This window comes from Dama dama, chromosome 4 (genome assembly GCF_033118175.1).
Source record: "Dama dama isolate Ldn47 chromosome 4, ASM3311817v1, whole genome shotgun sequence".
NCBI classification, from domain to species: Eukaryota; Metazoa; Chordata; class Mammalia; order Artiodactyla; family Cervidae; genus Dama; species Dama dama.
Genome location: NC_083684.1, coordinates 49,384,417 through 49,487,941, shown reverse-complemented (window position 1 = coordinate 49,487,941; position 103,525 = coordinate 49,384,417). Strand labels below are relative to the sequence as shown.

The 103,525-nt window shown below is 40.2% G+C and overlaps 2 protein-coding genes, 1 non-coding gene and 1 pseudogene across 6 annotated transcripts; 1 reads left to right on the top strand and 3 right to left on the bottom strand.

Moving 5' to 3' along the window:
* Window positions 1-13,586: 13,586 nt before the first annotated feature.
* On the bottom strand, window positions 13,587-19,567 carry LOC133054202 (T-box transcription factor T-like; annotated as a pseudogene).
* Window positions 19,568-26,673: 7,106 nt separating this feature from the next.
* LSM14A (LSM14A mRNA processing body assembly factor) lies at window positions 26,674-79,297 on the bottom strand. Of its 4 annotated transcripts, XM_061138970.1 has the most exons (11): window positions 79,025-79,297; window positions 54,452-54,615; window positions 52,087-52,216; window positions 43,295-43,417; window positions 38,712-38,888; window positions 38,360-38,425; window positions 34,619-34,801; window positions 34,339-34,510; window positions 32,999-33,230; window positions 29,791-29,827; window positions 26,674-27,794 (listed from the first exon to the last, which is right to left on the bottom strand). In XM_061138970.1, the coding sequence occupies exons 1-10, from the start codon at window positions 79,143-79,145 to the stop codon at window positions 29,801-29,803; spliced, it is 1,395 nt and encodes a 464-aa protein (XP_060994953.1). In that variant the 5' UTR covers window positions 79,146-79,297; the 3' UTR covers window positions 26,674-27,794; window positions 29,791-29,800. The 4 variants fall into 4 exon arrangements, with proteins under 4 accessions (XP_060994953.1, XP_060994955.1, XP_060994954.1 ...); XM_061138972.1 differs by lacking the exon at window positions 38,712-38,888; XM_061138971.1 differs by lacking the exon at window positions 29,791-29,827 and having other exon boundaries at window positions 79,025-79,296.
* On the bottom strand, window positions 36,850-36,956 carry LOC133055291 (U6 spliceosomal RNA). Its single transcript, XR_009692589.1, has one exon. It is a non-coding gene; the product is annotated as a U6 spliceosomal RNA (small nuclear RNA).
* On the top strand, window positions 79,144-101,107 carry LOC133055054 (uncharacterized). The gene is made up of 3 exons (XM_061140531.1): window positions 79,144-79,185; window positions 79,245-79,683; window positions 99,710-101,107. Exons 1-3 carry the CDS (start codon window positions 79,144-79,146, stop codon window positions 99,829-99,831), a joined length of 603 nt encoding a protein of 200 aa, XP_060996514.1. The 3' UTR covers window positions 99,832-101,107.
* Window positions 101,108-103,525: the final 2,418 nt, after the last annotated feature.

Genomic DNA, 103,525 nt, shown 5'->3' with positions numbered 1-103,525 from the left:
GATGTGATTCATCTTGTGAGGTTCTGAAAAGGCTGGAGGGGTTCTAAAATGCTTGGCCATGGGTTTACCTCAGCCTGCAGTAAAGAGTGAGGGGAGCCCAGGGACAGAGGTATGAGGAGAGTGAAAAAGGTCTGAAAGCAGAAAGGGAATATGTGGTAGAATTTCTGAATTGTACTGATGGTCAGGTGGACAGAGCCTTCTTTCCTATTTAAGTGACTTGTCCCAGCAGTTTTCAGGTAAAAGTGAAGAAGATGAACAAGGATTCACTTGGGTCTTCAATAACAGAGAGAGGAGCTAGTGTTACTGACATAATGGGCTGTGGAACTCAAGCTACAGGAGAGGGGATGTGATGTGGAAGAGGACAGCGAAGTTGGAGGAAGTGTGCCTGGGTGCTGGTGTCACCACACCTATGTAGGCTGGGAAGGGAATCAGAGATGATGGTGCCTGCAGTGGAAGCAAGGGATCTTAACCACTGGACCACTGGGGAGGTCCCAATGGCGCCTGGCCTCTGAGTGAGCCAAATGTGGCTCCTGCAGTCTCAGAATAAGCCCATTTCTTGTTTGAACATTCTCCTAGCTCCCATTTTTCTCCTCACTTCTATTGCAGAGCCCCAAAGCCTCCAGCGGCCATGCCTAAAGGCACCTGGTAAACACTGGATGGGGCTTTAAAGGGGCTCCCCCGGTAGGCTCTGACCCACACACCCAACCACTGTTTCTCACTTCACTCGTGGTCCCAGAGTAACATCCTGGAAACCACTCATGCCTGGCACCATCTGGGCCTTTCTCTAGACTTCAGTCCTGGGCCAGGAGTTTCCAGAGACCCATTCAGCCATGTCTGCACTTCTTGTTGGGATTTAGTATGGACACTACCAATCATGGGGATACTTTGGTGGCCTCTCGGGTGCTCTGAGCACCAGGCTGTCCTGGATCTCCCAGGCTTACCTGAAGACATTTTGTATTGTGGATATATTAAGTCTGCTTTGTGAGCACACCTATCTATCATATGTACCTCCTAGAGGGTGTTATACTTAATTTCATTCATCCAACACGCACAGATATAGAGAGAAAGGGAAAAAACACCCATGGACCCATTACACAGGTTTGAGACATTTATCACTTCATTGTTGTTATCATTCAGTTACTATGTCCCACTTTTTGCGATCTCGTGGACTGCAGCATGCCAGGCTCCTCTGTCCTTCACTGTCTCCTGGAGTTTGCTCAAATTCACGTCCCTTGAGCCGGTAATGCTATAGTATCTAACCATCTCATCCTCTGCCACCCCTTTCTCGTTTTGCGTTCAATCTTTCCCAGCATCAAGGTTTTTTCCAGTGAGTCGGCTTTCGCATCAGGTGGCCAAAGTACTGGAGCTTCAGCTTCAGCATCCATCGTTCCAATGAACATTCAGGGTCAATTTCCTTTAGGATTGACAGGTTTGATCTCCTTGTTATCCAAGGGACTCTCAAGAGTCACTTCATGTCACCTCTCTATTCCAAGCTCCCTTGCAGCACAGTGCCAAGAAAAGAGAATGGAGCCCACACATCTAGAGGTGGAGGCTCGACCCTCCTGGAGCCCTGACATCCTCGGGACCAAAGCTGTGATCCTCCAGCTCTGCAAAGAGGTCTGTGGTTAGAGCCTCAGCATGCACAGGGGGATGCATGCCTCAAAGACCACCAGACAAACACCTGAGTTTGCCACTCAGGAAGTCAAAAAAGCTCAGGCCAGGAAACAAGACCTCTCCCTGAATCCACCAGCCCTCCTGTGTATTGATTTAGAGGTAGAGTTGGAGTCAGACCCCGTTGAAGGGAAGAGAGCTTCAGAGGTTGTTCTCTGGGAGGAGTGAGCAGAACAGGATGTCAGGAGCCCCTCAAGTGGCTGAGGAGCCCTCCGTCAGTGAGATGGGCCAGAAATGCACCTTGGCCTTGACCTGAGATGCCTCCTCTTGTTGAGAAAAATGAAGCTGATTTGCTCAGTCTAGCTTTCATGAGGATTCCACATTCCTAACATCAGAAGAGCTGCAGAATAGGAGCATCCCACAGAGAGGGGCTCAGAAGGGATTAGAGAACTGATTTTCTTAAGCAGCCAAAGTTATTACGGTTGGTTTGTGCGCTGTTTGTGCAGTCGAAGCCAGGGCTTCCAGGCTGGGCTCTGACATGTTGGTTTTAGTGGGCGTGTCTGAAGGAAGATCCTGCAGGGAAGGAGTTTTCATAGCCAAGTGTTCTTGGTGGCAGTGGTTGGGCAGGGGAGGGGGGCACAGTGGGCAGGGGCTGTGGGGTTGAGTTTGGAGAGTAATTTTCCTCCTTCACCTGGTTGGTCTCCCTTGGGCAGAATGTGAAAGTTGCAAGATGGGCTGTGAGCCCCAGGAATGGTATTGGCATCCAAGAATCCAGGGGATGTGGGAGCCAGTCTGAAGAGGGTTGGCCAGACGTTCTGGGCACAGAGCAACTGGCTGACTGCTGGGTATGGAGAGAGAGGCTGGGGCGAGGCCAGCCCCAGTCTACTGGGTGGTGTGGACCAGGCAGGAAAGGGGGTGAAGGCTTCATGGGTCATGTGCCAGAAGGCAAACTTCTCCCCCAGTCTCCAGATCATCTCCCTGAGGAAGTCGCTCCGCACCCCTCCCTTTCCCCTGTAATCATTTGAACATCCTGCTGTTCTTTCTCCACCCCCACCCCACCCCCACTAGCTGGAAATGACTGGGCTGTGGCCAAGAGGCCCTTCCCAGGTTGAGCCATCTTGTCTCACCCCCACCTCTCAGATCCCAGGTTGCCTTTGATCATTCTGAGGGTCTGGGGCTGGCCAGGAGCCTAGGAGATCCCTGATGGGTGGGCTGGACCCCAGGAGTCCAGTCCCTTGCCCCTGCAGCCAGGAGAGGATGCCTGGTACTACGTAGGCAGGAGGAGCTGCCGGGGGACTCCTTGAGGGTTCTCCTGGGCTTGGTGAAGCCGAGGGGGCTGGATGTGTGTGGGGTGAGGGAGGAGTAGCTGCTGAATGCCCTAGGGGCCACCCTAGAGGCTATGCCCACCACAGTCATCAGCTGTGAAGGTCTGCACAATGGCAATGGATATTTTCTAGAACTCATAGACTGCCAGGGGTCCAAGGACTTAGGACCAGGAAAGGAAGAAAAGATGTGTTGAAGAGGGAACCAGGCAAGGTGTTGGTGGAGACAGAAAGTCTGCACAGCTTCGAGGTCAAGTTATCCTGACAACCAGGGGCAGCTCCAGTCCATTTGATGCTGACAGCCAAGGTCTGTCTCTCCTCAGGTTCTGGTATGTGGACCTGCTGATGGGCACCACCCTAGCTCAGAAGATCCACGCTGTGGCCTTGATCCAGAAAGATGTGCCCTCAGTAGCACGGAAGCATATACACGACCATATGTAAAACAGACAGCCAGTAGGAATTTGCTGTAGGACTCAGGGGACTCAAACCTGGGCTCTGTAACAACCTAGAGGGGTGGGAAAGGGTGGGAGGCGGGAGGGAGGTTCAAGAGAGAGGGGACATATGTACACCTATAGCTAATTCATGTTGATGTATGGCAAAAATCAAACCAATATTGTAAAGCAATCATCAATCAATTAACAATAAATAAATATAATAAAAAGAAGAAAGATGTGCTCTCAAGAACTGCAGGAGGGTAGTTTGCACAGTTGATTCTATGGCCTTGTGATGAGTTCAAACTTGAAAACTTGGGAGTTCTGAACAATTATATGCATGAGAATTCCCTCATACATGTGGTTTGTAAATCTACAAGGGGACCAAATTTGTACATCTACAAGGGGGCTAAGATTGAGGGTCCTGAGCCCCCCAGATGTTGAAGCTGTGGTTGAAGAAACCAGAACTCTGTCCCCTGTCCTGAGTGCGGGTGGACTCTCATTTTGGTTATCAAGATGTAATAACCACAACTCATTGTCACTGAAACAAGAGGGGATTTATTAGTCAAAACAAAAAGAGCACTGTGGCCGCTAGAATGGCTGTCCCTGGCAACGGTCCTGATGCTCGGGAGTAACTTACAGGCTCCCACCCTGCAACTTGTCTGCTCCCTCTGGGCTCAGTGGGAAGGAGCACCTCAGGGACTAGGCTGTTTCCTCCATTTCTTTCTTCCCTTTTTCAATGTTTATTTTTATTTATTTATCTATTTGGCTTTGCCAGCTCTTAGTTGCAGCACGCAGGATCTTTAGTTGCAGCATGCAAACTTTTAGTCGTGGCATGTGGGATCTAGTTCCCTGACCAGGGATCAAACCCAGGCCCCTATGTTGGGATTGCAGAGACTTAGCCATTAGACCACCAGGGAAGTCCCCTCATTTCTTCAATGTGTAATGCCAAAGTCTTCCAACCCAACAACTCTGAACTTGTTTAGGTCTCCATTCAGATTTTTTTTTAACATGTGGTTGCCAGAAATGGTAACCCACTCCAGTGTTCTTGCCTGGAGAATCCCAGGGATGGGGGAGCCTGGTGGGCTGCCATCTATGGGGTCGCACAGAGTCGCACACGACTAAAGCAACTTAGCAGCAGCAGCAGCAGCCCTCTAGTTGCAGTTTCCCAGGAGGCACTAGTGGTAAAGAACACGCCTGTCAATGCAGGAGACATAAGACATGCAGGTTTGATCCCTAAGTTGGGAAGATACCCTGGAGGAGGGCATGGCAACCCACTCCAGTATTCTTGCCTGGAGAATCTCATGGATAGAGGAGACTGGCTGGCTGTAGTCCATGGGGTCTCAAAGAGTCGGACACGACTGAATCAGCTTAGCAAGCACACACACCCTCTAGTTACAGTTCATTTGGGGCATTTCAATTGGGTCCTCAATTTCTAGCAAGCAGGGACAGGAAAGCTGCCACTGGCTGAGTTTCTGGTGTCAGTGGTGACTTGTGCAACCTTGGGCACTGGTCACAGAGCCGGGATCCCACCCAAGAGATGGACTCAAGTTTGATGTAGGTGCTGGGTGGTAGGACCACATGCACCAGACTCCCGTGAGTCTGGATGCCTCCCATGTGGACTTTGGGGCACCAGGTATTCAGCTAGGTCAGAGAGCAGTGTGTGAGCGGTGAACAGTCAAAGGGGTTTTTCACCACTCACTCCACAGGCAGATGGGCTGAGGGCCAGAGCTCCGGTTTTCTGTTTTCTCACTGCTCGGCAGTGTTGTGCCTAACCTTAACCTTAACCCACACAGCTGCCAAATAGTCATGCTTTCCATTTAGGGGCAAAACTGGGCAGAACCAAATATCACTTTGAAGCCAAGTTACTAGAAATATTTGAGAAAAGGCTGAGTTTATAAACTAAAATTTGGCTCTTAACGTACAATGATTTCACTACCATGAAACATTGCTGTTACAGTGCAAAATAATGAACTATGCTCACTCCACACTGCAACAAATGAGTCTGGGCAGCTCTATCCAGTTCTGAGATTACAATGAGGCTCTCAGAAGGAGCTGATGGAACTAAAAGCCACCTTTGGCTTACTTATAAGAATCATCGAGGGAATTCCCTGATGGTTAGGGACTTGGCTCTTTCACTGCTGGAGCCAGGGGTTTGATTCCTGGTGGGGGAACTTAGATTCCATAAACTGAACCGTGCAGCCTTCCTACCCATCCAGAAAAAGAGATTGTACTTATTGAAAGGGAGCCAGGTCACCTTAAACATATATGAAGAAACCCTGAAAGTAAAACTTTATCTCACATAAAGTCTATTAGATCAGTAAGAAGAAATGGGATTACTTCTCAAAAATTCTGTGATCTCATCAAATGAACAATGTTGAGCGGTTTCCACTTCTGCACAGGCACGTGCGTGCTTGCTAAGTTGCTTCAGTCATATCCAGCTCTGTGTGACACCATGGACTGTAGCCCACCAGGTTCGTCTGTCCATGGGATTTTCCAGGCATGAATAGTGGAGTGGGTTGCTATGCCCTCCTCCAGGGAGTCTTTCTGACCCAGGGATTGAACCTGCATCTGTTACAACTAATCTGCATTGGCAGACAGCTTCTTTACCACTAGCACCACTTGGGGAGCCTAGGTATAGGCAGATCCAAGACAACCATGCGTCCAGAATCTGTCACAAGCTTGGTCCCCTCCCAGAACAGGCCGCTAGTTGTGGGGCTCTTTAAATTGTTTGAAAGCATGACCTCAAGGAAGCCGCTAGGAAGCCTTCTCTGAAATCCAAAACTCTCTGTTTTCCCAGTCATAGTATTTACCTCTCAAAGCAGTTACGCTTTGCCCCTCCTGAACTGTCAGCTTGGGTGATAGTCATCTCATATCCAACTGTAGCTGCAGCACTTGGCACTGCATGCAGCAAACGGCGGGCACGGCGGGCATTCCGTGAAGTAACTTGCTCCTTTATTCAACGAGTTGCTAAGCACCTACCACAGGTCGGGCATGGTGCCAGGTAGTGGGGATGGAGTGGCGAATAAGACAAAAGCGATCCTTCCCCACAAGCCAAAATGATGAAGATGAAGGTAAACATAAACCTGCAAACACAGTGAGGACACGTTGCAGTGAAGAAAAGTAGTCAAGGAGACCTTAACACATTCTGGAAGAACCTGGAAGGCATCCCTGAAAATGTAATATTTAAACTGACATTTGAAGAATGAGATGCAATTAGTTGGGGAAGAGGCCTCCAGGTGAAAGGAACTGCAAAGGCCTTTGGAATTTGGCTCATTTTGGAATCTGGCACTAAGGAAAAACTAAGGGTGGTTCTCCAGGGACTAGATCAAGTAAGGCAGCCTGGGAAGGATGGAACACTTTCTTAAGAGAAACAAGAAGTCGCTGGAGAGTTGTAAAAATCTGTGTTTCCATAGCACTGGGGTGGTGAGGGCAAAGGCAGAGGGAGTCAGCAAGGCGCTCAAGGATCTGATTTGACCTCAGAGGGCAGAGCAATAGAGAGAATCTAAGGTCCCCTTCCATATAGCATTTAAAAAAATTATTTATTTGGCTGTGCTGGGTCTTAGTTGTGGCATGTGGGATCTAGTTCTCTGATCAGGGATTGAACCCGGGTACCCTGCATTGGTGGAGAAGGCAATGGCAACCCACTCCACTACTCTTGCCTGGAAAATCCCATGGAGGAGGAGTCTGGTAGGCTGTAGTCCATGGGGTTGCTAAGAGTCAGACTTGACTGAGCGACTTCACTTTCACTTTTCACTTTCATGCATTGGAGAAGGAAATGGCACTCCACTCCAGTGTTCTTGCCGGGAGAATCCCAGGGATGGGGGAGCCTGGTGGACTGCCGTCTATGGGGTCGCACAGAGTTGGACACGACTGAAGCGACTTAGCCGCAGCAGCAGCAGCATCACCCTGAATTGGGAGCGCAGAGTCAGCCACTGGACCACTAGGGAAGTTTAGTGTTTATAATAATATTTAATTTACATAAAGTACACAAATCTTAAGAGCACAGTTCAAATTTTCACTTATGTACTGTACCCATCACTCCAGCCAAGATATAAATACATTAGCAAGCCCTGCCTCCTCCAAACTACTAACCTCCATCATCATAAGTTAGTTTTGCTTTTTTATTAGTTTTATATAGATGTATGCAACTGTACAGTACATACTCTTCGGTATTTGGTTTCTTTCACTCATCATGTCATCTGTGAGATTTATGTTGCATAAAGCAAGTTCTTATTTTTTTCACTGTATTCCATTGTATACCACTATTTGTTCATTCTACTGTTGCTAGACATTTATTTCCAGGTTTTGGCTATTATGACTTAAACTATCACATGCTTACGTGTCTTTTGGTGGACATAAGCCAATCATTTCTACTGGGTATATACCCAACAGTGAAACTGCTGGTCATAAATATACAAATTTAACTTTTTATTTTTCCATATTTAGTTTTAGTAGATCCTGCTCATTTGTTTTTCAAAATGGTTGTACTGATTTACCCTCCTACCATTAAAGTGTGAAAGTCCCAGGTTCTCCATGTCCTCACCAACACTTGACATTACATCTTTTTTTTTTAAATTTAAGTCTTTATTGAATTTGTTATAATATTGCTTATGTTGTCTATGTCCTGGTTTCTTGGCCATGGGGCATATGGGATATTTGCTTCCCGATCAGGGATCAAACCTGCACTCTCTGCATTGGAAGGCAAAGTGTTAACCACTGGACCAGCAGGGAAGTCCCGACATTACATCTTTTAAAGAAAGTTTCTGTCGGACTTCCCTGGTGATAGAGTGGATAAGAATCTGCCTGCCAATGCAGGGGACACAGGTTCGATCCCTGGTCTGGGAAGCTTCCGTATGCTGTAGAGCAGCTAAGCCCGTGTACCACAATTACTGAGCCCGTGAATCACAACTACAGAGGCCTCCTGCCTACAGCCTGTGCTCCACAACAAGAGAAGCCACCACAGTGAGCTCGTGCACCGCAGCAAAGGGGAGCCCCAGCTCACTGAGACTACAGAAAGCCCTAGCAGCGATGAAGCGGCAAGGAAGACCCAGGACAACCAAAATAAATTAAATATATATATATATATATATATAAATATATATATAAATGTTTAAGTCTCTCTTGTGGTGGTTTGAATGGCATCTCATTGTGCTTTTATTTTAATTTTTTTTGGCTGGCTGTACAGCTTCCAAGATCTTAGTTCCTCAACCAGGGATTAAACCCAGGCCCCAGTAGTGAAAGCGCTGAGTCCTAGCCACTGGACCACCAGGTAAGTCCCTCATTGTGGGTTTTTTTTTTTTCCGGCTATGCTGGGTCTTCATTGCTGCTCATTCTTTTCTCTAGTTGCAGTGAGTGGGGGCTCCTCTCTAGTTGTGGTGTGAGGGCTTCTCCTTGTAGTGGCTTCTCTTGTTGAGCACAGACTCTAGGGTGCTTAGGCTTCAGTAGTTGCAGCTTGTGGGCTCAGCAGTTGTGGCTCTTGGGCTCTGGAGCACAGGCTTAGTAGTTGTATACCTGCTTACTTGCTCCACAGCATGTGGGATCTTCCTGGACCAGGGATCAAATCTGTCTCCTGCATTGGCAGGTGGACTCATATTACATAAAGCAAGTATCTTCTCCCGGGCTGTGGCTTTCATTTTCACTCTCTTGACATCTTTTGATAAAACAAGTTTTCAGTCTTAATGAGGTCCAGTTTCTCTTCCATGGTTATCACTTTTTATGTCCTCTTCGCCCACTCCAAGGTTCTAAAAACATGCCCTTATTTTTTCTCAGAAATGTTTTGTAGTTTCCTGTGTATAGGTATTGCACATCTTTCATTAGATTGCTAGACATTTGGTTTTTTAGTACTATTATAAATGATAATATTTTATTTTATTTTTTTGATAATATTTAAAATTTTCATTTTCCAATTACATAGAAACAAGTGATTTTTGTAGATGCTGATAATTCACTTATGGGAGCAGCTTGTAGAAAGGTTTGGATTTTATACTTATCTCACTGTGTCATGTTAAAAATAATTGTTTTCTCTTTCCCCCAATCTTTATATGAATACGTTTCTTTTTCATTCTAGCTAGGACAGCCAATGCAATGCTGAATACAATTGATACCAATCACAGGAGGAGCATTCAGCATTTCACTATTATATGTAATGCTGGCGTATATTTTTAAAAATATATTTATATTTTATTTGGTTGCTCTGAGTCTGAGTTGCAACACAAAGGATCTTCAATCTCCACTGTAGTGTGTGGAATCTTGTTGCAGCACGCAGGATCTAGTACCCTGACCAGGGACTGAATGCAGGGCCCCTGCACTGGGAGCTCGGAGTCTTAGCCACTGGACCACTGAGGAAATCCCCGCTGGTGTACATTTTTTGTATCTTTTATTAAACTAAGAAGTTCCCATCTATTTCCAATTTTCTGAGTTTTTAAAATTTCCTCTTCCATTTTGAAAAGCAGAAGACTGTGTGCACACCCCATTTGTTCACAGGGGTATAGAGAGGATAACTTGTGAAAAGATGTCAGGTTGTTCCATTAGGTAAATGGGGGCTCATGCCAGCAATTTTGGGATACTGCCAGCCTTTCCACCAATGGTCTCTGTGGGCGCAGCATTGCCAAGTCATCTGTAGCTGGCTGTTACAGACAGACATTACTTGACTCACTAACACTTGATTCTATACTTCCCTGTCTCTTAAGTTAAGTGTGAACAAGGTAAGTTTAAACTGGAATAATGCAAAAATGAGCATGTCTGACAGTTCCTTTCTATTTCTGGGAAAAGAAAAAGCAGCTATCTTCTGACAGTACTAGGAATAGACACCAGGACAGTGGTCTATCTCAGCTCAGTGGAAGTCTGAAGACTTCAGGATTTCCAGATTTAAACCAAGGAGCAGCTGGAAGGAAAAAGTAAGCTGGCCCAGACATGAGGTATGTTTTGAGTGTTAAGTCACAACCCGGGATGATGAAAGCTGCAGAGCAAACCCACTGACTGTCTGGGATGGGACTTTCCCGGTGGTCCAGTAGTTAAGAATCTGTGCTTTCACTGTAGGCGGCACCGGTTTGATCCCCTTAGGCATGGGGAACTATGATACTGCATGCTGCACAGTACAGCCAAAAACAACCAAAGGAAAAAAAAACCCAAAACAAACAAACCAATAAAAAAAAAAAAAGACAGTCCAGGAAACCAGACATAGAGAGGCATCTGACCCAGGAATATACTCTGAAGCAGTTATAGTAAGTATGGACAAGGTTGGCACTTCTTGCTTTGTCGAGAAGCCCTTCAGATACTTGCAGAGGACAGCCCTGAGATTCTGATCATACACAGCTACAGATAAACCCAGTGCCAGGTTTTGAGCAGGTTTTGGAAGGCCTAGTCCTTCCCAGAGTTGAGCCAGATCTCCAGGCTGTCTGGAGCAGTAGCAGTGCTGGACGTGGACTCACTCCTGCCAAACACCAGCTAGCCACAGAACCAGAGGTGTGCTCCTGCCCTGCTAGCGCTCAGCCCCGAAACTTATTTTTAGATCTGTGACTCAGAGGTCTAGAGCAGGACTGAGACCTTGGGGAGAGAGAAGCCCTGCTCATGAGCTGGCTCTTGAGAGTAGCATAGGTCTGGCTGTTTGACACCATGATCACATCCATTACAGACCGCAGCTGCAGTGATATGATTTCCAGTAGGACAGTCTCTTGAGGCCTCCATATTAGATGCCTTCTCTAAGACATGTGATATAATCTGGCAATCAGACTTGTATTCCCAAAAATTCATCCTGGTTACTGCATAGAAAATGAATGGCAGGAGTATAGTATGGATGGAGGGCGGCCAACAAAGAGGTTATTAAAGTCATAGAGGCAAGAGTTGACAGTGTTTTACACCAGAGTAGAGGCAAACAGAGTTACCAACTACAAATGTTTACCATCTTTTTCCTTTAAGACTACAATTGATGCTTTCGAACTGTGGTGTTGGAGGAGACTCTTGAGAGTCCCCTTGACAGCAAGGACATCAAACCAGCCTATGCTAAAGGAAACCAACTCTGTATATTCATTGGAAAGACTGATGCTGAAGCTTAAGCTCCAATACTTTGGCCACCTGCTGCAAAGAGCTGACTCATTGGAAAAGACTGATGCTGGGAAAGACTGAGGGCAAGAGAAGAAGCGGGCAACAGAAGATGAGGTAGTTGGATGGCATCACCAACTCAACGGACATGAATTTGAACTGACTCCAGGAGATGGTGAAGGACAGGGAAGCCTGGCGTGTTGTAGTCCATGGGGTCACAAAGAGTCAGATGTGACTTATCAACTGAACAATAGCAACCTTTAAGACTACACTAAATAGTCAGTAAATGACTAAAATGATATTTAGAATTTAAATACAATGGGGCAGGGAGGAATCTGTGAGGTATGTTTCAACAAATTTCTAGACCGATTAGAACAGATGGAAGAAGTATGGTGACCCAGGGAAGAACAAAAGAATGCTGACGTCATACCCCAGGGTTACTATTGCGCAGGAGGAGCTGCTTGTCTGAAACTCTGAAATGCTTCAGACCCTGAAATAGCAGATAAGACAGACGGCAAGCATGAGAAGGGGGCTTAAAAACAGGAAAACTAACCTAAGGTGTGTCTGCACAACAAGCAGTGAACAATTTTGTTTCTCAGTGCTTTTAAAGTGACCTACAATTAGACAACACACTCCTAGGAAAAACAAACAATAAAAGGAAGATTCTTTTCTGCAGGTACAGAGTATTTGTGCATCTGGAAACACTGGCACCTCTGAATGAAGCCCTTGGGAATTCAGAGACCTCGATGAAAAAGATACACCTTGGAGTATTTGTTGTTGTTCACTGTTGTTCAGTCACTCAGTTGTGTCCAACTCTTTGAAACCCCATGGACTACAGCACACCAGGCTTCCCTGTCCTTCACTGTCTCCTGGAATTTGCTCAAACGCATGTCCATTGAATCAATGATGCTATCCAACCATCTCATCCTCTGTTGCCCCCTTCTCCTCCTGCCTTCAATCTTTCCCAGAATCAGGGTCTTTTCCAATGAGTTGGTTCTTCACATCCAAAGTATTGGAGCTTCAGCTTCAGCATCAGACCTTCCAATGAATAATCAGGGTTGATTTCCTTTAGGATTGACTGGTTTGATGTCCTTGCTGTCTAAGGGACTCTCAAGAGTCTTCTCCAGCACCACAGTTCAAAAGCATCAATTTTACAGTGCTCGGCCTTCTTTATGATCCAACTCTCACAATAAAGATACACCTTAGAGGATTTGTCAGGTGACAAATCCTGGTGACACCCAGAGCTCCAAGGCAACTCTTCTGCTTCCTTCCAGTGAGAGGTAAGAAAGAATTCTCAGATTTTTGGATAAAGTCTACTACAGCAAGTATACTACCAAGATTAACAATCCTGGTAAAAATACCTAAGAAACACAAAAGTCTGATTTGACAACTTTTACATTTGAGTAAGAGGGAGATTTAGTGAAAGAACAGAGTGGGTGGCATCAAAGATATTATCTAATAAGTAGTAAGAGAAAGAGCTAAAGGAAAGATACAAATCTTTAAGTCAAAGGGGTCTACATGGGAATTTCCTGGTGGTCTAGAGGTTAGGATTCAGTGCTTTCACTGCTGTGACCTGGATTCAATCTCTGGTTGGGTTACCCCCATAAACTGTGCTCTGAGCCAGCCCCCCTCACCCCCAAAGAGGAAAAAACACATCATCTATCATGGGAAAAAAATCAAATTGGCATCAGACTTAGCATTGCTGCATGTTAGATGAACAGTCAGCAATTGAGCTGAGAATGATTTTTATATTTTAAAAGGTTGTTAAATAAGAAAAGAGGAAGTTGTGACAGAGATCATACTATCTGGCCCTGTATACTTTTAAAGAATGCTCCCTAAAGTAAGAATTCTAGCAAACAAGAAAATGGAAAACATGACATCCTAGGATCTATGATTTTAACCCAGGAGAGCGATGAAGAGGAATCCTAGGATCCTAATTTTCCTGAAGATCTCAAAAGCAACATGTTGGAATTTTAGTAGGATGGCAAAATATTATAGGATGATGGGCTGTAGGAAAAAAAGGAGACTTCATAAGCTAAATCAAATGACAGTTCAAGGTTAAGAGTCTGGGAAAACTTTATTATGTGATAAAGGCAACAAATACAAGCCAAATAGGACATTCAGAAACTCCAAGAAAAAAAAAAAAAAACAACTATAGAATAAATAAAGATCCAAGGAAACAATGGTCTTAATGAGAGTTGAAAATTGGTGAGCTCAAGAAAAATGAAATAGATTCCAAGTAACAGAGAATATACACCTGTACAAGAGACAATAAGAAATTCTATGGGAAAATACTGTAAACAAAACCAAAACTATGAAAAAATACAAATTTCCGATAGTGATTTCTTTTTGGTTGAGGCAGAAGTGAATGGAAGGGCTTTCCTGGTGGTTCAGATGGTAAAGAATCTGCCTTCAGTGTAGGGACCATGTCCCATCCCTGGGTTGGGAAGATTCCCTGGAGAAGGGATTGGTAGTCCACTCCAGTATTCTTGCCTGGAGAATTCCATGGACAGAGGAGTTTGGCAGGCTACAATCCATGAGTTGCAAAGACTCAGACTTGACTGAATGACTAATACACACACACACACACACACACACACACACACACAGAAATACAGTAGGGGAGTGGTAATATATACATGCAGGTTGTTGGTAATGCTCTAGTTTTGGGGTTAAATGACAGGTCCATTTATATTCATATTATGGGTTACATATCCTTCTGTATATATTAAACATGAAAAAGATAAAGGAAAAACAATCTAAAAGTTGAAAAAAGGCAAGGTCCAGTCATGAAGCAGATTAAAATGTAGATGATCTGGGCTTCCCTGGTGGCTCAGTGGTAAAGAATCTGCCTGCCAATGCAGGAGACATGGGTGATTCCTGATCCAGGAAGATCCCACATGCCACGGAGCAACTTAGTCCATGTGCTGCAACTACGGAGCCGCTGGGAGGTCTCAACTGCTGAGCCTACATGTTGCCGCTACTGAAGCCTGTGCACCCTCCAGCCTGTGCTCTGCAACAAGAGAAGCCCGTGCACTGCAATGGAGACTAGCCCCTGCTCTCCGAAACTAGAGAAAAGCCTACACAGGAACCAGGACCTAGCACAGCCAAAAATAAAAATAAATAAGTAAAATTTAAAAAATAATATAATATAGATGATCCTAAGAAACTGATGGAAATTCAGAAAAAAGATAATCCAGTTAACCTTTTTTTTTACATTTTTTTTTTTAATTAATTAATTAATTTATTTATTTGGCTATGCAGGTCTTAGTTGTGGGAACTCTTAGTTGCAGCATATGGGATCCAGCTCCCCGACCAGGGATCGAACCCAGGTTCCCCACACTGGGAGTGCAGAGTCTTAGCCACTAGACCACAGGGAAGTCCCTACATTGGTTTTATTTTACAGAAGATGCTTTCTGCTGATTGTGTTTGGCTAGTTTGTCAAAAGAAAAATATGAACAGTTGTAGGTTTAACAATACATAAGATTAGCTACCTATGGTCAAATTAAACACATTCCAGTGGACAGAGCTGGACACTGTCATTTCAACTCCAGTCTGCTGTCCCCAGCTATGATTTAATTCTGTCACAGCTGAACTCTGACTATGACCCCTGCCACAAAAGGAACCTGAAAACTACTCAAAAGCCACAGGGAGGAGAACTAAAAGTGTGTTTTTTTTTATCTCACTGGAGTATGACTGGGGGAGTTAACAAATTCTGATAGGCCAGAGTCATCTATGTGTTGCAAGCAAAACAGAGTTTCTGGATGCTAGCAAGTCATTGCTACTGTGAATCCTGGTGACTGAGGCCACCTGCATTGCTTTCACCTGAATTCACGTGCAGCACATAAAGGACCCAGGACAGCACTGCGGCCCCGAGGATGAAATAAGGTAAATAGCAGAACATGTATCTTCCTCTTATTTAAAGGGAGGGTCAACAGGCCTGGTTTCCTTCCCTCGTCCCATGAGACTGCCAATCAAATGAACACTTGCTGCCACAGCAGAGTCATTGCCTCCTTTAAGACACAGGCTCTGGTTCACATCGACGGAGGCAACACGGACATCCACAAGGCCAGGAGGCGGGCTGGGGCATCCTTCTGGCTGTCAGCAATGTCTTTGGCTATGGTAGCCCCTTCATACAGCGGGGACCCCGAGGAGGAGGGTGCCGAGACCAGGTGGATGAGGGAGGCAAAGTGAGCAGAGAAGCCTCGAAAGAACTGGGCTCTCAGCCCGCTGGGCACTCCTGCCACCTGGGCGCCCAGGGTGATCGTGCCGTTGTTCACAGACCACAGGCTGGCATACTGGCTGGAGCCCATAGGAGGACCAGCATTGGGACCCATGGGGAGCATGCTGGCGTGGGCAGGCATTCCAAGGCTGGACAGTTGTCATGGGTTGGAGCATGGACATGCAGATGAATTGTCAGAAAAGGTTCAAGAATTGTTCTGCTGGGGTAAGGGGTCTCCTGGATGGTGGTTCCTCAGGGCCAGGTACCTTTCCCAACTGTGCATGGAAGGCTGTGAGAGGAGGTTGCTGGACTGAGGGTTGGGGGGTGGCCGGTGGACACAGGGTGCTCGTTCCAGGAATCAGCCAACACTCAGATGGCTGGCTGTCTCCAGGTTTTTCCATCATGTCTTTGTGATCGCTTCTTCGCTTTGCATCAAGGAAAGCTTTTGCAAAGGGATTGTATTAAATTTTAAGAGCTGCTAGCTCCTCATTTTGCTAAGTGCTCACTGCCATGAACTGGGTCTCCCGGGAAGCAGTGTTTAACACGATCTAGCCCTCTCCATTGAGCTTGTTGGAGAGCTTGATTTTGCTGAAGGTGACAGGCGCCTTCAACCAGTGTGCGCCAAAGTTGGGCAAGTCAGGGCGGACGTAGACGCAGCTGGGCGTCTGCGGCTCAGGCTTGCTCCGTGGTACACACTCCTGGTTCAGGTATTTTAAGTGGTTGGAAGTCCAGCAGGAAGGAGTACACGGCGTTGGGGTCGAGGCCGGACATGTTCACCTTCAGTACCGGGGACACGCTCCTACCGCTCGTGGTCACCATCATCTCGTTGGTGAGCTCCTTGAAGCGCAGCCCCAGCCCGCTCTCCTCTAGGCCCAGGCGCAGCTCACGCTCCCTGGGGCGGGCCTTCTCGCTGCCTGCCTGCTGCTCACTCTCTCTATGGCTCAGCAGATGGTCCACGGGGTGCTGCAGGCTCTTCCCCCGCTCTCGGTGTCGGGGGAGCTCATCCTCCTGCCTGCCTCCTCCCCACTGCCCCCCAAGCCCTGACTTGGCTACTCGAGAGGAGAGCCACCTTCACTGCAGTAGGTGGCCGCTATTTCAAGAAGAGGGGCCTCCCGGGTCCCAGACCCGGGTGGAGGGCGAGAAGAGAGATCTGGGGGGTGGGGGGAGGGGGGCGAGGGAAGGGGTCGGAGAGGTTATTCCACTTGAACTGCCGACAAACGTCTGTGTGGTCAAAGTGAAAGTGAAAGTGACTCTGTCCTCTCCGACTTTTTGCAACCCCATGATCTATACGGTCCATGGAATTCTCCAGGCCAGAATACTGGAGTGGGTAGCCTTTCCCTTCTCCAGGGGATCTTCCCAACCCAGGGATCGATCCCAAGTCTCCCACATTGCAGTCGGATTCTTTACCAGCTGAGCCACAAGAGAAGCTCATATAAGGTAATACACATCCTGAAAAACGGGCTGAATGTAAATGGCTATAATCTCTATCGGAAAGGACACGGGAATAATAGAATAATAATAGAATTATGAAGTCATATCTCCTATTACCCAAAATCTCAGTTATTAATATTACAGATACATTCACCTATTTGTTAAATGACTCATTCCAACACTGTTTGGACCAGCAAAACTTGGAAACAACCTAGCTGCATGTGAAGAGGGTAACCTGTAGGTCCAAGTGACAGTGAGAAAAGGGGAGCAGACTGCAATTGGAAATTCTATTTAAGTTATTTTTGAACTATTTGAATGCATACATTAAAGCCTCAGCCAGGGACTTTCCTGGTGGTCCAGGGGTTAAGACTCCACCTTCCAATGCAGGGGGTGTGGGTTTGATCCCTGGTTGGGGAGCTAAGATGCCAGATATCTCTCTGCCAAAAAACCATAACATAAAAAAAAAAAAGATAGAAACAATATTGTGATAGGATAGAAGCCTCCGCCAGAGGAACAGTCCACTGAGGAGACCAAACGGGCCCCCAAATTACAGATCTCTGCCACTGGAAGTCTAGGCCACATGTTCCAACTGTCAGAGGGCAGGGGGAATCACTCTGGGTTACTGTGCTGGTTTCCTAACTGTCCTCCCTACTAATTTATTCTCAACACAGCAGTCAGATGTTTTTACTTTCTAAAATTTATTTATTTAAAATCCAAAGACATACACATGGACGAGATTCACTGACCATTGTAGTAGAAGTGCTTTTTCTTTTTTGGCCGCACCACGTGGCTTGTGGGATCGTAGTTCCCCAAGGAACCCAGGCCCCAGCACTAAAAGTGCTGACTCCTAACCAGTGAACCACCAGGGAATTTCCCAATTCTTTTTAAATGTTAGTCAGATTGTCACTCTTCTTTCTATTCAAAACCCTACAACTGCTTCCCATCTGGGAACAAATCTCAATGATTAGTGCGGACTCCACTATTCCTTCCCTGTCAAGACTCCACTGACTCTAGCCTCATATCCCACAAGCCTCTCCTCCCTTACTCTGTGCTGTGATGTGCGTAGTCACTCAATCATGCCCAACTCTTTTCGACCCCACAGACTGTAGCCCGCCAGGCTCCTCTGTCCATGGGGATTCTCCAGGCAAGAATACTGGAGTGGGTTGCCATGCCCTCCTCCAGGGGATCTTCCCAACCCAGGGATCAAACCCAGGCCTCCTGCATTGCAGGAGGATTCTTCACCATCTGAGCCACCAGGGAAGCCCATGAATACGGGAGTGGGCAACCTATCCCTTCTCCAGGGGATCTTCCCGACCCAGGAATCAAACTGGGATCTCCTGCATTACAGGAGGATTCTTTACCAGCTGAGCTACCAGGGGAGAAGCCACTCCCTCACTCTACTCCAGCCATAATAGGTTCACTCCTGCTTCAGGGTCTTTGCAGCTAAAATTTTCTCTGCTTGAACATCCAGTCAGCTTCCTGAGTCATTTATCAAATGTTAGGTTCCCCAACCTATTTTAAATTGAAGCAGCAACCCCCCCTCGAGCCCATACACCCTGTCTTGTCCTTCCTTCTTGGTTTTTCTCTCCACGGAACATAAGCATCTTTTTGGTCATGCCATGTGGCTTTCAGGATCCTAGTTCATTGACCAAGGATTGAAGCTGGGCCCCTGCAGTGAAAATGCGCTGAGTCCTAACCACTAGACCGCCAGGGAATTCCCTTAAGCATCTTAACAGACTACAAATTTAATTCTTTGTCTCCTCCCAGAACACAAGATCCAAGAAGGGCTGGTTTTATTTTGTTCACTGTTGCTTACCCTGCAAATGAACTATACCCCTTGCATATAAAGGCTCAGTAAAGATTTGTTGAATAGCTTTCTGTTTTCCACAGAAAACCAGTAAAACTAAAACCAAAAGACTAGGGAGGGGAAGGGATGACAGTATGACTGAGGGTTTTCATTATAAGCCCTCTGAGGCATTTAAATTGAAACACATGTGTACACATATCTCTTATCAACATAAAACATTTTAAAAGAGACATTAGATGTATTTAGAAAGTAGAATTGATAGAACTTGCTAACAGGAGTGAAGCTGGTGTAAAACTGAAGGAAATGGTGTCAAAGGTGACTTTCACATTTGCAGCACAGTTGAGCTAGTAGATGGTGTTGCTACATCCTAGATCAAGAACACTGGAAGAAAAGCAGAGGGAATGGGAATTCCCTGGTGGTCCAGTGGTCAAGACTCAGCGCTGTCAATGCTGAAGGCTCAGGGAACTACTACCCCAAAAGCTGAGTGGCCAGCCAAAAAGGAAAAAAAGAAAAAAAATCCATCACTTTAGTTTGGGCAACATTACATTCGAGAGGTTACTATAAGACCTTTAATGACAAAATCAAAAAGTGAGATTCAGGGATGTCCCTGGTGGTCCAGTGGTTAGGACTCAGCACTTTTACTGTGGTGACCCTGAGTTCAATCCCTGGTTGGGGAACTAAGATTACACAAGTGGAGCAGCCAACCAAAAAAAAAAAAAAAAGGGGGGGGGGGTCAGATCCAGACTTAGAAAAGATCTGTGCTAGATAAGTGAATATGAGAATAACTCCATAGATAAGCCCCCCCCCCCCAAAAAAAAAAAACAACAAGTGACCTTAGCTAACAGGATCACAAAGGTGGTTTTCCCATCGTGAGGCTTTTCCTGATGTGCTACCCCTGTGATTTCCCCAAATGTGGGAAACTCCACTGACTAATTTGTGGTTGTATGTGTGTATGTTGAGGGGAGGACAGGGAGTGGCAGGGAGAATAGAAAAAAGAGCTAAAGTCGAACCCTGAGGAACACTAATATTTTAAAATGGGGTGACTGTAGAATTAGAATTAGGCAGACTGAGGAGCAGCAGCTAGAGGCGTGGGAGGAAAACCAGGTGAGTATGGCAGCCAGGAAGACAAGAGTATTTTCAGAAGGAAGAGGTAGACTGCAAGGAATGGTTCTGCAAAGCAAGTAAGAGAGGAAAACTTCGAAAGGCTCACTGCAGATCATTAGTGACCTTACCAAGAACTGTTTTAGTGGCACATGGGAGTGGAACAAGTGGGGCTAAGAAGTGAAAGGGAGATGAGGTGTCAGATAGTTAAGAGCTCTAAGTAGGAACTGGTAGGATGTAGGATTCAAGGATAATTTTCTTAACAAAGAAGCTTGTAACATGATAAATGCTACATAGTTACAACTATATGTATACTTTATTGTTTTGCAGATACTGCCTTTTTTACAAACTGAAAGTTCTGTGGCAACCCTGTGCCTAGGAAATCTATCAGGGCCATTTTTTCCAACAGCACTATTTTAAAAATAAAGGTAATGTATGTTGTTTTTTAGGCACAATGCTATTATCGCACATTTAATAGACAAAAGTACAGTGTAAATCTAACTTTATACTAGGAAAAAAAAATTTGTCTCACTTTATTGTAATGTTTGCTTTACTGAGGTCTGGATCTGAACCCACAATATTTCCGTTATGCCTGTATATATAAACATATGAATATTAACATATGAATATGCCATAGAATATGCTGGCATAATAATTAAATGTGAATGGGAAGGATCTTTAAGGAAGAAGTTGAATACAGGCGGAGAGGTAACTCAATAATGTTAAGTCTGGGAATGGGGATGGTGGGAGTTAGGGAAACAGTACATAGGCAGTTTTTTGATCCGTGGTCTTTTCTGTTTTTACAGGACAACCAGGATAAGGCTGGGTGCACATGAGCTTAGCGTAGAGTATGGTTTAAGTGCCTGAGGCAGTTTCCATCCAGTGTCTTCTAGTTTTCTGAAATGCATAACAGGGCCATTTGCTTACTAGAGAGGTGATTGCAGAGTAGTATTATGTTTTGCTGGCAGTGTTGAGGGCCCAGGAGAGAGCAGTCAGGTTTATAGTGGTACTAATACATTCACCTGTGAGTCTCTTCCACAGGACACAACCCTCTCAGTGAATACTGACCACGTGGGCGGGTGGCTGTTTTCAGGGTTGAAGTTTCTCTAGGCAAGAACACAGAAAGTTCAGAAAAGCACAGGAGTTTAAGGTTTGTAAGAGAATGACGGTTCAAGGAGTCTAGGCTAGTTGGAAATAGGAAACAGGAAAGCAAAAGATGGAAGCTAGTTAATCCAACCAAGGTAGAAAGATTCCTGACCTGGAGGTCTGCACCAACCATGCTGAAAGCAGTTACTGAGCAAAGGAGTGGTTAGGTCACTCTGTGTGTATTTATTATTTCTTGAGCAAGTCAGTTGGAAGATCAAAGTGTGAGGTGTCTAAATCCATGATTCAGAGATGACGCAGTTGAGATTGATGGACAAGGTCCAGGTGTGTCTACAGGTTTGGATGGGAGGAGATGAGAAGAAAAGGTCATGGGATAAGGAACAGGAACCAGAGTGTGGGGTGGGTCCACAAGAGTTAACACAGCAAGGCTGACTACTGTCCTTTACAAAGACGGCTTATAAGTTCGGCCCTGGCTGACACCTGGAAACTGGGATTTGAGGAGGGTTCCCAGCATGGATAAGAGTGGCTCAAGATGCCTAAACTGTTTGCACAGTCAATGTTGTTTACTTGTGCTTTCGAGTCTGGGATTTTAGTATGTGCCACACAGAAGGTGCCTACATAACCAGACGCCAATCAAAACCCTGGGCTCTCAGTTGCTGAGGGGGTTTCCTTGATAAAAAAACATTCCATACAGGTTGGAACAATTTGTTGCTTGGGGAATCAAGTATTGATACATCCTTTGTGACACCCTCTGAAAATCTGAGCCTGGTTTGCTCCACTTTGCCCACATACCTTTTTCTTAATTTTGTGTTGCACCTTTTTAATTTTGCTTTTTCTTTAATTTTGCCCTAACAATGACAGTCCTTGAGTATGATGATCCTGGGGACTCCCAACACAGATCGGTAAACCACACAGATGAATTCACTTGGAGAAAGACAGGAATAATTTTTTTTTAAAGATGGTAGTCATCAGGTAACCAGGAGAGTGAGAGGATCACATAAGCCTCAACAGAGTAAGTAGGGGTTTTATCAGGAAGGGAGGGAGGAAGGACACCAAGCTCACGTCCTCAACATTGGTTTGTAGGGCAAGGAATACTCTGGTGCTGCCACTGGGAAGGGTGGTGGGTAGAGCATTGTCCTTGGGGAACAAAGGCTAGGCCCGTAGAGGAGGAGTAACCCAGGATCTGCTCTAATGCACACACCTATGTCTACATCTACAGCACACCAGGGTTTCTGGTACTTTATTCTCAGGTTACAGATTCCTTGCAGAAGCACACTTATGGAGTGGCACCATAGCTGGGCACTGTTATCCTTCAGTGTCCAAGTCCAAGTCCTTAAGTGGTATAAGTCAGTGTTCCTCTCACCGACTCCAACTTCAGCTTCTCTTGAGGAGGAAAAAAACAGTGCCAGCATTATTTTAACAGCCAGAAGCTAGAAATGACCCGAATGTGGTATCAACAGTAGAACAGCTAAACCGTTATTTCTTAACACAATGGAATATTACATTGCAACGAAAATGAAGAATCCACAGCCAAACATGGCAACATGGATGAATCTCACAAATACAATGTTGAGCTAAGGACAAAAGAGTATATACTGTATAATTCCATTTATATAAATAACAGGCACAAGCAAAAGCAATCTATGTTGTTAAAAGTTAGGATAGTGGTTAACCTTGAGGAGGTGGGAGCTACTGGAAGGGAGTTGTAATGGGCTTCTGGGTACTTTTACATAGGTAATTACGATATGTGTACTTGTCTGTGTACATACCACACTTTAAAACTGAGCAGTGCTACTCAATACACTACATTAAAAAAAAGCAAGTTTCACAACAGTATGTATACTATGAACCTATTTTTGCCGAAAAGCACATGCCTGCACAGAACAATGCCGCCTGGAATACACAGCCAAATGGTGTTATCAGTGGTCAGCACTGACTGATGGGAACTGTAGACTTTCTTTCTTCATCTTTTTATAAACCATCTTCCATACGGCCCATATCCTTTTTACAATGTATTACTTTTACAAAAATGAAACCACACCTCATTCCTTCATAGACCGCAACCTGCAAAGCTCCAATACCCATTTGGGGACAAAGAAATGCTATTAACTTAAAACACTGGAGTAAGGGATAACTGCCACCCAACTAACCCATTAAAAAAAATTTACAAAACAATTTCAGCACAAGCAAAAATGCTGGGATTTGCATTCTCATCAACAATCCTGTGTAGGGCTAGCGCTGGAGGATTATCAGGATTAAATGAAAACCAGGATGACAGAAGCATGCTCCAGACATCCAGTAAACATGTTCCTGTCCTCTGTCCTGCAATGACTGTAAATCATTCATTGGAATTCATTTCAATCTCGCCTGGGCCCAGGCTTCTCCCACTTCAAGCTAAAATTCTCTCCTCTCTGCCCTTCCACTTCCAAACTGCTCTTCAAGTCTGGAGGCGAACGCAAGCCTTTCTGGGTCATGAGCTCCTAGCTGGCCGTGCTCAGTTGTTTGTGTGTGCCTAGACTATGAGTCACTCTAAGCAAGCCTTATTATTGAACTGAAATGTGCTTTGGCCTCACAGGGCTGCTCTCTTTACAAACCACAATATGGACACCAGTGTGTTCAGGTTAATTTTTATGTTTATGAGCTAAACCTGAAAACATTTTCATCAATCAGCCAAGTCTGTTAAATATGAACCGGGATGGAATTTAAAGAACACCCATATCATTGGCTCATAGCTCAGCACCATCATGGAGAACAGAAACCACATTAGATTCATAGTCTCACTACGTGCTCTTGGGGTCAGATTTATGAATGTCTCAAAAGCCACAAAAACTTGCTTTTACAAACCCTGGCCCTGATAAACAGGATACAAACCTCTGCGTCACTCCTCCTCAGGAGGCTGGGAAGCCCCAAGAGCAGGGCCTGGGTCCTCCATCTGTAGCTTCCCAGCGTACACACGAGCTGACCGACTGGTTGCTGCTGGTCTCTGAGACTGCCGCTCAGAGGTAGACTCTCCTTTGTGTCCCTTGCCTGACTAGCTCCTGGGCCAAGAAGTTGTCCCAGTGTCTATCCGGGGAGAAGCTAGGGCAGCCTGCTCTGTGCAAAGCCCCATTAGCACACTCAGATTCAGAGATTAACGGTGCTACTTCACTTCCCTAAGTTGGATTCCCATTAATACCTGTCATCTTCTAAAATCAGTCAAAACAGGTAAACTAAGCAAATTGGTGACATTTGAGCTCCTCTGAAAGTTCACTCACCTTCATTACTTTATACTGTGATACTCTCCCCACTGTCACAGTTTAAGCCAGCTTATAGTCTCTGAACCAACAGGGCAGGGAGATCCCGAAACACTGAATCCAGACCCGATTAGATAGATGTGAGCTACGACCACAGGGTTTTGCGGAAACAGCAGCTTTTCTTTCAGGCAGATAACCCATGGAGACAGGGACAAAAGCCATGTAAAACTGACACACAGAAACAACACAACACACTCATTTCCTACATGCTGGGAACTGAGCCTCAGTACCCAAAGCAGCTGAACTTTGGAGGGAACAAGTCTCCATCTTTCTGTTTCCCCCTATATTCTGTCCTGCAGACATGCACCCCCTCTATCACTTAGTTCTTTCCCTCTTCATGATGGAGCCACAATTTAGATATACTGAATCTGGAACAATAGAGAAATGATTAAAAAAAAACAGTTCTACGTGGAAACCTCACCAAGGCCCTTAACATGGAGGGGGTTAAATTAGATGAGCCAGCTGTGATGTTTTAAAATTGGCTTTCTAAACCTGGCTCATCAGAAGTACCGTGGGATTTAAGGTTGCCAGTTTTCACAGCAGAACTTTAAAATCAGACACGCAAACTGTGGGGCCATGGGAATTTGTACTTTAAAAAATGCTCCTCAGCTGATTCTGGTAAGAGATTTATGAACAACTGATGGAGAAGAGGATGAATTGGTAATTCCTAATGTGATAACCAGTTTCCAACATGCTGACAGTATTCCTGAAAGTAAGGTTCTTTTCCTTTCACATACCATATAGATTCTTTAGTAAAGTTTTTTTTTTTTTTTTTTTTTAAATCTGGGGGCGGGGGGATTCCCCACTCATTGCCTTTCCATGCAGAGGGACTCTAGTATTTCTGTAAATGGAAGGGACACTGCTGCACTTTGGACTGGATAATTGATTAAGGGACACCGTCCAGCAGAGAACAGGACATTTACCATCCTGGCCCTTACTCTTTAAAAGTCAGTGGTGTCTCAAATCGTTCAAATCATTGTGATAACCAGAACATCTGCTTTCACATTTCTAAATGCTCCCCAATATCAGTTCACCCCTGATTAAGAGCCAGTGAGTTGAATGAACATTCCTGACCTCTCTTGCTAGCCCTCACACCAAGTTGTGCTTTTGGAGGGAGAAATGGTCTCTCCAAAGACAAGTTTGGAGGGAACAGCCCTCCCCTTTTCCCTCTTTTGCACCTGCCTGCTTGTACAGCATGTATTCTAGCCTGAGGTTGCCAGTTTGGCCTAATTCTGGCTGGCTTAATCTCATGTCATGGATTGTAACTAAGGAGCTTGCTGCATGCTAGGAGGGGGAGAATGGGCTTCTAGCTTTACCTAAACACCTACGACAATATATAAATCCTAGGAAAAGAGAAATTAATTTTGCTAATTTTAAGGAATATAAACCCTTATGTGTTAAAGATGCCTTGTACTGTAATTCTTTCTATTGTAAGGAGAATATTAGTGTTTAAAGAGAAAGAACTTTGACGAACATTTTTTATTGAATAATTTTATTCTGTCTCAGAATAAAAATCTGCTTTAATATTGTAAGGTGCACTGCAGGTATGTCATGCTGCCAGTTATTATTGGGGTATCAAATGCCCCAGTCAATGACCCAGAGGGCTTGAAAAATGCATGAATTCATACTTTCAGAGCATGTAGAATTGGTATTTACAGTTTTTCTTTTTTCTTCAAAGTAGCCCAGGATATCTCCGACAGTCTACACAGCTATTGTCATAGCACTTGCTTTGATGTTCCGAATGTCTCAGAAATGTGGTCAATATCATAATTTGTGGGTCCTCCAAAAGATTTTGTTAACATGCAAGCAAACAGTATTGAATAATATCATCTAAACTATGGCTGCCAAGTACTGGACCTCAATACTGAAACTGAATTACAAAACATCTTCTTGTAGAGCCATACAAAAGATATAAAATTAAAATTAAAAATATCAACCACCTTTAAATATTTCAATTCTCCTACAGTGCAGTTTTTTGTATCTTTACCACTACTGATTATTTTAAGGAGAAAGTTAACAAAAATCAAAATAGATAAAAATATTTAAATCTTTGGATCCCTTTATTCCATGGCCTTCATAAAAACACAAAAGTGGCCAGATTTCCACCCCCACCACTACAGCTTAAAATAGCAAAAGGATTTATTAATAATTTATCATTAGCAATGAACTCTATACTGAGTCCTTTGTGGGTCACAGGCCTAAGGACCAGTGTTATGGTATCTCATAGGTTGCCAAAATAATTTCTAACACTCTGAATCCTCTTGAAATATAATGGAATGAGTCAAATATCACAACAAAATTCCAGGCATATCAGGAAGAACAGGTTAATTGACACCTAGTTTTATTGTCTTAAAAAAGGGGGGATACTTATTTGAAAATACAGCTAATACATTCTTATCTATGATTATTTACATTTGTATACTGAAAATATCTATTATTTGGATAAATCCTGTGATATGCCATTTGCTACAAAATAAAATTCTTACAACAAGCATGAGTAATTTATCCTTTTTAGATAATGAATGTATCAAATCTTCATTTATGTTCCAAACATTAAAAAAAAAAAAATCAAATCAACAATCTTAAGCCTCAAAAGCTATGAAAAAAAGACCCACCCACATTTCTGCTCCTCAGCACATCAACTTCTGCAAGGACACAGTATGTTTGCTGACTTTAAAATGTTTATTCTTTAAAAAATTAGTTGCTTTTTATACAGCTATACAAAGTTCTTAATGTTTCTTTGGCAATGGGATATAATGGAATTTTACAACTATATAAAAAAGTTACCTTTGCCTAAGAAACAGTATTTACTGTGTATACATAGTTGACTGACAAAATTCTCTACCATCCAGCACCCTAATTAATTGACGAAATAAGCTACCTCAAAAGGGATATTACAGGATTTCCAAAAAAAAAAAGAAAGAAAAAAAAGAAAAAAGGAAAGAAAAGATATAGACAGACAGACAGACAGACAGACATACACACACACACACACACACCCTTCTGTGGCTCAAAACACAGTATCACGGCCCTATCTCCAGGCAACTTGCAGGAATTGCCAAATACAATTTAGTGCTAAGAAAAATCCTTTCAGTGATGAAAAAATACTTATAAGTTTCACTGGAGTACTGCTTTAGTTTAACTATACATAAGAAATTACTTAACCTTCTGCTATTCCAAATATAATTAATGCTCATTTTTTAAGATGAGCCTTCCCCCCCACCCCCAAAAGTAACTGCATTGTATCTCTGAAATTAAGCAGAAAAACAAACAAACAAACAAAAACCCAGTGCTGGTGACAAATATACAGCAAATTCACTTCTTCATTCTTCTCAAAGACTGAAACCAATTCTCAGGACCATGAAGAACTAGAAATCCATCTATTTTTAAAGACTTGTTTGTAGACTATGCAGCAACTTTGTTGTCTTTCTAAAAAGGAAAAAAAAAAAAAATTAGCTCATGTTTCAAACTACTGGGGTTTATTAATAAGTATTTCTCTCTACTTTGCTTAAGTATATTTTTCATTACCTTTAAATTAATCCTCCTAACTTTCACATATAAATTTGTTTCACTGATTTCCAGGAAACACTTTTTATACCTTACACACTCAACAGTAGCTCATTATTGCTAACTGTATTTTCCAGTTAATAGAGGTTAAAGCAGTGGTACTGTCAGAGCAACAAGGTTCCCTGGTTAAAACACAGGTATGCCCTACTACCTTTGATGCTGTCCTAATAATTTCAAAAAATAATTAAGCCTTGAACACAGTAGTCAAACTCATCAAATACAACTGACAACATATACTGGAAGAAGATTAATAAAATTCCTAAGTCTCTGATATCTTTACTAAGCAATAAAATATCAGGTGGCAAAATAATATTTCTCTTCAATGTTTCAAGCCAGGAGAGAGCAATGATTTGAAAAATTCATTTCAAAAGGACTTTTATGAAAATATGAAATAAATATGAAATATTATATATAATTAAATACATATTAAATATTATGATTTAAAATATGAAATCAAGTTCTGAAAACTAGAGCACTGTCTGTGAATTTTTTTTTAAAAAACTAACCAGGGAGAAGAAAGCAATAAAAATCTCAAGGAGCCTCTAGTTTTCCAGTGAGATTAATTCTAAACCAAAGGCCTGTACACATAAGCCAAGGGAAGGGCTTCTCTTTTCCTCAGGAATAGCTGCTACGATGCGCCGATTTTTACTGCTGATTCTTATCCTGACTGTTAGAAACACACATTCTTTGTGAAAAACTTTATCTGCATATACAGAAACCATTTGTACAATGTTATTAAGTTAGAATACCACAGCATGGGATTAGTTGATGCAGAAAGAAAGCTGCTGAAGACGATCCTGTTTTCCCCACCAAGGCCAAATTTCACATGCCCCCATTTTTTTTCTTTTTTTTTTTTTTTAACCTTTCAGAAAGCTGTATGATCAATCCAGACCTTTTAGGGTTGAAATGCTGTGGTTTTCTGAAAGGTGAAAAAAAAAAGAAAGCAAGAAAGAGAAGAGGGAGGGAGGAGGCAGAAGGAGGGGGAGACAGAGAGGTAGCAGTAAAGAAAGAAGAAAATAAAAGGGGCAAGGGAGAGAAAGTACTATGCTGAGTCATTTCAGATACTTGTCTCTGGACCCTCTGTGAAGAACATAAGACTCAAGTGGAAGGCAACCTATCTCACCCCCCATGGCGGCTCAACCTCCCTAGCAGCAGCATATAAAATAACAGTGGGCTACTCTCTTATTATGCCCAGCCTCACCTTCCACTCCCAAAAAATAAAGAAAAGAAAAAGCACTACAGGCCCAAACTCACCCTAAGTTTATGTTTCTAACACTATCCTTAAAGAAAACTCAGAAGTTAAGGAGTGAATTTTGGCTTGATTAGCTTGTATCTAGATCAAGGAAGTTAACTCCTCTGGGTTCCTGGCTTCCTAACTATCTACTGGGAGGAGGGTGGGAGAGGTTCTAGTTTGACTGATATTTCTGAGGAATCCTTAAAAAACAAAAAACCTATGATTCCATCTTTACCCATGTTTGCATTAAACAACCAGACCTACTTATAATGTTTATGTCAGTGAAGCATAAAGAAAAAAGCTAACTCATTACATGAAGGCTGCTGCAAATATCATTGCACTTCATCTCTGAGAAGAAGTACTAGACGTTTCAGAACAAGTTTAATCCTTTGAAGATAAATCTCCTTTATGTAATACTGGTCTCTCACTATTTCCACTTTTAAAGGTGCTAGACGGGATGATTTGGAACGAATATGCTGCTGAGAAGGTCTAGGATCTAGTGGTAGACAGAAGAAGGATCATTTAACTTTGGAATGAACAATCAATGGGTACCCACACTGATGGACCTTCAGCCTCACTGAAGGCTGATGTAACTTATTCCTAATCAACACGCTACATACTTACTTCAAGCTCACTACGGCTCCACGCTGGCATAGGTGTTCTGGTGGAAAGAAAAGTAAAATATATATTCACTAATGCCAAGAGGTCCCATCTAGTTGGTGATGCAGAACAAAACAAAACACCTGAAACAGGGAATATGGGTATACATAAAATGTGTGGTGACGAAAGCAGATGCCATAGGAGGTCAGAAAAGAAAGAAATCAGAGGCGGAGGGAAGAGAAATTTCTAAGGAGACAGCAAACCTTAGGCAAGACTGAAAGGAAACCTTTGACTTTCAGCTATGTCTGTCTTTCCACTGTATTATAATATCAAGAAGGCTCCAAGTGTTTTGTTACCACCAATATCTAGCACAGAGCTTGGCATATACTAAAAATGCAATATATTTGGTCAATGAATGAAGTTTAGTTGTAACCAAGCAACCATTTAAGAGATGATCAAGAGTTAACCTATTTGAATTAGATAGTTTAAAGGGTAATAAGAAATGGGGCTGGATATAGCAAGTGGGACTCTCTTAGGGTAAAAAGAGCAAGCAGTGTAATGTCATGTTAGAACCTTCTAATCATCAGCCTAAGGTCCACTCAGGTTTCACTCCTGGAAACACCCAAGCAGAGGCTGAACTATCTATCAGGGATATCCTACTATGGATAAAGACAAAGGCAGGACTTCCTTGGTGGTCCAGTGGTTAAGAATATGTCTGCCAATGCAGGGGACAAGGGTTCAATCCCTGTCTGGGAAGACCCCAACTTTTGAGACTTTGATGATCTTTAAAAAGTGTATCTGAAATAAATCTGTTCAACTCTCTACCCACAAATGTCAAAACTGAGGGCCTGATAAGTTTAACAACTTAAATCGATGCCATACTGGCAAAGATTACAAAAGTTCTCATCAGGATCATGGTCTGATTTAAATGTAGTTTTTCTCAAACCAAGGTGACTCAATGTGGTCTTCAACAAGGAGCTGCCATAGGTTCTTCAACAGGTAGCTGATATGCCTGAAGTGAGGAAAAGACAGACTAAAGGTCTGAAGAGCAATCAGTCAGTTACTGTGGTAATTGGCAGAATTATCTCAAAGGAATGAATGTGGTGACGTGGACATGGATACTCTACCACCAGGGTGACCAAAAGAACACCAAACTGATGTGATGGGAAAGTGAGAGGATGATGAGGTCATTCTGAGGAAGGTTAAGTTTAAGCTGATCACAGGACACAAAGCAAGTAAATATAGAAATATGTAGGTCAAGGTCCAAGTTAAAAAACTGATTAGAAGCTATGAATAGATCAGCTCACAGAGGGGAGGGGGAAATCTCTGCAGGAGAGGAGAGAGGGAGGAAGACAGACAGAGAGATCAAGCCTACACAGAGTACAAACATGAACACGATAGAGCAAACTGAACACTGCAGGCAGAAGGAATGGGTAAAACGGTTGTGGTTGTGAGATAGGAATAAGCTCGTAATTAAACAAGAGCAAGAAGGTCTGTATATCTGTGGCGGAATGGATGACAGAAATGGCTTGCAGTCCCACTAGCAACAAGAGCTAGAGAAAGTACTAGACTTCTGACCTGGAGAAGCAAGCAGATCATGAAGTACCTTATAGGTTATGGTGAGGAACATACTTAATTTTTATAATGAGAAAAATATCAAAAGTATTTATGGGGGAAAAAAAAAAACCCAGGAAGAAAGACTCCAGGTTGGGTGGGTAGTTATCAGTGTCAAATACTGCAGAGTAATGAAGGGCAAATATTTGCAAAAAAGCTATTGAATTTGCTAAGCAAAAGGTCACTGGCAACCTCAAGAGGAGTAATAGTGGAAAGTAAGAAGCATTCCATGGTTCCTAAGACACAGTCTCCAAGTTGGAATGGCCATTTTGGAAGTCAAAAGTCCTGCAGATACATCAAGCTGTGTCTACCATGGCTGGATATCCTGACCTAATGATCTGAGGCTAATTTTCAGCAGTCTTGGTTGTGATGACACAGTATCAAGAGCATTAAAAATAACAGAACAGATCCAAAAGCCACAATTAATGATCCTTCAAGAGGGATCTCAACAAAGACCAGTTTTAAATACAGAAGAGTGAAATTCCTGATAGTGGGTCTCTTAAGTTTCTAGCTGCCTTCTGTAATCCTTAATAGACTTCTTTATGATGGGATTTTGATCTTTATTATATACTTTTCCTCTCCACTATCCCTAAAGTCAATAACTAGGATAGTAACATTGACTTAAAGACTCCTTTAAATAAATTATACACATATTTTTTTATACAAGGTCCTACTGTATAGCACAAGAAAAGATATTCAATATCCTATAATAAACCATAATGGGAAAGAATATGAAAAAGACTGTGTATATGTGTGTATGTGTATATATATATAACTGAATGACTTTGCTACACACCAGAAACTAACATTGTAAATTAACTATACTTCAATTTAAAAAATAAACTACATATATATACATACTATACAGAGCTACAGAAATTTCAGGCAGCAGTTTCCATATGCCAATATGATATTTTTAAGACCATGGTAAAGTAAAAAAAACAGGGAAAATGTAGTTGAGTTTTCCACAAAACTAATTAAGATCATGGACTGAGGAACAAATATACTAGGTTCAAGATCCAGCATCATCACTTATTAGCTAACCTTGGGCAAGTTATTTAATATCTCTTTACACATTTCCTCATTTGTACACACAAAATACTACATTAGCTGTATAAAATGCACAGGTTTGTCTTCCATTCTGGAATATGTTCTTCCTAGATTCTTTTGGTATTACAGCATACTTTGTAACATGAAATAAAGGTGATATAATATGGTCCTTTTTTGTATTGTGCAATATCTTTTAGTGATCCCCGGTGCCTTCAACAACAAAACTTTTTAAGAAAAAGAAATTAAGTCAGTCTCTAACAGTTTTTTGGAAGAAATTTTACCAGTCCATGAAATATGAAACAATCGTTCTATAACAGAAGATAAAAATATATTTCTCTCACTTCCTCCAATTGAAAAGAAAATAGTTAAAAAAATTAGATCCATTAGCCAAGAAGTTTCTGCTCCTTAAAATTATATAAATATCATAATCAAGTATATCCTCCACTGAGAAGTCAAATGGAAGTTACACAAATGTCCTAGAACTACTCACTCCCAATAGATAAAAATTTAAAACATTCTGAGTTTCATATAACTGCAAGCCAACCCCAAAGCATGTAATAATACTTACCCTATACTCAAAATCTGCAAACTCCCTGCCCCCACGACCTCCTCTGAATCCACCACGAAATCCTCGAGGAGTGGTGAAGGTACCACCTCGGCCACTACCACGTCCTCGGCCACCACGGAAACCAAGACCCCCTCTGCCTCTGTACCCTCCACGGCCACGGTTTGGACGAAGCGGGATTCCAAATGTTTCTGCATTTAATCTTCTCTCTTCAGCCCAGGTTGGTCTCCGTTCTCTATTATGAGGACAAATAATCTTTAGTATATGAGGTTTTTTTTTTTTTTTGTAGTGTATCAACTTTTAAGGAACATTTGCCAGCAAGACTATGTAGCACTTAATTTCCAAATTGAGCCTAAATAATTCCTAAGCATCAAAAAAACCACAAAAAACAAACAAAAAAATCCACAAAAGTACCTAATCTAAGTCATCACAAGCTGTCCATGGCAATATATTCCTATTATATTCTGTTACACTTCCTGTGAAAGTATGACTGGTATTGTTTATTGCAAATGCAGCTGATGATACAAAGAAACTGAATAGCCTCAATAAATGGGACTGGCAGTTGACTCTACCCTCCAATCAGCCTCAAAGGAAGAAAGGGAAAGCAAACCCTGCCTCAGGATGGGAGGAGATAAAGGGTTGATTCCCAAGATCCTACTAGGCTCCTGGTCCAACCTCTGGACATGATGCCTAAAGCTTCTGAATCGCTGCTGCTGGCCTACAGCCCAATGAGATTCAGCATCATCACCATCCATGTTTAAACTGAAGCAGACAACCACCACTGGCACCAAAATGCAGCCAGCAGAAGGACTCTAGTTATGCTAAGTCTGGAACTCTAGTTATGCTAAGTCCTTTAATTAACCAGCTTTTGGATTCATATTTACTGCAATAGAGCAGAGTTTTACTACATCAGCAAGCTTCAACTGAACTACATTGTAGAGGGGTAAAGTAAAAGGTGTTTAGATGTTAGATGAATGCTTCTATTTTAGTTACTAATTTTCGAATGTGAATGCATCCCCAAACAAAAATATATGATTATTTCTTCTTTTCCAAAAGTCTAATATCATTTAAAATTTTAGTATAAGTTATTTTCTTTTGTCAAAACATTAAAAAATTGTAGTCATTAGATTTTTTTGGGGGGGTTGCACCACATAGCAAGTGGGATCTTAGTTCTCCAATCAGGGATCAAATCCGTGCCCATTGGGAAGCACGGATCCTTAACCATTGGACCATCAGGAAAGTCCCTAGGGACTTTTAAGTATTCATTACACTTTGTGAATTTATCAGGAATCATTTCACACTTCAACCTCCTAATTGCATAAAAGCAGCTTAAAAGACTGTACCTATTATCATCACAAGAAATATTATCAAAGAAGGATTTAGTTTTGTCATAATAGCAATTAGGTCCAAGTGGATCTTCTTCGTCTGCATTTCCTTCACTGTTTTGGGTATCAACTCCTGAGTCTCCTTTATCTTCACCATTGACAGGCTTCTCCTGTTTCTCAAGTTTATCTTCTAATGAAAAAAAAAAGCAGATACCATATAAGTCAAGATTTGGCCTAAATATCCATAATTCACATGGTCAGAAAAGAGTATTCTCTGAGGAGAAAAATAAAAACCCACCTTTCAATTTAAGTTTATTATGAAACTCTCTGTCGATTTCCTCCTTGTTAAATTGTGCATTTGCACTTTCAAAGTCAAAGTCTTTCTCAAATTTCATTGGACCATCTCGTCTAATACCAAATCTTCCTCTGCCACCTCGATGACCCCCACGCCCTCTCCTTGGAGCTGAAGGAGCACCTGGAACTATATTAATAAAGAATAAGCTGGTTTAAAGCAGAAGCTATTATTATGGTCTTTATGGTCAACAAGAGAAATGCTTATAAGTCTCTATACACCTGACTATATTTGTATTTTTTTAATATAGAAAAGAAATGAAGTTTCACAAACATTTAATACGTAGTAGTAACTGAGAAGAAAGTGAAAGTTGCTCGGTCACAGCCAACTCTGTGCAATCCCATGGACTATACCGTCCATGGAATTCTCCAGGTCAGAATAATGGAATGGGTAGTCGTTCCCTTCTCCAGGGGATCTTCCCAACCCAAGGATCGAACGCAGGTTCCCCACATTGCAGGAGAATTCTTTACCAGCTGAGCTACCAGGGAAGCCCAAGAATGCTGAAGTGGGAAGCCTATCCCTTCTCCAGTGGATTTTCCCGACCCAGGAGTTGAACTGGGGTGTCCCCTACATTGCTGGTGGATTCTTTACCAGCTGAGCTACCAGGGAAGCCTCCCTAGACTGAGAAGACTGCACATAAAATTTATAAATAGGAAATTTATAAATGTCCTTAATGAAATTTATACCTATGGGGTCTGTATTCAGACATGCTGCTGATACAGTAGTGGTTTAGTTGCTAAGTCGTGTCCAACTCTTGCAACCCCATGGACTGCAGTCCACCAGGCTCCTCTGTCCATGGGGTTCTCCAGGAAAGAATACTGGAATGGGTTGCCATTTCCTTCTTGAGGGGATCTTCCTGACCCAGTGATTGAACCTGGGTCTCCCACATTACAGGTAGATTCTCCACCAATTAAGTTATGGCTGATACAGTACACAATCAAACATTTTGGGAGATTTCTGCTTACATCCCTAATACCTATGAAGTGTCAAATGTATACTGGGTTCTCAAAATTTAGGAAGCCTTTTATGGAAATGATCATAGAAACCAAGATTTACAGGGAGAAAAATAAATGAGCACATTAGCACAAACAGCAAGATAACTCAAAAGACAAGAAGCACCACATCTCAACCCCTCCAACCACCTCCTGTTTCACCTTTACTGTCTCTCTCTAAATAGATCCATATGATTCAAAGAGATTCATATTATTCTTCCTGTATCTATCCTTTCTCTACAATTTAATACAGTAACAAGATTTATGAGGCATGGTAAAGCAATACCAAAGTAGCATAAATTACAGTGAAAACTTGAGAATCCAAATAAGAGGAACAGTTAAGAAAAAAAAATTATAAGAGAAACATGGGATAGTATTTGATGAGTTAACAGAAAAATATGGGCTCTAAGCCACACTGGTGGCTTAGAAGGTAAAGACTCGGCGTGCAGTGCAGGAAACCTGGGTTTGATCCCTGGGTTGGGAAGATCCCCTGGAGAAGGGAATGACTACCCATTTCAGTATTAATGCCTAGAAAATACTGAGGACACAGAAGTGTGGTGGGCTACAGTCCACTGGGTCACAAAGAGTTGGACATGGCTGAGTGACTTTCACTTTTTTCACTTTCAACAGAAAAATACAGAGCACAAAGCAGGGTGAATTCAATGATTATAATTATGTGAAATGTTTAACACATAATGACTACAGAGTAATAGACATCTCTGTGCTCATTGGTCTCTAAATAAAACTTTGCAAATTGTCCAAGTTTGAGAAAACAAACCACAAAAACCCATAGCATATAGCCAGACACTTAAATCTGGACAGGCAGGATGTTTAAATATTCAGCTTTACTACTGAAAATGTCTTGGCCATGAACCAGCAAGTACAGCATGATATTTCTGTTTTAAATTTTGAAAGGTAGCGAAAGATACTTTTATTTATTGTTTGACATGATTTATTTATTTGCTTGCTTATTTGGCTGTGCTGCATGGCTTGTGGGACCAGTTCCCTCAGCAGGGATTGAACTTGAGTCTGCGGCAGTGAGAGTGCAGAGTCCTAACCATTGGACTGCCAGGGAAATCCCTATTTATTTTTGTAACTGAAGTACAGTTGATTCACAATGTTGTATTAGTTTCTGGTGTATAGCAAACTGATTCAGACAGACAGACACACACATTCCTTTTATATTAAAATATGAAATGCTTCATGAATTTGCATGTTATCCTTGTGCAGAAGCCATGCTAATCTTCTATGTATTGTTCCAATATTAGTATATGTGTTGCCAAAGTGAACACTCCTTTACTACCATGATGTTATTTCACTACCATGATTTTTGAATGATGGACGCACAGCAATTATTTTATCTTGAGAAGAGAGTTCTTTCTTTTTTGCAAATTAAAAAAAAAAGTGAAACACAGTAAAACCAAACCCCAACCTCCGTTAATTTTATGGCACACAGCATAAATAAAAACACATATAAAAAGGTACAGAAGAAATAGTGTTTTCTAGCTTTCTAAACCTAAAGATCATCTCCCAATTATTATGTAATTAAGTTATCACACACTGTCTTTCTTTTTTAACTTGGAAGAGTTTTAAATCATAATTTATTCTCTGCTAATGAATACGAAAATAATAAAACAGATGGATTTGGGGTATATTACAGATTACCAAAAAGATCAAGTATACAAGTATTAAGTCATTAATTATGAAAGAAACTTAAACTTCTTGAATAATTACTACCAAAAAAAAAAAGAAAAAGGACTTAATTTTAATGAGAAGACTCAAATTTTTAAGGTACAGATAATTTCATTAGTTTTTAAAAATTTATTTTACTGAAATATAGTTGATTTACAATGCTATGTTCATTTCTGCTATATAGCAAAGTGATTCAGATATATATATATATATATATTTTTTTTTCCATTATGGTTTATCACAGGATATTAAACACAGTTCCCAATGATTCCATTCTTTTTTCTTTTCTTTTTGGCTGCACCATATAGCTTATAGGATTTAAGTTCCCAGAAAAGGGACTGAATCCAGGCCATGGCAGTCAAAGCGCCAGGTCCTAACACATGGACCACCAGTGAATTCCTGATTCCATTTTTAAAAGCATAGAAAACAAAGAAAGCAATTTTATAATGCTAACATGAAACTGACACAAAAACATAAAAAAATACAAAAGACAGTACAAGAGAAAGCCATTAAACAATATAAAATATAAAAATAAAAGTATACAAATCTCACTAGCAAATATTTAAGAATATATTAAAAGACAATTGCTTACCATCAAGTAGGTTTTATTCCAGACATGTAATGATGATTCAAAAAAAAAAATCTTTTGAAATAATTAGATTAAAAAATGGAAAAAGTAGTACAGAGTGCCCATCACCCAGCTTCCCCTCCAACAGTAACATCTTGATTATCTATTGTACATTATCAAAAACTGGGAAAAACTACACTAAGATCTCATAGTCAGATCTCAACAGTTTTGCGTGTACTCATTTTTTGGTATGTCTTTACGTACAGTTTTATGACCTTTTGCTACATACACAGATCCACAGCACCAGCACCATAATCAAGATAACACAATGAAACTCTCCTGTGCTGCTCTTCATAGTAATTATACATCATATACATTTCAAATGTTCAATTGAAAAGCACAGGATTAGACTTTCAGATCCAAGTAACAACTTACCTATTTGTCTCTTGCTATCATTTCTGAGTTGCTCATTTTCTGGTCTTGAGACTTTATGTACTTCAACTATAGAATATACAGAAAGTGACAGTCAACTTGGGACACATAATCAAAAACTTCTGTAAAGTCAGAAATGGAAAAACAAACAAACCCAGAACAAAACCAAACATCCATATAACCCCACCACCATCACTACTTTGAGTAGAATTTGAAAGACTGAATGAACATTCTCTCAAGTTCAGTTTAAACCTTCTAGGATCATTTCACATAAAGTAAATCTTTTTAATGAAAATAAGTTGAATGGAAGATGCTGACCGGTCAATTAAGAAATAGTAAACAGCTAAAGTTCTACCTCGCCTGTGCTCTTGATTCTCTATTGGTTTTTGGCTGGTAGATGGTAAAGGCCTGGTTGATACAGGGCTCCTTCTCCCAACAGGTGCTGGAGCAGGTAAGTGGGCCGAGGCGGTCTGTACTGCTTGTTCCATGGTTGGGCTTTTTCTCAAAGGGTCTAACTGAGGGCTTGAACGACCTAAAACGTAACCAAAAGATAAGAAACTACCCTAACCTTTGGGGGTTTCAAAATAATCTAGACCCTAAAAAAACATCTAGAGCTTTATTTCCACCAATTCGAATCCTTTGCATAATTTGAATCCATCTACTCATTAGACCAGAGCTTAGAATTGTTTATCTTTAGTGGGCTGGTCACTTAACTACTATAAAAAAAAGAAGAAAGAAAAAAAAAAAGTAAAAATAAACCCCACCAAAACAAACAAAAAACTCCGAAAACTGAATCTGTATGTCTACTTAGTAGAATAAGGTTTAACTTTTATTTTTTTTAAATTGCTGATGAAACAAAATTCCCCATGAATATTATCAAAGAGCATTTAGGCAGATCAGATGTAGGCTTTCTCCAACAACCACAATCACAAGATTATATTGACACTTTAGTCATTATTTTCAGAGGCTTTAACTTTTTTTAGTGTTTTCTGAAGATATCTCTAAAGTGATACACTTACAAGTATTATAAAGGAAGTAAAGAACGAGAAAGTACAATGAAGTTCTTCAATACCTTAGGGGCTTGGGTAATTAATACTAAAAGACCAGTAACAAATAAAACCTTCAGATAATTACACAATAACCATACTCAATTTTTGCTGTTTGAATAATCTCTAGGCAAGTTTTTGCTTAATATGGGTTTTATACTTACAAATTCCATTTTTCCTTTTATGAGGTCAGAGCCTGGTCACAGTATGAACAGAAGAATGTAACACTGGGTGCTCCCATCACACTTTTTGTCCCCCATGTTCGCTGTAAATCTCTGCTTAAGGTGCTCTCACATCACATGATATTGTACCAAAATAGGTTTTGCTTTAAAAAATTGTGCTCACTTTTATGTAAAAGAAAAAAAACTTCCCAAATATGCTGCAAATGTTACTGTCCACCTGTGCTACATGCACAGGCTCCAAACTGGTGACCTGGCTGAGTGCTGACAGCACACTGGTTGTCGTGCACCAGGTGCTTCAGGGATTGTTTATCAGTATCCTCCCCTGGTATATGGTTATCTAAAGCATGCAATGACAAATGTGTCACCATTTCCAGCATTACATTAATGTCACAGTTCAGTCTGCCATTAACAGAAACACTGTAATTTTCCCATTAATTATAATGGGAAATCATGGTGCAAGTTTATGTAAGTTTGGACCTAAGAGAAAAATTTCTGTAATTACTTATCACCTTATAGAAGCATTTATTTGTTAAAATAAAGGTGATTTATTTACTGAACAGGTGTTATGTTTTTTGAAAAGCTTGTTATCTAGGTAATTCTATCTTTAATCTCTATTTGTTTATTCAGTCACATCAGGTCTTAGCTGAGGCATGCAGGATGTCCAACACGTCATGTGGGACCTTGTGGCAGACTCTTGTAGTGCACAGGCTTAGCTGCTCCATAGCATGTGGGGTCCTAGTTTCCTGACCAAGGACTGAACCTGTGTGCCCTGCAATATTATACAGATTCGTAACCACCGAACCACCAGGGAAGTCCCTGTTTATAGGTAATTTTATGATAGTACATTAAATGGTCTTATATAAATTTACAAGGGGCTTCCCGGGTAGTGCTAGTGGTGAAGAACCCGCCTGCCAATGCAGGAGATGTAAGAAACACCGGGCTCAATCCTTGGGTTGGGAAGATCCCCTAGAGAAGGGCATGGCAATCCACTCTAGTATTCTTGTCTGGAGAATCCCATAGACAGAGGAGCCTGGCAGGCTATACAGTCCCTAGGGTTGCAGAGTTAGATACAACTGAAGTGACTTAGCATACATGAAAACTTATAAAACTCAAAAGCTCTTATAATTATAAACACACTTCCTCAAGTTACCTTCATTCTTATCTTCCCAGTTACAAGAAAATTCTAGGTGTTAAAATTCGATAAATTTCAGAAATTTAGTTGGTGAAATTAAAATGCAGACCCCCAGGCCTCCTCTCTCATTGTTTCTTGCAAATTAAAAAAAAAACAAAACATTTTAATCTATTTAAAACTTATTTTAGTCTGAAGTATGAGGGAAGGATTCTGGAGTTAACATTCCAAATGATCAGACAGTTATCTGTTAACAACATCGTTTACTAGACAACAAGTCTTTCTCCACTAATTTAAAAACAGCATCTTTATCATATATTAATTATTTATTTATACTTGGATCTATTTCTGACTTTTGCTCCATTCATCTCTAAATTTATTCCTGCACTGCTTTATTTTATGTATACTTTATTAAGAGGTAAGCCCTATCTCATCATTTTTATTTTTAAAACATGTCTAGGTATATTTGCATGCTTATTTTTAAGACAGTCTGTGCATGTATTTTATTAGGTTCTTTTACAAACTACAGTAAAGTTATTATGAGAAGTAAAGTCTTCCTAAAACTAAATCTTTATATTTAGAGATAAGATATGCTTTTCTGATTATACGTAACTTCTTTTATGTCTCTCTATTACACTTTCTTTCATCAGAGGCTGGTCATATTAATATTTTCTATATAATTTATATTTCTGATCATTGTGAACATCTTTTTTTTATCCCCATTAATAATCAGTGGGTTAGATTTTAGAACATCTATTGATTTTTGTACTTATTCTCTACATTTTACCTCTAATTTAAGTACTTTATTAGTTTTAGGTTTTTCAGTGAATTCTCACTTCCAAGAAGAAAGTTAGCATCGACAAATAATGCTAATTCTAGTTATTCATACTTCTTTCTTTTTCCTGACATAGCTAAAAATTCCAGAACAATGCTGAGTAGCAATGAGATCCAGAGTCCTTTATTATGATCTTAATAAGAATCTTTCTGGTGCTTCAATATTAAAGTTAATGCTAGTTATTAATTAAGACAGCTAACATCTACTGAGCACGTTCCATGTCAGGTACTATGTGAAGGGCACTACACACATTAAAAACAAATTAACCCTTACAGTAAGTCTGTTAGTTTATCAGTAAGGTCCTATTTTATAGTACAGGAAATTAATGCTTAAAAAGATTAAGTATTTTCTCTCAGAAGGAAATCTTATGTTAAAGTCTGCAAATAAATATATTATTTCTGGGTAGTGAAATTGAGTATATTTATTGTCTTCCTATGCCGAGTATATTTTTCTTTAAAAATTTATTTTATTGAAGTACTCGCAAAGTTGTGTAATTTCTACTGTAAAGCAAAGGGATTTAGTTATATACATATACACACACACACTTTTTTCATTTTTTTTCTATTATGGTTTATCACATGATATTAAATATAGTTCCCTGTGCTATACAGTACACTTAGTCTATTTCTAATTATTAATACTTACAAGAAATCTTCAGAATGTTAAAAAATTAAAAATTAAGTTATTTTAAGTTAATATGAATATATAAGTAACTACAACTATTTCAAAATATCTAAAGTGAGATACACAGAACTATGTTTAGCACTGGCTTGATTTTACCCTCAAGAGTTTTTGAAAATATTGTCCTGATTACAGCATATTTCTGAAATGACTTTATATTGTTTTATTTGAAAGTAAATATCCATATAAAGCTATGGGCCAGCATCATCTACTTTAGCAGCAGATAAAGAAAAGGAATCTTGGAATCACTGAAGGTTATGAGACTGGCTGGTAGAAAAACGAAATTAAAAGCAAATGAAACAGGATCCTTTAAGAAGCTTATTAAAATGCAGACCCCCAAGCTCCCAGGATTCTTTTGTAGCAGTTCTCAGGATACACATTTTAAGGAGCATTCCAGATTAGATGATTTGGTTCTAGGTGGCCACACCGAGAGCCACTGCTCTAGATCACGAGGATGCTAGGAAAGATGCAACAGCATAAGGAATAGCTTGTTTCCTCAGCTACTATTTCAAATTCATAGAGAATTCATCCTCAGTGGTGAGTCTTAGACTAACCTATAATATTTAAGTATTGTATACAAGTACATATTATATATGGCTTCCCTGGTGGCTCAGCCAGTTAAGAATCTGCCTGCTATGCAGGAGACTCGGGTTAGATCCCTGGGTCAGGAAGATCCCCTGGAGAAGGAAATGGCAACCCACTCCAGTATTCTTGCCTGGAAAATCCCATGGATGGAGGAGCCTGGTGAGTTACAGTCCATGGGATCACAAGAGTTGGACATGACTTAGTGACTCAACCACCATATACAAGTAATATAATTGCTTTGTTTAAAAAAAGAAAAAATTCAAACAGTGTTCACTGTTTCTGTTTTATGATTTAAGAATTATGAAAAGTCTAAACAGTGGAAGTCATTCAATAGTGTATTTATTTGGATGACAATTTTAAAAGAGCTAAGTAGAAATTATACACGTGATTTACAAGCTGCAAAAGCTCTTCCATTCAAAGAAAGACAAAAACCACCATAGAAATTTAGAATGGAAATTTCTGAAGGAAAAAACAGCTTACCTTGAGATAGCTGTGTTTTTAGAGCTCTTGTATCCTGTGTAAAGGCAGAACCAACCGCACTACTTTGGGAGAGGGCACTGCTGCTTGATGCTTCTGTTCCAAAGGATGTCAAGGAGCTTCCGGCTTTAAGAAAAAAATTTTAATGATAATTAAAAAAAAATTTTTTTAAGCTTTCTATTATATAAAGTAATATACCATCTTAGTGATGATAAGTGTCCTTCCCCATAACACTTGAACAAATTAATAATATTAGAAATTGATGAAACTGAATCAAAAATAATTCTGAGAAATTTTTGGCAGTATATACATATAAAAGCAAGCCCATATGTACTTCAGCTTCTTTGGATGCAAATGACTTTTGTAACATATGCAATACTGTCCTAAGCAGTTATGCAGGTAGGATAGCAGAATGCACATCAGATAGAGAAGTAGCAGAAATGGTATATTCAACACTAACATGAAGGTTCAATTATTTTAAAACCAAATATCTGTATAAATAGCCAAATTAGCAGACAGGTCTACAAAGAGCTTTTCCAACATTTCCAATGGACAATGGACTCCAGTCCATTTTAATGCTTCTCCTCAGGACAGTATTGTGGGGCTATGTTCTGCCTAAAGCAACCACAAGAAGTTCTGATAATATGAGAAAGAAAAAAATCCCTCAAAAGGACTCAACTCTTTGCTATATTAGGTTATGTCAAGCTTCTCTACATTTCTTCAGAATTTATGAATCAATCACTTTCCACATGCTATGACCTCTTAATATTTAATCTACATAGGTTTTCAACAGTCCTCCTTCCCCACCTCTGAATTAAATCTAAAAGTGGTACTCAGAATAATTTTTTATGAAATAGAAACATAATCACATCACTACAGTGCTTAGGACCCTCTGGGGGCTTTCCACTGTCTTCAAGATAAAAAGTTCAAATTATTTGCCTTAGTTTATAAGCAACCGCCCCCACCCCCCACCAATCTGCCTACCTCTTCCCTCATTATTTCCATGTCTACTCCACAACAGAAGTTTAACTATTTGCTTTTAAATTACTTGAACATTATGGACATGTCCCTCGCATCTTATTTTCAAGCTAAGCAACTCTAGTTCCTTCAACCATTACTTACCTTCACATATTCTTTAAGCCTTGCCTCTTTGACTTCTCCCTAATTTAATGAATTCTAGTTGTTCATATCCCTCTTAAAATGGGGTAGCAGAACTTATCATAGCACCTCAGATGGTAAGAATGAATGGGATTCCTTAAGAGTTGTAATCCATTCAGGCTATGGCCCCAGTCAGGTAAGAAGAGGCCTAACATAATCTCCCACAACATGCCCAGAAATGTTGAGACTAGTGCTCTCAGTAATTCTGTAGAATGCTGAAACCATTTTATTACCCCTAGTATTTCTAGGTAATGACCAAGATATAGACTGCTCCGATGATGCGTATTCAACCTCCATCCTGCTCTGTGCTTTCTCACCTGACTCAACCTCCCACTGCTTGCCCTCAGGTTAGAAAACTCTTCTATATCCTCCATCTCTTTTCTGAGTTCTTGGTTGTATAACACCCACCTCCTTCATGCCAATTCTGCTACTGATTTATCTCAAACTACCTTTTATGCATAGGGTGAGGGAGGGATCGATGTTAATTTTTTCCAGATACCCAGCTGCTGCAACATTATTTGTTGGAAAGATTTCCTCCTTTCCACTGAATTGCACTGGCATCTTTGTCTTAAGTCAGCACTTAAATAGGTCTATTTCTAAACCCTCTATTCTTTACCCATGTTTGTCTATTGTTGTATTGATCATTCCCTGTCCTGAAACTTGAAACAGTATATACTTCAAACTTCCTCTTTCTTCAAGAGTGTATTGGTTATTATAGAGTTTGTATTTTCATGCAAATATTAGGATCAATGTGTTAATTTCTATTTTTTGAAGTGTGATGGGATTTTTACTAAGATTATGTTCAACCTGTAAATTTGTAATTTGGGGGGAAAGTGTCACCATAAAAATATTGAATTTTTTAACCTATAAGCATCGATTTATGTAGATTTTAATCTCTCTCGGCAATGGTTTGTCATTTTTATTGAAGAGCAGTTTTCCCAGCGTCAGCATTACTGACATGGTGGGCTAGACAATTCTTTGTTTTGAGGGGTTGTCCCATGCACTGTAGGATGTTAAGTAGCAACCCTGGCCTCTGAGGGGGATGAAATGAACTTCCCTCTACTGAGAATCGCTATTACAGAGGCTTTTAAATATATATATATTTTTTCATTCTTGGGTATCTGATGTTACTGATGCTATTATAAGCTGCGTTGCATTTTATATTTCACTTATCAATAATCTATTCTAGATCAGCAAATTTTATAATTTGTCAGATGGTAAATAAAATATTCTAGGCTTTTCAGGCCACATGATCTGTTACAACTATACAACTCTGCACCTGTAGTGTAAAAGCAGCCACAACATGCCAATAAACGGGTATGGCTGTATTCTAATAAAACAGGAGGCTAGCAAGACTTGGTCCACAGGCCATAGTTTGTCAATCTGCCTATATTCCGAATACAAAAATCTGGTTGATTTTTGTGTGTTTACCATGTGGTCCCTTACCATGTTAAATTCACTTATTCATTCTAGTGGTTTTAATATTCCTTTGCATTTTCTATACACACAATCATGCCACCTTCAGATAATGACATTTTTAGTTCTGCCTTTCCAGTCTCTGAATCTTTTTTCTTGCCTTGTTGGACTGACTAGGACCTCTAGAAGAACACTACATGAAATAAGATACAATTCTGCTTTCACTTTATTCCTTACCTTAAGGAAACAGCCTTCATTATCCCACCATTATGTATGCAAGCTTTTCATTATCCTACTATTATGTATGCAAGCTTTTCATTTCACTAATCAAATTAGGAAATTCCCTCCTATTCCTTAGTTGTTGATAAATGAGTATCAAATTTTATTGAATGCGTCCTCTATATCTCTTGGGATTGCAGCTTTTCTGCTTCATTCCATTAATGTGGTAAATTACAAATGATTTTCAAATGTTATAACATCTTTGCATTCCTGAGATAAACTTTGTCATTGTGTACTAGCCTTCTTATGAACTGCTGACTTCCACTGATAAGACTATGTTGAGGATTTCTATATGTATGTTCATGGAAATTAGCTGTAATTTTATTTTCTTGTAATAATTTCACTTACATTTTGGTATCTTATCTTGCCTTCATTACCTGGTTAGGAAGTGTTCTTCTCCTTTATTCTCTCAAAGAGTTTAAGATTGGTAAAATTATTTCTTCCCTAAATGATAGAATTTACCAGTAAAGCAAACAGTCTAGAATTTTCTTTATGAAAGATTTTAAATTACAGTTGCAACTTTTTTAACAGAGTGCTAGTGAGATTATACTTTCTCTTGTATTGGTTTAGGAAAGTTGTAGTTTCAAGAAATTTGGCTATTTCATCTAAAATGACAAGTTTGTTGACATAAAGTTGTTCACAATATCTTCATATTATCCTTTTAGGATCTACAGTGATGTCTACTCTTTCATTCTTGATATCAATATTTGAGCCCCCTCCCCTTGTTTAGTTTTGCTAGAGGATTATTAATTTTATGAAATTTTTCAAAAAGCCAATTTCTGGCTTTGTTGATAATATATATATATATATTTTGGGACTAGTTTCTATTTCCTTTCTGTTTTAAATTTTTTCTTCTTTCTAGTACTTTTGGGCTAATTCCGCCCCCCCCCCTTTTTTTTAACCCTTCTTAATAAACTGGTAGCTTAGAGCACTGATTTTCAAGTTATCTTTATTATTAATTCCAAACTTAATTTCTTTGTGGTTTGAGAAAATACCATGGATGATTTTAATCTTTCTGAATTTAATGTAACTTCTTTTATAGACCAAGATTTGATCTATCCCATTGATTGATCCATATTTACTTAAAAGAATCTGCTGCTGCTGCTAAGTCGCTTCAGTCGTGTTTAACTCTGTGATCCCACAGACAGCAGCCCACCAGGCTCCTCTGTCCCTGGGATTCTCCAGGCAAGAATACTGGAGTGGGCTGCCATTTCCTTCTCCAATGCATGCATGGTAAGGCGCTTCAGTCGTGTCCAACTCCCTGCGACCCCATGGATGGCAGCCCACCAGGCTCCTCTGTCCACGGGATTCTCTAGGCAAGTATACTAGAGTGGGGTGCCATTTCCTTCTCCATGAAAAGAATCTATATTCTGAAATTGTTGGTGTTGGTGTACTATTTTGTAAAAGTCACATACACATTTAGGATTGTTACAGCTTTCTGATGAACTGCCCACTGTACTGTTATAAAGAATCCTTCTGTATCTTTGGCAGTACTTCTGACCTTTAAGCAGCTTTGTCTGATGTTAATTTTTCTAACATAGTTTTCTTGTTATTAGTGTTTATATGGTATGCCACACCTTTTTCTATTCTTTTAATTCATCTTTTATAAATATCATATAACAGGGTCTTTTTTTAAAATTTATTTTAATTGGAGGCTAATTACTTTACAATATTGTGGTGTTTTTTGCCATACATTCACATGAATCAGCTATGGGTGTACATGTGTTCCCCATCCTGACCCTCCCTCCCCATCCCATCCCTCAGGGTCATCCCAGTGCACCAGCCCTGAGCACCCTGTCTCATGCATCAAACCTGGACTGGTGATCTATTTCACATATGATAATATACATGTTTCAATGCTATTCTCTCAAATCATCCCACCCTTGCCTTCTCCCACAGAGTCCAAAAGTCTGTTCTTTACATCTGTGTCTCTTTTGCTGTCTTGCATATAGGGTCATCGTTACTATCTTTCTAAATTCCATATATATGCGTTAATATACTGTATTGGTGTTTTTCTTTCTGACTTACTTTGCTCTGTATAATAGGCTCCAGTTTCATCCACCTCATTAGAACATAAGAGGGTCTTTTTAAAAAAAATTCAGTTTGATGATCTCTGCCTTTTAACTGGAATGTTCAATTCCTTTACACATTACTGAAGTAGGTCTTTTGTTTATTTTTGACCACATCACATGTTATGTGGGATCTTAGTTTCCCCCCAACCATGGGTCCCTGCAGTGGAAACACAAAGTCCTAACTACTGGACTGCCAGGGAATTCCAAAGTAGATCTTTAATAATCCTTAGTCTGTCATTCTTAATGCATGAACCACTCTCCTGGTTTATACTAACTTTATAAAGTTCATAAGCAAGTTAAGTGTTCATTAAGCTCAGTGATTAAAAATTAATCTGTACAAAACACTAGAGACCTAAGAGAGTCACTGTCCAATATGATTTGATTATTTAGGTAGCTAAAATGTATTCATTTGCCTGACTATTTAGGCAATTTACCCCCTCTTGCCCACAAGAGTAGTATGAGAGACAGCATGCCATGGCTGTTTGGTGCTTCAGTTTATTGAGATAATTAATTTCTCCTAAAGGCCTATGAATTAAAGGCAGTAGTGACCTAATCTTTGCATGTAAGAACTATCTGAGTGTCAGCTGAAAAAAACAACAATGTTTTCATTCTACACACTGCATCATTCCTTTCAAAGTATGAGAGTATTTGTTTCCTCACAATTGTGACAAAACAGAATATATTCAAACTTCTGGGTTTCTGTCAAATTGATAATGAGAAATGGTGTTGTGGTGCTGATTTAATTATCTCATCATAAGCAAGATTTAAGCATCTTTCCATGTTTAAGGGCCATTTGTGTTTTTTCAAAGTTAGTTCCTAATCTTTATCTATTTTTCTGTTGGGTTGTAGATCTTTATTTTCAAAAGCTCTTTAGATATTAAAGATACTAATCTTTCATGATATAAACTGCAAATAAAACTATAAAAAGATGATAATATATGAAAATTACAATGGAAAAAATTCCCCCAAATAGCAGTAGAGTAATTCCAATTTATTTAAACTTCCTCTTTACATCAGAATACTGGGCACAGAAAATGAAAACAAGAGGCTTAGATTAAAATCTGGCTTAATTTGTATCAACACAAACTGTATCTGAGTTAATTCTGTTTCTAAAGAACATCTGCCACCTTAATCAATGCTACAGTTTTCCTCCTCCTCATTTAACTACTTCTAAATACTATATATAGTTCTTTAATTAGCCACTCCACAAATTATCCTACCAATATAGAAATCAAACAATCAAAAATAATTTGCTACTGCAAAAACTAGTCTACTCATATGGAAAACACAAGTAAAATCTACCTTTTGACATTCAAAGAACACTAAACCAGCAAACCCCAATATAAAAATTAGATAAAAGTATTTATAAGGAATATATTAATGTATTTCACCACCACAAAATACTCTGATCAGAGGAGCAGGATATGAGGAATAGCAAAAGCAGCATTTACTATGCATTTTGTGCTAGGCCCTGTTTCAAATGCTTTTATAAATACTGTCATGCAACTTCACAGTAATGTAGAGGGTAAGTACAATAATCCAGATGTTAGCTAACTATTCAATTTAGTGAAAGGAATCTCAAAAGGATAAAATAATTTGCAACTGTCCCTTATTGTGAATCCTCAGAATAGGATTCTAACAGTTATAATTAACACAGGGTATACCTTGATTTAACATGGATAAGTTAACACTGATCTTTCCTTGAGTAGGATTAGGAGGTACATGGACCAAAGTTATTTCACCTAGCCAAGAAGTAATTAAGTATTTAAATTTTGATTAGAGATGAAAGAACTACCCCAACAAAAATAAATAAACTTGAAAAATGTCAAACTTGTGTCAAAAAAAGGGAGTACACTGAATATCAATATATTCCTCACCTAGCTCACCAACTACTGACTTCTTAGCACACCTATCCCATTTTTTCATTTCTTCATATTGTGATATACAGACTTCTCTTTTCATCTACATATGCCATAATCAATCTGACTCTTCACCCTTCAGTACTAAAGTCATTTCCCTAAAACATATTCTCCTATATGGTTAACCACAATACCATTACATCTAAGAAATACATCTAGAAAATGAACATCATCCTACATTTAGTCCTTACTCAAAGTTCCTCAATAGTCCCTAAAACATTCTTTATTATCAGCTTTTCTTAAAACTTGGGATCTGAACATATATTACATTTGGATGCTATGTTTCTTCAGTATTCCCAAGTCTAAAACAGCCCTGCTCCCTCTCTTCTTCACAACACTGAATCCTTTGAAAAACTTGACTTTCTGAAAATGTATGTCAGTTTCTTCAAAATTAGAGTCTCCATTTTGAGCAATGCCCAGAAGTGAAGTAGTTTACACCTCTCCCCTGTACCATCACACCAGAAGACATATAATCAATAATTATGCCAATACCAAACTTGACGAATTAATTAAGATGGTGACTGACCATCAGATTTCTCCATTATAACAGTACATCTTCTCCCTTTGTAATTAACAAGTAAACCGTGCGATGATACTTTAAGATTATTTTAATATCTTGTTTCAACCTCATTCACCCAATGATTTTAGCATCCACTGGTAATCCCTGCTAATTATTTCACTAGAGGTTAACAATGGTGATTTTCTATGTCCACCATTCCTTATACTTCCTAGCTAGCGTTATTTTACTTAGAAAAAGTTTCCTTCTTCTTCTTTTTAAAAGGGGCCTAGACTCCGTTTTGGAGAAGGCAATGGCACCCCACTCCAGTACTCTTGCCTGGAAAATCCCATGGACGGAGGAGCCTGGTAGGCTGTGGTACATGGGGTCGCTATACCTCCAATTCACATTCACTACCACAACACTGTTCTTTACCTTTCCTCATTCAATATGTGTATCTCCCTTCTCCAAGGTAAAAATATCGCCTATCAACATCAATGTATTATTCATACGCCTTGTCCTATTATACATACAAAAAATAGTTTCAAAATGAACAACACCAATACCACTAGCAATTAGAAACCCTAAGTCACGTTTTCTAAGAGTTGTATTTGTTCTTGTAAGAGTGTAAAATATGAGTGTAAAAGTTTACTTATTTTAACAAATTCTGTTAACATACTAATGAGTTTCAAGATAAACTTGAAAACTGGATTTGTGATTCAGTGAAATAAACTGATAAGTGATTATTTCAATGAAATCAATAAAGGTTTAAGGTAAAATGCACAGCTACAAAAACACAAAAAAGTTAATCTAATTATATCAAGTTGTACACGAGAGCCTTTGTCTTCTAGTTCCAAGTGGGACTGTTATTAGCCTAGCCTGTCTATATTTTCTTACAGTGTGTATGTTAGTTGCTCAGTTGTGTTCAACTCTATGCGACCCCAAGGACTGTAGCACACCAGGCTCTTCTGTCCATGAAATGCTCTAGGCAAGAATACTGGAGTGGGTAGCCATTCCCTTCTCCAGGGGATCCTCCCAATCCAGGGATTGAACCCGTGTCTTCTGCATTGCAGGCGGACACTTTTGTGTCTAAGCCACAAGGGAAGCCCACAGTGTTGTTTACTATTCCTTAACAACAGCATATCTCCATTTCCCTTTTGGAAAACTCATCCTATTGAAAAAAATGTTTATTTTAAAGGGCTATATCTTGTGTAAATTTAAAATAATATTCATAAAATTTGGTAATTGGCTATACCTAGATTTTTAAAAGTTACTATTCTAAGAGATGGCCTTTATAGAACCACTAATCATTAAGGACCAAAGTCTTCAAAAAAACAGGTTACAAAAGGAACATCAAACAATGTCTGAAAACTTGTGGAAGGTTTTATATAACTTTATGATAAAGACAGGAAAATTACGAAAAAGAAAGAAAGAAAGGAAAAAAGCACAACATACCAACACCAACAGCCCCAAACTGCTGCCCAACTAATGAACTTGGACTGAACTGACTGTACGTCGGCATCCTGCCAAAAGGTCCATAGGAGCCCACCGACTGGAATGAAGAAGTAGATGAACCTAGTGAAGACTGAAGAAAAGATTATGGGTTAATTTATCAGGCTCTAAACGATATGTACATAATGGAAATAAATTTGCATATTTACATTTTAAAGAAAACTATTAAATTATAATTACTAGACACAGAAGCAATTATAACAACTTGCAACATGCATTTAATGTTACAACAGTTGAATAATCTGACTGCAATATTTGATTATATTTGTCAATTATACTTAATGTGATTTATAAATACTTTTTTCTACAATGAACTCTTTAAGGTTTCATTTTAGAGCACATTTAGGAAAGAACCAAAGAAAAGTTACCTGAGTAAATAAACGAACTTTGTTTAAAGAAAAAATATGAGAAAAATAAAATTTGGTTATATCAACAGTACTAAGTTTCAATCTGGTGCTGACATACATAAGGTATCTCACTTTTGATTTTATTCTTTTCAATTGTTAGAGGTATACTATTACATTTATAGGAAAGAGATGCAGAAACAAACTATCACATACAAAATCATTTACTATTTACATATAGTTGTTGTTATGCTGGGGCTTCCCTGGTGGCTCAGACAGTATAAGAGCCGGCATACAACGCAGGAGACCCAGACTTGATCCCTGAGTCGGGAAGAGTGCCTGGAGAAAATCCCCCGTTGGGTGCAGGCAACTATTTCTACGAGAATGTCTTTTCTCCCTTCATTTAAGAAGTTTACATTTTCTCAGGGATCTTCAGTTGTGGCATGTGGGATGTTTAATTGCAGTATGTAGGATCTAGTTCTCTGACCAGGGATCAAACTCAAGCCCCTTGCACTGGGAGTGTGAAATCTCATCCACTGGATCACCATGGAAGTCCCAGCCATTTCTTAATAAAAAGCTTATCTTGTATTCAAAAAAAACAGTAAATAAATGTTAAAAGGTACTTTCTCTCCCCCCAATTTTAATTTTATACAGCACTTAATATTTTCTTTAGGAGTGTTCATTAGGTATTTACTTTTAAAAGCTGGAAGGTACATTCTATGCAAGATAATGCATATACATTCTGTGTATTTTTAACAATCAGTTTTGTGAAAAACTAAGATTTTTATCACTCGCAGCATAAAAGAGTAAGTTAGAAAAGCCAACAAGCACAATTTAGCGCACATTAACAAAGACTTCTGATAAGAAAAAAAGTTGGTAAGAAAACGGATTCAGGAGGAAAGTCACTTGGGGGCCACAAAGCTTTTAATCAGTTATGCCCACAACTGAAAATACTCTTATGTTAACCTGTCTCCTATGCTGCTGCTATAGTAGAAATTCACAGTTTCTATGTATTTCCAATTAACATATAAACGGGTACTATAATGTAAACATCCTCTTTAACTCATAATTTGCAATCTATTAGACATCACATGTTTCTGTTTTTATTAAAATACAAAAATTTTGAAATTTCTCTTAATGAGAAGCCTCAGGATCTTCTTTTTAATACTTTATTACAGAATCAATTATCAGTATATGTTAAAATCCTTTTATGTTTGTGCTATCTGACTATATAACACTCCATGTACACTATACAAACATATAATGTGATTCAGCATTTTTTCCATTAAACCTAGTAATCATACCTAAGAGCAGCCACCATCACCCTAGTTTGTAAAATGAACCAAATGTGAATAATAGAATATATAATAATAGAATATATGTGAATAATATAGTGGAATGGATCCTGGATTCTGGAGCCAGGATGCCTGGGTCTACTCAAATTATGGCTCTAATTCAATTTCCTCACTTATAAAAGAGAATAACTATAGTACCAAGCTCAGAGAGTGTTGTGAGGTTTGCCTTATTATATGTGCAGTGCTTTTAATAGTGCTTCTCATAAACTCAGAACTCAATAAACATTAGCTACTTTGTTACTGCAATCAGAAAATTCTTATGAAAAAAATTAATTCCTGGGTTTCTCTGGTGATCCAGTGGTTAAGATTCCGGGCTTCCACATGGGAACTAAGATTCTACATGCTGTGTGGCACAGCAAAAGAAAAAGAAAAAAAATTAATCCCTCAGCTATTTCTTACTCTATTTAGTTCCGATTTATCATCTAAAGAGAGAAACCTGGATGAGAACATCACCCAGTTATTCTGGGTATCTAGGTAACTAGAAAATGGTAATAAGCTACATGAATGTTCAATAGAGAAAATTTAAAAGACTAAAACAAGGAGGTAAAATCCAAGGCTAGTTATGTGTATGAAATTTATTTATACTCCAAGACAGATTTACAATGTTACCTGAACAATAGCTGGGTCCTGAGGCAAAGAACATTGTGGTTTTGGTGGCTCACAAACAGTAAGGTCTTTAATATCACTCCCACGGAATATTATGTATTCAAAGACTTCATCTCGAGGTGGTATTGGACGATCTGTTGGTCTGTCTTCTGTACCAAAGGACCGAACTGGTAAGAAAACAGAGGACATGAGACAGATGTCTACTCACTGTATTCAGGTAGCGCCTCTTAGAGTGCACTGTTCCCAGTGCTAAGGAGCAGTCCTTAAATGCCCTCCATGAGAAAGTATTCATTAATTTGTAGCTAAAGTAAAATTCTTTTAAAAGTGGAAAAGAAAGTGGGTTTTGCATAGATTTACATGTATTCGATTTAAAAGACTATCAGTGTTACGAAGATTATATTAGAAAGTATTGTGTTCTCTCTACACTGTTACTTACTTACATCTTTGGTGGTTGTGGTAAGAGGTGCTAAAAAAAGCCCTTTCATTGCTGATTTATTTTTAATGTCCCCATTCAGCAAAATAAAAAACTGGCAACTTGTATGATATTTCCTCTGTGTGTATGTGTGTGTGTGGGTGGGTATGGGGGTGGGTGTGGGTGTGTATGTGTGTGTAGTGAATCTTCACTGAGTGAAGATTTTCCCAATCTACAAAAATCCCAAAGTCTGGGAAATTGAGCTTTAGGTTTAAGATAAGACAATGAAAAGAATATCTTCCTTGGTTAGTAACACGTCCTCTAGAAACCAAGTAAAGCCTCTGTCAGCTACTCGGCTCCATGGGACAGCCTGAAATGCCCTAGTTACCTAAAATATCTACCTCGTAATTAAATCTGACTAACACTCAGGATGGCATTATTCAAAGTTGAACTGTGACCAGCTGTTTCAGGGTAAACTAGCTAAAAAAAAGATTCTGGAATCCACTGACTCAGATTTTCTGTGAAGAGGATACAGAAATCAATATCTATATTTTAAATCAATTCCTCAAGATTTCTTATCAATACTAAAGAAATTTCAGGTTCACTATCTTAGGAGACTTCTAAAAATGTTGACATCTCCACAGAAGCGCCAAATAAGAAAGTTTCCCATATCAGATACTATTCATTTAAAGAGTATCCTAGAGGAAGCAAACCCCTTAACATTGTGCAAAGTTTTATATTTTTCTACAGATCTTATCCATAGCTAGAATGAAGATAAATATTTCAGCTTACATGCCTTTTTTTAATCCTAAAAATTTTTTGTGGTACTTATGAGACCTTCAGGAAAAGATGATGGCATAGTTGTAGGTTTGCAGATTACTATTCTGCCCTATTACTAAAGAAAATTAAAAAGTTAAAATATCCCTAAACCAAGAAAATACCTCAAACCTGTACCATAAAACTTTACTAAAAAGTATCATGCAGATACTTTTAGAGTTAGTCCAATCTGGAAGGCCAACTCCAGAATCCATACATAGCATGCTGAGAAATTTTCCCAGGCATATTCCAACTTGATGGATGGGGACACAGATGTGATAAAGGAAAAGATGTAGAATGTCAGAGCTGAAGCTCCCCTCTCTCTCTGGTGGCCAAACAATATTGTATCAGGGCAGAAGTAATAGATATGGTTTTATGTTTTTGTCCTTTAACCAAAAAGAAAGCTAGGAAAATTACAGGTGGATCAATCTCACCCCTAACCTCAGCACCAGCACTATTACCACCACACAAAATTTTATAAAGTTCCAGACCTTCAAGGTAACAAATCAGCTCATCCTGAAGCTGTGGGCAGGTGGGGTGGGGTTAAAGGTCTACCATCTATAAAACCAGAGAGAAGATCTATTAGGCTATCCAAGGCATAACCATTCAAATTATATCCATATATCCAAAAGAAAGATGGAACAAGAAAATTTCAGAAAGAACTGCTTTATATTCTCAAGAAAAATAAAACTCACATACTGAAAACACATAGAGTTAAAGAAAAAAGAGGTAAGACAAATAGAGCTGCAGAATAAACATAACAAGAACAGTCTGAGAAAGACAACAGAACAAGACAAAATGCAACTAAAGATATAACAAATTTCCTGACATAAGGACCTAAATATGATCAGAAGGTTTCACTGTATTTCCAGGAAAAAAAAAGAACTTTAGTGCACTATAAGCCACACAGACTTACCCTTTCTACACCAAAATAAAGAACTCACAGAGACAAAAGCATTAAAAAATAAGAGATGGACAATAAAATCATTTAAGCGCATAAATGTATGTGACAATTTACCAAGGTGCTAGTGTGCATGCGTGTTCAGTCACTTAGTTGTGTCCAACACTTCACAACCGCATGCCTGCCAGGCTCCTCTGTCCATGTAATTTTACAATAAAAAATACTGGAGTGGTTGCCATTTCTTACTCCATTCGCCACCCAGGGATTGAACCCAGGACTCCTGCATTGGCAGGTGGATTCTTTACCACTGAAGGTGCTAGGATGGAATGTAAATTTAATAGTTCTGAAAAAGACTACAAAGTTACAAAGTGTTAGAAAAGTTAAGTGAAGTTGCTCAGTCCTGTCTGACTCTTTGTGACCCCATGGGCTGTAGCCTACCAGGCTTCTCAGTCCATGGGCTGTTAAGATGGTATGTATTTCACACCCTAGTCTCACAAAAATTGGGAGATGAAAATAAGAAGCAAAAGAAACATGAAAGGAAATTCCTAAGTGAATACTCTCAACTTTTACAGTAAGAAGTTACCTAATAAAAGTTTGGGGCAAGTTGATAAATTCACATACAATGGCTTAAAAATTTGTTATTTGAAGTCCTAAAGATAACCCACAATAGAGTTGAAAATTAAAAGCATACTTTCCAAAATGGGATATGAAGAAAATCTCTATCATACAGCAAGAGAGTCAATGCAAAAAATCATGGCAACAGACACCATGAAGAATGATTTGCACACACTAAGAGTTTGAGAAACAGGTTTTAATGATAGAGACTACCTGATCAGATTTTATGTCTTCAAGACAGTTCTTGTAGCATTATAAAGAATAAGTTAATTAGAACAGCAATCAGAAGGGTATATAACAGATATACCTGTATCTGTATATATATATCTGTAAGATAACAGAACAAATGAGAGGTAGTGAAGGCTGAAACCTGGATGCTAAGAGCAGAAAGAGAGAAAGCAGGACAAGAATAGAAAAAGTAGAAAATTACCGGTACTATTCTGCTACAAATAATTTTAATACATGAATTAGCTCATGTGCAACTGGCTCTTAAGGGAATTATGTCAGTACAGTCAGAAATCACATTGTTTCATCCCTAATTTATTTTAACCTGCTATTTTATTTATTGTATTTTAGGGAGCAGTGGCTAAACATAGAAAACCATGTAGGAATAGTGTATGATTCCCTCTCACCCCAAGTTTCCTCCTGGCTCAGTAACCAGTCCTTACTATGTCGTTTTTCCTGATCCTGATGCACTCTTTCCTTGCCTCCAAGCAGCAGACTCAGCTCTTCGTTATACTTTCTTCCACCATGCTACCTTGCTTTTTTTCCCTTTCAAGCTGGCAGACAACTCCACTGTTAGGTATACTTCACCAGCAATTTTGTTAATGTTATCTATTAATTCAATTCTTTTTCTTTTTGGTCACCTCAACCGGCTTGCAGCATCTTAGTTCTCTAACCAGTGATTGAACCCAGGCCTCAGCAGTGAAAGCACCAAGTCCTAACCACTGGACTACCAGAGAATTCCCGATTTTTCTTAATTGCATTGTTGTTGTTTAGTTGCTAAGTCGTATCTGACTCTTTTGCAACCCCATGGACTCTAGCCCACCAGATTCACTGTGGTAAGAATACACCACATGAGATCTACTCTCTTAACAAAATTCTAAATGTACATCACAGAATTGCTAATTTCAAACAAACAGCAGAGCTCTACAACTTTATCACCTTGCTTAATTGAAACTTTATGAACCACAACACTTTTTCCCCTACCCCTAGCAACCACCATTCTCAGTATTTTTTCTTCTGTGACTTGGAAGATAAAGTGAAAAAGGAAGCAGAGGGTCAGTTTGGAAGTTACGGGTCAAGTGATGGTGAAAAGGTACCTAAAAAGGTCAAAATAGAACATGACTTATTAAATGTAATTTCTTACTCAGAATCTACAACTCTGTCCACATTTTTTTTCCCCCAAAATAGACTGCTATATTATTTGTAACATCAAAAAGTTAGGTAAACATATAATAACATTAAACATGCTATGCATGAGGCAGATTATATAAATATTAATTTCAAAAGATTACAACTATTAAAAATAAATACATAGGTGTGAGGGGCATTATGCAAGATGGTGGAGTAAGAAGATCCAGGAATGGTCCCTCCACCCAAACAACTACTGGGCTGGCAAACAATCTGAACAAACCATTTTGGAATTATGGAGTCTAATCAGATGCCTATAGAATCCAAGTGAGAACCTAATGAAGAAAGAGGTCGGTAACTTTTGGTGAATTCTGGCATTTTCCAGAGGGGCTGGCTATTACCATTCATCATCTCCCATCTCTGTAAAAGGCAGCTATGGGGATAGTAGCCCATGTTTTTGGCTAGCTTGCTGGTGCCATGTGGGGAACAGGGATCTTGTCCTCCAAAAAATTAGGGTTGTATGCTATGATCTACCTAAAAATTCACTGAGAAGCCAGCCAGAGAGGTTGACCATTGTTTTAACCCTCAAGGGCAGGGCATAACTGACTTCCTTAGTAGTACTGGAGAAGGCATTTAAAAGATTTAGAATATCTTTTCTCCCCCTCAACAACAGCAAATGTATATTACTTTACATTGCACATAGAACATTCTTCACAACAGACCAAATTTTAGGCCAAATCAACTGTCAATAAATTGAAAAGGATTGAATTTTATGAAGTATCCTCTTTGACTAAAATGGAAATGAGGCTAGAAATTAGTAATAGAAATTAGAAAATCACAAGTATTTGGAAATTAAACAACTGACTCATAAAGAACCAATAAGACAAAAAAGATACCACTAGGGAAATTAAGGAAAAATTTGAATGGCTGATTCATGTTGAGGTTTGACAGAAAACAACAAAATTCTGTAAAGCAATTAACTGTTAACTAAAAAATAATTTTTTTTAAAAAAAGAAAGAAAAAACTTGAAGACAAATGGAAAAGAAAACACCACCTGCCAAAATTAAGGGATATAAAGAATGCCATATGCAAGAAAGTAATTTATAATTATAAATGCTATATTTAAAAAATCTCAAATCATCTATTAAGAAACTAGAGGAATTTGCCTGTGGTCCAGGGGCTAAGACTCTGTGCTCACAATGCAGGGGGCCCAGGTTTGATCCCTGGTCAGGGAACTAGAACCCACATGCCACAACTAAGAGTTTGCATGCCGCAACTAAAGATCGAAGAAACCGAGTGTTGCAACTAAAACCCAGTACACTCAAAGAAAGAAAGAAAAAGAAGAAGAAAGAAATCAGAAAAAGAGCAAACTAAGCCCAAATCCAGCAGAAAGAAGGAAGGAAATAATAATACTAAATTCAAGCAAAGATAAACAACATAGCAAACAGAGACACAGAATCATTAAAACCAAAAGTTGGTTCTTTGAAAAGATCAACAAAATAAGACAAAACTTTAGCTAGTCTAGACTAAGGAAAAAGATGAGGAAATATAACTAAAGTCAAATGAAAGCAAAAACATTACTACCAACCTTACACAGATTAAAAAACTTACAGGAGAATACTACAAACTATTGTGTGCCAACAAAATAGATAATCTAGACAAAAAAGAAAAATTTCCAGAAACATACAAATTACCAAAACTGACTCAAGAAGAAACAGAAAATCTTAATAGATCTTTAACAAGTCCAACAAGAGACTGGGCTAGTAGTCAAAACCCTCCAAAGAACCAGGACCAGGCTTCACTGTTGATACCAAGTTTCACTGGTGAATTTTACTAAACACTTTAAGAATTAACATCAATCTTATTCAAACTCCTCCAAAAAACAGAAGAAAAAGGAATATTTCCTAACACATTCTATGAGGCCAGCATTATCTTGATACCAAGGTCAGACAAAGTACCGTAAGAAAACTACATGAAAATCTCTTAGGAATACAGACACAAAATTCCTCAACAAAATACTGGCAGACTGAATCAAACAGTACATCAAAGGGACCATACTTCATGACAGTATAGTCCCTCTGACTAACTGTGCTGGCTAGGACTTCTAGTACATTGCTGTGTAACAGTGGTGGAAGTGGACAATCTTCTTCTGTTTCTGTTCCTAGGGGAATGTTTTCTGTCTTTCACCATTGAATATGATGCTGGCTATCATGGAGTAGACTTCTGAAAGTCCCTTGGACTGCAAGGACTTCAAACCTCTATTCATGCAATTCTCCAGCCAAGAATACTGGAGTGGGTAGCCATTCCCTTCTCCAGGGGACCTTCCCAACCCAGGGATTGAAGCTGGGTCTCCTGCACTGCAGGCAGATTTTTAACAATCTGAGTCACCAGAGAAGCCTATATAAATAGGTTTTCGTCTCTAGCTTCTGACCAGAGCTCCAAAACTTCTGTAATTTCCTAAAAGATAAATGTACTAAGGGCATCTTATGTTCTAAAGTTTGGTCTTTGACCTGGGTTTCTGACACAGAGCTCCTAAATCTCTTGGAATTTCCTGGGTGATATCAGAGCATCACCCAGGAACTATGGACGGAGGTTTGTAACACTGTACAAGAGGTGGTGACCAAAACCATCCCCAAGAAGAAGAAATGCAAAAAGGCAAAATGGTTCTCTGAAGAGGCCTTAAAATAGCTGAGAAAAGAGAAGCGAAAGGCAAAGGAGAAAAGTAAAGATACAACCATTTGAATGCAGATTTCCAAAGAACAGCAAGGAGAGATAAGAAAGCCTTCCTCAGCGATCAATGCCAAGAAATAGAGGAAAACACTAGAGATCTCTTCAAGAAAATAAGAGATAACAAGGCAACATTTAATGCAAAGATGGGGACAATAAAGGACAGAAATGGTATGGACCTATCAGAAACAGAAGACATTAAGTGGCAAGAATATACAGAGTGTGTTAGTTGCGGAGTCATGTCCAACTCTTTGTGACCGCATGGACTGTAGACCACCAGGCTCCTCGGTCCATGGAGTTCTCCAGGCAAGAATATTGGAGTGGGTTGCCACTTCCTTCTCCAGGGGACCTACCTGAACGAGGGGTTGAACCCAGCTCTCCTGCATTGCAGGCAGATTCTATACCATTTGAGCCACCAGAGAAGCCCCCAACGTATCTGGTATAATGGAAGACTATTTAGCCATAAAAAGGAATTAAGTTCTGAAATACACTACAATATGATGAATCTTAAAAACACACTAAGTGAAAGAAGTCCGTCACAAAATATCTCATATTATGATTCCATTTACCTGGCGTCAGGAAATCCACTGAAATATAAAGCAGATTAGTGGCCACTATGGGCTGGGGAAGGGGAAATGAGAAATTAAAGTAAGTGTCCTTCAAACTGTGGGCAGAACACAGAAGAACTACACAAAAAAGATCTTCATGACCCAGATAACCACGATGGAGTGATCACTCACCTAGAGCCAGACATCCTGGAATGCGAAGTCAAGCGGGCCTTAGGAAGCATCACTACGAACAAAGCTAGTGGGAGTGATGGAATTCCAGCTGAGCTACTTCAAATCCTAAAAGATGGTGCTGTGAAAGTGCTGCACTCAATATCCCCGCGAATTTGGAAAACTCAGCAGTGGCCACAGGACTGGAAAAGGTCAGTTTTCATTCCAATCCCAAAGAAGGGCAATGTCAAACAGTGCTCAAACTACAGTATAATTGCACTCATCTCACACGTTAGCAAAGTAATGCTCAAAATTCTCCAAGTCAGGCTTCAACAGTACATGAACCGTGAACTTTCAGATGTTCTAGCTGGATTTAGAAAAGGCAGAGGAGCAGAGATCAAATTGCCAACATCCGCTGAATCATAGAAAAAACAAGAGAATTCCAGAAAAATATCTATTTCTGCTTAATTGACTACGCCAAACCCTTGACTGTGTGGATCACCACAGACTGGAAAATTCTGAAAGAGATGCGAACACCAGACCACCTAACCTGCCTCCTGAGAAATCTGCATGCAGGTCAAGAAGCAACAGTTAAACTGGACATGAAACAATGGACTGGTTCCAAATTAGGAAAGGAGTATGTCAAGGCTGTATACTGTCACCTTGTTTATTTAACTTATATGCAGAGTACTTGATAAGAAGCTGGACTGGATGAAGCACAAGCTGGAATCAAGACTGCAGGGAAAAATATCAACAACCTCAGATATACAGATTACACCATCCTTACAGCAGAAAGTTAAGAGGAACTAAAGAAACTTAATGAAAGTGAAAGAGGAGAGTGAAAAAGCTGGCTTAAAACTCAATATTCAAAATACAAAGATCATGGAATCTGGTCCCATCACTTCATGGCAAATAGATGGGGAAACAGTGACAGGCTTTATTTTCTTGGGCTCCAAAATCACTGGAAACGGTGACTACAGACATGAAATTAAAAGATGCTTGCTCCTTGGAAGAAAAGCTATGATCAACCTAGTCAGCATATTAAAAAGCAGAGACATTACTTTGCCAACAAAGGTCCATCTAGTCAAAGCTATTATTTTTTCAGTAGTCATGTATGGATGTGAGAGTTGAACCATAAAGAAAGCTGAGCGTCAAAGAATTGATGCTTTTGAACTGTGGTGTTGGAGAAGACTCCTGAGAGTCCCTTGGACAACAAGGAGATCAAACCAATCAATCTTAAAGGAAATCGGCCCTGAATATTCATTGGAAGAACTGATGTTGAAGCTCCAATACTTTGGCCACCTGATGAGAAGAGCTGACTTATTTTCTGGAAATGACCCTGATGCTGGGGAAGACTGAAGGCAGGAGGAGAAGGGGACAACAGAGGATGAGATGGCTGGATGGCATCACTGACTCAACAGACTTGTGTTTGAGTAAACTCTGGGAGTTGGCGATGGACAGGGAGGCCTGGTGTGCTGCAGTCCACTGGGTCTCAAAGAGTCGGACACAACTGAACAACTGAACTGAACTGATGGTTACACAACACTGTGACTAGATTAAATCCTACATTTTATAATGGTTAATTTTATGTTACATGATTTTTACCTCAACACTCACACTGACTTCCCTGGCAGCCCTGCACTTCCACTGCAGGGGTGTAGGTTCCATTCCTGGTCTCCCAGGTTGAGGAACTAAGGTCCCACATGCCTTGAGGTGAGGCTAAAAACAAAAATGAAACACACACACACACCCCTACAAATATAGCAGTAAGAAAATACACAAAATGACAGTAATAGTTGGAATACAATGCTGAAACTAGGAGAAGTTGTCCTCTATCTTCTTAACTTCACGATGCTACATTGCTTTAGTAAGTATTCTAGTTTTTCTTATTTCCCAAAATAGAAAAGTTCACATTTTAGGCTAACGTTCCAAAGAGTGGGAAGTAGGGAAAGTATTTTTTTCCTGCATTAGTCTTAAAAGAATATAATAAATTCCCCACTTCTGGCTATAAATAGCGAAGACTTATTAATAGAAACGCATCCCATGATACTATTTTTTTTTAATAAAAAAAGAAATAGGGTCAAAGTTCTGGCAAAATCATTTATCTAAAATATCTCTACCTCTAGATCAAGGCAAATTCAAACATACACTAATGTCAAACTTGGTTCACAGTGTATTAATACCCACATGCATGCATACCCAGTCACTGAATCGTGTCCCTATGGACTGCAGCCTGCCAGGCTCCTCTGTCTACGGGATTTCCTAGGCAAGAATACTGGAATGGGATGCCATTTTCCTTTTCCAGGGGATCTTCCCGTCACAAGGATAGAACTCACTTCTCCTGCATTAGTAGGCGGGTTCTTTACCACTTAGCCACCAGGGGAAGACCCTTAATACCCACACATATAGTCAAAGTACACAACAAGAGGGAAGAGCTATAGTGACCAAATTCCCAATACAGTATCCCCATTATAAAATACCAAAGCTTTGTTAAGTTTAAATATGATAAATATATCCATAGTTGACCTGCCTCTTGAGAAACCTGTATACAGGTCAGGAAGCAACAGTTGTAACTGGACATGGAACAACAGATTGGTTCCAAATAGGAAAAGGGGTATGTCAAGACTGTATATTGTCATCCTGCTTATTTAACTTATATGCAGAGTACATCATGAGAAACGCTGGGCTGGAGGAAGCACAGCTGGAATCAAGATTGCTGGGAGAAATATCAATAACCTCAGATATTCAGAGGACACCACCCTTACGGCAGAAAGTGAAGAAGAACTAAAGAGCTTCTTGATGAAAGTGAAAGAAGAGAGTGAAAAAGTTGGCTTAAAGCTCAACATTCAGAAAACTAAGATCATGACATCCAGTCCCATCACTTCATGGCAAATAGATGGGGAAACAGTGGCTGACTTTATTTTTCTGGGCTCCAAAATCACTGCGGATGGTGATTGCAGCCATGAAATTAAAAGATGCTTACTCCTTGGAAGGAAAGTTATGACCCACCTAGACAGCATATTAAAAAGCAGAGACGTCTCTTTGCCAACAAAGGTCCATCTACTCAAGGCTATGGTTTTTCCAGTAGTCATGTATGGATGTGAGAGTTGGACTATAAGGAAAGCTGAGCACCAAAGAATTGATGCTTTTGAACTGTGGTGTTGGAGAAGACTCCTGAGAGTCCCTTGGACTGCAAGGAGATCCAACCAGTCTATCCTAAAGGAGATTAGTCCTGGGTGTTCACTGAAGTTCACTGGGACTGATGTTGAAGCTGAAACTCCAATACTTTGGCCACCTGATGCAGAGAGTTGACTCATTTGAAAAGACCCTGATACTGGGAAAGATTGAGGGCAGGAGGAGAAGGGGACAACAGAGGATGAGATGGTTGGATGGCATCACTGACACAATGGACACGGGTTTGGGTAGACTCCAGGAGTTGGTGATGGATCGGGGGCCTGGTGTGCTGTAGTTCATGGGGTCGCAAAGAGTCAGACATGACTGAACTGAAATGAAATGTAGTTGGCACCATCAAAATGATGTTAATATTTTCCAAAAGCCTCAACTTTTGGACACAAACTAAAAATTATAAGTTAGGCTCTGATACTGATTGATAAACAAGAAAAACAAGTCTCCTGGATACTAAACTGTGAGAGCAATAAACAAAAGGTTGATTATTCAAGAAATGTCCAAAAGTAAGTTGGGAAACTAAGTTCAAATGGAAATCCATAATAACATTTATGAAGTAGTCTTAAAATTAAAATTCCTCTCAAGTATCAATTGCAAGACCTGGTCCCATTCACTTATCCAAACACAAGTTCAAACCAAGCTCATTATTTCCATACACAGACCAAGTTTTCTGTCCTCCACCAAAGCTCCTCCCCACACGTGACCTATCCTAAATTTCAGCTTAGATACTACTTATATTCATCATAGTTCTGCAGAGAAACAGAACCAACAGAATGCACATATATAGACACGAGACTTAAGAAATTGGCTCATGTGAAAATCCAAAATGTGCAGAGTAGGCCAGCAGGCTGGAGACCTGGAGAAGAGTTGCAGTTTGAGTCCAAAGGTGGTTTGCTGGTAGAATTCTTTCCTTCTGGCTCAGAGGAGGTCAGTCTTTGTTCTATTAGGACCTTCAACCTGACTGGAGGAGGCCCACCCACATCCCACATCATGGGGAAGCAAATATGCTTTACTTAAAGTACAATAATTTAAATATTAATCTGGTTTAAAAAAAAAAAGCCTTCAGAAACATCCAGAATATCTGACCAAATATCTGGGCACTGTGGCCTGGCCACAGGTGGGTTTCCCTCATGGCTCAGAGGGTAAAGAATCCGTCCACAATGCAGGAGACCTGGTTAGATCCCTGGGTTGGGAAGATGCCCTGGAGGAGGGCATGGCAACCCACTCCAGTATTCTTGCTTGGAGAACCCCCATGGACAGAGGAGCCCAGCAGGGTACAGTCCATGGGGTCGCAAAGAGTCGGACACGACTGTGCAACTAAGCACAGAGTGGCCCAGGCAAAGTGACATGACACCAGCTACCACACAACCCCCCAGCAATACTCCCAGGTGCTGCTGACATATTCTTCCTTTAAAAATCATACAGCCTTCTACCTCTGTATATAGTGACCTCTTTTAAAACCGAAAGATCTTCAGGACGAAGATTTGTATCCCTGCAATTAACACAAGTAGCTAACACAGTGCCCTGAATAGTGCTGACATTTGAATATTTCTTGAATAAATTTCACAGTGGAAAAAGCTATTAAGTAAGCTATTTCCCAAATTACTGAGCACTGTTTGATACCAAAGGAACTGAATTACACTACACAATAAACCTACTTAGAATAAAATGGGAAAATGACTATTTACAGCAAAAAGAAATAACAGCTGGACATCAATAGGATGGGAAAACAGAAAGCACAGCACATGGATTAAAAAAAAAAATCCAGCATATAAGCATCAAATGGGGGTTGGGGGGAAGTGCTGAAAAGCTACATTTGGGGGCTTCCCTGGTGGTCCAGTGGTTATGAATCTGCCTTACAATGCAAGGGACACCGGTTCAATCCCTGATCCGGGAATATCCCACATGCCATGGAGCAACTAAGCCCATGGGCCCAGAGTTCACGCTCCACAAGAGAGTAGCCTCTGCTCATTGCAACTAGATAAAGTCTGTGTGTAACAACAAAGACCCATCACAGCTAAAAAATAGTAAATCTAAAAACAAACAAACAAAAAGCTCCACTTGGTATTTTTATTTTCCTTACATTTATCTTTAAGTACAGTTCTTAGTGCATATCCAGTATGCTATACAAACTCTTGCTGAAACTATTTGATACACTACATATTTGGAATAAGCTTAAGTTATATAAGGGTTTAACACAAGGTTTAATTAAATATTAAAAGATCTTCACTTATTAAACTATCTCTTCTACAACACAGTACGCACAGACCCTGAGAGCAGGATAGTGGTAAGTAGGCTCCGGATTTTTTTTTATTTGGGTGAGGAGATTTAAAATATAAGATCCCACAGGGCTGCTCTCTGAATCACGTCACAGCTTGTAGCTGCAAGCCTCCACTTTTTGCACACCTTGTACTCTCTGCTTTGGTCCATTCTTCACCCTTATCCACACTACTTTCTGTTAGGGACTAATACTGCACTAAATAAAATCATCTGTCTCCGGTCTCTGTAATCCCTTCTTGTACGTACTTCAGACCTGTCCTCCCCAACAGACTTGACTATTGACCTCTCTGCAGTATTCTCAATCTCTTCAGCACTGTCACATGCCAGTCACTGGTGACTCTAAGATAACAGAGTTCATGATCCAGATAACTTTCCTCTCACCTTTTCAAACATATTCTTAAAACCAACTCCTTATCACTTAATTCTAAAAGTGAAAGTAAACTCCTCTTTGACTAAAAAGACTCCAAATGATCTCATCCTTTTCATTAATACATTTCATATCTTCACTCATTTTCTCCCCTCTTCCTCAGTTTTGGGGGAAGAAAGACTTCTACATTTCTTTCAGCCCAATGCCACCTTCCATGATTATAGATTTGAGACCTTGCAACTTCACTTGCTTCCTCCCAGTGGATTATTAATATGTGCAGATTTACTCAAGACATATCTTTCTTTGTTCAACCATTAGCACTTCAGACTGAGTACAAGGAAATAATGACTAGACTAAGAATTCAGAAAGAGTGCCATGGAGAGAGAATACTAAAACCAAAAGGCACTTTGATAATTCAGATGGTGATGCAAAACAACAGCAGTGGTAATGCAAAACACAAAAATTAGGACTTTTTTGAAATGGCAAACAGGAGAGATGCTGAAACAGTTCTATAAAGCAAAAGTATGCATCACCAGCTCGATGGACATGGGTTTGGGTGAACTCTGGGAGTTGGTGGTGGACAGGGAGGCCTGGTGTGCTGCAGTTCATGGGGTTGCAAAGAGTCGGGCCTGACTGAGTGACTGAACTGAATTATTAATACTTATTATTACATATTAACTTACTTATTATTAATACTATTACTAATCTGAGAGAATAAAATATCCTCAATACCATCTTCATTTATCATAGTGTCCTTTCCTATAAAATGTCAAGTTCAACCACACATTTTCTGACGAAGGAGACTTTTCAGAAATAATAATCCTTCATGTTATCAACAGTTAATTTGTTAAGTACAAAGGACACAAGGGGGGAAAGATGCTGAAAAATAGTCTATAGCGAAAAATAAGAAAAGTTTGCTAAGCACAAAAAGAAAACAGAAGATAAACTGCAAACATAGAAGATGCAATATACGGTTTCTGACTAGGGTAATTGGGGAAGGCTTTGAAGGGGTGAGGCTACTCAAGTAGCATCTAGAAGGATAAAGCTGATTCCCTCTTGCTCCTTTCCTAATTTTGGTGGCTAGGAATCATTATAGGTACCGTCATTCAATACTGTCAGCTCAAATTGTCCCTCACTCACAATTTTTGCACAATGCTGTCAGCATAAAGATCCTACAGCTGGACTCTGACAAATCACTTTATTGGCTAAAAACTTTCCAGTGCTCCTTACAACCCACCTGATAGCTCAGTTGGTAAAGAATCCGCCTGCAATGCAGGAGACATGGGTTTGATCCCTGGGTTGGGAAGATCCCGTGGAGGAGGGAACAGCTACCGACTCCAGTATTCTGATCTGGAGAATTCCATGGACTGTATAGTCCATGGGGCTGCAAAGAGTTAGACACGCCTGAGCAACTTTCACTTTTACTTTACAACCAACCAAGAAAAACTCAGACTTGTTAGCGTGTTATTCAAATGACAAACTGAATAAACTAAGATAAATGGAGCAGGGGAAGAAAAATAAAAGGGGAGGGAGGGCTTGAGTGTTATTTGACACATTTTCATTGGGACTTGAGCCTTCCAGAGCTTTGGTTCTCTTTCCTTTGTGACTTTGTTCTCAATCTGTTGCTTTGTCCAGTTCTTCAATAGCCATCTAAGCAGTAAGGGAAGAACATTCCAGTCAATGGCCCAAATCTGAAGGAACTTGGCTGACCTGAAGACCTAAATGATAACTAGCGTGGTCCAACCTTTAAGCAAATTGCATAGTGTTGTGGCTGGTCAGGACAAGAGTCTGGGACTTTGCGTGTTCACTTTCCTGACAGACTGCAAAACTCCCCGTGACCTAGGATTGGACACTTCTTCCTAGACATCCTCTTCCTGTGGCTAACTGTGACTATCTGTCAGGCCCTACCTTAGCTGCTGAGTCCTCAAGAACCTTGTCTCTGTGGCTCTTTGATTTCCTAGCACATAGCACAGGGTCTAACATGTAGTCATAAAAGGTGCTCGGCAATTCTCCTGATTGGATGTAGTAAGCTCCAGGCATGTGCAAGCTTCCCTTATGCCCCCTGTGCTCCATGCTGTCTTTGGCGTGGTAGGTACCTCTGCTCCTAAATGTGCTGAGGTTTCTCCAGAATCTCGTTTACCCTCACCAGAGTACCAGGATCAGAGAGAAGTAGCTATCCAGATGTGGGAAATGCCAAAGGGGCTTTGGAAAACTGACCACTGTTGAAACAAATTTCAAGTTAATCTTCCAGTTCTAACCTCTATCTTCACCCCATTACTATAGTCCTTGTTTTCATTGCATATGATGCTGCCAATTCCTAAGACTTTTAGTTTGGGTGCAAATCAGGTTTACTTCTTGGCTTTACCCACTGCCTCCTTAGTCTGCAGCTAAATTCTGCTAAGAAGATATTTAAACTCAAAAGACAAAAACTTTTTTTTCACCCTTCAAAATTTTGTTGCTGCTGTCCCCTCTCCAAATCTACTTTGTCTTTTATGGGTTTAACGTGTTTTAAAAAATGCCTTCTCATGTAGTTTTAGTTAAGACGTATAAACAGGAAGAAAAAGGAAAAGCATGTCCAATTTGCAGTCTAAATTTAGCCTCAACCCTCTAAGCTGCTTTGCTGGGTATTCTTCCTTATGGTTGGTTTTGTATTTTAATCTCCAGAAGATATAACCAACAGACAGAGATATAAAAATATTTTAAAAAGCAAATTAATTAAAAATAACTTCATCCAATAGTAGTTAAAAAATAAAACAAAAAACACAGGAGTGAAAGAGAAACTAATCTGAGAGTTAGACAGAGCAAATTTACTAGGTTAAAGAAAGTTGAGTCTTCAGATTTGCAAGGCCCACTGAAACCACTCAGGAAAAACACACTCCAGTGTGGCAACATTTCTAAACTCTAAGAACATCCAGAGAGAAAAATGAGAATCAAATTGGCATCAGCAACACCAGAATGTTAGACTACAATAATCCAATAATTTAAAATGTCCATATGAAAAAACAATCTGAATTCATAATAATAGCCAATCAAGCAATCAAGAAAAACACAGGTTCACTAAGAAAATTCGCCACCCATACATCCCCCCCTTTTTTTAATGACAAAGATGCACTTATGCAAAACTGAGGGGAAAAGAACCAACTAAGAAGTCAACGTGGTAAACAAGAAACAGGAACCCCTGCATGTCTCTGAATAGACTGGATAGAGATAATGCAAAGTAGTAAAGTAGCAGAGGTGGTTAAGAAGTAAAATTCTGCATATATCCTGGAATTAGTTGACAAGATCAGAAACATGTACTGTGAGAGAAATTTAAGGATGACGCAAAGATTTTTTTTATCTTAACCAACTAAAAGAATAAGCTGTCATTCAATTAGAAGGAAAGGACTAGATGAAAAAATAGGTTTGGGACATACTGAATGGGAGGTGCCTAGTAGACATCCTTCCAGGTGGAAATATTAAGGAAGCCAGTGGATACACAAATCGGGAGTCTGCAGGAGGGGTGCAGGATGGAGATAATAATCCACAGACAGCATCTGAAGTCATGAAATTCAGAACGAAATCAAGAGAAGAGTGCACATGATAAAACAAGGAAATAATCTGTAAACAACACAAAAGAAAAAAGAGGAAGAGAATAAGAGAGTGAAGATGTGAACTAAGCCCTGGCACCCTCCAACAATGGGAGGATTAGGAGTTGAAGAATCACAAAGGAGACAGTGAGGTCTAAGAGAAAACTAGGATGACACCAAGTGAATAAATGGTTAGAAGCAAGAGAGATCGATTGTGCAGTATACTGCTGATCAGTCAAGTAGACTGAGGCTAAGAACCAGCCACTGAATTTGGCAACATGGAAATCTTTGGCAACCTTGATACAGACAACTTCTTCAAGGAGTTTTGGTGTAAATGGAAGGAGAGAGATGGGGCAGTAGATAGAAAAGAGTAACTGCATTAAGAATAGCACTGTTTTTGTTGTTGCTGCTGCTGTTGTTTTTAAGATGGGTGAAATAATGGCATATCTGTGAGTAGACTGAAGGGTCTGGTAGAGAAGGAGAAACTGAATATGCAGGAGAGGCTGTTGGAGCAATGTCCTTGAATCATCAAGAGGGGATGAAACCTACTGCACAAATGCATGGGTGGCCTTAGGAGAGAACAGTTTATCTAAACAGAGAAAAGGAGAGGTTTGGGACAGATGCAGGTTACTGGGTACATGTGGGATGAGTTGAGCAAAACTCTCTTCTGTTTACTATTCTCTCCTCAAATAAATAAGAAGCAAGGTTCACAGGCTGAAAGTGAAGATGGGGGAAGAGATGATAGAAGTCTGAGGAAAACAAGGAATGGAATGGTCATGTACAAAACCGGAATGAATGGACCAAGAACATATAATATATACAATATATGGGAAGTAATCACGACTTCTGGGCTTAGTGAACATAAATGTACAGTGAAACTGGCCAGCATGTCTGTGCTGATATCATCAGGGCTGTGAAGTTTGTACAAGAAAGTGTGGGGGCTGAGGGGGGAGAGGGTTGACAGTATAAGCTCTGTTCTGACTGTAACAACTCCTCATGGAATTAAAACAGGTGGTAAAGCTATAAGGAGAGTGTAGGTCAATGAAAGGTAGTAAGTTCAACAGACTGTAGGCTACAGCAGATCTGAATGACTGATGAAGATGGGTTACCTAGACAAAGATGGAGACAGTGGTTGGAAATAACAATGAGAAAGCTACTCTATTAAGCACTGTAACAAACTAGTTCACTTCTGGTATTATCTCATTTAATTCTGAGAATGCACATCATTATCCTTACTTAAAATATAAAGTTAAAGCTGAGATTAAATTACTTGTCCAAGGTCACTACTAAGTTTTCCAACTGGCCTTTTAGGTCACATTTGCTTCCAAAAACAAACACTCCACAACACTAGAATAAATCTTTGTGAGTAAAATACTTCACAGCCTAACTCACACTTGATCCATTAAAAATTTTACTTCACTGATATCCACTTTTTAAAATGGCTAACTGAAGTACTACTTTAAAGTATCACAGAGAAAATAAAATGTAAATTGCTCCTATAGAGAGCACTTTCTATCATGGAGTAATAAATTCAAGTTAAACCATCTACAGTTACTGCTATTACTACTTTGGCACTGAGTTAAATACAAAACTCTTGCTATGTCACACGGGTAAGATCTCTTTACTCTATTTCTTTTCTTCTACTATTATTTTCTTCAGGCTTTATGTTGTTTTCTTTACTTCCAATTCAGTCATGTCTTGGGACATCACTGATGGTCCAGTGGCTTCCCTGAGTGCCCAATGCAGGGAGGCTGGGTTTGACCCCTGGTTAGGGTACTAGATCCCACATGCCACAACTAAAAACCCTGCAGACTGCAAAGAAGACTGAAGATCCTAGTGCAGCCAAATAAAAAAAATAAATATTTTTAAAAAAAGAAAGAAACAAAAAGAAAGCCATGGCTTTTCTTATTCTACTGGAAAATGTACAGTTAGTTTCTGGCACCTGACCTGAGACTCTCAGAATTACCAAGAATTTCTGTGGACTATGCAACAACAACAAACTGTTTCCAAGGCTCCAGGTTCTGGCAATCTCACTAAATAGGGCAACCAAAAGAAACTGCAGCATTAAATTTCACTAGATCTTTGCTGTTCCTAAGTAGTGATTTTGTGAATTGCTAGATTCAGATCCCCAAATCAGAGAGAAGGCAAGAAATCAATAAAGCACTTGACAGGCATTTCATCCAGCACAAGCTCTCCCACTCTCTCTGGAGTTTATGACTATGTGGATAATTAACAATCAAGAGGTGAGTAAGCTATGCCAATGGGAAATATAAACCATTACCAACTTACCCACTTTTATATTCCTCCACCAATCACTTCATTCTCTAAGAACAAACTGTTTGTTTTAAAAGCAGCTGGCTTATAAAATCATTCTTCCTCACAAAGTCTCTTTTCCTAATTCAATGGCAACATGATTTTCATTTTAAGGGTTTATTAACCAGGTACAGTTAGCTAAAGGCATGTTAGATACGAATTTTACTCACGTTAGTCTATTTAGTCTATTTTGGCCACCTGATGCGAAGAACTGACTCATTGGAAAAGACCCTGACACTGGGAAAGATTGAAGGCAGGAGAAGGGGACAACAGAGGATGAGATGGGTTGGATGGCATCACCAACTCAATGGACATTAGTTTGAGCAAGCTCCAGGAGATGGTGATGGATAGGGAACTGGCATGCTGCAGTCCATAGGGTCGCAGAGTCACGACTGAGTGACTGAACTGAACTGAGTCTATTTTACTTAAATACTTTAAAAATCCACATATATAATGCTTATAAAGGTATGTGAGTTTCCTCCAATTTTGAGATTTCCACAATGAGAAACCTTCAAAAGCTGTAAGTATCCTTTCATTTATTCAAATATTTACCAAGGGTCTGCTCTGAGCCTGGCACTATTCCAGCTGCTGAGGACAGAGCAATGAATGAGACAAAACCCATGCCTTTACAAAGCTTCCGTTCTGTGGGGAATCTCTTGGTACACAGGATCTATTATGTGTTTGGGTGTCATATTCACAAATACAAGTGCACATACAATCGGAAGCATCCTACAAACTACTGATGCACATGATCACTTGCAGTTCCCTCAAACAATCTGAACTGATTCTTCCTTTAAATTTTAAATGAAAATTATAATTGAGCTTGAGCCATAAGGTGAAAAACTCTGTCTCCCCAATAATGTCATTTATATCATGCATGTCTTAAGATTTTATCCTGGACTTCTCTGGTGGTACAGCGGATAAGAATCTGCCTGGTTTGGGAAGATTCCACATGTCACAGAGCAATCAAGCCCATATGCCACAATTACTGAGCGTGTGCTCTGGAGCCTGTGAGCTGCAACTACTGAAGCCCATGCACCTCGAGCTTGTGCCCTGCAACAAGAGAAGCCACTGCAATGAGAAGCCCATGTAGTACAGTTCGCAGTACCTGGAGAAAGCCCGTGCACAGAAAGACCCAGCACAGCCAAAAGAAAAAAGATTTTATTCTCTTATATTTCCATTCTCCAAAATTTCTTACTGTTGGTGGAGGGAACATACTTTATGTATTTTAATTTTAAAGAGATACAACTGAAAACATGGAATTTGGAGATATCCCCAAGAGACTTCTATAAGATTAATAAACTAAAATGCTAAATAACTTTCATTTATTCATTCATTTAATAAATATCTGTTCATCCCAGGGGCTCAGACTCTATGTGGGGTTGGAAGGTGGAGACAATAAACACATGCAAATAAACAAAGATGATTACGTGTAGGTCATGATCAGTACTAGAAGAAAAAAAAACTCAGACCTCTGATAAAGACCTCAAAAAAAACACAACAATCCAGATTATCTATTAAAATATTTATACTGACATTAAATTCTTCCTTACTTGCCCTTAAAACTTCCTGATATTGATTTAGAAAATTCCAATGTATCAAAGTTCATCAAACTTATCTCAATTTCACTTTCACAGAACTAAAACTAGTCTGTGAAATCTCTAGCAGAAATAAAAGATAACACCTATTTGGCAGTACCTCTGGCACTGGGCTTTTGATTACATACAGTGGTACCATACAATTTATTATCCAAACTGCAAGAATTTCAAGAGAGAAAAAGGATGTTTTAACAATTTAGCCAAAATAACAGGCACAAACAAGGACTTTCCACCAGGGCAAAACAGGCCATATGGTCATCATAATTATATACTACATCAAAGAGAGCTAGCCCAAAATATCAAGAGTATTTTATAGCTTCAGATGGATTTAAATTGTAAGTAATATCCAAGTAAAGAACCTAAATTATAATCTGGACCATATAAGCCAAGTGACTTCCTTACCAAATTTAAAGATTTAAATACCTCACAACATACACAAAATCAATTACAGGGGCATTATAGGCTTAAATGTGAAAAGGCAAAGTAGAAAAGTTTTGAAAAGATAATCAAAGTCAGTCCCTGACCCTGGGGTAGGGAAAAGTGCCTTAAAAAAAAAAAAAGGACAAGAAACACTAGTCACAATGGAAAAGAGTGGTAACATATTTACAATAAAAGGAATAACTTCTATTCACCAAAAGAAACCATTAAATGGGAAAAGATACTTGCAACAGATACATCCAGTAAAGGATTCATATTCTGAATACTGAACTCAAGAAAAAAAACAACATGCATCTCAACAGGAAAACGGGCAAAAGATTTCAAAGGCACTTCATGAAAGATGAAATCCAAATGACCAAGATATGAAAAGGTGTTTACCTCACTAGTAATCAGGAAGATTAAAACCAGGTACAAATACATACCCACCAGCTGGATAGAACTAAAATACCTGATACTAACTAAAATACCTGATTGGATAGAACTAAAATACCTGATAAAAGTGGTAGTTACAAGTATTACTGTTGGTGAGAGATGTGGAACTATAACTCTCATATACTTTACTAATAACTGAAATAAAAATTAGTAAACAATTAATTTGGAAAAGTTCTTCATCATCTAACAAAGACATACTCCCCACAATCCTGCAATTCAAAGTACACAGCATAAAGAAAATTACATAAACATGTATCAGTAAACTCAAACACAAAGGTATTGTTCATAATTGCTAAAAACTAAACAATTTGAATAGCTTCAGAATATCCAAAGTAACAGGAGAAACAGATAAACAAGTTATATGCATGATGGAATACTGTTACAATAAAAGCCAAAATAAATATATGCAACATGATTACATTTATATAAAGTTTAAACAGGGACAAACTCTTATCATTCAGAGATGTAACTTAAGTGATAAAACAATCAATATCAGAATAACATTTCTATCTAGCTTAAGAAGGCAGCAGTTGTTGATGGGAAGATGCAGGGGTGGGAGGCTTGTGGGATGTTGGCAAAGCCTGTCTTTCCCTGGGTGGCAGTTACAAGGACCTTTGTTTAAAAATATTTCATTTTTATCCATGTATCTTTACAACATGTGTGGTTATATTTCACACTGAGGGGGGGGGGGGAAAAAACCTCTCTCTAAAGGGGAAAAGGATTAACGTCCTAAATAGAATTCTAAGAATGTTAAAGAAATAACTCAATTCATAGTTTAAAAAGAGTTAGCAAGGATCTCTAAATGCAAATACATACTGTATTCTAAACACACTGTATTCTAAAATCCATGAATAAACTTTTCGTTTCATCCGTTAGACTGTCACTCTTCATTCAAATTTTGAAAAAGGTGGAATTTCGGTTATCAAATTACTTAACAAATCACGTAAATTCTAAAATCTTAACACCAAACTTCCCACTTCTAATTCTGAAATCTGAAATAAGTACCTGGTTGTTTACTGGACAGTTACAAAGCAGTTTTAGATTAGAAACTGCTAAGCAGAATAATATCCACATTTGGTAACTCCAATTTTTGCAAACACAATTCCCAAACCTTTGTTATACATTCAACAACTCAAATTTCTTTGGAAAAAAAGAATATATTACGTACATGGGATTACATATCAAAGCCATAATAAGAACAGATATAAATGAAATCAATGATTAAAAAAAACTTTTCATTGCTATATAGATGCTTTTAGGTTCTTGCATAAAAGAAAGTATTTACAGGTTGTTTTTTTTTTAAAAAGACAAATGAATACATTAGAAATCTTAAAAATGCATAGGTTCTTTTCTTTGTAAGGGTTAGAGTAAGGTACCACAGCCAACTCACTGATAAGTCACTAACCTGGCAAGAAACCTTAAAAGCGAGATTGGGCCAAACAATGCTTTAAAAAAAAAAACAAAAAAAACTATTAAACCACTTTAATGAGAAATACTGTTTTCAGCTTGTATGTGGCTCTCATCAAAAACTTCAGAGGGCCCTTTTCACGATTCCACAAAACCATAAAAATTAAAACTATACAGCTAAATACGCACGCGGGGCGAGGGGGGACAGGTGGGAGAGGAGAGGAAAGAAAATTTAGAGAAAATAATTTTAAGACTCCCTACCTAGATAGAAAATTTGTCCCAACAAGAGTGTTTTAAAAAAGGATGTACCAGGGAATCCAAAAAGTATCTTTAAATATTTGCGTGATACCGCGAAATGACTCTCCTATCGGTCAAAGACTAATCTTGTTCTTAAAAACAGATTTAGAAAATTTTCTTCCTATCGCCGGACTTTTCTCCTTACCATGCTATTCTTTCTATAACTCTCCCAGATGTGCTGCGAAAATGACCTTAGTTATCTTGCTTCCCTCTCCTACATGTTCCCAAAACTTGTGAGGTTTTTTTCAAGATCAGGAGCTAAAGTTTATTTTCCTCCTGGTTTCCTGGTGGAACAAAAACCCAGACTTGTGAACGGAAACAAAACCCCCAAGACTGGGCGATGATACGTACTTTGGGGTGGACACCTTCCTCTCCGACACCAGAGAGCCTCCACGGGGGTCGGTCAGCTCCCACTGACCACTTAGATCTACCCTGGGAACAAGGGACCCGGAAAAAGCTGGCACCCTTCTTCCCATCGGATTTCCAAAAACAAGGCCGAAAGGAGAGCAGCGAACATTTGAAAAGACATGGTTGCACAACAGGTTTGGAGAAGGATTCCGGTTTAACAGGTAAATACCACACAGGAAACAAGTGGGATGTGATCTGCTCCAGGTACCAATGGCATTTCGAGGCCGTCTGCGTCGCAGGGGAAACCCAAAGTTTGGGCACATTACTTAAAGTTCACCTGAGGAATATGCAACGAATTGAAATTAAAAACGCGAGAAAATGGGTGCTGGAAAATCAGCAAATCAGAGCTTTAAATTCTGGCTGGGCGGAAAAATTCTTTGAATACTCAGGCTTTGTTTGGTGGTTAAGAAGACAGAACCACCGAATTTAGGAGTTGGAAGACGCGTATCTCTGTGTTCTTCGGCCCGTTCTCGGACTTCAGGGCTGCCCCGCCCGCCCCGGCCGCGGTCCTTAGTCCCCGGATTGAAGGCGGAAGCCTGGGAGCCCCGGGGAGGCCGCGGCCCGGCCCGGCCCGCGACGCCGGGGCCGGGACCGAGGGAAGGGAGCGGCCCCCCAAGGAGGACGGTGGAGCGGGGAGGGAGCAGGAAGGGAGCAGGGAGGGAACGAGGAGGTCGCGAGCCGAGAGCTCGGCGCAGCCCCGAGCGCTCGGCCCGCCTTCCCACCCCGAGGCCCGCCCCGACATACCTTTGGCGAGAGCTACGGTAGAGTTCTCGGTGTCGATAGTGTAGAGGATGCCCTCGTAGCGGATCTCCGCCTTGGAGATAAGGCTGATCTTGCTGCCGATGTAAGGGGTGCCCCCGCTCATGGCGCCGGCGCCGCCGCCGCTCCCGGCCGCTCGCAGAGAGGCAGATCCCACGCCGCTGTGGCCGCTCCGCTCGCCCACTTGCTCCGTCGGCGCCTACAGCAGCCGCCTCAGACCCAACATGGCGGCGGCGCCGGCTCCGCTACCCTCCCCCAGCCTCCCGCCCTCAAGCCGCGGCGCGGCGGCGGCGGCGGCGGCAGCGGCGGCGGCGCGGGGCATGCTGGACGGGGAGGCCGAGCTCTCGCGAGACTCGTCTGGCGGCCGGTGGCTCAGGGCTCCTTCGCGGCCTTGGAAGTCCTAGCAGTGTGGCTGGCCTGGTGTGTCGCTGTCGTTCCCCGAGGCCTGAGAGGAGATCCAGGGATAGGCCAGGAGCCTCGGAATGTAAGGATACTGTGGGCTGGCGTGGCGCCGCGCGCGGTCCTCTTGACCTCCGCTGTGGCCTACGCCATTTCCAGACCCTTTGAAACCCGTCCTGAGTCCGGTGTCATTGCAAAAGCGGATCCCTCTAGCTGGAAAGTTCTAACGTGCCTCGAAGCTCTTGGTGAGCACCTCTGAGACCTGGTCATTTTCCTTTGGAAGCAACTGCGCCCCTCTTGGAGCCGTCATTACAGCATCTGTTACCCAGCGAGTCTCCCCTCTACTCCCCTTCGCTGCTCAGACGTGGGATTCTGTCCAAAGCTTTCAAATGGTTCTCATTGCTTTCAGTACCATTTCTCACAGACCGAATCCTACTGGCTGCAGTTTTGTTCAGTTCTGTGAACTCTGGATTCATTGTAGCCATAGCACTGTTAACTTAAAAAAAAAAAAAAAAAAGCTCAGCATGAGAATTGTGCTTTCTTCCGGGGGGGTTTGCTGAGGACTTAACTCTGGAGACAGCCTCTCAGCTCTGAGGGACTGCTGGGAAGAAGTAAGGGAGGAGCCAGGATATATAGGAGTTCTTGAAAAACAGCACAACAACAAACCCAGGTAGTTTAACATCAAAAGATTACTCTTAAAGAAAAACCAGACATCTCAAGTTAATGAATTCAACACTTTTCTGTGTATGGGAAGAAGTTGGAGTCTGGGCTCATTGAAATCATTTCTTTAATGTTAGTAAACCTTTTCTCCATTCTGAATTCCCTCAGGGTGCACAGTTGGGGGTGACTACAGTGGCTGATGGCTAAACAGCTCCCAAATCCTTTCTTTACTTATATGTCAGGGGATATCCACAGCCTCTTCAGCATCTTTAGTTGAATGTTTAATTGGCAAGTTTGTGTGTCTGAAGATTTCCCCTCTAAACCTAATCTTGCCACGCAACTGTTCATCCTTATAATAGTGGGACTTCTCACTCAGACCTGTATCTGTTCTGACTGCAAAATTCTATCCTTTTCAAGTGTAGACTGTATCCTGAATCTGATCATTTCTCGCCATCTCCACCTCTGCCCTACAACAAACCACCCAGAATTATTGAAACAGCCTCCTAGAAGGCCCTTCTACCTCTGCTTTTGTCCCCATAATTCTCAACACAGCAGCCAGAGGGATCTTGTTAAGATCGAAGTTAGATTGTATCCCTCCTCTACTCAATACTCCTCTCCCCAGTGAGCTCATGTCACACAGAATGAAAGCTAGCTAGACTCCTTACTTTGCCCTATAGAGACATACATGATTTAGTTCCTTGTTTCCTTGCTTCACCATTCTGTTCTGGCCATCCCTTTTTCACCTCAAACTTGCCCACTTCATTCAGATCTCTACTCAAATGTTGCTTCTGCACATGAGTCTTTATTGTCCTATTTATCATGATACCACCTGAATCACTCTACATGCCCTTGCTCTGCTTTCTTTTTCTTCATAGCGTTTATCTTCCTCTAATTGTTTAGTCGCTCTGTTGTGTCTGATCTTTTGTGTCCCTGTGGACTATAGCTCACCAGGCTCCTCTTTCCATGAAATTTCCCAGGCAAGAATACTGGAGTCAGTTGCCATTTTATTCTTCAGGGGAACCATGTGTCCTGCATTGCAGGTGGCTTCTCTACTGCTGAGCCACCAGGGAGGTCCCATCTCCCTCTAGTATGTTTAGTTGGGCCTCTCTGTCCCGTTCACTAGAATCTAAACATTTTGAGATAAGGATGTTATTCTGCTGTTGCTGCAGCTGCTAAGTCGCTTCAGTCGTGTCCGACTCTGTGCGACCCCATAGACGGAAGCCCACCAGGCTCCCCCGTCCCTCGGATTCTCCAGGCAAGAACACTGGAGTGGGTTGCCATTTCCTTCTCCAGTGCAGAAAAGTGAAAAGTCAAAGTGAAGTCTCTCAGTCATGTCTGACTCTTCGCGACCCCATGGACTGCAGCCTACCAAGCTCCTTCGCCCATGGGATTTTCCAGGCAAGAGTACTGGAGTGGGTTGCCATTGCATTCTCCCGATGTTACTCTGGTCACTACTATATGATCAGAACCTAGAACAGAGCAGCTTTTCTGTAAGTTGGATGAAGTTGGATGAAGGCAGAGCATAGGTAGGATGTCTGGTGAGCTGAGTGAACAAATGGTGAGAAGCCTGGCAGGAAACAGAGAGGGAAGTAGTACAGAAGACTAATGGCTGTGTTGGGTCTGGTTCACAAGAGCTTCGAAGGAAGACTATGAAATACCTGCTTCAGTACAAGTTTCCTGCTAAGGAGCTGAACTCTTACTTCTGTTATTTCCTCCTGCTTCCAGGCCTTGGACCTAGCTTATCTTCCATGCTTCCTGAGTGAGGGCATCCTTTTTCATATTTTAACTAATTCCCAAATTTACATCTTCATTCCAGATCTCTTGACTTCCAGGGTCACACTGGTACATATACTAGATACAGTTGTTTGGGTGTCCCTGAGGCACTTCCAGCTCAACATGTTCAAAAATATATGCATCCACTCCATTCCCCCCAATAAACCTGCCTTTATCCACGCTCTCTGTCCTTAACACTGGCCCCAGGACTCACTCAGGTGTCCAGTCTTGAAATCAGAATCCTTATCTGGCTGCACCCAGTCAATCACCAATCTTGCTCATTCTATTTTATGTTTTCAGTTCATGGCTTCCTGCACCCTAGGGCACCAGGAACTGTGCATAAGTGCAGCTGATCAGTGTGATAGCCCATAGTGTATCATGCATGTGAATCTCTAACTTAGGTACTAGAAAAAGGCTGAGAAAGTGGCACCTTTCACTACCTTTGTTTCTGAAAACCCGAATCCCATGTTGCTCCCCTGCTTAAGAGCCATCAGTTATGTCTGCTGGCCTACAGAAAAAAAAAAAAAAAGCTACCTCTCCATTGAATGTTTTCAACAATAGAAAGTCTAGAATTTCTACATTGGAGAGGCAGTCAGGTTGGAAGAGGAGATGAAAAGGATGGGAGGCTTGTCCAAAGTTACGTTTCTAGCTGGCACACTTTTTTTTTTAACTTACATTTGTGTTTGCTTGGGGATTGGGTAATGGAGAATATGGGAGAAAGAAGGTTCCTGCACCTCAGTGTCTTTTGGTATGCCCCTGGTTATTCATTGCAACTCCCAACATATTCTCTGTGTGCCTTAGGCTCTGGCCATGCTGAATTCATTGCTTCTCAGAACATACGTGTCACTCTCCCACCTCTAACCATTCCTGTTTGATATGAAAGTCTCTTTATTCCATCTCCATTTGACAAACAAGATTCAAAATCACTTCCACAGTATAGATAAAAATGAGAATAAATCAAAGACCTAAATGTAAGAGCTAAAACTATAAAATTCTTAGAACAGGGGTCCCCAAACTCTGGGTTGTGGACTGTTAGATCTTGTCAGATCAGTGGCAGTATTAGATTGGAAATAAGAGCACAATAAATGTAATGCACTTGAATCATCCCAAAACCATCTCTTCCACCCACCCTGGTCTATGGAAAATTATCTTCCAGGAACTGATCCATGGTGCCAAAAAGGTTGAAGACAACTGTCATAGAAGAAAACATTGGGGTAAATCTTCTTGACCTGGATTAGGTAGCGATTTCTTGGCTATGCCACAAAAAGCTCAAACAATCAAAGAAAAATAGGTAAATTAGATTTCATAAAAATTAACTTTTGTGCTTCAAAGGACATTATCAAGAAAGTGAAGAGACAACTCACAGAATGGGAGAGACTATTTGCAAATCATAGATCTGATAAGAGATTCAGGATATATAAAGAATATGTAAACAAGTCTTTAACAGAAGTTATAACACATTAAATTGAAAAACAAATTTCTGGATTAAAATTTGTAAACCATAATGGAACACAATATTAAAAAAGAATGTATATGTATGTATGTATCACTTTGCTATACAGCTGAAATTAGCACAACATTGTAAATCAAATATACTTCAATGAAAAGTAAATTTAAAAAAATGTGTAAAGGATTTGTATAGACATTTTTCCAAAGAAGATATACAAATGGCCAAAAAAAGCACAGAAAAAGATGCTTAACATCATTGATCTTTAGGGAAATGCAAATCAAAGCCACAGTGAGCTGCCAATTCCTACCTACTGGGATGGCTAGTAATTATAAAGATGGACAAGAACAAGTGTTAGTAAGGTTGTGGAAAAATTGTTAAGTAGTGCATCCTATTCGGGAAAGTTTGACAGTTCCTCAAAAAGTTGACCATAAAGTTACCATATGATGCCACTGTTCCATTCCTGGGTATGTGACCATGAAAAGTGAAAATACGTATCCCACAAAAAACTTTTACACAGATGTTTATAGCAGTGTTATTTATAATAGAGTGGGAACAACCTAAATATCTATTAACTAATAAACGCATAAACTAAATATATGTACCCATTCAATAGGATATTATAGCCATAAAATGAATGAAGTACTGGTACGTGCTACAACATGGGTGAACCTTAAAAACGTTACACTAAATGAAAGAAATTAGACACAAAAACCACGTACCATATGATTCCATTGATATGAAATGTTCAGAGTAGGAAAACCCATAGAGACATAAAATAGATTAATGGATTAGTGGTTGCCAGGGGCTGGGGGTTATGGCTGGGGTCTAGGAATGGGGAGTGACTGCTAATGGTTTCTCTTTGGGGTGATGAAAATGTCTGGAATTATTAGATAGTGGTGGTAGTTACACTACGTTATGAAGATTCTAACTTTTACACTTGAAAAAGTGGATTTATGTGAATTGTATCATAATAAAAAGTATGTCTCCTCATTTTATGACTCTTTAAAGTTACATGGCAAATGGGCACAGGCTTATAAGAGAATATATATATATATATATATATATATATATATATATATATATATATATATAAATATATATATATAAAATTCCATATGGTTGCTTTGCAAAACTAACCTGTTAGTTTCAGGTATACGGTAAAGTGAATCAGTTATACATAAGAGAATATTTAAGATAAAAAGCTAGATACAAACATGAGTATGAAGACTTCTTTAAAAGAAAAAACCAGGCAGCATGTAAAAATAAAGCAAGAAAGTAACAATTTCCAAATACTACTGTATCAAGGTATTACATATAAGATTTTATGGTAATTTTTTCCTCTCTATTAGTTAGGAGATGTGCTCTGGCTATCTTCTGCTATATAACAAACCACCCTAAGATTCAGTAATTTAAAACAATTACCTTTTGTTATGTTTCACAGTTTTTGGAAGAGGCATGACTAAGTAATTCTGTTTCATGTAGCATCATCTAGGGTCATTGAGTGGCCACTTGCCTGGTCTGGTCTAGTCTAGACCCCATGTTTCATTCACCTGACTGGCTGGAGTGCCTAGAAGGCTGGGACTTTCTTGACACCGTGGAGCCACCTTACCAACTTGGCCTGTCAACTATCTTACTTGTGTCAGCATTATTTTAAGTCTCTCTTAACTAGCAGTCAAATGCATTTCCTGAATGATGCAAAAAGAAAGACAAATGCCTGGGTCAGTCATTTTACATACTTTGGAGGAGCCACACCTTAGGAGTTCTAAATTCAGCGTGTGTGTCACTTCGCTCTTCTCAGAAATAGATACTGAGACAGGAATGAAAGAGGTTTATTGGAGGTAATGCCTGTGAAAATGGGAGTGGAAGCAGGATGGAGCAAGCAGAATTTGCAGATTTGACAAAATCTCGAGTCAACCTAACAGGAATCCTGGAGCAAAGATTACTCTTTAGAATAGTCCCACATCAGACAGAAACTGTCAGGCCCTAGGACTCCTGCTATACCGTCACTGGCCTCGGCCACCCAGGAAAAGCATGGACTTCTGAGCATGGACTTGGATTGAAAGCTGTCCACTAAACACACTCTTTGCAGCAGCCTCGCAAGTCTGTCCTTTCTTTCTTTCCTTTTAAAATTTTTATTGCAATACAGTTGTTTTACAATGTATGTTAGTTTCTGCTGTACAGCAAAGTGAATCAGCTTTGTGTATATGTATATCCCCTCTTTTTTGGATTTCCGTCCTATTTAGGCCATCACAGAGCACTGAGTAGAGATCTCTGTGCTACACAATAGGTTCTCATATGTTGTTGTTCAGTCGCCAAGTCATGTTGAATTCTTTGCAAACCCATGGACTGTAGCATGCCAGGCTTCCCTGTTCTTCACTATCTCCTGGAGTATGCTCAAAATTCATGCCCATTGAGTTGGTGATGCTATCTAACCATCTCATCCTCTGCCACCCTCACCTCCTTTTGCTTTCAATGTTTCCCAGCATCAGGGTCTTTTCTAATAAGTCAGCTCTTTGCATCAGGTGGCCAAAGTATTGGAGCTTCAGTTTCAGTATCAGTCCTTCCAATGAATAATCAGGGTTGATTTCCTTTAGGATTGACTGACTTGATCTCCTTGCTGTCAAAGGAACTCTCAAGAGTCCTCTCCAGCACCACAGTTTGAAAGCATCAATTCTTTGGTGCTCAGCCTTCTTTATGGTCCAACTCTCACATACATACATGACTACTGGAAAAACTGTAGCTTTGACTATGTGAAACTTTGTCGGCAAAATGATGCCTCTGATTTTTAATACACTGTCTAAGTTTGTCATAGCTTTCCTTCCAAGGAGCAAGCGTCTTTTAATTTCATGGCTGCAGTCGCCATCCCACAGTGATTTTGGAGCCCCAGAAAATAAAATCTGTCACTGCTTCTACTTTTCCTTTTCTATTAGCCATGAAATGATGGCACCAGATGCCATCATCTTAGTTTTTTGAATGTTGAGTTTTAAGCCAGCATTTTTTCTTTCCTCATTCATCTTCATCAAGAGACTCTTTTTTAGTTCCTCTTCACTTAATGCCTTTAAAGTGGTATCATCTGCATATCTGAGACTGTTGATATTTCTCCTGGCAATCTTGATTCCAGCTTGTGGTTTATCCAGCCTGGCATTTCGTGTGATATACATTGCATATAAGTTAAATCAGCTGGATGACAATATACAGCCTTGTACTCCTTTCAAAATTTTGAACTAGTCAGTTGTTCAATGTAAGGTTCTAACTGTTGCTTCTTGACTTGTGTTCGGATTTCTCAGGAGGCAGGTAAGGTGGTCTGGAATTCCCATCTCTTAAAGAATTCTCCACATTTTGTTGTGGTCCACACAGTCAAAGGCTTTGGCATAGTCAGTGAAGAGAAGTAGATGTTTTTCTGAAATTCCCTTTCTTTCTCTATGATCCAATGGATGTCAGCAATTTGATCTCTGGTTCCTCTGCCTTTTTTAAACCCAGCTTGTACATCTGGTTCTCATTAGTTATCTATTTTATACATAGATCTGTAAATATGTCATTCCCAATCTCCACAAATACTTTCTTGCAGCAAGTAAAATTTAGGTAGAGTCAACAATTCCCTGGGCTGCCCTGGTGGCTCAGCAGTAAAGAATCCACCTGCATTGCAGGAGACCCAGGAGACGCAGACTCGATCCCTGGGTGGGGAAGATCCCCTGGAGTAGGGCACGGCAACCTACTCCAGTATTCTTGCCTGGCTAATCCCACAGACAGAAGAGCCTGGTGGGCTACAGTACATGGGATCTCAAAGAGTCACACACGACTGAAATGACTAAGCACAAGCATACTGCAACAATTTCCTAAAGTCTTTTTCTGTGATCACATCTTACTTTAGCAAGTGTTAGTGAATTTGATCCCCATTTAATAAGTTTCTTTTCTGTAAAACTTGATATTCATACAGTAGAACTTCTGAGATTTTCTGTTTCTTCTATCAATTTCCCTGTTTTTTTAAAAAGAAATTTGATCTAAGTTGTGGAATGTATTGGTATTAACTTATTCATAATAACCTGTTAACAAACTTTTAACATTTGTAGGCTCTGCAGTGATGTTTCCCCTATAATTTGAGTCTTCTTTCTTTTTTCCCTCTATCAGTCTTGCTAGGGGGTTATCAGTTTTATTGATCTTTCCAAAGAACTAGATTGGGTTTTGTTAATTTTATCTATGTTTGTTTTCCATTTTATTGACTTCTGTTATCTTCATTATTTCTTTCCTTCTAGTTATTTTGGTTTTAATTTGCTCTTATTTTCTCAGCTTCTTAAGGTAGAAGCTTAAATTATGGATGTTAAAGAATTCTTCTTTTCTAGCATAAGCATTTAAACCTGTAAGTTTCCTTCGAACAACCACCTTGGCTATATCCCACATGATTGATATGCATTGTTTTTATTACCATTCAGTTAGAAATGTTTTCTAACTTTCCAATGTGATTTCTTCTTTGACCCATAAATTATTTCCAAGTGTGTGGCATAATTTCCAGACATTGGAGAATATTATAGTTGCCTTTTTTAAAATAATTTCTCATTTATTTCCATCATGGTCAGAGATTATGCTCTGCATGCAGTCCTTTGAATTTATTACTTGTTTTACAGCCTGACTTCTTAATGAATGTTCTCAGTTCAGCTCAGTCACTCAGTCGTGTCCGACTCTTTGCGACCCCATGGACCACAGCATGCCAGGCCTCCCTGTCCATTACCAACTCCCAGAATTTACTCAAACTCATGTCCATTGAGTCGGTGATGCCATCCAACTATCTCATCCCCTGTCATCCCCTTCTCCTCTTGCCTTCAATCTTTCCCAGCATCAGGGTCTTTTCAAATGAGTCAGCTCTTCGCATCAGGTGGCCAAAGTATTGGAGTTTCAGCTTCACCATAGGCACTTAGAAAGAATGTGTATTCTGCAGTTGTTAAGTGTAGTATTTTATAAAAGTTTGTTGAGAATGTTCTTCAAATATTTTGATTTTTTTTTTCTGCTTGTTCTATCAGTTACTGAGAAGGGTATGTTAAAAACCTCTATGAGTATAGATTTATCTATTTTTCTTTTATATCTATCAGTTTTGTTATTTAGTGCATGCAGTTTGGATTGTTACTCTCTCCTGATGAAGCAACCCTTTTGAAATGTCTATGAAAACAATCATTATGAAACACTTTTTTTCAGGTGATTTACCTGATACTAATTGAGCTATAACTGCTTTCTCATGACTAGTGTTGCTTGGCATATCTTTTTAATCCTTTGACTTTCATCTATCTGTATCCTTTTATTTATAATGTGTGCTTTGTAATAGCGTATAACTAAATGTTCTATTTATATTCAATTTGACAAGTCCTAACTTTTTCTTAGAGAAGGCAATGGCAACCCACTCTAGTACTCTTGCCTGGAAAATCCCATGGACAGAGGAGCCTGGTAGGCTGCCGTCCATAGGGTTGCTAAGAGTCGGACGTGACTGAGCGACTTCACTTTCACTTTTCACTTTTCATTGGAGAAGGAAATGGTAATCCACTCCAGTGTTCTTGCCTGGAGAATCCCAGGGATGGGGGAGCCTGGTGGGCTGCCGTCTATGGCTCACACAGAGTCGGACACTGACGTGACTTAGCAGCAGCAGCAGCAGCAACTTTTACTTGGAATATTTAGTCCATTTATATTTAACATAATTACTGATATGATTACATTTAAGTTTACCTTTTTACTATTTGTTTTCCTTTGTTCTTTTGTTTTGTTCTACTTTTTGTTTATTTGTTCTTTTCTGCTTTCTTTGGTCTTAATCAAATAATTTTTATTATTCATTTTTACCACCTCTATTGGAAATCTAGCTCTACTTTTTTGCATTTATATTAGTGGTTGCCTTAGAAATTATAAAATGCATCCATAACTTACTGTCGTCTAGACTGAATTATCTTTTTATTACTTTATAAACAATGTATGGACCTTAATGTAATTCTATTTACATCCTCTCTTTGTATTATTATTGTCATATATTTTATTTCTGTGTGTAAGCTCCCACAAGACATTATTGCTTTTGCTTTAAAGAACCAATGTATTTTCAAATTTAATTTAGTCTAATTAAATTAACTAATTAATTTTTGAGTGTGCTGAGTCTTTGTTGGAGTACTTGGGCTTTCTTAGTTGTGGCAAGCAGGGTCTGCTCCCTAGCTGCCATGCAAGGGCTTCTGACTGCAGTGGCTTCTCTTGTTGCGGAGCATGGGCTCTAGGCCCCAGGCTTCAGTAGTTGCAGCACAGGCTTAGCTGCCCCATGGCATATGGGATCTTAGTTCCCCTTCCAGGGATATCAAACCCATGTTCCCTGCATTGGAAGGCAGGTTCTTAACCACTGGATGACCACAGAAGTCCCTAGCTCTATGTTTTAAGTTCTTTTATGTTTTATTCTCTGCTTCTCTAGCCCACAGAGATGTTTAATTTATCAGTGGTGTCTTCTTTTTTTTTTTTTTTTTTCCAGTGGTGTCTTAACCAAGCAGAGAACTCTGGCTATGGAAGTTCCCATCATCTGCTAGGCTGTGCCCAGACTTGGCCAGTGCCCCCCTTGGCCACTAATCCCTCCTCATCTCTGAAGTCTTGTCCTCCTTCTCTAGAATTTACATTCTTCAGACTAATTTCTGATAACTGTAAAGTACTTTATCAAATTTTTCCCTACATTTATACTAGAAGAGGTGCTCTGTTGTGACTTTTTAACAGCTTAACTGGAAGTAGAATTTGGAAGATTTAGTGAAAGTGAAAAGTATTAGTGGCTCAATCATGTCTGATGCTTTGTGACCTCATGGACTGTAGCCTGCCAGGCTCCTCTGTCTGTGGAATTCTCTAGGCAAGAATATTGGAGTGGATTGCCATTTCTTTCTGCGGGGGATCTGACCCAGGGAACAAACCCAAGTCTCCTGCATTGCAGTCTGATTCTTTACTATCTGAGACACCAGGGAAGCCCTTGAAAGATTTGGGGGCCATATTTATATCTATTAGGAATATGCCTATTATACCCTCATAGCCAGTTTTTGCTCCAGAATTGGGATGGGCTGCTAGTCCTTCAGTTAACATATGGCATTTTTGACTGGCCTTTCAGGGCTATGATTTTCTTTTAAAATACGTCCCTTCAAATACCTGAGCCACTTTCAGCACAGTGAGATGTTTATTTTACGAGAAATGCACTGAAACAGACTAACTAATGCCGATGTGGAGGATGGTTTCCATCCCCTGTTTGCTCTGGCTGCATGCACATGAGTGTGATTGTTACTGTCTTTATTACTATCCCTTTTCAGAGCGTGGTTTTTGAACTCATATAGCTAAATGCACAGAAGACATAATTTCATTGTTTCAATTTATAGTAGCCCTCTGAGTTATGTATCTCCCATTATACAAGGTCAGAGTGGCAAGATCAGGACCACATTTCCCTCTGTAACCTAAGTATATGCAGTGGGAGTGCCTACGGTAAAGCACTTTATACATTAATAGCACTCTAGACTGTATAGCACAGGGAACTCTCCTCAATGCTCTGTGTGGCCTAAATGGTAAGCTTCCTCCCCCCCAAAAAAAGAGAGGATATGTGTATATGTATGGCTGGTTTACTACGCTGTGCAGCAGAAACTAACACAACATTTAAAGCAGCAGTACTCCAATAAAATCTTAGAAAATTTAGTACTCTATAGTTAATTACATGTTCTTAGCATTATTCAAATATTTGTCCCTTGATCTTAACAACAAGCAATAGAAATGGGTAAGAAGTGGGTCTGATTGGAAAGTCTTATCTTTCCAAAATAATGAAAATTAATCTATAATGAGTTTATCTGAGGAAAATGTTTCTAAAATGCAAATCTGATGATGCCAGAACTGGCCTGCAAGCCTCTCCCCTCAACCTTACTTATTCTTCGAGTTAAGCCAGGGTATGTTGTTTACAAGACCCTGTGGAAGTTGGCTCCTGCTTAACTCTCCCATCTCACTGTCCCCGTTCTCTCCACTTCGCAGCCTTTGTCCTCTATTCCACAAGCCATGTTAAACTTCTATCAGATTTTCGTTCTGAGCCTTCCCACTGCAGCTCTCAGCCTAGGTACCATGTCAGTTCAGGAGCTCCCCACTGATGTCCTGAGAGAAGCATCTGAAACAGTTGCTCCTCTCACGTGATCCTATCCGACCTGTACTAAGGCCTTTGTGCTAACCACGTGGTGGTGAAATTGCTTGTTTCCATATGCATATTCTGTAAGTTATACCTAGAGCAGGGACTATATGTGCCTTTCCACCATTGCATTCTGAGCACCAACTCAGGGCCTTGCACAGAGCAGACATGCAAAATATCTGTCAGATGAATTAATAGTTGTTTTTTTTCCCCCCGTGGGGCTTCCTTGGTGGCTCAGACAGTAGAGAATTTGCCTGCAGCGCAGGAGACCTGGGATCAATCCCTGGGTTGGGAAGATGCCCTGGAGAAGGGAATGGCTACCCACTCCAGTATTCTTGCTTGGAGAATTCCATGGACAGAGAAGCCTGGCGAGCTACAGCCCATAGTTTCTCTCTCTCTCTTTTTTTTTTCATATTTTGTGAATTTACAGCAAAAATACTCACAGTGGGAGGTGACCTTTAAAAAAAACACCAAAAAACCAGAAGATATAGAAGAAACTACTTGTAGTTTTGAAGATTGTTTTCATACATGAAGGCTTAAATGAGTTGTGTGGGACATCCATCACTGCACCTATGTTCTAAGTTTGGTTTTTAAAATAAAACATTTTGCCCCAAATCCAAGCATTTTTATTCATTTCTTGTTGTGTACTAAGTTAACATGCAAATTTCAATTGCCAGTTGAGTGGTTCTCTATGGCAGACACCCATGGCTTTCTCATTCACCCCATCTGGGCCTCCAGTGTGGTCTAATTATCCTGAAAAGCCAAGATGTGTTAGAGCCGAGCTTGATTACTCTAATGGCGCACAATGTTTTTACAAATCTCCCAGTTTCCTGAATAATTATCATTATCATATGTATGTGTTTAGCCAAAAGCTTAATTGGAAAATTCCAGAATGAAACAATAGTACATGAGAAAAAAAATCGTGAAGTCATTTTCTTTGAAAAAAATTAAAAAAAAAATCAAAGTGCCACTAGTACACGCATAAGGTTAAACCTTCATAACATGCAGAAGGGCTTAGGAAGCATAGCAATTATTCCTAGCCTACCTCTCCCCAGCCATGGACCTATGGAGGCCTCTAATTCTTTTTAGCTGCTTCTCCTGGTGGTTATCTGCATCTCTAAATAATATGCTTATAGCATCAGTTCTTGATTCATCCATTGTAGACATTCACTATTAATTTCCAGCTATAATAAATGAAGATTTATTTCACAGAACAAATACTTAGAGATATTTAAAAATTATTTTCCTGAATTGCTTTTATTTCCTTCATGCAGGACAGAAGTCCAAGGCTATATGCATTGTAAGGTAGGCCTGATATGTCCTGGTGGTGCCTGTTTTTGACTATGTATATTCTTTGCTGTATTAACAGTTCCCCTTGCTTCTTGGGGACTTCCCATGGGCTTCCCTGCTGGCTGCCTGCAATCTAGGAGGCCTGGGTTCGATCCCTGGGTCCGGAAGACCCCCTGGAGAAGGAAATAGCTACCCATTCCAGCATTCTTGCCTAGAGAATTCCATGGACAGGGAAGCCTGGTAGGCAATAGTCCACAGGGTCCCAAAAAGTCAGACACAACTGAGGGACTAACACCTGCTTCTTGGCCTTGATTTTGTATGCTTATTTTAGAGTGAGTCTTTCGTGTTGGAGGCTTTCACTGAAGTCTGGTGACCACTGGCGCATTTGTAAGAATGAGATCATGAATCATCCTTGTGATTGGGCCTTTGTGTTTGTAGTGGACTCACTGATGGAAGGACTTCACTGATGGTGATCAGGTGGGAGGCCACTCTTTTATTTAGTTAAAATTTTAAAAAATTGAAAAAAAGTTTTAAAGGTTAGTTTTCCACTTACGGTTATTACAAAATATTGGCTATATTCCCCATGTTGTATGATACATCCTTGAGCCTGTCTTACACCCAGTAGTTTCTACCTCCTTTGCCCTCACCCTTGTGTTGCCCTTCTCCCTCACCCGCTGGTAACCACTAGTTTGTTCTCTTTATCTGTGAGTCTGCTTGTTTTTGGTTTTATTCACCAGTTTTTTATTTTATTGTTTTAGATTCCCCATAACAATGTTGTGATAGTTTCAGGTGGGCAGTGAAGGGACTCAGCCACACACACACAAGTATCCATTCTCCCCCAAATCCCTCTCCCATCCAGGCTCCCACATAACATTGAGCAGACTTCCTTGTGCTATACAGTAGGTTCTGTTGAGTCCTGCTCCAAGGCCACAGGTGCGAGACCTTGTACCAAGGCCACAGAAGAGCCTTGGTCACCTCAGAAACCTGGTCACCTCTGAAGCTGACTAAGCCCCTTTGTAACCATTGCCAAAAGGCCCCCTGATCATCACCAGGAGGCTGCCTGACTGCAATCTGCTGAAAATTCTTATCTCTTGGTGGTTTCCTGGCTCATTGTGGATGGTCGTTTCCCATCTCTTGTTGCAACTTTTACCTCCTTTACTATTATTTTAGTGGTGTATGGGGAGGGCATGGGGATAAAACTGTGGGTTAAACAATCATCTTTAGGGACTTCCCTGGTGGTCCAGTGGCTGTGACTCCAAACCCCTAACACAGGGGGCCAGGATTCAATCCTTGGTCAAGCAACTAGATCCCACATGCTGCAATTAAAGATCCCACCTGCCACAATGAAAATCAAAGATCCCCTAAGACTTGGTGTGATCAAATCAATCAATCAGTCAATAGTAAAAACAAACAAACAAAAGACCGCAGCTATCTTTAACCAGGAGTTCATTAATTTTGACAAGGAAGTGTTCTAACAAAAGGACAAATACTGTATGATACCAGTTATATGAGGTACTAGAACAGTCAAATTCATGGAGACAGAAAATAGAATGGTGGTTACTAGGAGTCGGGGACAGGCAGGGGTTTTTGTGGTTGTTGTTTAGCTGCTAAGTCCTGTTATACCTTTTTGTGACCTCATGGACTGTAACCCACCAGGCTCCTCTGTCCATGGGATTTCTAAGGCAAGAATGCTGGCATGGATTGCCATTTCCTTCTCCAGGGGAATCTTCCCGACTCAGGCTTAACCCGTGTCATCTGTATTTCAGACAGATTCTTGACTGCTGAGCCACCGGGGAAACCCTAGACAGAGCGGGTAGTGGGGAATTTTGTTTCAAGGATATGGAATTTCAGTTTGGGATGATGAAAAAGTGCTGGAGGTGGATGATGGTGATGGTTATACGACAGTATGAGTATATTTAACACCACTTAAAAATGGTGAAAATGGTAAATTTCTCAGTTATGTATATTTTACACAGTGAAAACTAGAAAGATTTATCTTCACTGTATATGATTTTACTACAATTAAGTGTCTAAGGAAGAATAACTCCTTTAAAATGCTATGGAAAGTGAGGTTTTAGCTTTGGAAATGATAGTATCTTGTATTGAACTGACTTATCTCCTGATAACAGTGATTAACCCTAGACCAAAAACCTCTTTTAAATGCTATTGCTTGAAGGCACTTGTGAGCAATCTAAAGATGGCAGGGAATATGAGTCTTGTAAGAAGGGAAAGAAACTTGGTTACTTCCAATTTATCAGGCTTTTCCACTAAGGGCACTTCTATTTTTTAGCAACACAAGACACATGGTAGAATAGAGCTAAATTAGAAAGTGACAGGGAACTAGTCTCAATATCTTGTAATAACCTATAATGAAAAAGAATCAAAAAACAAAAAACAAACTATACTCAGTATCTTATAGTAATCTATAATGGAAAAGAGTCTAAAAAAGAATCTAAAACAGAGTAACTGAATCACTTTTATACCTGAAACTAACACAACAGTATAAATCAGCTATATTTCAATAAAAATTATTTTTTAAAGTGGTGGTCTTACTAGCTGAAGACTGAGATGAGATTTTAGGACTGTCAAAACTGCCCTAAAATTGAAAACTGATGGAGGACATCCCAGAAGGGAGCGAGTCACAGAGAGTAACTACAAAATCTGCATATAAATTCCTCTCAAAGTCCTGGCTGACTTCTAACAGGAATATATGCAGGGCGAGACTTCAGGGAACCCAACTGAGAGTTTTAGCTATTAACAGAATTTTAGGCAGAAATTTCTGTACTAGTTTGAAGTCGGGTCTTGCAACTAAGATAGACTTGTGGAACTCATAAAGTTTTCTTGCTGTTCATTCATTCAGTCACGTCTGACTCTGTGTGACCCCATGGACTGCAGCACAACAGGCTTCCCTGTCCTTCACTATCTCCTGGAGTTTGCTCAAACTCATGTCCATTGAGTTGGTGATGCCATCCAACCATCTCATCCTCTGTTTCCCCCTTTTCCTGCTTTCAGTCTTGCCCAGCATCAGGGTCTGTTCCAATGAGTCAGCTCTTCACATCAGGTGGCCAAAGTATTGGAGATTCAGCTTCAGCCTCAGTCCTTCCAATGAATATCCAGAGTTGATTTCCTTTAGGATTGACTGGTTTGATATCCTTGCTGTCCAAGGGGCTCTCAAGAGTCTTCTCCAGCACCACAGTTCGAAAGCATCTATTCTTTGGTGCTCCATCTTCTTTATCGTCCAACTCTCACATCCATACATACTGGAAAAACCAGAAATAAGTATGGCTTTCTATTAAAATCCAAAATAAATAAATAAAGCTTTCTGTTGAAATCCAAATGGGCATGGCCATGTCTTATAAGTAAGGCCAGGATTAAGGATTATCAAATGCATCCATGGTATAGACCTAATGCAGAATGGAACTGCAGAACACAGCAGAGTCAAATTGAAGACAGGTTGGTGGAAATTATTCAAATGAAGTATAGGGAGAAAATGGTCGAAAAAGATGAACAGAATCTCAGTGACTTGTGAAACAATATCAAGTTGTGTAATATATGTGTAGTTGGAGTTCCAAAAATGGAGGGAAAATATATCAAAGACCAGTGGTCCAGAATCCCCCAAGTTTGGTGGGGTACATGAACCCACAGTCTCAAAGTTCCAAAGAGAATCTACAACAGAGGTCCATAGGTGCTCTTGCACTTTTTTTCCCCCTGAAATGTATGCGCAGATGTAAAGTTTGCAGAGAGCAAAGACTTAAGACAAGATGGGACGTGAAGTTAAAATTCAATGACTTCGAGGCCCACACTGTGAGCCCAGTGCAGAGGAATGGAGGGGGATGTAGTAGGTCAATCCCTCTAGGATGGAATCCTAGGATGGAATCCCTTCAGCACCAGAGCACACTAGACCAGGAAACAATTACACTGGCTTATTCCTACAGCTGCAGGCTTTGGGTCTCCCTCCAAGGAATCAGGGCCACGGCTGGGGTGAGACAAGGTAGGCATCAAGGTAGGGTGCAAAATTTAAGGAGGTAATTATTCTCAATGTACAATTTCAGTAAAGAGAGAGGACTGTTCCTACAGTCTGCCACACCACTGCAGCATGAGGGATCATGATCCAATGAACAGATTTTGCATGCTGTGGGATAATCACAAATAGCATATTCATATACTGTTAACAAAGCATTTTATCAATTGATCTTCATATGACTTCAGGTGTGGTAGAGCAGAGAATCAGTATCAGTACACGCCTCTTTTTACACTGGGAAAATCAAGGGCCAGAGAAGGTTTTGACCTCAGGTGGATGATGGTGGAGTCAAGACTTGTACTCACGTATTTTCAGTCCAAACCTCAGTTCTTTCTGTTACAGCACCTAGCTAGAAGAGAAAATGGCCTACTTAGGAACTGATTCTGCTTTACTTCTTTGTGGGAAAAATTCCTGTTTTTGCTCTATTGTGTATCTTAACTGATTTTGTGTTCTGATAGTTGACCAGGGTTATTGAACATATAAATAAGTAAATCATGGTAAGTAACAGGAATAACTATTGGCAAACAAAAATGATGCAGTAACTGATCAATGCATTGTTGCAAAACACTTTCATAAAAATTGCCTTTTTCTGGAGATTCAAAGCATCATAAAAAGAAACAAATTACAATGGAACAACTTTTAAAGTTTATGTAGATATAACCTGGCTTCCCAGATGGCTCAGTGTGAAGAATCCACTTGACAATGCAGGAGCTGCAGGAGATGGGGGTTCAATCCCTGGGAAGCGAAGATTCCCTGGAGGAGTAAATGGCAACTCACCCCAATATTCCTTCCAGGAAAATTCCATGGACAGAGGAGCCTGGCGGGCTACAGCCTATGAGGTCACAAAGAGTCGGACATGACTGAGCATGCATGAATATATATAACACACACACAGACACATACACACACACACACATTGGCCATACCGCAGCAGTCTATGGGATCTTAGTTCCCCAACCACGGACTGAACCTGGGCCCACATCGGTGAAAGCACTGAGTCCTAACTATTGAACTGCCAGAGAACTCCCTAGAGTTTATATGACATTTATAGAAAGTAATTTTAGGACAAAAGTTAAAAACTAAGCAAAATAATGAAAAAAACCCCAATAAATTACATAACAATAAACTATATGTTCCTGTATTATGAGAAGGAAATGGCAACCCACTCCAGTATTCTTGCCTGGAGAATTCCATGGACAGAGGAGCCTGACAGGCTACACAGTCCATGGGGTTGCAAAGAGTCAGGCATGACTGAGCAATTATCACTCACTCATATTGTTAGTAATTGTGTAAATTATGTGGCAGTAATTAAATTTGGATGTTTTTGGCTGTCTTACCGAAAGTATTACATTATCAAAAGTGACATTTACACACTTACCTCTAAGCAACATTAAAAGTTAGAAGTACTTCATGGGGTAATATCTTAAAGAATTGCTCATTTTCCCAGGTACACCTCACTTCTAAGATCTGGGCACCGTATTGGTGTTATTTACTTAGTTGGAATTCCAAAGTGTCTTGGACATGAGTGTACATTAGAGTTGGTAAGATGCATACCCTACAATATCTTTTGGATTTAGAGTGTTCTGGGAAAAGAAAATGAGCCTTAGGACCCTGTGCTGACCAGGGGCAGTGGTGGCAGTGTGGATGGCAGTATTGAGACAGAGCAGGACTGTATGGTTCTTGCCCCCCCACCGTGTTCTCTGCCTTCCTTTTGCCTGTGGGAAACTTCAGTCAAAGGATAAGTTTAATCAGAGAAGTGAAAAATGCTGAAGCAAAGCAAAACAGTCTAAGGAGACTAAATAATAATAATGTAGTCATTAAGAACAGTCAAGGACGTTCAGTTCTTTTTCAAGGGTTATAGATAATATTCTGAGCCATATCCTGTGAGCTGTCTTATAGATATCAAAACACCAGCTGGAGGAGTTAACTACACAATGACCAGACTGTACTTGGACTTGAGCTGCAAAGAAATGGGAACAAATGCACCCAGAATTGAAGATTAACTGTACCTAAAACAACCAACATGATGCTAATCAGACCACTGATGACCAACTGAAGATGACTGTTGGAGAGGACTGTGTTGTTTCTGCATGTGACCCCAATCCCCACTCTGTCTATAAAAGCTCTTACCCCCTGCTTGTCAGCCTTTGGACAGATGTCCACCACCCTCCCCCCCAGTTGCCAGCATCTGAAATAAAGCAAACTTTCCACCAACCTGGCCTGCTTTTTGACTTTTGAGGGGTGAGCATCCAGACCCCCCCATGCATACCTTTCAGCAACAGTAGCTGTGGTAGTAGTAGTGTGTTAAACAAATAAGAGGGAGATAAACCTCCAAAGAGTCTTCCCTGACGGTCCACTGGTTAAGATTCTGAGATTTCACTGCATGAGGTGAAGGTTTGATCTCTGGTTGGGGAACAAAGATCCCATATGCTGAGTGGTGTGGCCAAAAAAAAAAAAAAAAAAAAGAAAGAAAGAAACGTCTATTTTGTTGGTCAAATATCAAGCTGTTCAAGGAAATTAGATAAATTATAAAGAAAAGATATTCCAGAGGTAGAGAGTGGAAAGAATGAGGAACTGGCCAGTTTGGATTCTGCACTGTTGTTGAAAATGCTGAGCACTAAGCCTGGAGCTTGTCACCAAACTGAGTGGTTGCAGGCAAGGGAAGCTGGGAGGCATTGCCACTGACACTCCCGATTCTCCCAGGGGCAATGTGGAGACAGGAGTCAGCTTGCAGATTACCTCCTCAGGTGAACGCCTGTGGGGACCAGATCACCCTAAGACTGTCCTGAGAAGTGTTTGTTCTTTTACACAGGGTGTTCCATGGTGGAGCAGGGTCAAATTACAAATGGGTCATGTATCATATGTCGAAATGTTTAACAGTTATAATTCAAGCAATAAGAGATTAAATAAAATGCTATTTTATTTTTCTAGATAAACTGGATGACATTACCAACTCAGTGGACATGAGTCTGCGCAAACTCCGGGAGACAGGAAAGGACAGGGAAGCCTGGCGTGCTGCAGCCCATGGGGTCGCAGAGTCGGACATTACCTAGAAACGGAACAACAGCAACAGATGAACTGTACCTTCAAACTGGCTGGGAAGACCAGGTCAAATGTAGACTTCTCTGACTCCTTGGAGTTCCATGTCAGAAGATGGTGAAGGGGGAACACCACCCCCAACCTTGGCCCAGTCCCTCTTCTCTTCCCACTCTCAGCTCTTTCCAACAGTGTGAAGGCCCCATCTGTGTGGTCATTTCTGTCCACATTCCTCCAAACAGCCTCTTGAAGTCACACTCACGCCTAAGGAAAAACATCCTGTTAGTGGCAATGTGTCATGCTTCACGATGGTGGACGTGGGAAGAGAGGCCTATGGAGGCCTATTTAGAAACAGGCTTGAGGTGGGACTCCCCTGGTCGCCCACTGGCTAAGACTCTGTGCTCCCAGTGCGGAGGACCCAGGTTTGATCCCTCGTCAGGGAACATGACACAGCCTTTGTGCCTCAACTAAGACTGGCCCAGCCAAATAACTAAATAAATATTAAAAGAAGAAGAAGAAATAGGCTTGAGGCTCTTTGGGCATGGAATTCCGGAGTCCTGGGCCACTGGGATGTATGGAAATTTTCATAGATCTGATAATTAGGTAATAGCATTGTATTGATATTAATTCCCAGTTTGAAAATTGTACTGCAATTGTGTACATAGTTCTTTTTTAATGTGGACCATTTAAAAAATCATTATTGAATTTGTTACAATATTGTTTCTATTTTATGTTTTGAGTGGGATCTTAGTTCCCAGGTCAGGGATCAGAACAGCAGCCCCTGCATTGGAAGGGGAAGTCTTAACCACTGGACCACCAGGGAAATCTACATAGATGTTTTGCTTTTAGGAAGTACACAATAAAATATTTAAGAATAAAGGGATATGGTGGCTGCAACTTACTCTCAAATAGAAATAATGACAATAAAAATACATATATATGTAGAGAGAGAAAAAACGTAAAGCAATGTGGCAAAATGTTAGCAATTAGTCAGTTTTCTGTGAATCTTTCTAGGAGTTCTTTATATTCTTTTTGCAACTTTTCTATATGTTTAAATACAGAAAATATGCTTTTCACAATAAACAGTGAAACAGTAAGATGTAGGGACACGGCATCCCTTCTCCCCTTGTCACCACTGTACTCCTCTCCCTCCCCTCAGCATTATGCTGACTGTAATTCAACAAATTATAACAAATAACAAAAGAAAAGGAAATGAGTATAGTTACAGAAAACAAAAGGGAAAAAAAAGTCATTTGGGGCAGCTGATGTAAGTACCTATGCAAGGCCTACTAGTGGTCTCTTAGGCTTATTTAGGAGTTCAATCCTTGGGTCAGAAAGATCCCCTGGAGAAGGGAGTGGTTACACACTCTAGTCTTCTTGTCTGGAGAATTCCTTGGACAGAGGAGCCTGGTGGGCTACAGTCCATAGGGTTGCAGAGTCAGACACTACTGAGCGACTGACAGTTTCACTTTCAGGCTTATTTAGACTCACAAGATGACCACAAGTCACACTCAGTCTGTTTAGAAGGAAATAGGGTAGGGGAGCTTTGCCACAGACGTTCTTTGCCACAGTTCACTTGGTAGGTACAAAGATGCTAGATCCACATTGGACCTTAATGAGAGCTGCTTTGGTTTAAATGTCTCATGCCTCATGGCATCCCACTCCAGTATCCTTGCCTGGAAAATTCCATGGACAGAGGAGCCTGGCAGGCTACAGTCCATGGGGTCGCAAAGAGTCAGACACGACTGAGTGACTTCACCTCACTTCACTCTGCTTCACAAGAGACAATCTCATAATTTCACAGGCGTGGTTTCCAGGATTTCTGCAAGGAATATGCCTAATTATGAGTCCAGTACTCATGAACCCCCAAACAATGGCTTCCCCGTTAGGTAGTTGCAGATCTGTCAGTCCAGTTTACAATGATGAAAAATTTTTTAAAAATTAAAAAATATTTTGGCTACACCGTGCAACATGTGGGATCTTAGTTGCCCAACTAGGGATTGAACCCGCTCCCCTTACACTGGAAGTGTGGAGTCTTACCCCTGAACCATCGGGAAGTCCCACCAATGATCATTTTAAGATTAGCTTTTAAAAAAACTATTTAATTTTTATTTTTGACTGCACTGGGTCTTCGTTGCTGTGTGCAGCCTTTCTCTAGCTGTGGCTACTCTGTTGTGGTACATGGACTTCTCAATGAGGTGGCTTCGCTTGTTGCAGAGCACAGGTTCTAGGCAAGAAGGCTTCAGAACTTGGGCTCAGTATTTGAGGCTTTTGGGCTTAGTTGCTCTGCAGCATGTGGAATTCTCCCAGATCAGGGATTGAACCCATGTCCCCTGCATTGGCAGGTGGATTCTTAACCACTGGACCACCAGGGAAGTCTCTACCAATGATCATTTTTACTGTAAGCAATATAGCCTTTCTTTCCTGGTGACTCAGCAGTAAAGAATCCACCTGCAATGCAGGAGACACGAGTTTGATCCCTGGGTCGGGAAGATCCCCTTGAGAAGGAAATGGCGATCCACTCCAGTATCCTTGCCTGGAAAACCTTGTGGACAGAGGAACCTGATGGGCTAGACTGCAGTCCATGTGGTTGCAGAGTCAGACACAACTTAGCAACTGAACAACGATAACAATATAGCCTAGCAACATACTTGACATCTTTCAGGGAAATAAACCTAAGGTTAGGTTATCATGCAGAAGTGCTTTATTAAAAAAAAAATCTTTGCCATGGCTTTGATGAGCACTTTTTAAAAAAAATTAATTTATTTGTTTTAACTGGAGGCTAATTACTTTACAATATTGTAGTGGTTTTAGCCACCACATTGACACGAATCAGCCACGAGTGTACATGTGTCCCCCACCCTGAACCTCCCTCCCACCTGCCTCCCCATCCCATCCCTCAGGGTCATCCCAGTGCACCGGCCCTGAATGCCCTGTCTCACGCATCGAATCTGGACTGGCGATCTATTTCATGTATGGTAATATACATGTTTCAGTGCTATTCTCTCTAATCATCCCACCCTCACCTTCTCCCACAGAGTCCAAAAGTCTGTTCTTTACATCTGTGTCTCTTCTGCTGTCTCACATATAGGGTCACCGCTACCCTCTTTCTAAATTCCATATATATGTGTTAATATACTGTATTGGTGTTTTTCTTTCTGACTTACTTCACTCTGTATGATAGGCTCCAGTTTCATCTGCCTCATTAGAACTGATTCAAATGCATTCTTTTTAATAGCTGAGTAATATTCCATTGTGTATATGTACCACAGCTTTCTTATCCATTCATCTGCCGATGGACATCTAGATTGCTTCCTTGTCTTAGCTATTGTAAACAATGCTGCGATGAACATTGGGGTACACGTGTCTCTTTCAATTCTGGTTTCCTCTGTGTGTATGCCTAGCAATGGGATTTCTGGGTCATATGGCAGTTCTATTTTCAGTTTTTAAGGAATCTCCACACTATTCTCCACAGTGGTGATATTAGTTTGCATTCCCACCAACAGGGTAAGAGGGTTCCCTTTTTTCCTCACCCTCTTCAGCATTTATTGTCTGTAGACTTTTTGATAGCAGCCATTCTGACTGGCGTACCTCATTGTGGTTTTGATTTGCATTTCTCTGATAATGAGTGATGTTGAGCATCTTTTGATGTGTTTGTCAGCCATCTGTATGTCTTCTTTGGAGAAATGTCTGTTTAGTTCGTTGGCCCAT

Excerpts from the sequence above, each read along its gene's own strand:
- LSM14A (XM_061138970.1), bottom strand. The coding sequence starts at position 79,145 with ATGAGCGGGGGCACCCCTTACATCGGCAGCAAGATCAGCCTTATCTCC. Across the intron at positions 38,426-38,711 it reads GAATCAAGAGCACAGGCGAG|TTGAAGTACATAAAGTCTCA; the intron begins GTAGAACTTTAG and ends TATATTCTATAG. Across the intron at positions 33,231-34,338 it reads ATTTCTTGTGATGATAATAG|AGAACGGAGACCAACCTGGG; the intron begins GTACAGTCTTTT and ends TCCTCATAATAG.
- LOC133055054 (XM_061140531.1), top strand. The coding sequence starts at position 79,144 with ATGGCGCCGGCGCCGCCGCCGCTCCCGGCCGCTCGCAGAGAG. Across the intron at positions 79,186-79,244 it reads TCCCGGCCGCTCGCAGAGAG|CAGCCGCCTCAGACCCAACA; the intron begins GCAGATCCCACG and ends CGGCGCCTACAG. Across the intron at positions 79,684-99,709 it reads AACGTGCCTCGAAGCTCTTG|ATAAACTGGATGACATTACC; the intron begins GTGAGCACCTCT and ends TTATTTTTCTAG.